This window comes from Chenopodium album, chromosome 4, assembly GCF_948465745.1.
Source record: "Chenopodium album chromosome 4, dcCheAlbu1.1, whole genome shotgun sequence".
NCBI classification, from domain to species: Eukaryota; Viridiplantae; Streptophyta; class Magnoliopsida; order Caryophyllales; family Amaranthaceae; genus Chenopodium; species Chenopodium album.
The window spans coordinates 74,317,529-74,449,165 of NC_137837.1; the positions used below are offsets into that span (position 1 = coordinate 74,317,529).

Below are 131,637 nucleotides of genomic sequence, written 5' to 3' on the forward strand. Positions count from 1 at the left end.
CTATAGACCCCCTCGCCGATGAAGGCTGTAAATCACAGCGATATGAAAGAGGGTATGAAGAATGTACGATTTGCAACAACGATCGTAGCTTTGCTTACAGAATGTTTTTATTTGATTCAATCATTATGTATTTATTTGATCTAAATCTCTTTGTATGTGTCGTATGACTTTATTTATAAATAAATTTTATTTCAAAAAAAAAAACAAAAACAAAAACAAAAATCGTATGGAGTACAATAAAAACTTACCTTAAACTGATTGGAGCAAATAACTTGTGTTAATTAAGAGTTTAAGACATTTACAAATTAAAAGTGATATTAGTGTGAAAATTTCCCTTATTTAAGATTAATACTTGTCAATGCTGACCAAGTCACTAGTATACACTTCTTCCGTCCCTTTTTGTTCTTTACGTTTAAAATCTAGACGGTTAATAATTTATTACACCAATTATTCGTGAATTGTCGATAAATTTCCAACTTATTAATACAGCCATAGGGATACGTACAACAGTACCCGTAATTTAATATTATGAGAGAATATTCTAAATTACTCTCAATATATACAACATAAACTGTTGGGAATTATTTAATTTGTCTCAATAAGTAGTTTATTAATTTTCCATTGTAATATTTTTATATTAATGTGCGACTCACGTACGGTTAAATTAAAGTAATGTATTGACATATGCGCAGTTAAGATGAGAAGAACTTTTAGGAATTCTATTTACGAAATGGGACAACACTAATGAGTAAAATATTGGGGTAAAAAAAACACATTGGTTATACATCAAATTTTTTTACAAATACATACCTTTAAATTTTTTAGGTGAATTATAAATTAAACGACTTCTTGTCAAAAAATAAATGTTGAGTGTTCTAGTCAAGCCTCTTCTGTTCAGCCCAATTATACTCCAGTCCAGGCCCAAGCTCGAGATGGATCATCAAGCTTTGTGAGCTCTCCAGCTGACTTGGCATAAGTTGTTATAACAACTTTCGACCTCAGCAGTCACACTTTTGGTGTGATTTCTCTTTCTTCTTTAAATAGTTTGTTGTCAGCATTTATTTCTCATTATTCATTTTTTCCATCTTCTTCCCATACTTTTCTCTGTAATAATGAACTCTCTCATTTTCTCCATTTTTGTTCCTGGCTGAAAACTCGAATTGAATGAATGATGAAGACAACAAATGTTTCTACTATTTTTGCCTTTGATCTTCAATTTTTGACATGGTATCAGAGCAAGATCTGATCGATCGTCACTACAAAAATTTGGCCTTTTAGCAATAGGTGAAATCCGTTGCTAATTGCTAAAAATCCGTCGCTGGACATAGCTAGCTACGGATTTATCAACGGAATCACTCCATTGGTAAAAACCTTGTCGCTAAATGAATTTAGAGACGGAAAAAAAAAATCCGTCGCTGGACTTAGCAACGGAAAAAAAAATCCGTCGCTGGATTTAGCAACGGAAAAAATAAATCCGTCGTTGGATTTAGCAACGGAAAAATAAATCTGTCGCTAGCTTTAGCAACGGATTAAAAAATCCGTTGCTAGATTCAGCAACGGAAAAAATATTTTGAATCGAAAAAAAAGCTGCTATTTGGGTCGACCTCACTCGGGTCAACCCGACTCGGCTTTCCATGTAACGCTCCTTGAATCTCCAATCGCAATATTACTGTTAGTAGGAGTCAAACCCGTGACCTCAATGTCAAATATTGATACTCTTACCAATTATACCAAATATTATTTGTTTACTTTTACGCACATAATTGATAATAAATGAAAGAAATATTAGAGACGGAATTTAAAATCCATCTCTAGTTTAGAAACGGAATTTAAAATCCGTCTCTAATTTAGAAACGGATTTTCAAATCCGTCTCTAATTTAGAAACGGATTTTCAAATCCGTCTCTAATTTAGAGATGAATTTAACTTACATAATTCGTCTCTAATGTAATATTTTAAATAATTAGTTTAAAAAATTATCTAGAGACGGAATAAAAAATCCGTTACGGAAAAAAAAATTCCGTCTCTAACTTAGCAACGGAAAAAAAAATCCGTTGCTAACTTAGCAACGGAAAAAAAATCCGTCTCTAAATTTAGCAACGGAAAAAAATCCGTTGCTAGATTCATCAACGGAAAAAAAATCCGTTGCTAATTTAGCAACGGAAAAAAAATCCGTTTTTAATTTAGAGACGGATTTTCAATTCCCTTGCTAATTTAGCGACGGAATTTTTAATTCCGTTTCTAAATTAGAAACGGATTTTTAAATTCCGTCTCTAAATTAATTTAAAGACGGATTTTTTTTATTCCGTCTCTAATTTAGAAACGGATAAAATTCCGTTTCTATATGGACATTTTTTTGTAGTGCGTTTTTTTTCCGCTGCGATTCTGGTTGTTCTTCGCATATTCTGGATTTCCTGTTTTTCGAGGTATTTTCTCTCCAATTGATCAATTTCTTCCTAGATTGTTGAAGATCAGGTTTCTGTCTGCATTTCCTTTTTGTTTCTTCGGCGATTACATGTTTTTTGAGGTGTTTTTCTGAGGTTTCTATGCTTTCTATTTGGAGTTTGTTTTTCTGAAGAATTTGCATGTTGATTGAGAAGCAATTTCTTCTGAATTCTTTGATACTTTCTGGAAATTGTTGAAGATTGTTGAGATAATTTTTGTGGATTCTGTATTACTGTGTTGATCTACTTTCTCGAGATATTCTTCTGGTGTTTTTATTGTTTCTGAGGCATGGAAAATCAAATGAATTCTTCTAGTCGATTTATAGAACCTACTCAGGATCCTTGTTCTGTGTATTACATACATTCTGCTGATAATACTTGTTTGAAGATTGTTTCTGATCTGTTTAATGGAGAACACTATAGTTCTTGGAAGAGATCTTTGATTCTGCATCTTTCAACGAAGAATAAGATGTGTTTTGTGGATGGTAGCTTGCCTAAACCGTCTAGTCTAGATTCTAAGTACAAGGCCTGGGTTAGATGTAATGATTTGGTCATAGGCTGGATTTTAGGCACTCTAGGTCCTCTTATTATTAAGAGTGTCTTCTTCTATAAAACTGCACATGAAATTTGGAAGGATTTGGAAGATAGATATGGCCAAACTTCGAATGCTCAAATGTATTCAATTCAGGAAGAAATATTTGCTGCACATCAAGAGAATGACAGCATTCCTGAGTATTTTGCCAGAATTAAGAATCTCTGGGATCAGTTTGATGATGTTTGTCCCTTGCCTATTTGCACCTGTTCTGGTTGCACCTGTAATCTGACTAAGAAATACTTGAAGATACAGCAAGATCAAAGGCTTCTTCAATTTCTAATGAAATTGAAAGCTAGTTATCAGCAAGTAAGGAGTAATATTCTCATGATGATGCCTCTTCCTCCTATCAATCAAGCTTATAATCTTTTGTTACAAGAAGAAAGACACAAACAGATAAGTGAGACTACACACTCTTCTGAGACAATGGCATTTGCTGCAGACAGAAAGAAGTTCTATAAACCTCCACATCAGAGTTCTCAATTTGGCAACTATGGGAGTAAACCCGCTTCTGGTGATAGTTCTTATTCTTTTTCCAGACAGAATGTGGGTTACATGAAAAGAGATTTATTCTGTAATCATTGCAAGATGACAAATCATACAATTGATAAATGTTTCAAGTTACATGGCTTTCCTTCTGAGAGATCTAACCAGTCAACGAAATTTGCTCATTATGCTCATACTGATGATGATAATTCTGAGACAGATTCTCTCTTCACTAAGGAACAATTGAATGCCATCATGAGTTACATTTCCAAACAGAAGGATTTTAAGACTGACAGTTCAGTTCCTCTGGTTGGTGAAAGCTCTAACATTGCTGCTTTATTTGCAGGTAAATCCTGTTTCCTATCTCAATTCAATTTTGGTTGGATCATAGACAGTGGGGCCACTGATCATATTTGTTATGATCTTAAAATGTTTGATTTATTTTCTGAGTTTCATAGTCAAGACAGTAGTATTACTATTCCCGATGGCAGAAAGATATTGGTGACACATATAGGCACAATCAAGATAAATGGTCAAATAACCCTCAAAGATGTTTTATATGTTCCAGATTTTCATTTCAATTTGATATCTGTGCATAAATTGTGTTTGGATAACTCATGTTCTGTGACTTTCACTGGAAATGATTGTCTAATACAGGAGTCTTCCCAAACCAAAGAGATAGTTCTTGGTAGATTGTGCTCAGGATTATATGTTGCTGATCAGTTTTCTGAGTCTGAGATCACTTCCTTGAAGGTTTCTTCCTATAAAGAGAACAACAATCACATTGCTTCTGTTTTAGGATCTGTCAATGATGCTAAACTGTGGCATCTCAGATTTGGTCATATACCTTTTCCTAAGCTACAGATGATTTTTCCTACTCTTAAAGTCAAGAATTCAGACAATGTTGTTTGTCAAATTTGTCCTAAGGCCAGACAACATAGATTAAGCTTTTCTAGCAGTGAGATAAAGTCTGATGTACCTTTTCAGTTGATTCATGTAGACCTTTGGGGTCCTTATGTACATCAAACATATTCTGGTTGTCATATGTTTGTAACAATTGTTGATGATTATACAAGGATGACTTGGATCAAATTGATCAAGTTCAAGTTTGATTCTGTTTCTATCCTAAGGGATTTTACTATATTTGTCAAGAATCAGTTTGGTTTTGATATTAAGTGCATAAGAACTGATAATGCCAAAGAACTTTGTGAAGGCCCTATTCTTGATTTCTATCAGTCTTTTGGGATTGAACATCATAGAAGTTGTAGTGATACTCCACAACAAAATGGAGTTGTGGAAAGAAAACACAAACATTTGTTGGAAACTGCTAGAGCTCTTCTTTTCCAAGCCAAATTACCTATGAAATTTTGGGGAGAGTGTGTTCTTTGTGTTGCATACCTCATAAATAGGATGCCTTTGTCTGTTTTAAATAATCTTTCCCTTATGAGAAATTGTTCAAAGTTCCTCCTAATTTGTCAAACCTTAGAGCCTTTGGTTGTCTCTGTTATGTATCTACTCTTAAGACACACAGATCTAAATTTGATCCCAGGTCTGATATTTGTGTTTTCATTGGGTATCCTATTGGTCAGAAGGGTTATAAGGTTTTGCATCTTGAGACTTCTAAGATTACAACACTAGGTGAAAAAAGGCATTTGGCAGCGGTTCAAACCCGGTCTAAGGCACCGGTTTGAACCGCTGCCTATGTGAGGGGTGCCAAAAAGGCACCGGTTCAAACCGGTGCCAAAAATCGAAATTGGCACCGGTTAACCGGTGCCAAAAAGGCCCACAAAAAATTATTTCAAAGTTTTTGGCACCGGTTAACCGGTGCCAAAAACCCCCCAAAAATCTTTTTTTTTTTTTTTTTTTTTTTTGTTGGTGTCATTTTTCACTTAACATCAAATTGACTAAAATAAATAAGAACAACAACATATTAATCGAATATCATTGAATATAACCGAAATTTACAGTATATAGTCAAGAAAAAATTAAAATATACGAATTATAAAATTAAACAATTACAACATATAAATAAATAAAAAAAGAACTACAATATAAATCAAAAAAAAATATCACAACATCACAATAAATAAAAAAACCCAAACATCTAAATCAATATTCTTGATTCTTCGATTATGTGCAATATTTTGGGCTTGCAAAGCAAATAGTATACCTGCGCCAATTAGTTCATCCAACAAAATCAATTAAAATGTATTAGCTGCAAAAATTAGTTAAAAACCCAGAAAATTAAAAAAAAAATCGAAAAAATTAAAATTGAAAAAAAATAAAACCCATAAAATCAAGAAAATCCAGAAAATGAAGAAAAAATTAAATTAAAACCCAGAAAATTGAAGAAAATTCAAACCCAGAAAATTAAAAAAAAAAAATTAAAATCGAAAATTAGTTAAAAACCCAGAAAATTAAAAAAAAAAAACAAAAAATACCCAGAAAAAATTGAAATCGAAAACCAAATAATAATCCCAAAAATTGAAAAAAAATTCAAACCCAGAAAAACTTGAAATCGAAAAAACACAGAAAAAAAAAAATTTGAAATCGAAAAAAAAAATCAAAATCTAAAAAAAAATAAACCCAAAAAACAACCCCAAAACGCATGCATGAAAATTAACCCAGAACTCGATTAATTAGCCCAAAAAACGATTATTTTAATCGAAAATTAACCCAAGAAAAATTGAAATAAAATCCGAAAAAAGATTTAAATCGATTAATGAAACCCAGATCAATAGAATTAAAATCCAAAAATCGATTTAAATCGATTAATTAAACCCATAAAAATCCAATTAAACCCAAAACTCGATTAATTATACCCAGAAATCTCAAAATAAAAAAAATAATAAAAAAAAACCCAAAAACCACATGCATGTACCTAGAATCGGTGTTCTTGGTGGTCTTGGGTGTTGGTCTTGGTGGTGGCCTTTGGTGGTGGAAACGAGTGAGAAGGAGATGAGAGAAGGAGATGAGATCGCGAACAGAGAAGAGAGATAGAAGGAGGAGAGAGAAGGAGAAGGAGGAGGAGAGAGAAAGAGAAGGAGGAGCGGCTGAGGGAGTGAGGGAGAGTTAGGGTTATATATGGGGCGGGTTTTTTTTTTTAATTATATAGATGAACCGGTTTAGTGGCACCGGTTCAAACCGGTGCCCTTTGTATTTTTGGCACCGGTTTGAGTTGAACCGGTGCCATTGCTCTAGGTCTGAAATTCCGCCCATTTTTAGGCAGGTATTTGGCACCGGTTTGGCCTGAACCGGTGCCTTTTGGGGGTTGCCTTTTTGTATTTTTCTACTAGTGCAATTACTAGAGATGTTGTCTTCTTTGAGAAACACTTTCCATATCATATGAAAGATGTTCATAGTTCTAATTCTTCACCTTTCCAATTTTTCATGCCCCCTTCTGCTACTCCTTCTTTCTTTCATGATCCTTTCACCACAGATTCTGCTGCTAGTCCTGATATGTCACCTTCTCTTTCTCCTTCTTCTTCTCCTTCTCCTTCTTCTTCTATCTCTTCTTCTTCTCATCTTCTACATGACAGTTCTCTTTCTGATCACTCTGTATCTCTTTCTCCTACTGAAGTTCTTGATATACATGATGCTCTTTCTCTGCCTCATTCTGAGCCACAGATTAGAGTTTCTACCAGGCCTAGGAAGCCACCTAAGCATTTTGGTGATTATGTGATGACTGATGTTTCTTCTCACTGGTGCAACTTAGTTGCTTTCTCTTCTATTCAGCCTCAGCATAGAGCTTTTGTTGCTCATTCAACTCCTTTCTCTGAGCCTGTCTCATACAAACAAGCTGCACAATTCCCAGAGTGGTTAGAAGCTATGAGACAAGAACTAGATGCCTTACACAAAAACAATACCTGGGATGTTGTTTCTTTACCTCCTGGGAAGAAGCCAATAAAGTGTAAGTGGGTGTTCAAGGTAAAACTCAAGGCTGATGGTACTATTGAGAGATACAAAGCTAGACTAGTGGCTAAGGGCCATACACAGAAATATGGGGCTGACTATGATGAAACTTTCTCCCCTGTAGTCAAGATGTCTACTGTGAGAACTGTTATTGCTTTGGCTGTTTGCAAGTAGGGCTGGAATATGTTTCAACTGGATGTAAACAATGCTTTTTTGCATGGTGATTTACATGAAGAGATATACATGGTTCTACCTGATGGATATTCTGTCTCTGGTTCTAGTCCAAAGGTGTGTAAATTGAATAAATCCTTATATGGACTTAAGCAAGCCTCTAGACAATGGTTTGCTAAGCTCGCTACTGAATTGCTTCTTCAAGGTTTTACTCAGTGCAAAAGTGACTATTCTCTCTTCATTAGGTCTATTGCTGATAAAATGACCATTGCAGCCATCTATGTTGATGACATTATTTTGACTAGGAATGATATGTGTGCTATTAATTCTTTGAAACAGCATCTTCACAGAGTTTTTAACATTAAAGACTTGGGTAAATTGAGTTACTTCCTTGGCCTTGAAGTCAATCATGTTCCAGATGGTGTGGTTCTCACTCAGAATAAATTCACAAAGGAACTTCTGGCTACTAGTGGGATTGATTCTGCTAAATCTGTTGTTACTCCGTTGCCTGTTAATCTCAAGCTGACTCAGGATGATGGTGCTCTTTTGGCAGATCCTACTCTTTATAGAAGTATTGTTGGAAAACTTAATTTCCTTACTCACACAAGACTGGATTTGGCTTTTATAGTCCAGAACCTCAGTCAATTTATGCAGTGTCCAAGAGAGCCTCATTGGCAAGCTTTGCAGCATGTTCTCAAATACATTAATGGCACTGTAGGACAAGGCATATTACTCAAGGCAACTGATCAGATCACCCTTCAGGCTTTCTCTGATTCTGATTGGGCAGGATGTCCAGATTCCAGGAGATCAGTGTCAGGTTATGTTCTTCAACTTGGTCAGTCTCCAATCAGTTGGAAGTCCAAGAAACAGGCCACAGTCTCTAAATCTTCCTCTGAGGCTGAGTATAGAGCCATGACAAGTGCTGCTTCTGAGGTTGTTCATATGGTCAGGTTACTAGGTGAGCTTGGTGTTTTCAATCTGCAACCTGTTGTATTGCACTATGATAACCAATCTGCCCTTCACATTGCCAGAAATCCTGTTTTTCATGAGAGAACCAAACACATTGAGATTGACTGCCATTTCACTCGTGAAAAGGTTCTAGAGGGTTTAATTCAGCTCACTTACTTGCCTACTACTTCTCAGATTGCAGATGTTCTTACCAAAATTCTTCCTTCAGAGAAGTTTAATGATCTTCTTGCCAAACTTGGTTTGTTCAATCCCCAACCAAGTTTGAGGGGGGGGGTGTTGAGTGTTCTAATCAAGCCTCTTCTATTCAGCCCAATTATACTCCAGTCCAGGCCCAAGCTCGAGATGGATCATCAAGCTTTGTGAGCTCTCCAGCTGACTTGGCATAAGTTGTTATAACAACTTTCCACCTCAGCAGTCACACTTTTGGTGTGATTTCTCTTTCTTCTTTAAATAGTTTGTTGTCAGCATTTATTTCTCATTATTCATTTTTTCCATCTTCTTCCCATACTTTTCTCTGTAATAATGAACTCTCTCATTTTCTCCATTTTTGTTCCTGGCTGAAAACTCGAATTGAATGAATGATGAAGACAACAAACGTTTCTACTATTTTTGCCTTTGATCTTCAATTTTTGACAATAAATAAATAAATAAATAAATAAAATAAACGACTTACTACTTCGTATAATTTTAATGTAAATAGGCTATATAAGGATCAATTTTATAGAAAGGATGAGAAGATATATCACTGTGAGGTTTTCTCATTGTGTACGTTTTGTTGTTCCGCTAGCATAGTGCCATTATGGTAGGTATTAATGGTTTGGTTGTAGCCTTAGCTTGCATGGTTTTTGTAACTTTAATATTTGTTGTATTGATTGGATTTGAGGTATAGAGTGTGAATATGGAAATGGAGCAATATTTGTTGGGATAACGTTGCCAATTATTAGAGCCTGATATGAGGCTCAAATTCATATTAGTCATTGTCTAGCTAGTAGGCTTTATTAATGGGTACTTCAAGCCTCTATATTTTTCTTGGTTCTTGTATTAGTGTCACACGGTTATTGTGCAGTTTTATGAACTCTGAAATCTGTACATAAGAGTTTATTAAGTTGTAACAATACTTAGCTAGGAAACCTTATTACATACGTAGTATTCCCTCTGTCCCTAAATTACATGAGAAGTAGGAATGTAATTTAGTGACAGAGAGAGTATATAACATGGAAACTATCCTGGAGAACATTATCAATATGCATGCATGCTTTACATATCAGTCCAAAAAAAAAAAAAGTTGTCAATGTAGCCCTATCGTGAAAGTGATTGAGTATCCCAGAGGAGGCATAAAGAACACGAACTTATTAAGTGTACTACCATTTTCTGACGAATAAACTGCATCATGTATGTGAGTATGTCCACTTCACATGTTATTCACGTTGATGGTGCATTAAATTTGGTGCATTTAAAGATAACATAGAAAAATAAGCTAATTTAGCATAGAAAACACATACAAAGTATATAAGTGACCAAGTTTTTTAACAGCCAGTCTCTTTGATTTTAACAAAAATTAGCAAGAGAACTGGTCTGGTGGTTGATGTGGCTCGATTTATCTATATATCTAAGAGACTTGTTGTTATGCTACAAGATCGAGGTACACAACAAGTCTCTTTGTTATCATTTTTTTGGGTGAAATTGTACCCCTATATACCATCAGATTTGCCACAGCAATATAGTACAAGTAGGGATGCTAAATGACTAATCCGAACCAAACAAAATGGATTGAACGACAAAACAATTGATCCGATCTTCATGTCGAATAATGTATTCTTTTGATCTCTAGCTAGTTCGTTTGGTCCAAAATCCTTTGAAATTTGTTAAATCAAAAGCTTAACTGATGGTTGAGGGCCTTGAGGCCCAAGAATATGTTTTATCCTCTATCAAAATCGGTTTTGGACTAGATCTACGTTTTCTTTCAAAATGTTAGGAGCCTAGGAACATTTACATGTATATTATAACCCATCTTATGCTATGCTTTTAAACAAGGGTTCAAAAAATTAGTTTTCGATTCTTTTTTCCTATATTTTACAAAAATAGAATTCAAAATATAATAAGTCGTATATATATTTGCAGATTGACTTGATGTGAAGCTGAGTTGAACTAAACTGAACTTACTGGAGCTGAACTGAATAATTTATGAGAGAAGGAAATTAAAAACTGAACTAAACTTATTGGAGTTGAGCCGAACTGAACTGAATTAAATAGAAATGAAAATAATCTAAAGAGAACAGGCCCTCATTTTAATATATAGCCATTATTTCTTTTGATCATAATTCATAGTGGCATGAGTCGCATGACTCAATAAACTGTGTTACAAATTTAATTTTTTGTTCACCTCAATCATCCAAACAAAATGGTATGGTATTTTGTGTCGACACAACACCATACTAGTGTGAAGCATCACACAAAATATTTATTGGTAACAGTTTTGTTGTATTTGGCTATAAATTAAATTTATAAACAAACATGATCAAAGAACAAATTCTTGTCATTTTGCACCGAAATTTTGTTTTGCAAGACGTTAAGAGGACAAACATTAATGTCTCAACTACTCATGTCTCATGTAAACACGATAATGAAAAGAAAATAAAAATCTAATCTACATTTTCATCACCTTTTTTACAAATACATATATATTTCACGTCTAAGTTGTGTAATGTATAATCTTTAATTACTCAGCAAAATATATATGTACGTATACTCTTGCGTCATTTCCACATCAATTTGGCATTTTATTGATGTTTAAATTATAAATTCCTCTTATAATTTGGAATTTAGTGTAAATTACTTGGGTAGTTACTAGTTAGAGTGATGCACACGGTTTAAATTATATAAATAAATAAGATATGTAGTTGCATATGGTTATTCTTGTCTTTGTTGTTAAATACATTGATGTTAGATTGATGACTTGTTATACGTGTTGATAATTGCTACAAGAGTTCCTATATTAGGATTATTAAGTTTTTCCATGGAAAAAAAAAGTTTAAAATTATATGATTTGTATCACATATATTAAGAAGATAATTCTATTTTGAGTATGCGAATAAGCCGCTTATAATATATATATTCTCTATCAAAAAATTACGCAAAATCAGAAGACAAATACATTAATTTAGTACGAGTATAAAAATTAAAATATGCTTCTTCTTCTTCTTCTTCTTCTTTTTTTTTTTTTTTTTTTTTTAAATATGGAGTATAATTATGAATGAAAATATGAAATAGATCGGAAAAAATTGACAAAGGAGATGAGATCTTAACTAAGAATTTAATTACGAGTACAAAATATGAATTTCACAATAATAAGAATGAACTTCGAGAATCGAGAAGGCTCCTCAAAATTAAAGGAATACTCCTGGCTTACTAGCAACAAGATGTACTAGAGTAATACTAATACTTTGAATTTACCAATTACTGGTTAGTTTGTTTAAGAAAGGTATTAATTTTAATATTTTTTTTTTTCCCGTAAAAAAAAATACAAATTCTTTTTTTCAAATATAAAAAAATAATATTGTATTAGGAAAAAGTAATGTTATTATATTGATTACTTTAAAAAAAATGTTATGGAGTAGTACAAAATTAAAGGGTTTTTTTTTCCCCCTCTTGATGAGAATCATAAGATTGTTTAAATATCCAAACGAATTGTCATTGATTAGTCTCATTTCCAAACTTTAGTCCACAATTAAAAAAAAAATATATATATATAATAATAATAATAATAATAATAATAACCTTCATTTCGAACATTTAGGGTTAAGTCAACAAAATAGATAAGCTAAGGTAAGGTTACAGTATTTAAAAAAAAAAAACCCTTAGAAATTAAAAAGTTAACTAAAAAAAATTAATGAGAGTAAGGGAATAAGGGATAGCTCAAGTTAGAGATTCCCTTTTGATTCAGAACATCATCGATTCTCATTATCGGTCTTTGTGGCTTTCTAACAATGAAAAAAAAAATCAAATATATGTTTAATAATTCGTACTTCCTATTTGGCATTTTGGTCGATCAGAAATTTTTTAATGTTCATATTTTAACAATTTTTGTAAATTTTTTTGAAGCATTAACAAAGATTTTTTAAATTATAACATATAAGAAGCTATAAAAGAAACTATATATTGAAGAAAAATTAACATTAATTACACTGATCTACACGTGATTTTGATGAATCCCAACTTAATTCCATTTTAGGAAATATATTTATATTTATACATAGCCTTAAGTAGGGGTGAGAAAACCGGGTACCCGATCAAAATTTTAGGAACCAGCTAGACTTGGAATTGGTTGATACCGGGTCCTAAAATCTAGAATTGGAATTGGAACTACTTCAACCAGGTCCTAAAATTTAGGAATTGGTATTGAAACCACTGGGTATTGGTTCCGGTTCTGGGCACCCACTAATGTACATAATTATTAAATTTTAATACAATATTTTGATCTATTTTCATTTTTAGCGTTTAACAATTATATTTATATATACATAAAGCTATTTATTTATGTTTAGTATTAATATAGTATTTTTTTAATGTTAATAACCAAATACATTCTAATATATGTTTGTTCTTTAATTAAATACATTTAGTTTAATATTTATTGGGTAACCGGGTACCCAACCGGTTCCGGGTCCAAAAAATTGAGAATTGGAATTGGAACCGGTTGTAACCTTAATTTATTACCCAGAATTGGAACCACTGGGTCCAATTCCGATTCTGGACCCGCCGGTTCCTTACCGGTTTCAATTCCAATGCCGGGTACCTGGAATTTTTGCTCTCCCCTAGCCCTAAGGCCTACATATATCATTAACGATTGCAACAGTTTAACTAGCACATGTACTATTGCACAACTTTGACTTTTAATTTCTGCAACTGTATACTCCGTATTTATAGGGGGGGGGGGGACTAATTTAATAAAATTATACATAAAGACTAATTCAAAAACACAATATATTGATAATATTGTTTTTTACAATATACAGATTAAAATGTAAACAAAGTAAGAATGTGAAATTATTTCCACAAAAAAAAATAATAAAAAAAAAAAGAATGTGAAATTATTTATAATGTAAAGTCAAATTGTTGCAATTAATATTAAACATAGATGGTAATTGTTTTGGTGCTAACAATGCAGTATGCATATGTACTCTATATATCGACATAAACAATTATGTTTTTTTTGTTGATGTTGTTTGTTTGCAAACTCAAACAAACAAAACATCATAATCAAGCTTAAAACTAAAGCGTGTACAATTAATGTAAAGTTCCAAAAGTTCACGTGGAAATGTAACATATTTGGAATTTTATGAATATAAATTTGGATTTTATATAGTATGAATATAAATTTGGATTTCTTGTCCAAAAATAAATAAATTATGAAATAGTTGGTCTTTAGTGTAAAATACTTTGTATGTAATACCTTCTATTCTGCAAAGTGTGTTCCATTTGCTTTTTAAAAATTAAAATTAAAACTTTGGTCACATTAGTAGTGCAACTTAACTCACACTAAGGCCTTGTTCACTTCACTTTAAATAAATAATATTAGTAAAATAATTTAAATTCAGTAAAAATAAATTTAGTTTAGTAAAAATAATTTTAGTTCGGTAAATTCAGTAACTTTAAAAAAGACATATAACAGAGAACCAGTAAAAATAATTTCAGTTCAGTAAAATTAATTTTAGTTCAGTAAAAATAATTTTAGTTCAGCAAAAATATAATATTCCATTTCAATAAAAAAAAAAAATTAATTCCATTTTAGCAAAAATAAGGTGAAGTGAACGGGGCCTAACACCCGACCAACTCTATATTCCAAGTTTCTAATCAGTTTTTATCCCTACCTTATAAAAAGTAGGATATTGTTCTTATGAATAGTGCACTGACTATTATGCCCCTCAAAATGTTTGTTTACCTTCTTAGCCTCATGTGTAATTTTGTAATTTTTCTTAAGACCCATCAATTAGTTAGAAATTAAATGGAAACTGGAATAATAAAGTTTAAAATTTCTATATTTAATTTAATGGGGGTTTGTTTTAATTACATGACAACATTAGTCACTAGACAACGAAAGGTTGTTGCTATATGTGGGAGTTTTTTTTTTCTTTATTTTGTGAAGGTAAAAATTAACGACTTACACATAATTGTGTTTAAAGGACATTGAAACTAATGAAATTAATCTATGATTGTACCAAAGTAGATGTAATAGGAAGAAAGAATACCAAACTGACCACGAAGAAAGTAAGAAGGGATTCAGGGGAATTATCAAGGGAGTTATGGGGCTGCGTAGAGCTTATTTTATTGCAAAACCAAATTGTTAGAAGCATTTTGTCCGAGTTCATTTTTTTTAATTATCAATTAACTTTTGAGCATTATATTGTGAAATCATGTGTGTCTGAATACTATTATATATTTATGCCACTACTATGTATTGTGATGTACTCTGTATTCCTATATGGTGTACCTTGTTGTTTCCAATTAGGTCAATGAGCGCAAAAGATATATTAGCATCATAAATTCCTATATAAAGTGTTAGCACGTTATTTTTTTTCACTACTTAAATAAGGGTGCAGCCTATTGTATTAGATTTTCCAAAATATCCTTCAACGACAAGAACCATTGGCAGCGGACGATCAACTCCATGTGAAGTGCAAACACAAGCCAAGAAAAATTAAGGCTAAGCAATAAAGAGATAGTCCTTTATTCTTCCATTAATTTCATGTCAAGTGCAAACACAATTAAGCCAAGAAAAATTATGCCAAAAGGGTTGATCACCCTGCGCGCAACGCGCGCATTTGTCTGCCCTAGTTATATCCAAATGATTGAACATTTATTTAACCAAATTAAAGCAACCTAAATCAAAGTATATATCTGATTTTTGAAGCTGACCTTGTATCGTTTGCCCATAATAACCAAAATAAACATAATAACATCCCTAAATACTGGAGTTATTATTCTCATTACAATAAGTTGAAATGATTAGTTTAATATATGATTAGTTTAATTTAAAATGGGTATAGTTGTTTTCTTACTTGAAAGATAATTTGTTTAATCAGTTAAGTCCTAAAAGAAATACAAATAAGCTAAGTAACCAACATAACCTTGCAATGTGTCCATATAACTCTTAATGACAAATTTTAAGTAATTATGGAATAGTACTACATTATATTGTGGATTGATGAAGACGTAAAAGGTAATTATGACCAGCATTAATCCAATTTGTTGCTTTACTTTGAAATTGAGAGGGTATAAGTATAAACTGTTGTAAATTTGTACGGAGTAATATACAGATATACTCCTTCTATTTCTTTTTATTCCTTACATTTTGACTTTTATTATGGTCATCTTTGTAAGGCTTTATATATAAATCATTATATTATAAACTACGAAGTATATCATATGGAAACTTGTCAGTTTTAACTTTTGAAAATGTATATATCAACTTTTTTTTTTGAATTTTTACTCATATTATGTTGAATATATACTCTCTTTCAAAAGAAATGTTGAATATATATTCTTGCACGATTAAAGATGTGCATAGGAGATCATAACATATAAAGTGCAAAATATGAAAAAGAAACCGAGAGAATATAAGGTGGCCATAAGCCCATAAATGAAGTTCAAAATAAAAGTTTTTTTTTTTTTTAATAAAAGAAATTATTATCTTAGAATTCTTTTCTACTTGTAGATGAAATTTTCCACAAAAAAAAAGAAAAAAAAAAAATCTTATAATTCTTTTCTATATGAGTTTGGGCCTAATAACGACAATAGGGTTAAATAGTTGGATCAATTTATCTACTACGTAAGGCTAAAGCATGTACTAAAACATGAAAAATGGCCCAAGGGTGACTATTGCAGATTTGAAGTCAAATTAGTGTGCATGGACCTGGACCTGGACCTGGACCTGAATATAAGGGCTTGCCCAAATTGTCAAATGTGGCTTAACTTGAAAACCCAACCTAGCACAAACTAAAGTTTTGCTTTAAAACAAAAGATTTGGAATCATTCTAATTGAAAAGTCGAGATCAATTGGATTAAAGTTAGGAGAATAGGAAATTATCAAAGAAGAATTACAAGTGTACTTATTTTGTTCTCCCATCTTCATAAAATCTGATTTGAAATAATGTTTTATATTTAATTTGTTTGAATAAAAAATTTCTGAGTTATTGATATGTTGATGTGATAACAGAAGTAAGAAAGAACAAATATAGAATGTAAAAATGACATGAAAAATACATACAGATTTACATGGCTCACCAACGATGCGTTGGCTACGTCTATGGACAAGTGAGAGTAATAGTTTAATTGATTATAAGAAAAACAGATTACAAATTCAGGGCAAATTTGAGACCAATCACGAAAAACAGATTGATTGTCTCTCAAATTTCTAATGTTATCTCTCTCAAATCTCTCAGATGAGAAATACACAAAAAAAAGGTCTCAGATTTAGGAGTAACCCTGCAAAACAGAAATTGATTTGGGCCAAAGCCCAATTAATAACCACACGAACCAAAACTACACGATCGTATACCTTGAACCTCACGGCCGTGTGACATGTCTTGTAGTAGCGGAACTACACGACCATGTACCATTAACCACATGATGACCATGTATATTAAAGAGTACATAATAACACTGACTACATGATTGTGTACCTACTCGGCCACCGATTTAGGGCATATTCCTTACAGTTGAATTGAAAGATCACTTGTCAAATTTGTAAGTTATATATATATATATATATATATATATATATATATATATATATATATATATATATATATATATAATGTATACGCGTTGTCGTTCAAATATACGCATTTGCGTATAGGGTTAGTGCTAGAATATGCCAACCATACGTTAGTTCAATGCATGCTAAGAAGGCGAAGAAGGAGGTAGAAAGAGTGAGGGATAGTTCTTGTTTCAAGTAAATCTTGGGATAGATACTCATCACACCGCTCTTGTGGCTCTTTAAAAAAAAATCTCCATATAAGTAGGGGAGGACTTGAACTTGCAACCCCAAACTATCGAAGTGGGCGCCATTAACCAAATGAAACTCCTAAGAGTCCAAGTCTTTCACAACTAGACGAAGTTAACCTTTTGTTTACTTAATTTGTTAATATCAGAAATGGCCCAGTAGTGAGTTACTGATTTTACTAATATGTTGTGGATCTTTAAATGATATATAGGAAAGTCCATTAATCATTGAGTTTGTCACATGCTTATTGTGGATCTTGGCCCAACCCGATAAGAGATTAAGAGTTTTTTTTTTTTTTTTTTTCCCTGCAGTATTCTCCTTCCTTTTTCTTCAATTTTTTTTTACATGGAATGCATATGATGTAGTATAAAAATCTTAATAAAAATGAAGTATATAGGATACATTATTTCGTCTTTTATACAAGTATAATTTACATATATAAAAAAAAAAAAATTTAAAAATTGTTTGTATTGATATATTTCCTCTTTTTTATACATTTTATAATTGTCATCAAGTGTTACATGTAAATATAGCTATAGATCAGGTTAGGTGTTAGAAGTTTCCTTCTGGTTCCAATTCTGGGATTGATTGTATCATCTATCCTTATGCCTCTCTAAACAGCAAAATAAATATCCAAATTCGCTATATTGAGGTTGTTTTTTGGAGCTAGGTTTGGATATTAAGTGTGAATAGACTGTCCAAATATGCACTTTTTTCCTTCATAAAAAGTAAGTTTTGAAATGTTTAACAGGGAAATGGGGTGTAAATATTTTAATTTTCAACATAAAAATAATGTTGAAAAAGGTATTAAGACGATGGGTTGCTCTTAAGTATTGAGCACTACTACGGCCCACTATCGATTGTTGGGAAGATGGAGACCTAAGCCCTTTTTTATCCAATTTGTATTTCATTGAGCCACGAAGGTTGATTTTTGCCACTGAGGCTGCGCAAAAGCTGCATGACTCTATTTATGTATTTAATGATTGGCAATTTGGCATATAGGGCCTACATTAAAAGTGGTAACTAAAAACATAAAGGGAAAAGGTAGTAATTAGGATATATCTACTTATTTTTTAAAATTAGGGACACATTGATTTTTTTATAAAAATTGTTACAAACAATTAACTGTACCTGTTTCATGGACTATTAAGGGTCTGTTCACATTTACTTAATTTCAGTTCAGTTCAGTTTAGTTTCTAATTTCTTTATCTCATCATTTCAGCTCAGTTCAGTTCAATTCAGTTCAATTCAGCTCCAATCTATTCAGTTCATTTCACTTCAGCTCAGTAAGATCTTAACAACGTCATGGCATGCTCAACTATCTCTTAACCTAGCTAATCGTAACTAAATCTTCTATTTTTTCTAGAGAGAAGCAAAATAGTGTGAACAGGCCCTAATATTAGATATATTTTAGTTGCTTATTAATATAAAAATCCGGTTACAATAAAATATATGGTTATTATGTTAAAACAAAAGTTATTGTACTATTAAAAGGTCATAAGAGGTTAGATTATTTTTTAATAGTCACTATGTTAAAATGAGAATCACTATATTCAACATTACGTCGTGTTTCAAATTCAATAATATTTAAAATCATACAAGTTTTAATAAAGGTTACCACGTTAAAATTAAAGTTAAAATGAGAATCACTATATTCAACATCACGTCGTGTTTTAAATTCAATAATATTTAAAATCATACAAGTTTTAATAAAGGTTACCACGTTAAAATTAAAGTTAAAATGAGAATCACTAGCTATATTCAACATTACGTCGTGTTAAAATTAGGGTTACTTTATTTAATATAAAATCAGTGCTTTTCAGAAGTTATTTTTTGTTTATAATAATAGCTTGTTACACACTTAACCTGACTAAGCCACCATTTGCAGGGAATTGATGTGGCATTGACTGAGTGTTGGTCAGAAGTTGATAGGAGGTACTGCTGCAAGCACCTTTGTGCAAATTGGAAGAAATCTTTCCCAGGGCCATTGTTATTCTCTTTGTTTTGGTTGACTGTTGGGGCAAATTCAGAATTCACTTTTAGGAAAGCAATGGAAAAAATGCAGAAGGTTAACCCAGCTGGAAGAATTTGGTTTTCAAAGTTAGGTGAACAAAAGAGGTGGACCAAACACAAATTCAACCCTGAATTGAAGTGTGATGTCAATAAATCTAATTTTGTAGAGAGCTTTAATGCCACTCTAGGGATAGACAGATGCAGGCCTGTCCTTACATTACTTGAAGGTATTGCATTATACATCAAATTACATCACTTGCCTTATTGTTATGTATGTTTAACAATGATTGTCATGATTGTTGGCATAAGAAGAAACACAATGGTTAGGATAGCCACAAGGAGACAAGTATGTGAGACTTGGGAGAGGCAGGACATTTGCCCTAACATTGTCAGAAGGATTCAGCAGCTCTGTCAAGAGAGTAGGACTTGCATACCATACATGTGTGGTGAAGGAGAGTATGAGGTAATGGATGGTAAGTCTACCCTTCCAGTGAGCCTAAACAAACACACTTGTTTGTGTAATGTCTGGCAGCTAACTGGAATACCATGTAAGCATGGTATTAGGGCCATAATTCATGCAAGGTTAGACCCCCACTCATTTGTAAGTGACTGGTATTCTGTGAGCAAGTACAGAGAAGCATATAGCTCTGGTATTAGATCTATACCAGATGTAGAACAGTGGCCAGACATCAACATGCCAGCAATTAAGCCACCAACCATGAAAAGGGCCATAGGGAGACCAAGTAGGGAGAGAAAAAGGGCTGATGATGAAGATAGGAAGGGAAAAAGGGCTAAGACAATCAGATGCAGTAAGTGCAATGCATTTGGCCACAATCAGTTGACTTGCAAAGGAGGGTTGACAGCAAAGCAAAAGAATAAGCAAAAAAAGCAACAACACAAAGAGCAGCCTGCAACAACTTCTCAACCACTAACAAGAGGAAGGTCAAGATCTGTTGGGCCATTAGCTACTTCCCAGCCTTTTTGATTCCCACTCAAGTTCACAGATATGTGATGTTTCTGTTTTAAAGTGAAAACAATTAGCTTTGAAGTCCTAGTTATGTGTATGACATTATTAATGTGTTTTTACTTTGTATGCAAATTTGGTCAGACTTGTGATGAACAAATATATTTGCTAATTTGGTAAGAATTGATTTGCAAATTCAATTAAACTAGCAAACAACATTTTTATTCAATTATCAACTGGGATGCTTACAACCTTAACTACCCTTAACCACCCATACATATAATCAGTACCCTTCACCAACCATACATATATTCAGTACATCATATTCATGAAAAGAAAAAGGAAAATCAACACAACAACACTCTTCACACAAATCTTCAAGCCATCTTTCATGGCAGCAAGAACATCTGACCCAACTCCTTTGCTCCAAAATACAAGTTCATCCACTTCATTCACCCACGAAAAATATCCACATAAGTTGCACTTGTAATATGTTCTCCCAGGATTGGTTCTTGTATCAGATATCCTAATGTCTGCGTACTTTAGTGGATAGCAGTTGCACCTTTGCATCTTCGTCCATTGTTCAGCCATTGACACCAAACTGAAGTTTGCAGGAGAGAGAAAGTGTTTGGTGAGAGAGAGAGATACAGAGAAATAGAGAAACAGGGGATAGGAATGGGGTTTTATAAAAGAGGGAAATATTTTTTTGGAGGGAAACTTTGGAGCCAAAAATATGGGTTGTAACACCCCGTATTTTCGAACCATTACTTTGTGTGTGTTTCAACCTATAAAGCCTAATTTTTAATTTAAATCTCAATTTCTAAATTAAAATGCTAATTTAATTATTAAGACCGTTCTTTGTTTTAAAGGTCATCCCAACCTTTTTAGACTCTAATTATAGTATTTTGGACATAACGTTTGAAAGTTATTATTTAAAAAGGTTCTATATTTGAGTTTTTATCATTTCAAATGTATTTGACTTGTCTAAATTGATATTAGCTTTAAAGGGTGATTCCTTAAGCTTAAGCATCAATTCAGTAAGTGTTTCTATAAAAATTATGTAATTTCAATATTTAACTTATCACAATTGATACGGGTCATCATGGGTGATTCCTTGACTGAAGTGCCAATTTGATAGGTATAAAATGATTCTATGATTTTAATGATGTTTTACGTTCAATCATATCAATATCGATGTATAAAGTTGTATTGGGTGATTCCGTCGACTTGATTATCGAATTGATATTGTTTACAAACTATTCTTTGATTTATATTTATAAAACTCATTATAATTTCCTTTTATTAATTGGGTCATTATAAATTAATAATATTATTGGTTTCGTATATCGCCTCTTTATATTGATTTTCTGTAAAATATGAACTTTATATATATTTTTGTTTCGTGATTTAAATTATTGTTTTCATTATTATTATTGTAATTACTATTTATATTATTATTGAGTTATCAATAATGTAATCTATATTATTGTTTTTTTTTATTGTAAAAACATACTTTCAAATCGCTTCTCGTTACATCCCTTTCCTAGTCTAGTTTCGGGCCAACTAGACTTTGTTTATTAGTCGGGTATCGCCTTAACACTTTCATGACTAAATAGTTTAATATAGACTTGTTTATTAGCTTTCCTTATCCCATTCTTAAGCCTCTACTAATTATTCAATCAAGCCCAAAAGGGGAGCCTTGAATCCTAGCTTTGTATGGCCTTTTCGTAAGCTCAATTTGAGCCCATTCCTAATGATTCTCACGGCAGCAATCAAAGGGCAAGAGGCTGATATTTTTCACCCTAGTAACCCCCTCTTAAGTTTGTCTTAATGGCCAATCAAAGCTCTAATGAAGGCTGCCCAAAAGACTCCTCATTCCCCATCACTTTTACGTTCAAATATTTGTTTTCCCCATCACAAAAGAACGCAGCACAACTCCTCCTTTTCTCTTCAATATTTTCTTGCATTCAAGGGGTAAGTCAAGGGTGATTTGAACCCTAGTTGCTGCTACCAATGGTTCCTAATTCGTGTCATATTCATCCCCTTTTGAAGGATCAAAATTGGAAGAATAACAAGGGTTTTTAGAGGGTTGTTTTGGGCGTGATCTTACGCGTGGGTGGTCTGATCTCGTGGCTCTTCTCTTTGCTCTTCTTAATCTGATTTTTCATGCTCTCCATTCAAGGTAACTAGCCTTTCTTCCCTTAGGTTAGAAATGCTAGGTTTTAGGGTTGAATTGATAGGTAGAAATCATGTTAGGGTTAGATTGATTTGTTGATTTTCGTTCTTGATATGTATGTCAGAATCTCGTGTACAATTAAGGGATTTTGGGTGCTTGAATCATGGTTTTTCATGCTTGAATTATCTTAAAATCAATCCCTAATAGGTGTATGATATGTTTTATGATTATATTAGGTTTTGTGATGACTTGTGGGTACTTAAAAAAACTGATTATGTAATCTGATTATGTGTGTATAAGACTGTAGTTTCTGCAGTGGTTATTAGTCGTGAACGAGCCATGAATTCAATGATTTTATTTTATATTATTGTAGAGGATTGTTTTACGAACGATTTGATATATTATGGGTAAAATTCGGAGGTGTTTAAGGCCACCAAATGACTGATTCTGTGAGACAAGTTGTGCTGCCAACGAGAATATGAACGTGATGTTAGATAGAGCTTATGAGCATGTATATATCTTATATTTGTGACCAATGGAATATATCTTCTAGGTTATCATGTTAGGATTATTATAAGTTTATACCATAGCGAAATTCCATGTTTATATGCAAAATTCTATCTTTTTATGAGCATGTATATTCTAAACTCTTGGATTGCTGACAGCATGTTTAGTATATCTTCTTAGGTCTTAAATTAATTATCTTGATTGATTTTATTGCCTAATTTGAATTAGCATCATGTTAGGATATTCCCTAAATTGATATAGCATGATTTTATATAATTTAAGATAGTTTAAAGTGCCTAAATTAGTGCAACATAGCTGCTGCCCCTAATCTGCTAGGCGTGTGAAGGATGGTGATTTTCAATTGTGTATTCCTTGATTTCTAAGCGCAAATGCATGTTTAATATGGCCTATTGTGTTTGTAGAGTGTGTACTAAAATGGGCTAAGCTTAGTTTCATGTTTAAGGTGGGTTTTTGGGTGATTTGGTATAATTGGTACTGTTGTACATTAGTGTAGGGGCTGCTGTAAATATGATCTTAATTTGGCATGTTCTCTTTTGAATTTTAAGTCCGGAATGGTTTTATATGATGCCTAATGAGTGTATGTATATGCCTAAATTTTTATTTTGCATTTTAAGCATGTTTGGTTGGGTTTTTATGATGATTTTCGGAGTTACTTGTTGTTGTCCTATTTTGGTTGTTTTATGAAATTCTAGTTTGGATTTGTTGTTTAATAAAATGAATTTATGGGATTTTTATTATAACTATTATATGTTAGTTGAATTTATATGTTAATAAGTGATGTGTGAATTTTTGGGTATTATAAACCCCTAAAGTGAAATATTTCTATGTGTGTTTGAATATGTGTGGGTTGTAATTGTATTGTCGACGTCGTAATGCTTTAGAGAAGGATAACACTGTCTTTAGCATCACTTCGCCAAGAGTTGTGAATGCACTTAATTGTTGAATTTCGATAATTAATTATATTCCCAAACTCAGACGATACCTTTTGTGTTTTATTAAGTTGAAGTGTGTTTTGAAAGGGAGTTTCAATTGAGTTTAAGAAATATGATTTTCTTATGCAGTTTGAATTGAGTGTAAGACCATTTTTGGCTTCTCTGCAGATTTCTAAATGAAATATATTATATTATTTATTTTAATTGATTTTGAATTGTGTGTGGGGCCATAGTCGGGTGTGAGGCCGAGTTGCTTCCCGATGGTTAATGAACATGCTAACTACCTGGATTGCGAGTCTTAGGTAGCTCAACCTGGGTTAATTGTTGTCGTCCGGGGGTGTGTAAGACCTTATAGGCATCTACCCATAACCGAGAGTTGGCCAATCTTAGACACGGTCTCTGCGAGATGACCGGGGGTTCGTCCTGACAAACCTTAGGAAGTGGATTGCGAGGCCACTAGCGTTCCCTCCATGCCAGTTCTACTGTTTTGAAGGTTTTGGGTTTGAAATATTTATATTATTACTTATTTGAAGTCTATATATTATTATTATTGAAATTGAGTAATTTAATATTAATATTTCTGTTTTAAGTTTATTTTGAAATATTTCATTGTTTGTATGGTTTGATGGTTTTAAGTGATTTCATTCGAGTTTTCAAGTTGATTGTGGTTATGGTTTCTTTCTGTTAATTTAAGTCTAAGATCTTCTATTTCTGATTTGAGGGAGAACTGCTAGTTGCTCCCCACTGATTGTGGAACGTTGTTATAATTTGCAGGTTTCATTTGTTTATTTGATATCTGTGACGCTGGGTTGGGGATTGAGAGTTTAGAACCTAACTTTTAGGCTTGTATGCCTTTGTTGTTAGTTGACTGTTTAATTATTTTGAATTTAGTCTAGTTTGGCCGATAAGGGTTGTTCTGCCCTTGGCTTTTGAATGTAATTGATTTGTCCATGTTAAAGTTTGTTTGCTATTTTCTTTTGTTCACATAGTTTGCGCTTAGCTTAAACAACTTAATTTGGATGTGTGAATAAGTTAAATTTGACTTTTAGACCTAGGTTAAGCTTGACTTTTCTAATCGAAGTTAAGTAGCCTCCCGTTCAAGCGTAATTCCGCTAACGCTTCCAGTTCAAAAAGGACGGGGTGTTACATGGGTAACCTAACCTCAGTACATATATGTAACCGTAACTTTTTAAAGTTAACGGGCAAATAACTTTTTTGTAACAATAAGGTTACGTTTGTAACTTTTTAAAAGTTTGAGGCTACCATTGAGAACTGAAAAAAAAATTGGCTACCATTGAGAAAAAGCAAAAGCACAAGGCTACCAGTGAGAATTTCCCTTTTTTTTTTTGAAAAAAAAAACACCTATCAATGCTTTATTATTTTTTTCCACCCCAAATAATTTTCCTCTTTCTTGACATTTAAATAGATAAAATAAAATTGACTTCCAGCAAAATTTGATTCTTTTCCAAATTACTTTTCACTTTCTTGACATTCGTTTCAAATTACATTACATAAAAATAACTTCCATAAATTTTTGTTCAACAACAATAATAGTACGAAATATATATAAATATATATAGATAATTCGTCCGTGAAGAAAATTAGTAATATCTGATAAATTGACTAATTTTATTTGATTGTAATACGAATTATATATTTTGATAGCTAGTATGTTGTACATGCATAATTTTATCCGCAATAATAACTCATAGCAAAATGTATAGATAGTTGAATTTAAATTGATGTGTTATTATCATCTTAATTATGCAAAATCACAATTATCCAAAAACTTTAACTTGATGTGTTATTACCATCTTAATTAAATTTAGTTTGAGTTTCAAGTTCATAGGTGTATATTGGTTATTTCGTCCCTTTAATTTTTCTATTAGCGTTTAGTGCTACCCCTAGTCCGGAATCCTGGATCCGCCACTGTCCATGACAACCAACACGACAAGTTTTCACCATGCTACATGATCATCAACACCATCACTTATATATCCACTCCTTTGTGGGGGAAAAAAAAAACCCGGCCAAAAGGTGGTGGCATTATTCGTGAATCCCACTCGCACTATAGTGAAGGTGTTTGTAGTAGATTTCAGCAGAGCAGTGCAAAGTAGAGTATAACAGCAGCTCTAAAGAACAGAGCCTTAATATCTTTTAAATCCACGTAATTATATTTGACTTGAAATTTTGCCGTACATCTTATATAATACGAATACAAAGTACTCGTATATATATTTATATAATCTATTTTGTTAATAGACACGGAGCAATTGATACATTACTACAAGCAATAAGGGTTTGTTCAACTTAATAGTTCACAAAGATAAGTTTAAAAAGTTTACTTCTTAACTAAACAAATTTTAGATAAGACGACTATGGATAAGTTTACAAAAGTTAAGCTAATTCAAGCAAAATACAACGCCATTACGTATGAAGATATATTACAATAGTTGACTTAATCTATTTTAGGTTAGAAAATCAAAAGTTCGTATAATCTACGTTAAATAATCATACATAATTTATAAAGTCGGTAAATGATCACTTTAAATAATAGCAAGAAATGTATTAAGTTGTTTAAAGAGTACGCATACTACTCACATTCAAGTGTTTTAACTATTGACTAAAGAGAAACATCAATCAAAGTGTAGGCAGGCCAACCAAAAAAATATGTACCAATTGCAAACATAATAAAGCAAAGTAATTTCTACTTAAAACAATATTCTTTCATACTCCTTATTAATAAGGACAAAATCATGTCTAATTATTTAACTACCGGTGCCATATCAAATCCCTAAAATCATGCAATTAACCAAATTATATAATGCCTTCCTTTCCCATAATCAAGGGCCCCTAATGATAATCAATTTACTTATCTACGTATGCTTCCTCATTTTAATTAAATCACCTCAACAACTCCTTAAATTCAAGTTGTGAAAATCACTCGTGTTATTGGCTTATTGCATTGTGCATGTTGTAACGTCAACATTCAAAATAAGTTGTTAAGTATTTAAAAGTTGGGATCAATTCGCATCCAAGAACATACAGTATTTGTATATATATTTGATATGATCCGGATATAAAGCTAAACAATGTCTTGCTCTTGATTATTTGATTTTTGTTGCTTGTATCAACTCTCGAACCGCTGACTAAAATTAGACTTAGTTTATTTACTCGTATAATTATACTACTATTAATAGCATATGGCAAACTTATACTCCGTAAAGAGTAGGAAAGCTTACTCGTAAAAATATCTGTTGGATTTAAAACAACCCAACTTACTACATGCAATCAGTAAAACCCACACCTAAAAGATAAGGATTCGTTTGGCATTGCTGCGCTTTTCTGTTTTTTGGTTTTTTGTTTTTTAAAAGTATATGATTAATGTCCCATAATAAATCAAAAATTATTTAAACATATTAAAATTATAATAATTTTAAAAACTGACAACAGAAAAGTGGAAACACTTTTTTTTTTCTTTTTTTTTTTTCTTTTTTTTTTTTTTGCTGTTTTTGGTTTGATTTTTTAAAAAAAAAAGAAAATGAAAACAAAAAATGATGCCAAACAAGCCCTAATAAATAAACTTTAGATTTGTTATCAAATAAAACAATTAAATACGATAAATGCAAGATTGTAACACATGGCTACTTAGTAAGCCAAGTGATAAAACATAAAAGCTCTATCCTAGATGCATATAAATTAAAGACAATGAGTCAAGAGCTAGCTTAGTGACAACTTTAACAAATGGTGCATTTGACTTCACATATCTAACATTTAAATGTGAGTCTGAAATTGATGTAACTAGATTTATTCAAAATAATAAATTAGGTTGATCTTTTAAATTAAATCTAGTTTATTAATTAAAATGACATCTACTATTGCAAACATAGAAATTTTATTAGTGTATTATATTAAATTAAATAATTAATTTGGGTTAAAATCATGTTAATAATGTATTGTACTACGTCATTATTTTTGTCTATCTAAATGAATAATTGAAATTAATCAAATACAATTCAGGTTAGAGATGTTCGGGTCGTCAGTGTGTTATTATTTGTTATTAAACATAATAAAAAAACTTATATTGACCAAGTTAAAAACTTTCAAATCCTAAATTAAAATGGGTAATAGTAAATCAAAGTTTCACTTCTCTTACAAATGCGACAAGTGTCCATTTTTTTTTTAATTTTTTAAACAAGTTAAATTACCAATTTTTGTTTTATTTTCAATAGAGGTATGTAAAAGGTTGTTTTATTCCGAAATAATCAAAAGATCTTTTTATTTTTAGAAGATTGGAAAAAAGTTATTTTATTCTTGACAATCTTTCCTTGGTTTAATACTTCGTAACTTTTTTCTACAAGTTTCAAAAACCTCATTTCAATATTCAAATTCTTCATTTCAATATTCAAATTCTATAGCTACTTACCTTATTTACAATCAAATTAAACAAAAATAGTATCATAAGTTAATTAAAAAATTTCTTCATTAACTATTAGTTGCCCACAAAAATGTACTCCAATCATGTCAAAAATGAACGATGTCCCGGATCATTGTGAATATTTTTAAATTAAAATTTTAAGAAATTAGCAGGTGAGATACTAATATATATTGGGAGAAAATCATCTGTCCCATAATTTGTGTCCCACTGGTGTTCCACTAAATATGATTGGTTCTTAAAATATTTATTTGCCTTTTAAAATTTGAGAAGTGGGACTTTGTAATTATTACAACCAATAATTATTAAGTGGAACACAAATGGAACATGAAAAATGGGACAGAGGATTTAAACCCTATATATATTAGTTATATTTTATCTTTAAAATTAATTATTTTTTAATAGTTCTTGTACTAATAATTTTTTTTTCAACTCACTTGAATATTAAATTTCATCATTTAATATTGTATATCCCGGATATTATTAGTTTATTTTCATTTTTCAATTGTTATAAGAAACTCTTTGAAATTGACATATGCTTGTATATGGAAAAAAAAAAATTAGCATAAAAAGTGCACCATATTTTGGACTACATATTTCAAATACCTATAAGTTTGTATGTATGAGCAAATAAAATAAAAGAGATGAGATCAATTTTGTTATTATAGATTGTTGACATAAAATGTGTTTTTAGGGTGGGGTAAAACTTGAATTATACTGAATATAAAGTCATGGGTTCAAACATTAATGCTAACAATTTTTTATATAAGGAAATAATAATGATCATTAATGGACTGGTATGACATGGCGTCACATTATATGCCAAAAGACAAAATTGTTGACATATGGGAAATTTTCATGTCTTGCCATGAGTTTTAACAATATTAGTATATTACTAGTGAATAGTCTAGGCGTTGCCCCAAGTTGCTATTGTTGTAGACGTATAATTGATAAATTTTTTAAAATGCTTTTCAAATCTGAAAAATGTCATTGTCAAACCAAAATTAAGTTATTCTTTGAGTATCTTATTACTATTTGTTTTTTTTATTTAATTAAACCAAGTGATGATTTGCATGTATATAATTTTTTTTACTTTTTTTTTTTTTGAAACACATAATTTTTTTTGAAACACATCATAATTTTTTTTTGAAACACATAATTTTTTTTACTTACCAGTAACTTAGTTTTTTTTTTTTTTTTTTTTTTTTTGAATGGGCTTAGATGCTTAATAAATAGCCATTTTTTTATGAGAGGTCGATGGTTCTGATGGGTGTCATAAATGGCACCCATTTGATGAGCATTTAGGCTGTTTTCACCTTCTTTACATGGCTTTCATGCTTAATAAATGCTTAATTTTATGCATTTGGTCATGGTTTTACCTTTCCTCTCTTATTTTGTAGCTTGTATGCATTTTGTTGGTTTTTCTACTCTTTTATCCTTTATTTATTTGCTCTATTTTCGTGGTTGTAGGTATTGTACGAGGTTCGGGTCTTGATATTGGTGATTTACTAAGGTGGAGGAAGCTTTTGGAGCAAGCTCATGGCAATTGGAAAGCTCAAGATGCAAGGAAGTGGATTCTCCAAGTTCTAGCTCTTGCGCTCTCAAGCCGTGCTCTCATAAATATGGGGTGTTGAAACCACAATCATGTGCTTTTGGGACTGCCTCTCTTAGTGCTCATCATCATCATCATAATCGTGCGACCTTAGCGAACGCACGAAGCCGCGAGAAGATCGAAGAAACCCAGAATCACGCGGGCGTGCAAAGCACAGGCGCGGGCGCGCCACCTCCCTGCTCGCGCGGCCGCGCCTCTCTAGGTACTTCCTTGCTCGATTTTTGTTCGCGCCTCTTATATATACCTTTGTAACCCGATTTTTAGGGCAAGTTTAGAAGAAGTATTATTCTAGTTTTTGATCATATTTTTAGCTTAGTTAAGAGCTTCTCTCTCTAGTTTTAGGGTTAGTTTAGGAGTACATTTTTAGAGAGAGAAAGTGGGGAATTTCAATGGTGATTGAGAGATTGAAGATTCAATGGTGACAATTGTGTTGGAGATATTCTCTATTATCAATGAGCATTTCTAAACTCTATCTCATTTATTGCTTTGTTTGATTTCATATTTGTTTGGTTTGATTTTGATGTTTGATTGTTGATTAGTGTAGTTGTTCTTCATATTTTGTTGATTCTTGATTTCTTTAGTTGTTAGTTGATTAGATGATGATGTTAGAGTAGTTGTTTGCTAGGAATTGGGTGAAACTTGTATGATTGATTGATTGTGCTTAATTTGGGGATTGTGTTGATTAATTGTTGAGATTAAATTGATTAATGGAAGTTTGCATGTGTGTAATTCGATTAGGCCTTGAGAATTATGCTAGATTGCATTGTAGTTTCTAATGATACGGACCATTGATTTAGGAATTGCAATTGTCGATTGAGCTTGATTAGTGATGCTCTCCTAGTTAGAGTCTCTAGTAGTTGGCGCTAGTTTGACCTCTAGGAGATAGCTAGTTGACTCTTTTGATTGAGCTTGCCATTAGTCTTCATAACCATTGATTTGCATATTGTTCCCCGAGTTGCTACAATTGTCATGATTACTTGTTGATCCCCGTTCCTAGTGCTTTATTTGTTTAGGTTCTTTGTTTGTTAGTTGTTAGTGTTCTCCTTTTACCTTTGTCTTCGACCTAGCTTAAGCGCATAATTGAGAGTGCTTGAACATTACCGTTCCTTTGGGTTCGACCCTTGACTTGCCTCTATACTATTATTTAGGTTGGTTAAGTGTTTATAAATTTTGTTTGACCGAGGGAGGATTAGTTCAACGCGACCTAGTTCCACCCTCGTCAGGTTCGAATTGAATCTTCAAGGATGTAATATTGGTTGCTTGTTTGAGTGATAATGTGGAGTTATGGGATGTTGGGATGTGATGTGTCACAATACAAAAGGGGCTACGTGACACGGCAATGTTCTTAGGAACGCAGTACCTGCACTAATGTATATATCCATAAAATAAAAATTTATTTGTATTGGTTTTAATAATATAATGCATACTTCCCTTTTTTTTTTTATATTTTTTTAACGGTTTTTCCTTTTTTATTTCTAAACGAATTTTATATAACAAATGACAAATAATGTAAATAAGTTTAGATAAATAATAATTTAGATTAGATAAATTCATGAGTAAAGGTGTGCTATATTCGACAAAAAAAAAATGACTAGAATACGGTCTAATTAGATAATAATTGGCGAGCAAGCCCCACTTTATAACCTTGATAAACAAATTATGTTTATCAATTGGCATTTTTTTAAATAAATTGCATTGACATTTGTGTTTTTTGATTAAAAAAAATATATATTTTAATTGTTTGTGGGCCACTATGACAAGTTGGACATCTTTTCAAAGTACCGTTAGTTACTATTCATCTTTTTCCTCACACATTTTCTCAAATCTTCCACATGCAACACCACCATAGCCACCATCAGGTCCACCACCATCATATCGACCACCATTTGAAACCCATCACATCCACCACCATCTATCCGCCTTCCACCGATCGAACCCATAAAAGCCTTCTTCAGCTCTTCGTCCTCTTTGTCCCATCGTCGTCCTCTTCTTCCCGTAGTTCTCCTCTTCTTCATCAACAATGGTCGATTTGCGACGAAACAAAAAGACTCCCAACTAGAAAAGAGTGTAAATTAATTAAGGTCATATCAACCCCTTAGGGAAAGTCTTTCATTCACGGCGGCATTTTGAACTGCCATAGGTGGTTGTGCCATGGAGGAAGAAGTGGTTTTTGGGTTTGGGACTTTGGGTTTCAGAGGTTGAAAGAGAGAGAGAGAAAACAACAAAAGGTTGAAGGAGGAGAGAGAAAATCAGATCGAAAATACCGATAGGATAAAGGATGAGAGAGAAATAACAATTAACCAAAAGTTAGATGTAATTTACATATACACCCCTTGATGATAAACAATTTTTGTTTATCAAGGTTATAAACTTGTATTTTCTTATCATCGGCCATGCAGGCAAGCACAAGACTTCTTGTTCTTTCTACTCTATGTTAAAAATGAAAGGGAAATGTTTAGTGTAGTTTCCAAAAAAAGGAGAAAAAAAAAAGGAAAATGTTAGTATAATACTTCCTATGTTATTTTTTTAGTTAACACGTATTTAATTTTATCTTGATCTAAACACACAATTTTAACAATTAAAAATTATAATAAATTGATAGAATCATATTAATAAAATTTACATTGAGACAAATCAAACGAGTTCACACATGATTATATTTTATTGTAAATCACAAAAACTAATCAAAGTACGGAGTGAAGTGTATGAACAGTGTTAAAAGTCATCAACTAAAAAAGAATATAGGAAGTATATAGTTGAAATAGTTCAATCCATTCATACTTTTTCAAAAGGAAAAATTGCCAAGAATAATCCGATAAATTTGGCTCGTTCGCTCAAAAGAATCCCAAATTTCGATTAGTTTTAATAATCTAAACTTTAATGTGAATTTATTCTTTATGGTCCTAAGTGACATGTAATCGGTTGAATAGTTAATTTTTAAAACTTACAAGTGCCACCAGGTGAATGGTAAAAAATACTTCGTACTAACACTTAAGAAAAAATTATTAGTTACTAATCAACAAATAACAAAATAAAACTTATTATTTTAAAATAAATAAATAAAACCCACCACCAGCCACCCTCTCCGCTTAGCCCTCCGCTTCCACCGCACCCAGAACCCCCCTCATTTGCGCTGGCATTCTAAACCCCCTTGCGTCGCCCCTTAAACCACCATAACCCCCACCATGAACCCCCCCCCCCCAAAAAAAAAAAATCCCTAAAAACCTCTTCCCCCACCGCATAGAGCCCCCAACCGCTCCTCCCCCACCCTCAAAACCCTAACTCTAGGGTGGGAGTTTGGGTTTCGGGGTGGTGATGGTGGTGGTGGTGGTTTAGGGGGCAGTAGTGCATGGTGTAGGGGAAGCGCTATGGAGTGGGGTAGGTTCGGGTGCGATGGGGCGGGAACCGATGCTGAAGATCGATCGAGCTGGGCGGAAAGGGTGGTTATGATGCGGGAGCAATAGTCCATTATGTGTTTTCTTGATAATTCATGGAGATTCCATAAACCTACACTATCTTTTAGCTATTATTAATTGTTAGGATTTTTGCCTATGGGTTTTAACTTTCAATTGAAAGGATTTTTCTATTTGTAAGCTTTAAGAGTTTTAGTAATAAGGATATATATTTGTTTATTTTATTTATGTTAGGATAGATTTAGTAGTTGGTTACAAATATGATTAGGATTAAGATTCTTAATATTTCTATCTTATTAGAATATGATTATTAGTTTCCTATCTTATTGTACGATTTTTCACCCTATAAATATTGGTGCATATCAATAATGATTTGAGAAGAAGGTAGAGAGATATTTGTTTTGGAAATTAATCCTTTGAGCGTTGCTTGTTTGATTGTTAATAAAAAACATCACTTGTTTCAACTTGTGGTCATCTTTTAGTTGTGACTAGGATGAGACCCTCTAGTCTTGCAAGAATTAAAGTACTATACTTTTAATTTTCGCCCGTGTAGTTTCTTTGGTTCTTGTTAAAATTTGAAATTGTAGCTTGCGAGCCTTGTGAGAGTTTTGAGAGATATCCACATCAGGTTAGGCTAGTGGGGGCGGAGGTGGCAGATTTTTAGTTAATTATTTTTTATTTAAAAAAAAAAACATTTTGTTTAGTTTTTTTTTTTTTTTTTTTTTTTTTTTTTTTTTTTTTTTTTTACCAATTATATGTAGTCACGTGTCAACTAATTTGCTAAAACAAGTTAGTTATCGATTGAGATTATTAGAAGAAAACTCACAGTAAAGTTCAAATTATTAATTATTAAAAATTATAGAGTAAAAATTCAAATTTAAAATTATTTTGGACGAATGAGACAAAATTCGAATTATTGTAAGAAATTTTCCTTTTAAAAATACAAAATTACATACAAATATGTAATGTACTCGTATAATTATAATCAAATATCATATAATAACTAATATATAAAGCTAAACTTTTAGCCAAGCGACGAAATAGCGACACTTGGCGTTCTAACTTTTCGCCAAGTGTCGCGCCACGTAGGATAGAGTTATATAGAATTCAATTTGTAAGATAAAAAAGTTAATTTAGAATTCTATTTTCAATCAAATTTGGATAGAATTTTAAGATAAAATTGTTAATTTAGAGTTTTATTTTCGATAAAGTACCAATATTTCATATGTACAAATTAAATTATAATTTTATTAAAAAATAAATAAATTATAACACTCATAAATTATCATATAAATTTATTTTTTGTATCATAGTATTTTATTGGAGCAAAGGAATTAGCTCAAAATGCACCACATCCATTATTTATAATATATTCTAATCAATTAAAACAATATACTTTACAATCTAATATAATTTTATTATTGTGTGTAGACCTGCCAATCGGGTCGGGTCATGAGTCATTTCGAACAGGGTCATTATTTCAGGTTACAAGTCAAGAAATGTTTTTCACCAATGTTATTATTATTAGTCATTACATGCCTACTATATAGTTTAAATCATCACAAAAACACATCAATTCCTAACTAATTTTGTATCAATGATATGTTTTAAAATTTGACATATAGATTAAAAATTCATGTTAAAATTCAATAAACAACCCGGGCATCACACGGGCACAAAATTAGTATAGTATATTGACATACTCTATTGAGAGTGAGGGATGACTCAAGTGGTTAGAGGATTGAGAGCTATCCTCCCGACTCCAAAAAAACAGACTATTAATGTTGCAAATATTTAGAAACGAATGGAGCAATAGATTAGAAGAGTCAATCATGGCATCATCTAAATTATTAGACACCCCCTCTCCCACTGTCCCTCGAGAAACTATTGCCCCTTACCAGGTATAGGCCCCCCTGTCCAATACCCTAATAAAAAAATAATATTTGCAAATTAAAAAAAAAGATAAAATAAAATTGGGGGGTAAAATGAAAAAGGGTTGGGTAAAAAAAAAAGGAGGAGAGAGAAGTTACTTTCCCCCATTTAGTTGCTGCTCTTCCCGTGAAAAAACAGTTGATCGGCGCCGGTGGTGTAGCTGAAGGTAGCTCAGAGAGGGGAATTTGGCTAGAACTTCCACCTAAATTTGGAAATCTACCTTAATCGGGGTAAATAGTTGGGTAAACCATTTCTCCATGAAAAAACACTAGAGGATTAGATGGAGTTCTCAAAAATGGCATCATAGCTAGTGGCTATTCACCCGAGATCTGGAGGAGATTCCAAATATGGTGGCTATTGATCGAAAATCTCGAGGGAAAGTTGAGCTCCCTTGTGGAACGAAATTAAGCGCAAAGCTTTTGTAGATAATATACAAATCTCTGATCTATTTCCATGGAATTTGCAAGCTTTTGTAGATAATATACAAATCAGGTAGGATGATTATTCATCTAAGCTTTGGATGTTTGGGGTTGAAGTCGACGACGAAAATTATTTGGCAGTCATAACTATTATTGATTTTACACAGTTATTGTTAATTGTTATATTGTTATTTTTTATTAGTATACTGTTATTTTTATTAGTATACTGTTATTGGCTGATTAGTATAATTAAAAAGTTATTTTATTTATCTGTGAATCTGGGTTTATATGCTTTCTGTTTTTTTGGAAATTTCATGGGTTTGATTTAAATGTTATCGTTTTATAACTTGGTTTAGGTTAAGTTTGTACTGTTATTGTTAATTAATAAACTGTTATTGTTGATTGTATACTACTACTATTGATTTGTATACTGTTATTGGACATCCGATAGTGGTGGTGGTAAGTCGGTGCAATAATCTAAACCATCATGTAATTGATGAAGAAGATGATGATGATAATGGTGTTTTCTTTGGTTTTGGTGGTGGTGTTAATGGAGGAAAGCGACAATGACAGATTGACAACAGTGGTGGTATCTTTTCCAAAAGTATGAGAGAGAAATTACTTTTTATTACTGTCAACTCATGTAATAACTATTAATGAAGTTACTATCCAATATATGTTGAATGACAAATATACCCCCAGATATTGGGCATGAGAGTCCCTACCTGGTAGTGGTCCATCATGCCTCACTGTCCCTCATCAATCTTCCCAATTGCACCTCAAATCCCATGAGGCCATGAACCGTAAAAGGGCAATTACGTAATCTCACAATAAACATCAAACACCCATTTAAACTTTCCCATTTCTCAACCTCTTTTCCCCAAAAATCTCCTTCTTTCTCTCTCTTTGTTAACAAACAAATTAATAAAACTCAAAATCAAAACCCAAAAAACCTCCTTCATCTTTCTTCCTCCCCGAAAAATAAAAATGGCAACTCTGCTACAAAAACTCACAATTCTAACAATCCTCTGCTTCACACTTTCTCTCTCCTCCACGTCATCATCCACCATGACAGTCCACGACCTTCTGAAGAAGAAAGGCTTACCAGCCGGTTTACTCCCTAAAGAAGTTAAATCCTACGAATTCAACGATGAAACCGGTCTTCTAGAAGTTTATATTGACGGTCCATGTTTAACAAAATTCGAAAACAGGGTTCTTTTTGAAAGTGTTGTAAAAGCTAATCTTACTTATGGTGAACTTATGGGTGTTGAAGGATTATCACAAGAAGAGCTTTTTATTTGGTTACCTGTTAAAGAAATTACTGTTTTTGATCCCAAATCTGGGATTATTTTGTTTGATATTGGTATGGCTCAAAAACAACTTTCTTTGTCACTTTTTGAAGATCCTCCTAGTTGCAGACCTCAAGAAGGTAATTTTTTGTCATTTAATTTTTCTGGGTTGTTTGATTTTTAGTTCAATTTATCATTTTTAGGGTTTAATAATTTTGTAATTTTTTTATCTGGGTGTTTTAATTGATTTGGGTGTTTTTTGAATTTCATGCAAATAACTCTGAGATCGAATTTGTCAAATTAGATGTGTAATTGATCTGGGTTTAGCTTGAATTTGTCTAATTAGGTGTTTAATTGATTTGGGTTTAGCTTGAATATCTCTAATTAAGTATTTAATTGATTTGGGTTTAGCTTGAATTTGCCTAATAGGGTTTTTAATTGATATTTAATCAAATTATTAGGGGTGTAATTGATTTGGGTTTACAAAATTTCTTGCTAAATCAAAAGATTCTCGACCTCCAATTTGTTGATTTTGGTACAAAACTTTATTGGGTGCTAATCTTATTTAATTGATGATGGAGTGTGCTTTAGTTTAAGTTAGTTTTTGTTTACGTTACGCTTAATCTACATGAATGTACTATTTAGTGGTTATTATAAGTTAAATTAAACTTTGATAAAAAAAAAAAAAAAGTGTTTTTTTCTTCTTTTTTGTAATTTTACTTTGATTTTTTTTTTTGCAGGATTAATAAATTATAGTGGAAGGAAAGACAAAGGATTTGGAGCAGAAAGATGAAGAATAAGATTTGATGAAACTATGTTATGAAAATGTTCCCCATTCTCTCACTGTGTGGTTTGATTGATGAATGATGATGATATAATTTGTGAGTTAAGATGATCTTGAATAGGTGTGTGAAATGGGGTTTGTTAGATAACTTGTATAGATCCGAAATTTTGGTGTCAAATTTTGAATGTATCAGATTCCTTCTTACTAGAAATTTTGTTTTTCTTTTATTTTTTCACCCTTTCTTGCTATTTCGTAGTTTCAAAACAACTTTGTGAAATCAAAGGTAAAAGTACAAGTTTTGAGTCGAGAAAGTCCGCCAGTTAGTTTTGATCATTCAGGTAGTCTATCACAGTATATTCTGAAAAAAGAATGGAGAGTAGATACTGCTTAGTTACATGAAATTTAAGCAAAATTCGACAAATTAAGAGTTAAGAGTTAAGCATTTTATGCTAAACGCTTCAATGTCATTCATTTTGAGTTAAAGGAAAAGAAATTAAACATGAATGTAACAAAAAGGATTCTGAATAGTTGGATAATGAAAAGGATGAGTTATTGAAGTATATTAGTGGATTAATTGAAGTATATTAATGACTATTGAAACTTCAAAGGGTTGGTATTCTTGCAGATTGGCCATTGTAGTGTTCCAAAATTAACATAAACATAGTATTATTCTTTTATGACATGTAACTTTAACTTAATGAAGGCATATCAAATGTGCCAGTCGAGTCAATCTTAGATAATCAATTAAAATTTTTGTGTTTGAAGTTCATTGAAAGATTGTCAGTTTTTTTTTTTTTTTTTAAATATATAGAGTTGGGTTCTCGAGTTAATATGCATATTTAGGTTATGTTTGGGCTTAGGTTTGTCATTCCTAATCTATACATTTGAAAAAGCGTACTTAAATTAACATGTCACGGACTATCTAGATTACAGGTTAATTTCAATCGATTTTTTCCTCGGTCAAGTTTAGATGGAGTCTATGTTTGAAACTTTGAATGTTTGATATGCTTATTAATAGTATAACGTGAATCATGTGAAAGATGAATCATTAAAAACATGATTTTAAACAGCATTGGTACATAATTATGATTATATATAATACTCGTATGTGTTTGATATGTGTCGGTATGAACTCGTACTAGTAAAGAGTAGTAGTAATCCATCTACTATCACACTCTTGTACACATTCTCACATGAATTTTGCTTTACCTATAACATTTTCTTCTTTTTGTGTTTCTACCCATTAAGAGGAAAGTGTTTGAGAGCATGATAATATAAGTTCTCTTTGTAGAAAGCTTTATATCAATCCAACTTTAACTAGTGAAAATTTCATACACCCATTGAAAAAAATATCACCATTTTCCCACAAAGAAAGAAAATTTCTATATATAGCATTAAATAAATTTCAAACATGTGACCAAAATTTATCAAAAAAATTGATTAAAATTAGATCATAATCAATAATATTAGATCATAGGATCCCTCTTAAAAATCAATAATTGCAAATTTAGCAACAAACATTGCATGCTAGAGCGGGAAAGGTGGGTCCAAACTAGAATAATTATTTATAGTAATTGAGAAAATGGGACCCAATTGACAACGTATAATTAGCTTTTTTCGTGAAGAAAACGGTGGTACCCACAAATGCAAATTGGTGATTTGACTGGCAAATGGAAGACAGCAAGCTGTACGTTAATTGATTTGATAGAGGGGTATAATTGCAAATACTATTCAAGTTTGTTCTCCAGTTATTGGACTTTAGCATATTTTTTTGGGGGCTACATATCAACTGGGTTTTATCTAGCTACGTTTGTTTTATTTTTGACTAGTTGTGTATTTGTATCATTATTATATTCAGTACATTTTAGATGCTTCAGACAAATGTGACTATAAATAACCAGCATGTGAGACTCGGGCCCCCTGCCATGCTCGTTACTCGTATCCTTCTAACTGCCTCATCTACTTTTTCTGGTCGATTTTCCTTTCCTTTAGATTTAGGGCTTGTTATCATATGTTTATTTTTTCAGTTTATTTCAATTCAATTCAGCTCAGCTTTTAATTTCATTCTCTTATAAAATATTCATTTCAGTTCTGTTTAGTTCAGCTCATTTCAGTTCAGTTCAGCTGAGTTCAGTCAATGAGAACAAAGCCTAAGGGTCCGTTCTCTTCAGCTTATTTCCAGCTCATTTCACTTTAGTTCTTAATTTCCTTCTTTTATAAAATATTCAGTTCAGTTCAATTCAGTCAATCAGAAGAGGCTCTAAATTAGAATGTGTCACGTTTCAAGTTTAACTACTCCGTAAACCGTAATTTAACAAGTTAGTTATAGGAGAGAATTGTTTTGAAAATGAAACTCCAAAAGATGGGATCATCTTAAATTAATTAAGAATTTGGACCTTTTAGAGCATACAAGTATCATTCATATGTGTTAAAAAAGTATCATTCATACTTTGGATCAAAATTTTCCTACTTTCATTTTTTGTTTGTTTGTTTGTAGTAGGCAACCAATTAGATGGCACACAGTGTAAAAGGGGGAGGGGTAAATCCGTAAATGTGTATGTCACTGAATTCACCCCAATGATTATCAGCTCCCACCCATCTTCTATCTTTGCCACACCACTAAGGTTATTACGGGTATTTTCTTATAACAAATGGTATTTTCTTAAACATCTTGGCTTAAAAATTCATTTCCCAACTAAAAAAAAGAGAAAGTACATGCCAATACACGATTTTGACTTAGAAGTTGTGTAGATCACATTCTTTTTATGTATGATTATTATCTTTGGTAATTTAAATCATTTTGAATATTGCTAAATTTGTACGTCTTTCATCAATCTACATTTTTACCTAAATTCATATAAAATTAACTCAGTTATTTCAAATCGAAATCACCCTCTCAACATGTATGTGATTTGAGGTGATTAAACCTACTTCTATTATTATAATCCATAGTACGTACTATGTGAGTTTTGTCTTCAACCAAAAACTTTTTACGTGAAGAACAATTATTCACCTGCTATATAGAAGTAATCATAGAAGACAATAGAGCATAATTAATTTAGGAGTAATCATACTTATCATACTCAAAAGAAGTATTTTAATAAAGCGATTAGTCCACTAAATTAATTTAATTTGAGATAAAAAAAAATGCTAAATAATCATAGCATATGTCGTTTTTCTCTCTCTTTCCACTTTGATTAAATTAGCTGGACAACAAATTCAGCTGGCAGTAAGGAGCTGTTTGTCTTCAACAATTAAGACAACCCATGCAGTTTCCCTTGTTATTTCATATGTTTGTCTTTCTTTGCCAATTATACTTTCAATCAAATGTTACAGTTTTATGAGTAAATTAATTAATTGAAAACCACCAAAATAGAAATAATTTACCCATCACTGACACTCTAAAAACGCTGTCTTAATGCACATACAAGACACAACATAACCTCCATCTCACTTGCAACCTGCAGTTTCAGGGGATGGTGACAATATGTCCTGAAGGTGGCCAGACTAATTTTATCATTATGGTCGATTCCGTATTTTATATGATCATGTTTGGTGTCCAGACTAATCCTTTCGTCCCTAAACAATAGGCCACATATACAGGATCATGTTTGGTGTCCAGACTAACCCTTTCGTCCCAAATGAATAGGCCACATATACGGGAACCAGTTTGAGATAATTACCCCCATTATCGAAGATCATCATAAGTCGAAGCAGATCAGAGATTATACGTTTGGGCCCGTCCACGGTGGTGAATATCAGTTCGGCCTGCTATTATAGGTTATAGGGTGGATTTAATGTGGATGACAAATCCTTCGGATGGAGAGCAGAAGTATAAAACATAACAGCCCATGGAAAAAACTAATGTGGGTGGTAATGTGGTATACTGGTAGATGTAGTAAACCTTGCTATTACAGATTATCATCATAGACTCTCTCAACTAGGTAATAAATAAACTTTAGAAATAAAGCACAGAAAATTCCTTTATATACCAATTAAACAGTCTTCCAATTATTCTTCGCGAACTTAACTGTACAAGGATGTCTCCCGATGATTACTAACATTTCTCAGAAAGCCATATGCGTACCGAAATGAGAAATGTACTAACATAACATTTACCATGCATTTTCACTTGATATCACTCAAATAAAACCTGAACTCTGTTATAGTTATTTGCAAGCAAAAAACGACTATATGTTGAAGGATCGACAAATTAGACAGCTGAGGAATTTCAAGTCTAACCTCGCTTCATCACTACCACCATGATCACCATCATGGCAAGTGCCATGAATGAACCTCCGGCCAAGTAAGTCCTGGAGTTATCATCAGTACATCCAGCTCTTTTATCCGTCTCTGGGACAGCAAACCAGCTCTGTACCATTTCAGTCAAGTTTTGAACCATGTCGACTACTGTAAGCTTTACATTTTCTAGCAAAGCCATCAGACCATCAGGCTTTTCATTATCATCGTAATCAGGAGAATTTATTGAGCTCTTTGTAGACTCTTGATTCTCCAACTCAGGACTCTCAAATAAAGTAGCTGTAAGTTTTGTACTACATGATCAGACTTCAAATGTATATACATTATACATATTTAATAAAACATAGGGAATAACTCGAATTAGAATTTAAGTATGGGTTTAAGAGTTTCTTACCTTTTTTCTCTGATTCAAGATACTCCACAAGAATTGGGTTTTGCATAACAGCAGTCCACACATTAGGATCACAAGCAATTGAAGCAACTACAGTCTGCCAAGAGAAGAGAATAACAGGGAAAAACAATCAAAGTTAGACAATTAAACTCAAAAAAATATCACATATATCACATACAGTTTCATCCAAACTAACAAGAGTCAGAGCATCTTGACACTTTCTTAAAAATGGAAAGTCCAGCGTAAACTAGCAAGTTGCAAGTACTCAATTCTAATGTATTTTGCAGTCATAGCAATAAAAAACCAAGAACAAAAGCAGAAAAGGCATTATATACTGTAGTCCTTTCTAACCCTTGTCAAGCATTAGGAAAATGCCTCAATTCTTCATTGCCCACATTATTCTATTGAACTTTGCAAGCAGTTTTTAAATTTGATGACAGAAACACTCGAATAAAAGATATCACTTTGAGCTGCAAACAGTAATAAATAAGTTAATAACTAAAAGCTACACAAAGGCAATCCTATTTTCCAGCAAGGATTATGCTCACATAGAGAATCTCACATCATAAACCTATGCCTTGTTTTACTTCACCTTCAGAATTTTTTTAATAAAGTATATTGCTATATGCAAGTTTATTACGTAAAATGAATTCTAATCAGTTAAAATCAAAAATTTCATAAACAGATTCAACAGCAAATCAAATCAGTAAAATCAATTTCAGTCAATAAATTCTGGTATGATCAATAGTTAGTTATAATCAATAAAATTATTTTCAGTTCCATAAAGTTAATTAATTATGTTGAGAGAACAAGGCCGTATCAGGATACGAGAAATGCCAATATTTAAGAAATTCACATTTCAACCACAAAGTTCAATATACCCTTGATCACATTACCAAACAAATATAATCAAGAAAATATCCATCCAAGTTTCAACTTTGAAGAGAGTAGCCTAAAATAGACATTTCTCCTCCATTAACAGCTTCTAGACTCTCATTGTCAGTACAACAGTAATTAATAACAAGGAAACTAGTTCTGATAGTTGCTGTCAGATTTATTGGATCAGTATGTAGTCAGATGTTTGATAAAATCTTTAATAACTAATACTATACACATATCCCAATACTATTAAGTAGAGCTCCATCTACAAAATTTAGCTAATGAGCATTGCCATGAGTGACAAGATAAACAGATGAAAGACAAATCAATACCTGAGCAGCAGGGCTTTCTTTGAGCAACCTAAACGCCTGCATTGCACTTTTTGGCACATGTGACTCCTGAGTGATGCAAGCTTTAGTCTCGTGGAAAGCTGGGAATGAGTCCACACTTCCAGAAGATTTTGGTGAAGAGAGATATACCCTGTAAATAAGTACCATTCATATAAATAACTTAGCACTAACACAATGATGTCATATAATAGATAAATATAAGCTATACGATGAAAGGAGCCAAAAAAAAAAAAAAAAGTCTGATACTTTCTACAGAGTTAAATGCTGTGCCAAATGCTCGAAGGGTAGAAGATAACCACTGAGCCAGTTTATCGATCAATTTGCAAAGGCCAAAGTAATTTTCTTGACCAAATCCAAATTCAGGATGATTAAGGGGAATAATGTTTCAGTTGATTACTTAAATTACATATCACAATATTCCATCCCTTAAGAGCGGCAATCCTAAATTTCCTACAGAAGTTTTCAGCAACAATCATAATTCTGATGAAGCTAATTAGCTAACACAATAGTAAGATTACAGATGAAAAACGGGTGTCAGAAAGGGAGATTCCTAAAATATATTACAAATAAAAAGGCCTAGTAACTACGAGTAAAATAACAAATGAGGGTCAAAAGTTCAAAGCACAACCCCAGCTAGGCAGCTATATGGGATCGAGTAGCCTCTTTAAGAGTCAAAATGAAGTATTCTAAAGGCCAGGCAGCAAATGAAAACTATGAAGAATTTGTACTTATATAATTCAAATTAACCTGCAACAAATTATTAGGTATCACCATGTAACTAGTGGTGTGGCAGGCCTGGCAGCTATCTAGGGATGGACATAAGGAATTGTCCGGTTGCCCCATACGGCCATATCTAAAAATAGCAAATGAGCTCACTAAAAAGCTAGAATGAACTAGAATACGAAACCACAAAGGTGTTGACAAGCCCAAAAGTAGAGCACAGGACATCAGATTACAGTAACACTAATGATTTCTCCCACTCATAACAGTTAATTACACTTGCATTTTGCAAAGATTGAGCTCATAATCAGGATTTTCAGAACTCCGGCAGTTATTCAAAATTCAGCAATATAACTGAGATAACACTTCTAACATGAACACCATTCTACAATGGGACACTACAAAGAGGCATTAGCATCACAAAATCATCCAAAGACAAAACCTTTTCTACCTAATTTGACAAGATTATCCAGAGATTCTTAATCAACAACCAGCTTCTTATGCAGACAAAAAACCTATTGCCTCAAATTTCCAATAATTAATCATTAATTCACAAACCACATTCAAAACTAACAATTACATTATTTTCCCTTTATAAAATAGTACTCAATCTTTCCTTTCCTTTTCCTTTTTCCCATATCAAAACAAAAATTAATTAATAAATAGAAAATCACTAAAATTCAAATAACTCCAATACAGTATTGACAACTAATCCATATAAATATCGCAATCGCATTTTATACATGATGTAGACGAGATTTGATCACGAGCCATGACGGAAGTTGATACCATTTCCACAATTATTCCCCACAAATCATTTAATTCAACAATAAATTGCTAAAAAAAACTCAACAAAATAAAATCCAAATCAATTAAAAAAAACATGAATCCAATAAAATAAAAGGGAGAAATAGAAAAATTACTGATCAAGAGCATCTTTAAGTTCAGAAGTAGCTTCCTTAGTTTCTTCAATAGTAGGAACAGGACCAAAAACCAATCTGGGTTGACCCGAATCAACCCGGTCAACAACGAATTCATCTTCAACACCAGCAAATTCCCAATCATCAATCTCCCAAGCCGGTTTCTGAACCGTTTCTTCAACCGTCAATCCACCAGTCGAAGATGCTAACCCAGAAGAAACCGGTCGAACCGTTTTCCGAGCCGCTAAGTTCACCTGAGTTTCAGCCGCTCCACTCGCCGCGCGAAATCCGCCGGTCATTGCTCCGAGTCCGGCGACTTTCGCCGCCGCTCTCATGGCTCCGCCGCCGCCCATGGTGGATTTGATTGATTGAATTTTTTAGGGTTTATGGAATTTTGGGGAAATTGGAGGATGGATGATAAATTATTATTAGAAAATAATGGGAATTTGATTGAGTGAAGTAAAGATGGAATAATAAAGAGAGATTTTTTCGGGAATTTTTTCGATTTTTAGAATGGAAATGGAAGTGGATAAGTCTTGTTAACATACGCCACGTGTGAAATGAGTGTATCTTTATTTAATTTTTTAATAAGTGTTCTTGATATCTTGCTTAGGGAGAAGGACTTCCCTTTTTAAGGATTTGATTTTATTAAAATATAAATTAAATAAAATAAAAGAGCAATTAATTTTTTTGAAGGGTTGAGAGTTTAAATTCTTTGGAGGTTTTGATGATGTTGGTTTGTTTTGGGAAATAGAAAATAAAAGTACTCCAAATTGATTTTTACGTAGTTATTAAGGTGTATCTTATTTTCTCCACCCTTTTTATAGTTCCCATTTAGATTTAGGGCTTGTTCTGATTTACTGAATTGAATTGAACTGAATTGATCTAATTGGAGCTGAGTTGAACTGAATTGAACTGAGCTGAGTATTATGAGAGAAATAAATTAAGAACTAAAACTAACAAAACTGATTGGAGCTGAACTGAACTGAACTGTAAATAAGCTGAAGTGAACAGTCCTTTAGATTTACACATTTGCCAATATAACACTTTGACCATAAATATCGTTAGTTGTTTAACAGTAAAAAATATAACAATTGAATATTAATAATCTATTCATTGATCAAGACGTCTATTCATCGAGACGAATCAAATATGACCCAACATTAACAATGTCTTATATATTATATATTAAGAATAATTTAGAAGATTCCCACACATCATAAATAGTATCAAGATTTTAAACTGGAACTATAAAAAGGGTCGGTGAGAGTGCTATTGAAGGTATTGATATATTATAGTTATAAAATACGAAGTGTGATTAGTTAATGTATATGAAACATATGAAGTACTTTCTCCGTTTTTAATGCCACATTTAAACATTATCAACACTTAGGAATTCATGACAAAAACACGCATAGATTAATGTACTTAATGTGTTTTTGTTATGATTTTCTAAATTTAAACAATTTTCAAGAGAGTTTTTAATGCTTATATGTAGCCATAAGGACTATGTATAGCATTTTCCTTAATAAAATATGATTTATGTTGGGTCTAATAGTTGAGAAAAATGAATTGAATATTGTAAAAAAAAAATTCAAATAATGAAATGGAGTAAATATTTACAAACAAGGGAGTACATGCTAATAATGTGTATGACGCTTTTGATGGGGAGATGATAGGATGAGTTGGTGATCAAGTCACACTTTAAACTGAAAAAAGGAAGTGATTAGATAGTGTATTAGTGTAAGTTGTACTTTGGTAGATTAATTGAGATAACCCCTTCAGCTTTCTCATTCCACGTACTTGAACTGAACTTCATATGACGCTATTTGGATTCATTCAACTACTGTAAAAGTGTTTTGGAATTTAAAGATAATTCATTGATTTTAACTTTTATGGTACAAATAAATCAAATCACATTAATAATTTGAATTTTGAGCAGTTTGATTACAACATGATTCAGCTTTTCATTTTTTTAAATTATAATCATAAATATAGCCTACAAAGCTTTTTCACAAAGTCTTATGTGTGGCTGGCCACACCGTATGGTCAGCCACTATAAGGGTTATTTCACTAGTATAATGGGGGTTACTTGGTCAGTGTTAAGGGGTTATTTCGTCATTGTTATAAAATTACTCAGTTAGTGTTGTAGGGGTTACTCGGTCGGTATTACAGGGGTTACTTAATCAATGTTATAGGGGTTACTTTTAGTGGCCACACGGTGTGGTCGGCCGCACACAAGAAACTTTTTTATTTATTTATTTTTACTTTTATCATAAGATATATATATGTATATATATATATATTTTTTTTTTTTATCAAAGGTAATATTAAATTCAAATTGTGATATGATAACTTTATGTGGTGAGTTATATAATTGAAAATTCATCCTTTATATATGCCCTATCATAAAGAGGGAACTGGTAAGAACAACTTCTAAAAATGGAAATAATACAAGTAACATAGCACGTTTCCGTTGTTTTAATAGTAAACAACCTGTTGTGTATTCCGTAGTAGACAAGAACTATGGGCAACTATTAGTGGCATGAGCTTAAGCAAAACAAGAAAACATCCTCATAATTGTGTTTTAATCCTTTGTCATGAAAAGAAGATCCTCTAACATTAGCTAGTAGTCTAGTACGCATACATACGACTGTACGAGTAGCTGCTTTCCAGGGACTTGCACTTGCTTCTTTTAAAGAAGGCTTGGCTCTGCCATTTCTATCTAATGGCCTGGTTATGCTATAAGGACTATCTGTTATAACCGAGAAAGTGCTTATGTCGGAACTAGCAAGTGACTCACCAACTCGGAAGTAAGGAAAGAGACTAAAGGGGGTATGGGAACCAAGCTACCTGAGTACCTGACTATTAGCAAATCAGCTATTCTAAAGGATTACACTATGTTTTTTAAGCTCCAACACAAAATACTCTTATGATTATGTTTTATTACTTAAAATTTAATCAAATTATCAGAGCAACATTGTCACCAATATACCAGCTTTCCAAGAAAAGAGCCATAAGATCAATGTTATGGAGTAGAGTTTATTACTTTATTGTCTTCTTGTAATGTACAGACATATAAACCAGACTAATGTTGCCTCTAATCAGGGAGAACTGCATTTTGTCAAGTCCTGCTCTGCTGCCTCCGCAAGAAGAAGCTCATGATACTAAACTGGACAGAGCTTAAGTAATCTTTGATTAGCAAAGCGTGCAACTGAAGCACTCCCCAAGTTTCAGGTCTGAACTACTGCCAGTATTTTGGCATCTTGACTAGGACCTGGCCCAACTGCTGTCGCAGTTAAATTTAAGCCGAAATAGTATTTAGCTATAATCAACTAGTAATGTACATGATGTCCTCCTTTTGGATGGGCTTATCATTGTCACCCTTTCTCACAATTCGCTTTTGCTTTTGGTCTGGTTGGCCTCGCTGAGATGAAACAGAAAAAGAATCTCAGAATATTATTACACACATCACTTGATTAATCACAGAGTAGTAGTAGCATTTCATAATAAAAGACTAAAGCAGATGCATAGAATAGACCAAACAAAGATAAGTCGACAATTGAGACTTCTTTAAGAACTAGAGGCAAAAAGGGAAAAAGGCTGTGAGGAAATATTCAAAACTGACTCTGGTATAACCTCCTAGAGACACTGCCACTATCTAGATGCATAAGCCGAGCCTGCATTATGATAAAATGTTCATCGACTTCATCCGCGGGGGGGGGGGGGGGGGGGGGGGGGGAGTATGGCGCCTGGCCACTTTTAAATCTCGATTTAAATATGAAGTATTTGGAGTATGAAGTAAAATTAGTAGTACCACACCCCAGTTTCCTTAAAGTGGATAGAAAGTTTAAGAAACATGTACTTTACGCTGGAGTAGAGAGTCTTAACAGCAATTTATCTGATAGCTATTTCAAGTATGATAGTAATGCTGAATCAACACAACATGATTTACCTTTTTTAGCACAAAAGCCAAATATAAGTAAGCTACTTCCCACTCATCTGGTGACAATGTGCCTGAAATTTAAGACAGCTAGAGAAATCAATACTATGGAAAGTGACAAATGTAAAAGAAGACCTTTAGTTACCAAATTTGTGCATCATAGGAGAAGCATGCAGAAAAGAAATCATTCGATGTCCAACAAGAATTTTGTTTCATTTTCTTTGTTGCAATCTTACAAGTTACTACTTGAGTGGGCGGGAGGGAAGATGATCACGAAGTACAGAACTCACTATTATCATGGGAATCACCCAAAGCACCAAGCCTCCTCATAAGTTCAACAAATTCAGGCTTCTTCAAATATTCTTCAACAAATTGATGATTGTTTTTTGCGAACACTAGTTCAAAGTCATACTGCAAATAGAACCAGTAGCATCAATGAAACTTGTTCCTCCACCAAAAAGCAAGATGTCTATTTCAAGATCAAGCATTCTAACAGTATCAAACTCTTCAAAATGGGGATAAAAATTGAAAGAAAAATAAGGTAGTGTCCATTGGCAACATATGCTATTTCTCATCATGTGAAATTTTTAAAAAAGCCAGATTAACCTTGACTTTTTCCAATAAGAGCATCCATAGAGGTTAATTGCAAAATTAAGAAAATGGAAATAAAAGTAAAATAACCATAAGATCTGTAAAAGCAAGTTTGCAGGAAAAGAACTATTGCGAAAAGGTGTAAGCAACGACATATGAATAAGATAATAAGATAGCATCCATGGAGGATATTCTAATGCATTAAAGGGGTGAGATTGGGATCTTCTACACTTTTAGTGATGGTTTTAGAAAGAGTTCCAAGCTCAACTGCTCAGAAAGTTTGACAATGGAAAAAGGTTTAAAACCTTGAATGAAAAAAACGTTAAAACAACATGAGAGCAAGTCGATATCATTCCTTCCAATGTTTATTTGGAGCTTATCCTGCATCCTAAGAACTTTTTTTTTACCCCTACAATTTACATCATATCTTTTACACCTTTGTTTATTCAGTACTGAGAGGTCGGCAAACAAAGCTACTGGGTAGACCATAGATGATTATAAAAAACAAACTGTTCAAACAGGCAAGCTTGCTATTGGTCTAACAACCCAGCACATTTCTGATTCTGTACCAATGGCTAGAAGGAGACATAATGTAATCAATACCTCTTCTGCCAGTGACTTGAAGACGGGGAAAGGGACAACCCATTCAGGACAATCAACAGCATCCTGCGAAGGGATATTATGAATTCCATAAGACACAAATCTAAGAAAGGCAAGAAAATAGATAATGGTTGTGAGTTTGTGACAAAACCTTGAAACCTGTAGTTTTCTACAAAACCCAAACCCAGAGAAAAGCACTTCTTTTTCTTAACTTACAAAGCCTAGATAATTACACCGCTCCTATTTGGGAAAATTTTGGATAGATTAAGATCTAAAATTATTTCATGAGGTCAAAGATAGGTTTCCCAAGAACCCCAACAAATTTTGCAGCAGACCAGTCATTTAGAATGCTCAAACCTTGGTCAGATAGAGGCCACCTATCTCTGAAATAGTATTTATTGCGAATTGATGAATCGGAATACATATGGATCGTTGCCTGAACAGAGTACATAATCATGCAAGTAGAGTTCTCAGATAGCAATGTCAAAATAAAAAAACTGACAAAGCAATACCTCTAAGTGAAACTTGTATCGGATACCAAAAGGACTGGTTGCTTTGAATTTCTGAAGCCAAAAAAAAGTGATTAGTCATATAAAGAGACGATTTCAAGCAATCATTAATTCATTATAGAAGAATCATGAAAATAAAGCATTGGCAATAGGAAAGCAAAAGAGAGAGAGAGAGAGAGAGAGAGAGAGAGAGAGAGAGAGAGAGAGAGAAGCACCTTATCAGCATAATCCTCATCAAAACGTATCCAGTAGACACTATTTCCAAATTGTAAACCTTCCGCTGCATGTTGTTATTCAAGAAAAATTAGGATCTCCTGAAGCTAGAGTAATAATTTGGGACACACTCTTTAAACAAAGACACCTCGTCCTAAAATACTACAACACTGCCAAGAATAACTTCGTCTTTCAGCTGTGTACAAGTACAACTATCCTAAATTATCCTTTACAAGTTGGATTGTTACACTTCAACTCAGTGCAAAATTATCCACCACAACAGCATGAAGGACGGCTGAAAGCTATAAGTCAAAGAATAGAGACCAAATCAGCATATGATCACACACGTATGCAGATATAGTAGATCCCCAAAAGCCTAGGAATTGTATCATGACCACATGAAAACCATTATATGATCGATTATTAATAATCAAGAAATGCAAATATTAAATTAGCAGAGACCATGGATATGATTTCGTCTTTTAACTATAATATAAACTCCATGTCATACTACTCATAACTTTGCCCAAGTACTAGAAAAATGTCACAGAGTAGACAGTTTTGGACATCTTTTGCTATGATATATCATCATAAATACATCCAACAATATATCGAATAAATTAGGACATCAAAACATAAAAGCATCCAGGTCAAGCTTGTCACAATACGGTAAGCAAAATTGTTCCTAAGACCTTTTAAAACCACTGAATTTGAGAAATGCAAAAACATTAATCTCAATTTTAAAACATAAAACTTCAAGAAAGGAGCTACTACCAGCCTATTCAAATACATTTATGTAAATTATAAACTTAAAAACCTTAAACAAAATAGTTAAGAAATTTGATAACAGTAATTAGATTATGCATACCAAAACTCAAACAGTGTAAACTTAAAACAGTGTCATTGGTATTTAGTTAAGATCTAAGGGAGTAAAGAAAATATACTCCTGAGAGCCAGGAAAAGGTGGATAATGATAATGCCACATACAAAAGTTTGTAGGAAGCGAAGATGTTTGCTAGTCTACACAAGAAAGAGTCCATGCTCAATCTTTGAGCTCTCGGTGAAATTTGGCTGCCTTTATATGATCCTAAATGGTTGTTTGGTTCAACATAGGAACTTGTTTTTCCAATGTTCCAATTCCTAGGAGGTGAAAAAAGTTGTTTAGTTGATCATGGGAAGTAAACTTCACATATAAAGTTTAACTTTCCATATAAAGTTCAACTTACTTAGGGAGGACCAAGTGAGAAATATCCTTCATTTAGTGGGAACTAGAGCTTCCTATATTTTACTCAACCAAACAACTCCGCAATTTTTCAATTTCCAAGAACTTCAACTTCCCATGCACTTTAGTATCAATCAAGCAAAAAGTTAACAGAGTAGTGGCAGAAGTACAGAAAATTGATAGCCTCACCCATCAACAAATATATTCATTACACCAACTTCCATCAAAAAATAGTATCACAGTCAGTCTATTTGTCGGTCCATGTAAGCAAACAATTGTTCAGGCAAAGCAAGAATTATGGAAGTTTTGTGAGTTACAGACAGTAATAGAAGGGTACAAGGATCACTTTTACGCATGATTTCAGCTTCAGAAATGCTAAAAAGCACTGCACAGTATTATCTTATCTTGGAATATAAGATCACCTTTGCGTGTGATGTTTAGTATGAGAAATGCTAAAGTTTTGTAAAACAAGACATTTGCTTGAAATTTCACTACTTCCCACGAACACAAAGTCACAAACAGAAGAAAAAAATTAATAGAAAGAAGAAACCTTCTCTGAACTTCTTGACAATAACATTGGCATCAGGCATTGTTCCAATTAAGATGCCACCTGGTTGAAGCAATGCTGAAATATTAGCCAAAGCTCGCCGTGCACGTGCCTCAGTAGACCATGAATAATGCAAGGCAAACTGCAGATACCAAAGAGTTGCAATACAAGGAGTTCAGTTTACCAATACAAAAGCATCTTCAATAAATTTGAACATAAGTATGATCAATGAGCAAAAAGGAACAGACTCTAAATCTAAGGTATATGCAATTTACTGTCAAAAAGTTCAGGAACCAATCTGCCAGCAAGTCCAATCAATAGCGATAATAGGTGACAGACTAACAAAGAAAACCCTTGGACTGATGAAGTCTAAATTTGACAAGGTAAAATAAACTGTGACTCAGCTGTATAATATAACCCACCTGACAACTGCAAAGGTCAAAAGGGCCATCCTCTGCCAATACTCTGTCCAGCCGAACCTGAAATTATCAGCATATAATAAGAAGCATAATTAGCTATGTCCATTAAAGATTCAGTAGTTGATGATAAAATGAGCTAACAGCCACATTTAAGTTAGATATATATAACTTAAATATAACTTGTAATCAAACAGAACTTCACAATTAAAAATTGCCAGTCAAAACTACCTCAAAGCAATCACCACATAAGAGACGAGCAGGGAACTTAAACTTTTTACGACGGGAATTCTTATCCGCATCACCATTATACCTTGTACGGCAATCTTCGATCTGCACAGTCTCTAAATGTAAGCTACATTGCAATTCATTGAAAAAGTGCTTGAACATAGTTATCAGACTAATCTGTTATCACAGAAGAAGTAAGAGTTTACGACATACTGAGCCTTCAGCAATATCGATTCCAACATAATATCCGATCTTAGCCTTGTCCCATTTTATAAGATCACCACCCTAACACACGGTGAAGTAGAGAAACAATTAGACCTTTGCTGAATGATCACACGATTAAATTTTAATCACTAACAAGATAAAACCAATGCTACCTTTCCACACGCAAGATCAAGAACAGCGTTCCCAGGACGAGCATAAAGCTGAATTAACACACTTTTTATCTGCAAATCAGAACAAATGTAAGAAACTTTCATTAAAAACACTACAGAAAACCTCACTTATACATTCTTTACAATGAGTACCCAGTTGTTAAGTTTCTTCAAATGGATAATTGGGCTCGCTTCTCGTTCTTCCAATGTCTGGTTAGTCCTTGAACTGTAATGATCAGCTACATTCCGAGCAGAAATTCTTGTACTCTCATCCTCAAGGAATTCCCCATCTCCTAGAATACAACTAACAAGATATTATTCCATGGACCAATGCACAAGCATTAGATTACACTATTTCTCACCATGTTACTCGGACTTGGGTACCTAGGTACGTGTCTAAATGTCCAACTCGGCTATTTTGTGAAAATTTTCCATCACTTTGAACTAAAAATAAAGTGTCCAAGTGTCTTACCCAGGTCTTAAGAGGGTCTGACACAGGTACTTTAGATAAAACGTACATAGCCTTCTCATCTAGAGGATGTAAAACTACACCCAGAGTGTAGGATGAAATTGGCCACACAAAACGAATTGTTCTCAAAACAAAAAACCACAATAATTCTAATTTCCAAAAATTCTAATACACCTTATAGTTCTAACATTACATCCGAGTGTATAATGGAAATTACGTACAAAAGCAAAACCTTTCTCTTAAATAATACTTCGTAAAAATTAAAAAACGCAGCTGTAATTTCCAACTTCTGGAATATTCTAGTACGATTATACTCGACACTTTGCTAACCAAGTGTAGCAAAGATAACATTCAACCAATTGTAAAGCATGAAAACAAGAACAACAAAATTAATCAAAAGAATATAATCATAAAATAAATAACCCTAAAATTAAAATTTTCAAAAAAACAATCAAATAATCAAAATCAAAACTTTGTTACAGAAAATGCAAGAATTACCTTGTGGGTTGTGTTTGAATCGCGATTGAGAAGGGCCAGAAGATGAACCTTCGTACCCACGTTTCATGATGACAAGAATATATAAAGGGTATTTAATTTAATTTAATTCAATTAATATTGAATGTGGGAAATTGAGAATAATATAAACCCTGGAATAAATTAAGCTCAGGTGTGTGTGATAGAGAGAGAAAGAGAGAGTGTTTTGTTGGAGGGAAACAACAAACAATATAGAGAGAGAAACAAACTGATTTTTACAGAGTACTATGTGTTTTGGGGGAAAGGGGTTACTAAATTTCACAATAGAATTATGTAGGGCGCGGTATTAAATTACTCATTTACCCTTATAACTTACATGTTTGATATCATTCAATTTTTCTCACCAACCATACTCCTTCCACCACCATCACCCTAAACACCATCACCACCACCACCACCCTAAGGTTGCCGGAATCACCATCTCGTTAAACACCATCACCACCACCACCCTAAGGTCGCCGGAATCATCCAATTTTCTCACTATCTTATCACACCAAATCAACCACTTATCATACCAAATCAACCGGAAAAAAGGAAGAGGCCGACGACAATGGAATCACGGCGTGGGAAGAGGGTTCATTTGCCGGGAAATGTGGGGAAAACACCGGTAAGTTTTTTTTTTATTTTTTTTTATTTACGCACAAAAACCATAGTCGCGTGCTATATGCAACTCCAGCACGGCATAGTCGCATATAGCATGCGATTACATCGTGGTGGAGTCGCATATAGCGTGCGACTACGCCACGGTACAGTCGCATATAGCGTGCGACTCTACCACGGTGTAGTCGCATGTAACATGCGACTGTACCATGGCATAGTCGCATATAACATGCGACCGAGTACAACGAAAATTGAAAAAAAAGTCCGATATATACTTGACTCGACGGTTGTCGTCCCCACCAAGTGCCTCCGATATGAACGCCGACCGTCGTCGACTCATTTTATATGTCGTGGGTGGTGGACCATTCAAGGTTGAGCTGTGGTGTATGATGGTCAAGGTGGAGTCGTGGTGGACCGGTCAAGGTGGAGACGTGGTGGTGGCCCAGTCAAAGGTGAGTGGTGGTATGGGTGGTGGAGCTAAGACAAAGTTAGTAATTAATAATGGTTGGATTGTTAAGTAATTTTCAAAATATAAGGGGCATAAAAGTCTTTTAATACTATAGCTTGAGTAATTTCATTGTCGGATTAGCCATGTAATTTCATCCACTTAACAATTTTATTAGAACCATGGCGTCATAACTAGCCATGTACGGGAAGCTCTTTTGATTTGGTCTATAAATCAAATCCTAAAATTGCGGTTTTTTTTTTTTTTTTTTGGAAAACCGAATTTAAAATGGTGTAGTTTGGTTTGTAGTGAAAAGTAATATAATATGGGATGATTTGAAAATTCTCAATTCTTGGTTTGGTTTCGATTTCGACTACAAACCGTAAAACTTTCACCCCTATTTAAGAATCATGGTTTTATGAATTGTAGTTTTCTAACAAATTTACTCCTATTTATTGCACAATCATGGGGTATAAACCTAGGTATAATTACTGCTTATTTGAATATATGTTATCAATTGGGGATGTAGCTCAAATGGTAGAGCGCTCGCTTTGCATGCGAGAGGCACGGGGTTCGATCCCCCGCATCTCCATTTTTGTATGTTGATATAATTTTGTCTAAAATCTTCTTCATGCATCTTGAAAAATAAAAATTGGATGTATGCAAAGAACAAGAATGTCATTTAGTATATTAAGCTGCTATTGTTACAGGTAGTGCTGGCAGAATTATCTTGTAAAACACCATTTTTACCCAACTGTTTGTATGTCAGCATTTGGACACTGATATAATTGTTTGTATGTCTGTTTGAGTATTGACAAAGAACCTTATAGAAAAACAATAAGGTCAAAATAAATACTAGTATTGACTTCTTTCGAATTTTTTAGAATATAAATGATTATCAAGTACAAGTGTTCGTTTGATTAACAACACAAAACCCGGGAAGTCCATACCTCTCGAAGAATGATTATTGATAACTCTAGAGGAATTTTTTCTTAGACTTCTACGTCGAAACTAAAATACAGAAATGCCTATGGATCATGAATCACTCTGCCTGTTACAAAGGGCTTCTCCTACCCAAATATGAATTTCTGTAAAGTGTGAAGTCTGATGACTTTCTTTTAAGTGTATAATACATGTACATAATTTGTTACAACTTCAAAATGATTGGTTTTGTAATTTGTACAATCATATATATAACTCATGAAAAGATCAACTGTCAATGGCATCTTAATTATGACCCTAAAATTGGTACCAATCTCGACCACTTGACAGTTTCTTTCTTCTTCCTCGCAGTATTCTCTATGTCCTGTGTCTCCTGTCATGTACATTGCGCCAATGTATATACAAGTTCAAGAACGAATGATGTACATAATGGAAGAAGAAACGAAGCAAATTAAGTTAGGAATCTTTGTGCAGACTATTATCATCGAGCCTCAGGAAATTTTTGAACCATTTGACAGAATGCTTAGGTATTCTTGTTAAATTGTTCTTGTAATCCACATAGTAAAGTCCAAACCGATGAGTATAGCCAAGATTCCACTCCCAATTATCTAGCAAAGACCATACAAAGTATCCTCGTACATCACAGTTATCTTGCCTGGACATTAATATCAAATTAGCACGTTTGTAGACATAGAAATTAACAATAACATGCATAGAACTGAATTTCGCGTATACCTTATTGCAGCAGAGAGATTTGAGAGGTAGTCTCTATGAAAACCTATTCTTTTATCATCTTGCAAGGCATCGTTTAAGGCTACATGTGGTCCATCCTGTTCATCCATGCCTAGCACAATTTAAACTTTTATCAGTCTAATTGTTTACGGTAAACATGTAACTTTATAAGAGTTTATGCTATACAATGAACTAAAACTAGAGTAGCAGAAAGTTTACCATTTTCAGTAATGAACATTGGCAGGTTGCTATACCTATCCCGCACATACTTTGTCAATGAACGCAGTCCCCATGGCACAATGGCTAGCCACCTTGAAGCAGCCTAAGAGAAGAGCATAACAGTGTAAATTGCCAAAAGCATTGGTAAAGACTATGATTGAAAATAATGCAGTACATATGCCAGAAATATGTAGGGAGATTACCCTTTCTCCGATTGGTACACCAAACCTATAATCTGCATCCAAAGGTAGCAATCAATTAGTCATATTCAAAAATATAGTTAGCAACTTTGCATCATTAGCAATAGATGATAAAGGGGGTCGCTCTCTTACGAGAAGTAATGACTGCAGAATCAGTTGAGGCATCTTGAAGCACAAATTTCCTGAATCGGGTTCTATCATTTCGAGCATACAATGTCGTGTAATGGTTAATGCCAACAAAATCCAATGACTTGGTCAGTAGTTTGGATATCTCAGGTGTGATCTCAGGAAGCCTGCTTCCCACAAGCTCCTGCATCGATTTTGGATAGTGACCAAAGAATAGTGGATCAAGGAACCTGATCATTTTACATTCTTAGTGTTATACATACAGTTTACAGCAGAACAATCTTACTAAAAAACAATGTACAGAGTTGAAGCAATCACCATCCAAGTGAGAAATCCATTGCCCGTTGTGCAGCATCTGTGTCTTCTTTTTTACTTGTTATTGGCTCATACCATTTTGCATCTAATGCAATCCCAATTAACCCTCCTTGCTTTTCCTAGCAAAATGAACACCGTTTTCTTTAATGTCTTTGTCTCATGAATCCTAAACTAATGAGATACATACTACATTATTACTCTCCCCGTCATATATTAATATATACATCAGGTAAATTGCATGGAAACTAGGATAGTGAAAAGGAAGAGAAAATGGGAGCATAGCTCAAAACTTAGAATATATAGTAGGCCATCGAAAGTTAATTTCAAGAGAAATTGAAGTAGAAAGGAAGAACGTACTATGAATAGAATGTATAAAGTAAGTGATTACCTTGAATTTTTTCTGATAAGTATGGTAGACAACAGCATGAGAGAGGAGGATATTGTGAGCTGCCACATAAGGCTCAACGGATGATTTCCCCTTCTTACAAACCAAATGACCAAGAAATGAGCATCTTCCAGGAGCTTGTACACCGGAATCATAGCCACTGATTGAGAAACCATGAGGCTCATTGAAGGTGATCCAATGTTTCACTCTATCCCCAAAAGCTTCAAAGCATGTTGATGCAAAATTCTCGAAGTCTTTACTGGAGAAGCAAGTTGATTAGGTCCATCAAGCAAATTAGTCGGAATTCTGATACCATTCGATCACAACTAATTTACAAGTGCATTGATACTTATTGGATTAATGTTACTTACATTACTTGATTGTCCAACCATCCTTCATAACGGTCTTCAAGAGCTTGTGGAAGATCCCAATGGTACAAGGTTACATAGGGTTGAATTCCTGATTGACAGATATTTTGTTAATGCCATTTTCGTTATAGAGTAATAACTTTTTATAGAATCTACTACTACATATTATATCTGTCCGGATTTAGCTATCACAAGCTAGTTTAGATTAGACTACAAATTTGACAATTAATTCCGAAAGGAGAGAGTACATGCTCATTATATAACTTAGTCACCTTTCTCAAGCAAAGTATCAATAAGATTATTGTAGTAATTTATTCCTTCCGGGTTTGGTTCTCCTGTACCATCTGTGATGTAAAAGGAAGAAATTAATTAATAATTTTGTTATTAAGAATTGTTAGAATTTATTTCTCAATTTCTTAGAAAATGTTTGACTAACTATCAAAATCATCAATAAAACATAAAGAATGAAGAAGAGAAAGGTGAAGTATGATGATGGACTCTTAAACCATAATTTTATTTTTTGGTTAAGACTTTTATAGAAATCTTACTGGGAAAAATTCTTGGCCATGAAATCGAAAATCTGTAAGAATCCATTCCCAAATCCTTCATCAACTCTACATCGCTCTGTTTATTATTATAAGTCCATTAACAGGGAATAAAAACAAAGAAAAAGATGTTAATAATATTAAAGTGTACTTATTCATTTTTAAATTTGTTTAATGAGTACAGCATATATGAAAAGAAAACACATGAATTTTATTTAACAAAAGGACTATTACATTTTAATATTTATTTTATATTATTATGAAATAAACCACTACTTGACTATTATACAAATTTATTAATCATAAAGTCTTATGATTAACATGAATTCATTTAGAAATCATTCAAATTAGGTAGCCAATATTATACATTATCATGGATGGGGGAATGAATGAGCTAATTCAACTTATTCTTGCTAAGCACAAGTCCTTAATACATTAAAAAAGAGTATTAAGAGTTTTTTTTAAAAAAAATAATTTCTTTGAATTATTTGTTGTAAGGCAACATTTAGCGAAGGCTATCTACCAAAATAACATACTTTTGCATTCTCATTTATGGACTCTAGTTATGCGACTTATGTCTATTGAGAAGCAAACCGAGTAGCAGATCATATTTATATGCACCATGATATTAATCGTTGATAATAAACTTTCTTATATCTTATTTTAATAAGTTCTGTTACTATCTCGAGAAAAGACTAGCTAACATATCCTTCCAAAAATCACAATCAACGCAGAGTAATTAAGAACAAATAAGAATGTCAATTAATTGGACTTCTTGATAAATCCTCATCAAATCATCAATCCTATCATTATAATAATTGTTCTCTCTTTAACGTCACTAATAATATCCACACAGAGTCTACCATCAAAACAAAGACACTTTTTTTTTTTTCTTGATATTTCCAATTTATTTGTAAAGTTGCATCAAATTGGAATACTTATAAGTTACGGAGTACTACGCAGAGTATAAGATTCGCCTTTAACAATACTCCCTTGTTTCTGTGTTTGACGTTCTCATTTTGACTGTACATGTTTGTCTACGATTAATATAAACAAATCAAACTAGCACCTAATTGTGACTATTTTTTCTTATACTCGTATAAAAAGTAATTTACAAGATTCTCTCATATCGTAAACAAGTTTCTAATTAGAACATGAAAAAATAAATGAAGCAATTAGAGCACATAAACATTTGACCTTTATTAATATTTTTAAAAAATTTAAAACAAAAAAAAAAAAAAAAAAAAAAAAAAAAAAAAAAAAAACAACCTACCCAAATTTTACAAAACTTACCTTAAATCTATGGTATTGATCAACAGCTACATCTGCATTACTGAAATCCAAAATCCTCCCTAACAAATAAATGAAGTAATTAGAGCACATAAACATAATGCTCATTAATTCGTAATGAAATCATCGTCAATGTAACAAGAACTTCTTAATATAAATTGAGTAATTAACAAGTTAGCTAGAAATTTAGAACTAATTAATAAATTTGAAAATTACTGAAATAAAAATTAATTTAAAAAAAAAAAACCTGGGAGCCTTGAGAAAGTGTCCCATATACTCTGCCCTCGATTTCCTTCATTTACAGCTCCTTCAAACTGCAGAAAAAACGTACCAAAATTAAATAAAATAGATTAAAATAAGGTCAACTAAATAAAGAAAAAATACTGAAAATAAAATTTAGAATAAAGGAAATTAAATTTAAAAAACCTGAAAAGCTGAAGAAGCGGTGCCAAAGATAAACCCATCTGGAAAATCAGCTCTACTAATAATTTGAGAATTAATTGGAATTACACAGAAGAAAAATAAGCAATTTGCCGCAAAAAACAGAGCAAATTTTAATGAAGGCGTCATTTTCTAAGTATTAATTAAATGATATTTTCATAAATCCTAAAATATGTAACTATATTAGAAATTAATGTGTTTTTTCTTATTTATTGTCTTAGCTTTAAAGATGAGAAAAAATAAAATAAAATGAAAAGTGACTAGAGTTTGGATATTAATTTCTGGGTTGCTTGAAAAATTATATAAAATGGGGGTTGAGGTTGGAGGTAAAGCTAATGTTTGAAAACGTGGACATGTGGTTTTTATATACGTATGTGTGAAGAGGTGTGCTTTGAGTACACGTTACTAAAGTTGTGATGGTCTATCTTTACGGAGGTGCAACATGGATGGGAATTGGGAAGAATCGAAACAGGGTCGGAACTCGAATGGTTTGAGTTAATTTTGGGTTGGGAATATTTTCGGATTCGAGTTAATTTTGGGTTGGGAATATTTTCGGATTCGAGTTAATTTTGGGTTGAGAATTTTTATTGAACTGAACTAAACTGATTGGAGCTAAACTAAACTGATTGGAGCTAAACTAAACTGATTGGAGCGGAGTTGAACTGAACTGAATAGAGCTGAAAGGAATATTTTATGAGAGAAGGAAATTAGGAGTTGAACTGAACTGATTGGAGCTGAAGTGGAGTGAAATAAAGCTGAAGGGAACAGGCCCTAAGACCTAATTGAACCTAAACAAAAATTAGAAATTTTAATTTCAAGATTTTAGATCGAATCGATTAAGCTAGGATTAGCTCTGGACCGAACAAGAAAATCGGTCCAAAACCGAAACTGGATTGGTTTTAGATTATTTTTTTTTTGAAAAAAATTAAAATCTTTCAATAATATTATTATATAAAAAAAAGGGACTAACATAAAGAAAAACAATATGTAAGTCTAATACGAAGTAAAAAAAAAACATATTAAATTAAAGTTATTCTAACTTGTTAAGGATAATCTTAACCTGAGCTCTAATGCATAAATTAATGCAACAAGTTGATCCGATCCGAGACCCATTTCTCGTCCGAGAGACTGGACCGGTTAATTTGGTCTGGTCCAGTCCATTTTGTTTTGGTAATTTTGAACTCTAAGTTAGTTATGTATGTTTATTTTTTTGTTAATTAATTAGATTGAAAATATCTAACTCAAACTAACAATTATTTTTGTTTGAGCTAAATTATTTTATTGAATTGAAATTATTTCTACTAATTCTCTATTATAAGTATTCTTTAAGGTTACTGATTTTATGGAATATTAAAAATTATTTGTACTTAACGAAATAATTTGCTGAATTGAACTGAACTGAAATTAATTTTACTAAACTTTATTTTATTTTTTTTATAATTATATTTTAAAGTATTGTTTTAACAAGGTAAAGAAATCAATGCCTAAGTATGATTTTTAAAAGGTGGATGGATTTAAAAACAACTAGCATTCTATCCCGTGCAATGCATAGTTTGTTTTTTTTTTTTTTTTTTTTTGAAAACCATGCTGCGAGTATCATTAAAGAAGGTCAATTTCCGCCAAAGTGATCAAACTTTGGGGAAAAGACCCGAGGGAAACAAATTCGTTACAACCTCTAGTATCTCGTGCAATGCATAGTTTGTTTATAGGTATATAATATAATTTTTAATTTTATAATATGTTTTTTATTGGAAAATGAATAGTTTATAAAAGATAAAAAGGGGTGAAAATTGAATGTAATTGTTATTGATATTAAGTTGGGGGAAAGTGAACCAAACATTCATTCATGTATTGAATTAAAGCTAGTGTTTTTTTTTTTTTAATACGAGAAAGGTTTAATGAGATGACATGTGACATTGGTGAAAAATATAATTTACATTTGGCATGATGAGGATGATGATTTGTGTTTTTAAATACTAAGTATAGATATAGATATAGATTTGGATAGAGTTATTGAGTAAAAGCGTGTTCAACAAGAGTGTTTTTAATGCTTATATATAGCCCTAAGGGTTAAGTATAGCATTACCCTATTCTATATATGGAAAATTCTATACATATGCCTTAGGGCTACGGGCCTGTTCACATTTACTGAACTGAGCTGAACTGAACTGAACTGATTGGAGCTGAAGTGAACTGATTGGAACTGAACTAAACTGAATTGAGGTGAAATGAATATTTTATGAGAGAGGGAAATTAAGAGCTGAACTGAACTGAACTGAACTGATTGGAGCTGAACTGAACTGAACTGAACTGATTGGAGCTGAACTGAACTGAAATTAAGTAAATGTGAACATGCCCTACATATAAGTATTAAAAATACACTTGAAAATTGTTTTAATTTAGAAAATCATGACAAGTTCACACTAATTACACTGATCTACACGTGTTTTTGTTATGAATTCCTAATTTTATACAATATCCAAGAGTGTTTTTAATGCTTGTGAATAGCATTACCCTTATGGCCTTATTCTATAGCTTTAATGGAAAAAAAATTAGGAAGTATTTATTTTTAGAGGTAATAGCTAACAGTAGACTGATTTGGCTTGGTCGTCTTGGTCAATTAACTGATTTGAGTAGCAACCCCAATGATGATGACAGAGCTGTTTGGCAACTGGTTTGGGATAAAAGCAGACAACCGAAGCTAAACCACTTCATTTGGAAGGCCTGCAAAGGATCTCTAGCTGTGAAGGCAAACCTGTTTTATCGCCATATTACTGCAGATGCCTTGTGTGGCAGCTGTAGAGTTGAAAGTGAGACCACTAACCATGTCCTATTTGAGTGTGGTGCTGCGAAACAGGTCTGGGAGAGCAGTGACTTTAGTAACCTGATCCATGACTCTCCTTCTGCCTCTTTTAAAGAGAAATTGATATGGCTGACAAGCAAGGTATCCAAGGATGTGCTTAATCGTATTCTGGCTATGGCCTGGTCAGTTTGGTTCTGCAGGAACAAACTGATCTTCGAAGACAAAAGGCTTGATACTATCTCCATGGCGATAAGCTTTGTGAAAAACGCTTTTGACTACAGCTCATATTCGCACAAAGTGATTAATCTGCCCTCTGTAACAGACTTCCCCTCTGCTAGTAGCTGGGTGTGCCCTCCAAATGGTGTTTTCAAGGTCAATGTTGATGCCCACATAGCTGCAAATTCTTATATTGGTTTAGGGACCGTTATCAGGAACTCAAGAGGTGAGATTCAGCTTGCTGCAGCTCGCAAATTTGTTGGTGAGTGGAGTGCTGACCAAGCAGAAGCTGCTGCTGTTCGATATGGCCTTCAGGTAGCTAGAAGACTCGGGTATAGATGCGTGTGGGTTGAAAGCGACTCTCTTTTCGTGGCTCGTAGGGTGGACAAGATGATCACAGGAATGTATCCTCTCTGTTTGATTTTTGATGACATTTTTCAGCTCATAGAGTCTTTTGATTTCTTTAGTATTACACATGTAAAACGTGTAGGCAATACCGTAGCCCATCTGATTGCAAGATGGGATACTTGCGGGAATGATGAACTTGTATGTTTGGACTCTTTTCCCCAAAGCATTTCTACTTTGGCGGAAAACGATTTAATATAGGCAAACTTTTAAATAAAACGGATGTTCAGTAAATTACTGAACATTCGTTATAAAGTGACAATAAAATGTGCAAAAGTTACACCTAAAACGCACAAAAGTTACCCTGACATATATAAAAGTTATTTATGCTTCATTGATAAATTTGACAAAAGTGACACTAAATCTGACAAAAGTGACACTAAATCTGACAAAAGTGTACCTGATGTACAGTAAATTACTGAAAACCGGGTGTATACAAAAATTTTCCTTTAATATAATATCGGCCTAACGTTTTCTCAAAAAAAAAAAAAAAAAACTAACAGTTTATTCATAACTTGCAATAAATTACCACGGCTAACAACCTTGTCTCTCTCTCTCTATTACCATCTTAGCTACAAATAAATCCTGTAGAATCTATCAAAATAATAAATATATAAATATCATAAAAGTGAAAATAATCCATTGTATCAACAAGTCTTTCAAGCTCTTTAAGATTAATGTTTTTTTAAAAAAACACTCTTTAAGATTAAAAAAAATAAATAAATAAAATAACACCCGAAGTAATGCCCAAATCACATACTCCCTCCGTCCCTAAATTACATTTCTATTTCTAGCATTTATTCCTCACATAATAAAAGAAAATAGGAATGTAATTTAGGGATGGAGGGAGTACTAATTTAAGATTTTGACTTTAAGCTAGATAAGAATTCTCTCCATTTTCAAATGACATGTCAAAATCTTGGTTATCACCAAAATAAGGATTCCAATTATGTTACTCGGTGATAAGTCTTGTTTATAAATCGTCATCCTAACCTTCAAAATGATAAGATGAGGTTTGTGTGACTCATCCAACAAGCTAATCAATATCAATTCTGTTAATATCTTTCTTTTTTTTTTTTTTAGGAAAGTGTTAATATCTTTCTTTTCTTATAATTATGTGCTGTCAAAACAGAAAAATAATGTTAATATCAAGTTGTTACAACTCACAGGTATGTTTGTTCCGTTGTTCGAACCTTTAAGAACGAAAGTTCAAATCTTCATAACTTCATAAGAGATAATAAGGTGATTTGAAGAATTATTTTATACTCCGTAACAAACTTTTTTCTTATACCTTAAACTTTTTTACACAATTTATATTTTAGACTATCTATATTTTATACAATTTCCTCACGGGATTGTGTATTACAAATGTTATAAAATAATTCCTCACAGGATAAAAGTTCAAGTCTCTCATTTTTCTTAATACCACAAACTTTTTTTACAGTATCTATATATTATAGATTATTATATTGACTTGGCACATTTACAAGGGGCACCCCAGGACAGTTGCTCTTCTTGAGAAACAAGAAGAGCTTCTCTACACTAGTAGAAAAATACAAAAAGGCAACCCCCAAATGGCACCGGTTCAAGCCAAACCGGTACCAAAAATCGGCCTAAAAATGGGCGGGTTTTTAGACAAAGAGAAATGGCACCGGTTCAGATCAAACCGGTGCCAAAAATACAAATGGCACCGATTTGAACCGGTTCCATAAGATGTTAAAAAAAACGGTTCAATTCACATAATAAACCCTAAAAAAAGTTCTCACTCCGCCTCTTTTTATTTCATTCCCTCTGATCTCCTTCTCTCTCCTCTCTCCCTTCTCCTTCTCTCCCTTCTCTCTCCTCTCATCTCCCTTATTGATCTTCATCTCCCATGCATATTCGATCTAGCTCCTCTCTCTAAACCGATCTTCTTTCATCTCCTCTCCCTAGCTTCTTCGATCTCCTCTCTTTCTTTGATCTACACCACCACAAATTCGACCACCGCCACAAAGCCCACCACCACAACATCACCACTGCCGCAAAGCCGCCGCCACCACCACAAAGGTCGACGGCTGCCGCAAATCCCACCGACAATTTCTGGGTATAATTTATACGAGGTTAGGATTTAATTTGATTTTAATCGATTTTGTTGGATTTAATTTAGGGTTTAAAGTAATCAATTTTGGATTTTAATCAATTTTTCTGGGTTTATTTAATCGATTTTTGGATTTTAATTCGATTTTTGTGGGTATAATTATCCGAATTTAATGGGTTTTGTATTTTAATTCGATTTGTTCTCGTTTTTTCTGGGTTTAATTTTGGGTTGATTAATTAATTTTAATTACATGCATGTGTTTTTTTTGGGTTTTTTTTAATTACATGCATGTGTTTTTTTTTTGGTATAATTTATACAAGGTTATGGTTTAATTTATAAGTTTAATTCGATTTTAATCGATTATATTGGATTGAATTTAGGGTTTAAGTAATCATTTTGGATTTTAATCGATTTTTCTGGGTTTATTTAATCAATTTTTGGATTTTAATTCGATTTTTGTGGGTATAATTATCCGAATTTAATGGGTTTTGTATTTTAATTCGATTTGTTCTCGTTTTTCTGGGTTTAATTTTGGGTTGATTAATCAATTTTAATTACATGCATGTGTTTTTTGGGTATTTTTTTAAATTACATGTATGTGTATTTTTTTTTTATTTTGAGTTTCTGGGTTGTTTTTTTTTTCGGGGATTTTGTATTTTTTTTCAATTTTATTTTTTATAATTTTGTGTTTTCTGGGTATAATTATCTGAATATAATCGTTTTTTTTTTTTTTTTTTAATTTTCAGTTCGTGAGTTATCTTCGTCGAAAATTGATGGCCGATACTTTGCTTCTGCAATTCAGCTACTGAGCTCGTTCGTCGAATCCATTTGGTTTTTTTTTTTTGGGCAAGTGTAAAACTACTGATTATAAATTTCAATTATATTATGTATTAATGTATTATGTAACATTTTGGTGATTATGAATTTCAATTATATTTGGTGTGTTATTACTGATTATGAATTAATGTTATAATTGGTGTTGTATTAAGTGAACAAAGAACAAGAACAAAAACAAAACAAAATAAAACAAAAAAAAAATAATAATAATAATTTTGGGCAGTTTTGGCACCGGTTAACCGGTGCCAAAACCAATGAAATAAATATTTTGGTTCATTTTTGGCACCGGTTAACCGGTGCCTAATTGAATATATGGCACCGGTTTTGAACCGGTGCTAAAAAGGGGGTATTTGGCACCCCAATTAGGCACCGGTTTTGAACTGGTGCTAAAAAGGGGGTATTTGGCACCCCCCACATAGGCTAGTGGCAACAGTGTCATAAAAACGCTTTGGGAATTGTAAACAAATACTAGTAATATAATCTGGTGAGGTGGACCATTGTAGACAACATTAGACGGTAAAAATAACAACGTTTGTTCAACATTTGTCAAAGTTATTTAAACCCCACAGTAGAAAATAGAAATTTCATCATTCATATTCAACTATTCAAGGTTATTTCTCAATGTCACCGGAGCAAACCACTCTTTCACCTCCACCGACAACACCATCACCTTCCTCTTTCGTCTTTCACCTCCACCGACAACAAACACCAACAACATCTTCTTCCTCTTTTCTCTAAATCGTCTCCACCAACGACAACCACCATCATCGGCGGCGAACAGTGGCGGAGCCACTATAGGAACATGGGGGGACAGTTGTCCCCCCATTTTTTTAAAAAAAAAAAATTAAAAAAATTATTTTTGTAAGCATAAACAGCTTCAGTAAATAACAATATATATATTATATGTGCAACTAGTACCATAAAGGCTGAATATGGTCTGGTGGTTGTTGGGCTTAGAATAGGGCTTGTTTCTTCCTTAATTTCTAGGATCGAGCCCTCACAAATACATATTTTTATTTAATTTAAATTCCTTTTTCCTCTTTTGAGATTTTTTTTATTTCATTTTATAGTTTATACAAAGTGCTCCCATTTAACTTCTTTTTCTTGATTTTGGATTTTTCCCTTTTATTTACTTGTATTTGGATTTCGTTATATAGTGTATAATATATACTTCGTATATTTAAAGTACAGTATTATAAATCTTCAAACCTCTAACTACTCTCATTTAGCTATTTAATCAAGTACCGGCGTACTGCCTTGTTGATAATGATTACTAATGTGTTATTCGACTATATATGATCTTTTGATGAATACATATTTCCGTAATTTTTTCATCTCTTTAATTATGTGCGCTTAAATTCTATTTTATTATTTTTATTAATTGTTTGGAACTAATTTTACTTTATAGATTACATTGTAATAATTTCAATAGTCAAACAAAGTTGTGTTTATTTTTTTCGAATGTAACCCAAATCTCTTTATATCTATTATCAATTTATTTAAATGCTTGTTATTTGATTAATCATATTTATTACATAACTTAAAATTGGGGTTTACCAACAAAAAATTATTTTTTTGGTTGATAATTTTCTTAATATATATGCAATGAATCTTTTAACCACTCCTCTTTTGTCATATAAGAATATTTGTCATATTTCATATGCGATTTTAATTACATATTAAGCAATTATGTTATCAAAAAAATTTGTCGATTTATTAAACATTTGAAATTTGTCTCCCCGGATTACAAATTTTGGCTCCGCCACTGGCAGCGAACATGGGCGGCGTCGTTGCCAAAATCAAATTAAAGACCCTATAAGGAAGGGTAAAATTTATGGCATGGTCAACCTAAAGGGTAAGAGTGACTGTCCTCCATTGAAGCTTCACCGCTAAAGCTCGAATTCCTCCATTGAATGGCGGTTTCGCCGCCGGAATTTAACGAAAAACTTTAAAGAAAATATTGAAATTAACGGTGTGTTTGGATTGAAGGAAATAGAGGGAAAGGAAGCGGAGGGAAATGGAGAGATGAGATATATTTCATTTGGATAACAAATGAGGGAGGAAGGGAATTGGAGGGGGAGAGAATTGGAGGGATTAAATGGTAGGAAATTGATCTCTCCAACAATGGAGAGATTTGGAAGGAAAACTTATAATTCTTCCCTCCCCTTCCTTTCCCTCCCCTCCTCTTCTCCTCCCTCCCCTTCTTTTCCTTCCCCTTTCTTTATCCAAACACAGTGTAAAGGTATGTCTAACCCTTTATGGATAGGTGTTAGATGCTTCTGAGCTTTCCCTCCTCCATTGAAGCTCCTACATACGAAGTCTGCATCACCGCCGCAAACGGCACCGCTTTGGGTTGTTCAAGTTAAAAATTACAAGTTAAAACACTTGATATTCCGTCAAAATTGAGACTAAACGGCTTTTGTCAATGAAAATATGCAGTTAGATGAAAATGTTAGTTATACCCTCATATCTCAGCAAAACGGACCAAATTACCCCCATGAGAAACGCTCTATGTTTATCAAGAAGAGAAAGTGGGAATTACCCCATTGGCAATGCCTAATTTTGACAAATAACTCTTAACATTAACCTAATTTTTCGTGTCCGGTTCGTGGTGCGTTGTTTGTGTTACCATTTACCAACGCCAGTACTCCGTATATAATCGAGTGCAAACTGTTTTAGAGCGAGGGTTCCAAACTCGAACACTGTCGCCTCTTTTTGTCTCTCATCTGCCAATTGCCACAGAAAAACCACAAAAAGTAAAAGCTTAAACCCTCCTCCAAACTCGGCAATGGCGATGAGAGCAGCTGTAATGGCGGCGGTGGCTCCTCGAGGGCTAAATCGTCTTTTCGCAACCTCCGCATTCAACTTCACACCTCCGCCTTCCCCTCAGAAAGAGCCTGAGGCTGATCCCTCTCCCAACCTCTTCGTCTCCGGTATCTCTCTCTCTTTAATTTTCCTCTTATTCTATCATTTTATTTCAATTTTTTATTTTTGTTAATTTGAAGAGGTTGTTATATACATCCGAGTGTACGGTACTATTGTACACCCACGAGTATTTGTTCTGATTTTGATAATATGAAGTGCAAAAATTAACCTTAGATTAATTGAGTGTACGGTACACCCGAGTGTATATAACAAATTCTAGTTAATTTGTATGAGATTTATTTGTGTTAATCAGTCTAATTCATTAAGAATTAGATGAAGCTCATATCTTTTTGAAGAAATGAAGAGAGATTGGCGTTGGTCACTGTGTGATAAAATATTGTGTAGGAATTAAATTGAAACATGATAAAGGAAAATTGATGGTGTTTTGCCGATTTTGGATTGCTTTTATGGGAATGTTTATATGTTTGGTTTTGGTGGCATCGTTGTTGAGCATTTGAATTGATAGTTGTTTAAAATCTGTTTATAATGCTTTTTCGGGCTTTTCTAATAATATTTTTAATTTTCTTGTTTGTTTATGAGGGTGTATTAGCAAATTGAAGTTGCATAATAGCGTTTTTAATTGGGGTCTTCAAAGTTAGAGCCTGGTAATAGTTTAAGTATTTAGGCTAATAGTAAAGTTTAGGTCTTTGATTCTATTTATAGCTGTCTCTTTGCTAGGGCATTGCCACATTTATCATAAACCTCTGTGCATTCAATTTGATAGTTGTGTTGTGATAGGGGAGATTTCAAAGAGTTGGGGGTGGTGTGATTTATTTGCATTTGGATGATGCAATAGTAAAAGTTCATCATATGTGCGTGGAGCCCAGAACCCATATGAACACCAAGGTAGGGGTTTCTCGGGCTTTGGGTTGGGTTTGATTTCCACCCGGCTCCTATCTCTTCAACTAAAATTTAAAAAAACATTGTACTTCCATATTAGTTGTCTACTTGGATCACTACACTACATATACTACCTCCAGAACCACAATCATTAACACCGCCTCTTTTGATACAAAGAGTGTATGACCATTGAAAAGTTCCATTATTACCCACACAAACATCTAGGAGGGTTGTATTTGGCCACCACAATTCCATATATGGAATGATAGGCAAAATTTTACTACCAATGTTCTTTTTGTACAAAAATTTTAATAATGACAAGGGAGATGGCGTCAAAGGAGAGTTGGGGTATGATTCTATGAAGAGATTAAAAAGGGGAGTAGGTGGCGACAGCTATGAGTGTTTCATATGAGATAGGAATATGGAAAACGCTGGTGTATACTTTATGGTAGAAGAAGAGACTTGTATAATTAGACTTTGCATGAAGATATCTAGTTTCTTGAGACTGGCTTTTGGGTGCTTTTAGTCTTTTCTCCTTGAATTTGTGTTGAAGTATTGTTTGGTGTGGGTTAGATGACGATTTAGTTGTGAAAAGTGGGAGGGGTGTTTAGAAAAAGGAATCTAGTGATGAAATTGTTGTTGTAGAGACTTTGAAGCTATAGGTTGTAATGATTTAAGTTTTACTCTATGTGGGGCTTAGGAGTGTTGGGATGATTTGTTAATGTCTTTTGTGATTATTCTGAAGAACCGCGGGGGGGGGGGGGGGGTCTTGATAAGAGTATAAATGACCCCCTCTCTCTTAATTAATTTATTTTTTAATTACTGTAGTCCACATAAGAGGGATCAAGCCATCCAAGATTTAGAGTAGTAGAGTTCAAGTGCTCCTCTCTAGAATACGAATACCGTTCTTCAGAAAAATTGTATTTTTGGGTTATCGATGCAGATGCAATTTACCAAATAATGAGGTTGTGAATGATACATAAGATATAAGGCTATGGACTTTATGCTGGATTCTGAGATAGTGTAATAGATCAGAATCTTGAAGATGATGACTTAGACAAAGAGAAAAATTGGAAGATAACTGATAAATGGTTGTATCTTGATATGTTTTGTAATTGTTGGATTTAAGGAGAGATGTTGGGTGAACACTGAAAGTGTTTCTGCAATACAATTAAATAATCACTAAGGGTAATTGCAACCCTAGCCTAGTTTTTATAGTAATTGGGCACTCCCAAAACTAGACTTATCAATTTTCTTTCTGCCTCCTTTCTCCTACTCTTTCTCATTTATAGATGTTTTTCTTTCTTTCCCTCTCTTTCCTCTAACCAACTCTCTGCCTTCCTCTCCAACCAAATACTAATAACTAACATTGTAATACCAATATTACCCTACCCATCCCTGCCCACTAGGCCCATCTATTATATTACCGGCTGCTCAACTTTCCAACTTGTGTTCAAGGTATGTAGTATTCAGGTTCATCTGCCCCTGACAATGATTTTAGGCCACAGTTCGTCATGTTTGAAAGGTACCTTGAAGCTGTCCTGTTAAGATGTCAATCAGTGGAGGCTAGTTTTGGTGTTGTGTGTTTGTGAGATGAAAACATACTTGGGGGTTTTTAATTTCGAAAGTGAATGGGCTGTATTAAAAGGTGAATTGGGTTGGAAAAATGGGTCTTGAGTGAGTTAAATTAGATCTCGGATTTACCTCTCTTATCTCTTTAGTGGGATACTGGGATGTAAGCTTTTGGCCTGGAGAAATAAAATTGAAGGTTAAATATTAATGGGTTGATAGGTTGACTAATTGATGATAGTTCGTTGTCAAATATTGCCCAAAGTTATGTTAGTTGGAGTTTCTTTTGTAGCAACAAAGGCCTTGACAGTAGCTGCAAAGTGTTGTTTCACGTATGGCTTGCATTGTTTTGCTTCAGATATGGTTCATAGGTAGGTAGGCTAGGTTTGGGGATTTGGATGTTTACTAAGACATTAAAATTTTGGCTAGGAATGGAGCCTATGATTGTTTATATTGATGGAATTTCTCCTCCTTTTCGTTGATCTTGGAGAAGTTTGGGAAATGTGCTCACCTTCTTTTTACCCCAATATTTATGCATGTACCTGGCTGGGTAGATCTAGTTCAAAAGTCCTCCTTTATGGCTATGCTTAGCGTATAAAAAGGTGTGCTTAGGTCCAAGGTGACATGAACCATGTGCCTTTTTGGTTTAGGCGGGTTGATTTCACTGAGCTGTGCTTTGACACACCAAAAGACACACTAAAGGTTGAGGTGCACAATTTTTTATTGGGTTTACCCTTTAACTTTCTGTTTTCTACGATGTGCCCCCCTTTTTGAGAAATTCACAATATAACCCCATAAAACATTTAGTTTCTATATGGTAACCTTGCCGTTATCTCGTCGTTAACAAATTTTGTTATTGGGGTCCACTCTCCACATAATAATAATTTTTATCGATTTTTGTGTTGAAAATTGTTCCATTAAAGGTTTTGGGGGCTATTTTGGTGCTAAAGGGACCAAATTGAGCTCAAATTTTGGAAAAAAACACGTAAACGCCTCTTTTTGCGTATTAAGAAATATCTCGATTTGCGAGTTTACACATTTAATACCGCAAAACGGGAAATTTACGTTATTTTTTTTTTGCCAAATCTGAGCTCAATTTGGATGCTTAAGGGGCAACATAGCCCGTAAAACCTTTAACAGAACAATTTCCAACACACAAATCGATAAAAAAATATTATTGAGTGGAGAGTGGGCCCCACTAACGGAATTTGTTAATGGCGGGATAACGACAAGGTTACCGTTACCGTACAAAAACTAAATGTATTTTTGTGGTTATAGTGTGGATTTCTCAAAGGGGGGGGGGGACATCTTAGAAAACAGAAAATTAGAGGGTCATAATGTAGAAAACCCCTTATTTATATTTATTTGCACCATGCTTTAATGAGATGCACTAAGGTGCATTGTGGCACTCGTAAGGCGATTTGAGGCAATCCTTATTGCCTTGGGCCTATTTATACATTGGTTGTGCTAGCCGGCAAATCTTAAATTGCAATAAAGAAATGCTTTTGACTGTAAGTTTCCATAGACTCAAATCTTCCTCTTGCCTAAGCCCATCTCTAATTTGAGCAAATACAAATTGTCACCATCCTCAAGATCTTGCCTACAACACTAATGCTAAATCCCAAAAGTGGAGTTCTTGTGATTGCAAATTCCAATAAGTTGTAGGCTAGTTCGTTTTACTAGCTCCTCAATATTGTGACCTTTTTTTGAGTAGATTTACCGCTAAGGAAATAGTTTATACCCTGAAATAAGCTCAAAAAGCTGAGCGAAAGTAACCAAACTGCTGATCTGATCTTATCATTAGATGAAAAGATATTGAAGCAAGGCTCCCTTAAAGTGAGCGGTCTGAATTTTAGGTATTGGCATCAGATGGATGCATTGGCTGGATTGATTTTTTTTCTTCTTCTGCTAGCATTACCCTAGTTGTTATTTCTATACCTGTTTTTAAAGCATGCCTATATGTTGATCTTGATCATTTTCCCATAGAATTGTTTTCAGGAAAAGGGCAGAAGATAATTTGTTTTAATAGTAAAACTTATTATTAAGCACCAGAATTAACTCAATATTATTTTGAAAATAAAAATAAACCCAAACCTGAGAAAATTGCATCAGAATTACTGTCTCCCCACTTTCTAGGAAGGGTTGAAGATCAAAACTCTTCATGTAGACAGAGAGGAACTGCTGAACAGAGCCTAAGCTACATAAGTGGAAGCTAGAGTGAGAATTATCATTACACCTACAGCAGACTATGTAAATGATCTGCATTAAGAGACTTAATTCTAGAGATAAAAATATTTGTTTTCAGATACAATCGATTCATAGCCTCTTGCTAGTTTATATGGCTTTAGGAATTTCTACTTCCAGCTCTGCAAGCTTTCTATTGAACTTCAACCATAACCTTAATCCAAACATCAGCAGACTAATCTCATTTGAAGAAAGTATTTACAGAATCATGGTCATTGCACAAAGAATACATCACATTGCATTGAATTTACCAGTGACTAGACTGTTAGTGGTAGCCTTGTAGATAATGTGTTAAGGAAAAGGGGTAGCCTGGCGTTGCAGATAGTTCTCCCTAAGGAATTGATACCACCAATGGTTTCTGATTTTTCTTAACTTTGTCCCATCCACCACCCATTACAATTTCTGGAATAGCAAACTCATCAAAATTCTTTACATAATAGCTATTCACCCGCTTAACCCAAAGAGCATCTTTTTCTATTAATAAAGGTCCATTGCAGCTTTGAAGCAGCAGCTTTGTTCCATCAAACTATTCTACCCTCTAGAAGCCTCTGTAGAGCAATGTTTTTCCCATGCAACAAAGGTTGGATGCTTTTGTTTGAATTGGTGGTGATAGTGTTGCTATTAATGATACAATTTTCAAATATGGAAGTGAATAAATCAATTTTTTCAGAAATACTAATGTGGCATATATTTTGTGTAGAATGGGTTTTGGCTCTTGGGCTATGATAGGTGAATTTTGTGATGAAAAGGGGAATTTCTTCGGTGAAGCAATTTCATGGCCTGTAAAATGTGTCTGAGAAGACTCGTTTATCATAAATGAGCCAGTGATTGGTTATGTGTGGGGACAAGTTGCCTTTTAATTCTTCTATTGTGAGTATGCAATGCATGTACGTGCCCGCATGTTTCCCTAGGGTCTTTTTTCTATATGCTTTTAAAAGTTTATATGCCTATTAGGCTAAGCACTTAGCCACTCTTACTTTCATTACCAACGTACTAGATTTTCATTTTTGCTGCGATTTCTGCCACTGTTTTTAAATGTGATGCATTAATCCTCTTCCTTTTAATCCACTAGTGTATGCAAAATGATGTGGATTTTGTACTTCCACTGACTTTAGTGTTGTCTTCTTGGAGAATAATATGCTGCTGCCTATATATTTGAAGAAGTTGTCTTTACTTAATATTGCTGATACATAGATAATGTCTTGTGTGTAGGTCTTAGCAAACGTACTACTACAGACGGATTACGAGAAGCCTTTTCAAAGTTTGGCGAAGTGGTTCATGGTACATTTATGCAAAGTTTTTATTTTTTAATTTATTTTCCCTGGGTGCTTGGGATATTGCTGACAAGGTTACATTATTGCAGCCAAAGTGGTGACTGATCGCGTCTCAGGATATTCTAAAGGGTTTGGTTTTGTGAGATATGCTACTACAGAAGAGGCTAGCGCAGGAAAGGCAGGCATGGATGGCAACGTGCGTGAGCAATTTCTATCCTTATTTTCTTAATAATTTAACCTATGAAGTTTATGAACATCTCTATTTACTAGTTTGCTACTAGTTGCTAAATTTAGACTATAAAATAAGGTCTTCGTGTGGTTTTATAAGTTCGTATCTGATTTGCTTGGTTTGAATTTTTCTGGTGTGGTCTGGTCTTAATATTTCTCATGGGGTTTATCTGGTCTGGTTAGACTCAATTTTGACCATAACTGTACTTGGTTAAGTTATGGTCTGGTTTGATCAGATATATTCTGGTGTGAGCAAGTCTAAAATAAGCATAGGTTATTGAAATATGGTGTGAGCTAGTCAAGCGGTAATGAGGTATCACTACTGACTACTTCATTAGTAGAAGCTGCATTCACAAGTTGCCTAGATAGGGACCCAAACATGGACATGATTTTTGCTTCCCACACTCTCTTTTAACATAAAAGAGTAGACTTAGATTAAAAGGCTAAAAGCCATAGTTTAATTACATTAAGCATCACAAATTTTACAAGAGAAAATTTGATGCAAAGTGAAATAAGGCCAACAACGTGGTCAAGATTACAGCCGAAACTAACTAACCAAACTAAACAGAAGTCCTTGTGCTACTAAGACCCAAAAGACAATTCCATACAGCTAGAAGAAAGGAGCAAGAACTAGTTGTCAGCAGCCGCTACACCCTTCAAATCAGCCTCACAAAAAAAAAAAAAAAAGGAATCTCATGTCTTTGCACCCTTGTGGAGCAAATCTGGTATGTCTGAAACAAAACTAGCAGATTTGCCAAACTCGCTGATCCACCTCAATTTGGGCTAGATTATGTAAATTGAGTCCGGATTTTGATTTTTATATCTTGGATCTGAACTAGGATATTTTCCTCATTGAGTTGTACCCCCAAACGGCGTAAGCCCTAAGAATATGGAGGAAAGCACACTGGAAGTGAGTAGATTATTCAGTGTTAATGATTTTACTGGGAAACTCGAGTAATTGCTGCTACTTCATGCTGACTGTTGGAATGTTGGATACTGATATTCCCAACGACTCAACGAGTACAAGTTCAGTAAGATAATTAAATAGAGTGCCTTTTAGTACCTTTTGGTGCCTGTTGATGATGCTGGTTATTTGATGATAGTCTTTCAGTTAGTCGCTCCCAACTCAATACTGTATATCTCTGGAATTACAGAAGTTCCTTATTATAGTTAGCAGAAGCTGATGTGCAATATTCTGAATTTGTGGTTTGATAATTTGTTTTTTAATTGTTACTGCAGTTCTTAGACGGATGGGTGATTTTTGCTGAGTATGCTAAACCACGACCTCCCCCAACACAACAGCAATTTGGAAACCCTCCATTCGGTTCAAATTTTCAACGATAAAAATACTTGCTCTTTTTTATCATTTTGATGTGGAAGTGTGGTTCATTCTTATCAGTTATCATGGTCATAGTATATTCTTGATCTATTTTTGTACTCATTATGAGAACTTTAGTTAATGAACTTTAGTATTAAATCCAAATCCGGCTTTCTGTGTTGGATCACTGATATTGAACCAAGTATAGACTTCTTGAACTGAAATGTAATCAAGGAGTGAATGTAAAATAGCTGAAACTTGCCTTTTGAGAATTGAAGTATACAAACTGAGGTTAGAGTTTTCGTTTGTCAATTCACTGATATGATCATCCTTATGTACTAGGTTTGCTAAGATGATCTTTCTTGTACAAAAACCGGCACTGGCACTGCCTTATTCAATTTGATGTGATTGATGCACATAAGTTAGCATATACCCAATGAGCAGCCTTTCCACAGACACTCCCTCGTAACACAGTCCCCTCAGACACAGCTTATAATGAGACTTTTGTCACAATCAGATAAGAAGATCAGATTTGAAATCTCTTGGGTAAAATAGGTTAGAACTTTTAATTTTTGTTTACTTATTACTTCATCCGTTTTCTTTTACTTCCATCACAGTTTTAAGACACTTTTTGTAGTAGGTGATAAAGTATTTTTTAGCAACGGAAATTGGAAAAGGTTAGGTAGTGTGTGATAAAGTATTTTGATTAATTTGTTCTTTACATTATTAAATGTCTTACTTAAATTGCGTAATATGAAGCCGTGTTGCAAGTAAAAGAAAACGGAAGAAGTATTAACCAATCTTAATCACATATTAATATTACACAAAATTTTGCATTACATAAATAAAAAAGGACTAAGATTATATGGATTATGGACAAATAAGTTGAGAATTGTAGCTATCAACTATTTAAGGGTTCTTCTACACACCTCCTTGAGAAATCAATTTTTTTGATGGAACAGAAGCATGAGTTATTGAATCCCAAGTATCCCACCATCACTTATTTGCTTGTGCATATATGATACGTGTAGTTACGTATAAATAGATAAGGGGTTTACAATAAATACACAATATCCACCCTAGAATGATAAAGGATCGAAAATGTCCTCATTATCAAAGATAGCAATCTAAAATCTATGTGATCATTCTAGTGATTATATATACAGCCTGCCTTATATATGTGTTGTGACCACCTATATATACATATATATATATATATATATATATATATATATATATATATATATATATATATATATATATATATATATATATATATATATATATATATATATATATATATATATATATATATATATATATATATATAAAAGTAACTCCTATATCACTGATCGTGTAATAACCCCTATAAACCTAATCAAGTAACCCCTATAACACTGATTGAGTAACCCTATAACATTGATGAAGTAACCCTTTTAATATGACCAAGTAACCTCTATTACACAAACAAAGTAACTCCTATAATGGCTGGCCACACAGTGCGGCCATCTATATGTAAGAATTTGTGATATATATTTATCAAAGGACATTATCATAAACCCAAGTACGAGCAACATCCTCGATCATCTATACCTTCTATTCTTGGTTTTGAACATTTACCATCAACTTCGTTTATAAACTATAAACTTGGATTCATTTTGAACTAATTTGTGCTTAGTAGTATCTATTTTAATTGTAAATTAAGATTGGATTGATCATATTAATCTTGCCCTAAACATGGTCTTAAGTGATCTTAATCATCAAGTAGAGAATTTTATTACTCAAAATATATAATACTTCTTCTGTTTAAGAATAATCGAAACATTATGGTTGAAAGTGCCACACTTATAAGATATATACACACTAATAAAAAAATAAAATATCAATGATATCATGTAAAGTATGCTAAATTAGTAGAATGTTGCGTCAAAAAAAAAAAAAATAGTACAATGTTAACAATCCTTATAATATCAAAATTTTGTTTTCTTATTATTGTATTACCTTTTTTTTTTAATTGAAAAATATTAAAGTACTAAATGAAGCTCGTGCGATGCACGGTTTGATTGAATTTTTAAAAATATATATATATATATATAATAATTTTTTTCTATGTATGTGCTAAAATTTGTTATATATTTACATAAAATTCATAATATCAAAAGATAATATTTTATATTTAATTAATTTAAACTTAAAAAAAAAATCTCATTCGACAATTTTGTTTATATGTCATTTGGATTATTTAATTTTAAAAGAAATTAATAATCTCTTATTTTATTAGGTACAATTAATATTTATAATCCTATGTGGCGCGTTAAGAAAATTAAAGCTCTTTAAAAATTCTGGAAAAAACTCCCATATATATTAGACTAGATGAAGCCCGTGCGATGCACGATTTGTTTGATTTTTTTTAAATAATGTTTTTTTTTGTATTTATGAGCCTAAAATTTGTTATATATTTAGATAAAATTCCTAATATTAAAAGATAATATATAATATTTAATTAATTTAAACTTAAAAACCTCATTCGCCAATTTTGCTTACATGACATTTAAATTATTTAATTCTAAAAGAAATTAATAATCTCTTATTTAATTGGCTACTACTAAGATTTATAATCCTACATGGCGCGCTGAGAAAATTAGATCCTACGTGGCTCTCTAAAAACTCGGGAAAAAACTCCCCTTTATATATATATATATATATATATATATATATATATATATATATATATATATATATATATATATATTATATTAGATTACTTGGTATATCATATACATACTACGTATTAATGGTTAAATATGTACCTTGATTTGTGTGCCTTAAAAACCAGTGTCAATTATTTGAAACAAAGGAAGTATATATATTTGAATAGGGGTGTCCATTATTCGGACTCCAATCCAAAATCCAATCCAATCCAATCCAATCCAAATAAGCTATTTGGATTGGACTTTTTTAAATTTGGATTGGATTTGGACTCAAAAATTTTGAAATTCGGATTGGATTTGGACTCAAATTTTTTAAGTCCAAAAAGTCCAATCCAGTCCATATATATATATATATATAAATAAATAAATAAATAATTAAAAAAAATAATAATAAACTTCAATCCATATAACATTAGTAAGCCCAAACCCAATAGCCCAAATCTGCCAAATCCCCTCATTACTATATACTAGAAACCCTAAATCATTTCTTAGGAAATTTTTTTTATTATTAATTCGGATTGGATTAGACTGGATTCGGACTATGAAATTTTAATTTGGATTGGATCGGATTGGATTTTGAAAACTTTGGATTTGGACTATAAAATGAGAGTCCAAATATATTTCGGATTGGATTGGACTAGGCTTCAGTCCAATCCAAAGTCCAAATGGACACCCCTATATTTGAATACGGATCAGACAAGCAAACATAAATTGTATAATATCTTGATAGATACTACCTCCGGTCCACTTTACCCGCAACTTTGAGGGGGTTTGCGGAGGCCGAGGCAAAACTTTTAAGGGGGGATTTAGAAAAAGTAAGGGTATGTAATTAGGAGTTAAAATTGGAGGGAAGTATTGTGGTCCCCTTGTTTTGATTTTTTTAATGGGTTGTACTTTAGTGAAAAGAGTGGGAATTTCCCACCTTTTTTTTTTCCTGGCAGCTAAGTAAGGGGCGAATTTTGGGAAGGTTTTTCCCTCCCAAATTTTCCCCAAAATTCAAATTTTTACACAAATTCCCCCAAATTTCAAATTTTACCATTAAAATCAAACAAAAGGCCCTATATAAAACCAGGGCATCCCTTCCAATTCTCCATTTTCAAAAGGCAAGTTTTAGGAGAATTGGGGAGGGGGGAAGCATAATTCAAGTATCACCAACACAAAAATTAGTTAATGTAGTACAAAATACAGACATCCCTAACAAATTACAAGTCATCTAAACTTAGATTAGTTTAATCCTAAATCCTAGAGCAACGTTAGTAGATGCAGCTTCAATAATAGGCTCCGTTGACTACCGTCCAAAAACCACCAGCCGCCACTTCATCACCAAAAAGCAGTCCTGAAATTTTTTCAAAAGAGAAGGGACTCATGGGAGAGTTCGTACACGAACTTATGGATGAGTTAATTCAACAAGACCAGCTCATGGAAGATGAGTTAATCGAACAACAATTCAACCAAGAAGAGTATGAAGGGACTTCTGATTCAGAGCATGAACAACAGCAAAATGATCAAGGCAATGATGCTGATGGGTATGATGCAGATGATGATGCAAATCAAGAAGAGTTACAACACAATTGCAGAGCAACAAGAGAGATGACAGTGGAGCAGAAAAGAGTCATTGTTGAGGAGATTATGTTGCACATGGAGGGGGACTCACTGCCAAGAGGCTTTTTAGCCAATTTGGCAAGAAAACATTCAGTGCACAAATCTACAACAACAAGATGGTTTCAGGTAATTAAACAATCTCTAGCTGAAGGTATTGTTGTTGATGTTAATACCAAAAAATTAGGCAGGACAGGGCGCAAAGCAAAACAATACACAGATGAATTTCTTACATCTGTACCATTGTACAAAAGAACAACTGAAAGGGGATATGCTGGAGCATTGAAAATACCCAAAACAGCATTGCATAGGCTAAGACAGCAAGGCAGGCTGAGAACACACACAAGCACAAATCATCCAGCATTGACAGAAAAGCACAAAGTGGCAAGACTTAAATGGGTTTTAAGTCTAATTAATCTTGTTCCAGCAATTGGGGACCCAACATTTAGTGATATGCAACAATGGATACATTTAGATGAGAAATGGTTCTACATCAATCCAGAAACAAGAACCTTCTACCTACTTCCAACAGAAGATGATCCTTACAAGGCTCAACAATCAAGGAGGTTCAAAATCAAAGCTATGTTTATGGGAATGATAGGTAAACCATTGTTTGATGCTGAAAACAACATGATACATGATGGAAAGTATGGCCTTTTTCCTTTTGTAAAATATGAAAGGACCAAAAAGAAAAGCAAGAACAGAGATGCAGGGACTCTAGAGACAAAGACAATTCAAAGTGTCACAAAAGAATGCATAAGGGAAATGCTGCTAACACATGTTATCCCAACAATCTATGCAAAATGGCCAGAGCAGTTACCAGAGGACATAATCATCCAATGGGATAATGCCAGGCCTCATCAGGTACCAAAGGATGAAGAATTTCAAGCAGCTTGTCATGCAAATGGATTCAACATTCAATTCATATTCCAACCAGCTCAGTCACCAGAAACAAATGTTTTAGATTTAGGGTTGTTTAGTGTCATTCAATCATTACAATACCAATTTTTTCCAAGGAATCTAGATGACTTAATCAAGGAAGTGGCAAGAGCATTTCAAGAATTTGATCCTACACTAAACAAGTACACATGGATCACACTTCAGTCATGCCTTATTAAGATTCTGGAAAAGCAAGGGGGTAATAACTTCTCTCCCCCACACATGAAGAAGAGAAGCTTGGACAGCCAAGGACTACTACCTCAACTACTTCATGTAGACAGGGAGCTAATAGGTCAAGTTGTTCATTTTTTGGACACAGTCACAATTACAGGAGATGATGAAGGCCACATGGAAGTAGATGCAGACTGATTACTGTGTCTTAGATTAGGAAGGCAACCGTTAAGGGACTCATAATTGACTGCCACATATAACCTTTTTCTATTCAAACAACTTTTTATGTAAGATTATGTGTAGGTTATGTGTACTTTTGGTGGATACAACTTGTTTATTTTTTAGGCAGTCATGTAATTAGTCAAGTACAAATACTTTTATTAACAAAAAAATGACATGTTTCACTCTGTTTTTGTTTCAATTTATAGCCTATTATTTCCATCAGAAGGGTTAAGATTTCAGTCAAAGCTTTAGTGAGTGTTGGTACCTCAACACAAACCTTTATGACAAGGTTTATGGAGCATCCAAACCACCCAAGTAGCTATCAGATGAGTCCCATCATCATATGGAAAACCAAAAGGGGTGTGCATTATCAAATTAGGGACTCAATGCATTAAAGCCAGAAGACAAGGGTCACAACAGGGGACTCGTTCTCAACAACCAAAAACAACCAAACAACTGTGAATTCATGCATCAACTAATGAACTAATCCAACAACTGCAAAACGCATCAAATGTAGTGCTACCAAACAAGATCCCATAACATAAATCAAATGGGTCCAAACAACAAACTTGGCCCAAAACACCAGTCTGTTAACAACCACATACAACCATCTATCAACCACCATCATCCCAAAACAGAGCTACTAACAAAATTATTAGACAATTACGCCAACATTCATGCATCAACTACTCATGTCAATCAAAGAACAGTGATTATCCGTAATTAACAACTCACACAATCACACAATCATCAACAACAATCATCAAATCACAGTGATTATCCACAATTGCACATCAACAGCACAAACACAGAGAATCAGAAAACAATAAATTAGGGTTTATAGAGTATACGCTGCGCATTCAATTACGAGGGGGGTTGAACTGAGGGTAGTAGATCTGCAAATACGCCTCAATCACTTCCTTCCTCGACATGCCATCTGGAGGACCAGATTTGATGCGTTTTGCGCCAGAGGAAGGTCCGTCAGCACGCTCAGGGGACTCCGGTGGCTGAGCCACCTCAGAAACCTCCAGATCTACAGGGTGGGACTCGCCTGTAGCAGATCCGGTGGCTGAAACCTCCACCTCAGTCACTGGAGACCCAGAACCCCCAGCAGAAACCACCGCAGCAACCTGGGAACCCTCACCAGCAGGAACCACCACAGACGGTGGTTCATCACGGCCAACGGCCTCAGAAAACACCAGCTTAGGCGGCTCCTCGTCGCTGTCATAGTCAGCGAGTTTCGCTCCACGAATCCGCCTCCTAGCAATGACTGAAGCGCGGCGAATGGGTTTGAGGACACCTGTTCCACGGCGAGGTTTGTAGGTGACACTACCAGATCGGCGGCTGGTAGCACTACTTTCAAGTGTTTCATGGCAAGTTAGATCTAGGTTTTTGTCAGTTGAGGAAGCCATTGAAAGAGGAACTCAGAGAAAATAAGAAAACGATTACAGAGAGAGAGAGAGAGTGAGAGAGGAATCGAATCGGCGAGAGAAGAGAGAGAAAGTAAGAACTAGGGTTTAGGTGGGAGGGATTTATTCTGGAGAATTCTCCAGAATAAATGATCTCCCACCAATTCATCAGATGAATTGAATGAGGAGCATTTAATTGGGGCAGTTAGGGAGTTGATGAATTTGAAGGGTTGGGGTATAAAATTGGTGGGAATGATTAATTAAATTAATCAGTCTTTTTATTAATCAGATAAGGTTACTAAAATAACTGAGTTGATTAATTTATAAAATAAGGGTATAATGGTAATTTTACAGTATAAACACTACAAGAAAATAACCTTTTCGTAGCGATTATTTTAACCTTTAGTATCGATTGTAATTGCAACAAAAAGCTTTCCCAACGAATGGTCATTCGATACAATATCCCCCGTTGCCTTAGCCTTTAGTAGTGGTTTTCAATATCGCTGGGGTTGGCCTCAATAATCGATACGAAAAACTACATCCAATCGTGGTGATTATTGTAGCGATTACTTGCGTATAATCTTTACAAGATTCGAACATGCAACCTCAAACTCTTATATTAAATGTTTCACCAATAAGCTATGACATATTTTATGTAATCTTTGTTAAACAATATTTATATATCTAGTGTTGAAAAGGCTTTTCGTATCGATTTTTAAGATTTAGTGGTGATTGTAAATGATACGATTTCTCAAAATTATATAAATGTGTAAAAATAGTGTGGATATGTATTATTATGTTTTCCGTATCGATTTTATATGGGAAAACCATGACGATTGTAAAAATGATACGACATCCTTAGTTATTTCACAAACATACTTGCATATTGTAGCGAATGTACAATCGCTACGAAATAATTGCTACGAAAAGTGATTTTTCTTGTAGTGAAAGTTTACTAAAATAGGAAAGAAATGGGAAAGTTGCGAGTAATTTGGACCATCCCAAAAAGGAAATAGTTGCGAGTAAAGTGGACCGGAGGTAATATTATAATCATGTAACTGGTTTGTGTAACTATTTACAAATTTGTCATAAATATACTACATCCTTTTCATATTATGTGTAACATTTACAAAGAATTGGATGCTAGTACGCTACACATTACATGCAACATGTATTTCCTTTTTAATTTAAGTGTCATTTCTCTCTATATATATATCCTCATCACAAGCATTTCTATCTTTCTTTTATGTATTTAACACTTACAAACAAATTTTATATAGAAGTCTGTATCAAGGCGTTTGTTACACATAATATAAAATGGAGGTAGTACTCCATGTCGATTAGTCCTGTCGACAGTCGACTAGTCCTCCAAAATATCTAACAGTTTTAGGTACTTGCATATATAGCTAATTATTTTCTGTTGCTGCCTTGTCGGGAAGGCAATTATGTATCGCTAAACTATCAAAAATATGAATGAGAGGTTAAAGTGACAGTTAGGCTTAGGTGAGTGTGTACCACGTTGCTCCTATCTTTGTGCTGGCCTTCCATTCTTGTAAGATAAATAAACATGCACTATTAAAATGTATTTGACAAACATGTTACTTCATGTACTACGTATTATTTTTAGTATTAACCAAATTGGGCATGTGTACAATTTTTAGAATAATAACATCTACTCTTTTATTAACTACTCCCTCCGTCCCTAAATTACATTCCTCTTTCTATTTTTGGTATTCCAAAATTACATTCCTCCTTTCTATTTTTGATAAGTTTTTTTAGTAAATCAACTCTCTTTTTCTGTTTTATATTTAATGCTTTCTCACTCATCCTTACCTAATCTCACTCATAATCCTTGTGCCAAATTACAATGAATATGATTGGTTAAAAATTTTCAATTAGGAGCATGTGATTGGTCCTTTATTTTTTGCAAAGGGTTGATGACATGTCATGAGTAATAACTAATCTATCTTTGTACTTCCCATTGTATTATCTAATTATTGTTATTGGTCTTATTCTTTCCTCCTTAATTCCCGTGTAAATTTTCAAAGAGGAATGTAATTTAGGGACGGAGGGAGTAGTGAAAAGATAGGTCAAAGACACACTGTTGTATACGGAGTAATTAACAAGATCTCTTTTAAGAGAATACGAGTATATAACAATTATACCAAAGCTTATACAAGTATTAGATAATCTTTAGCTTTATACTTGTTTCTGTCAGGATCCGATAACCCGATTCTGAGATCCAAAGCCCGAGCCTGAAACCCGTTAGGCCCCTATCGTCCAGATGAGAACCTACACAAAGAACATAGATTAACTAACCCCGGGGTAGATCCAGAGATAACCATTCCGATGACAAAGTCATAAAGTGTTTAAGAATATAAGAAGAGAGAGAAAGTGTGTGTGTGTGTGAGAGAGAGAGAGAGAGAGAGAGAGAGAGAGTGATAGTGTAATAAATACTACCTTGATTATGAGATTAAGCTTGATTATTTATAACCCTTCCAGATGACAAATGGCTGCATGACATGCAAAGTACCTTGCGCCACATGTCAAATCGCTGCTGCCACGTGTCGATCACTGATAAGCCGACATATCTGCTTTGTGGATGTCTGCCGACATGTTCGCTAGTTATTGGGGATCCGTATCCAGATAACATATCGGTCTTTCATACAGGGCCGTCCCAAAGTATACGGAGGCCCTGTGCGATTAAAAATAAATGGTCCCCCATCTAATTTATAATTTTGTCACCCAAAAAAAATTAAAATAAAGAGTGAAGCTCACAACAGTCATCGAATCTTGAACCACTTGTAAATATTTTCCAGCATCTGACCATTGAGCTACCTACAAGAGATTCTCAATAATAATGCTAGCTTATTTTTTATATTCTTAAATTGATATGAGGCCCTATTAACTTTTGGGCCCTGTGCAGTTGCTCACCCTGCACATCCTAAGGGCCGGACCTGCTTTCATACGTTGTCGGCCCTGTGTCCATATCTCCTCATACAATACTTTGTTTAATTTATGTTATTTTTGTTTGCACTTAATACATGAATTAAACTCTAAACTTAATTTTATTCACCTCAACTTAATTTTATCAAATATACTATGAGCTTATATGTTAATACAAGTTGAATCAAACACAACCCATATGAGCTTATAATCCTTGAAGTGAACTTATCTACATACAATTACTAATATGAGAAAGAGAAGGCTAGAAAGTAGAAACCTAAACGACACAGAACTGACACAACGTGTTGCACATACATTTAATCGCACATAGAACTATAAAAGTCGTAGGTGCACCCGATTGTATCTAGCTAGGAGTATGCAATGTGTGCAATGTGTGAGCTCGCACATGTTTGTGAATGCTCCATCGACCATCCACACCTGGAGGGACATGAAAACAAAGAATTTAATTAATTCGTTAATTAGTAGAAATTCATTCAAGTCACTTTCAAAAGAACAAACACAATAGGAATCAAGCTAATTTAACTTGACATAAAACCTGGATACTATTGTTCTGGAGAGTAATTACACCCATTTATTTCCCTATTTAACACGGCATTTTCTTGTCCAATTTATAACCTAGTGAATATGGTATTCTTGTTGTCCACAAATAATATCTTGAATGGAACTAAAGAACTATTCACATGTAGCATTTCACGTTCATGTTAAATTAAATATCATTTACTTTTATTAATTTTGAAGGTTAAAAGCAACAATCAACCAAAAAAACAAATCAAAAGAAAATTCGTTATTGTTCCCTTGTTATGAAGGCATTACAACTATTTAGCTAGGTGACTGATAAATCTACTTAACAACGCCTATTTAATGTTGGTTTCAATTATATATTTCTAACAATAAGTATTTGTTATATGAGTTAGCAATTTGTAAATCGACGTGACGAATCAAGTCATATTAATGTGGCGAATCAACTTTGACATCATTTTTTTTTTTTTTACAATTATATAAAATCAAGTATTTTTGTTTAATATGCCGTTGGATTAGTCTCAGCATATTTTTCGTCTCTTACCAATTAATACATAATATTGTCTTTCATCCTAAATATATTAAAGAGTATGTATACCATTTGAAGATTTAAAGATAATTTATATACGTGTTCTTTAGAATATAGCCGAATGACTATATTACGAAATATAATAAAACGATCACTTACATGAGATAAAATTATTTTGTACTTCTTTCGTTTCTTTTAATTCAATACATTTTGACTTTGTGCATTATTCACATAACTTACTTTGACTTGATTTTGTGATTTAGCGGTATAAAATAAATATGTGGGGTGAGGTCTTATTAGATTCAATTCGTCTTAGCATCTATTTTTAAAATATCACATCAAATGTTTATAATTTTTGCTTATACATAATTAAAAATTTTGTATTTAGGGTCTGTTCACTGCAGCTTAATTTCAGTTCAATTAAGCTCCAATTAGTTCAGTTCAGTTCCTATTTTCCTTCACTCATAAAATATTCATTTAAGTTCTACTCAGTTCAGTTCAGCTCCAATCGGTTCAGTTATACGACGTTGTAAAACATGCCTAAATGAAAGGTGTTACCTAATTTGCAACGAAAAAGTATGTAACAAATAACAATATTAGATAAATACGAACTTACTAATATAACAATAATAGCATGAAGTTAGTTGTTAATTTCATATAACCAATACCACAATTATTATTGTCAATAGGCCAGAGATTCCATGATTCCATCCTGTCCGCATTTCTACAACACCTAACAAGTAACAAACTAACAACTAATTCCAAGTAAAACAGCTTTCTTCCAAAGCATTGCCATATCCTCCAAGTTACTCTATTACCTCCGTACTATTTCATTTTATCATGTTTTGACTTAGGGCCTGTTCTCTTACGTTGAAATTCAGTTCAGTTCAGTTCAGTTCAGTTCAGCTCCTAATTTTCTTCTGTTATAAAATATTCAGTTCAGTTCAGCTCAGTTCAGCTCAGTTCAGTTCAGTTCAGTTCAGCTCAATTCAGATCAGTTCAGTTAAGTTCAACTGAGTTCAGTCAATGAGAGCAGGCCCTTAGTCATACAAGGAATATACTCAAATTTTAAGATAAATCCTTAATTAAGTTTAATGATAAATTTAAAATTTACCAATATTCCAAACACTTTAGCATTTATTATACCGGGTACACTAAAGATTGATACGGAGTACTTAACAATTACTACTATGTAGTCGGTAAGTAAAGGGTCTATTCTCTTACGTTGAAATTCAGTTCAGTTCAGTTCAGTTCAGCTCAGTTCAGTTTAGTTCAGCTCAGTTCAGTTCAGTTAGTTCAGCTCCTAATTTCCTTCTCTTATAAAATATTCATTTCAGTTCAGTTCAGTTCAGTTCAGTTCAACTCAATTCAGTTCAGTTTAGTTCAGTTTAGTTCAGCTGAGTTTAGTCAATGAGAACAGGCCCTAAGGGTCGATTGAATCCTAAGAGACTTGAATCAACGCTAAGGAAGTAACCAATTCAACTCAAAGGCTTAGCAAAAACAAACAAATAAATAAGTAACTAATCTAACTATTAACCAAATACGAGGTAGCTAAAGCTTGATTAAATTATGGTACATTATGATTTTTAGATTGTAAATTAAGAGATTATATATAAGGGGATAATAATGATAAAGAGTATTATACGATCACCTTTATAATATAAAGGTTCTTAGTTCGTTCTCTTTTACCTACAACATATAGAAATTAAAACTATTTACATTATTTTTCTATTGACCACCTTTGTAAAATTACGTGTTAGACAAAATATAATCATGTGAGATTTTGTTACATTCATCTCACTTTAAATGAAGTATTTTCATAATATCAATTTTTTTTTTCTTTTAATTTCTTTTATACTTTTTACTTATCTATAATTTTAGAAATATAAAAAAGGTTGGAACTATGCAATGGTCTAACAAGGGTGAAATTTAACATGTTACAACTAATTAAATAAAAAATGGATGAAACGTACATTTCTATTATCATGAGAGCTATGTCACATTATTTTTTAAAAATATGACACTTTTAATTTAAACGGAATATCACCATTACTTTGGTTGTTTTAAGGTAATTTTTTTTTTTTTTTTTTGAGGGGATTTTTTGAAGGTAACTTTGTATCTAATGAACACTATTTATCATAATCTAAATTGTCAAATTTTTTTTATTAAAAATTTGTCCCAATAATTAAGTTTGCTCCATCAAGAAAATTAGTTTTAAAAAAATTTTCCAAGCAGGCCCTATATCATTTAATATTATAACACGTCATTTTCTTGATAGCAAATTGGAACCAATCCTACAACACACACTTTACATTTCTTTTATTTGTAAAAAATAAAAGAAAAGAAAAGTAATATCCACTTAAAAAAATCTGATCTATTATTAAAGCAAATAAAAAATCCTCAAAAAATTCACAATCTTTCATACAATCATAACTTCATAATCAAGGTGATCACCAAGATTTACCAACATTTAATGAAATCTTCCTAAACATTCACAATATATAACTTCATCCACCCCTTCATTTTTTTTCCTCCTCTTCAACTAAACAAACACAAAAAAAGACTAAAAAAGAAGATGAGGTTTCTCTTTGAATGTGTAACTTGTTGCACCATGATAAACCCTTCTTCTTCTTCTAATGATGAAGAGGAGCCTACGTCTCCTCCGACCCCGAGGACGGAGGAGACACGCTCCCTTGTTAACCGACGTCGTAAACGAGCCCCTACTAGGGGCTCCTCGGCCGATTGGAAGCCATCCCTTTTTGCTATATCGGAGGATAACGCCGTCTCGGTGACTTTGCAAAAGCCGGTTAACCGGAAACCGGCTTCTCCGAGGACTGCCAAGCGGTGTGGTTCGTCCTCGGTCGAGGTCAATGCTCGTTCTCGCTCCTATGATAATTTTGGGTATGGATCATTAACCCCTTCCTTTAAAAAAAAAAATTATTATTAGTAATAATTTTAAAATTTTTAATTATTTTTTTAATGAAATTTTTTTTTTTTATCGTCACAAATTTTAAAAAACTAAATAAATTATAACTGTAATTAAAATTTACATTTGTATGTCTTTAGTTGGAGTAAAATGAATGAGTTTTTTAAACCTATTCTTTTACTAGTCGTTCTCATTTAATTTTAAATTAAATATTTTAATTCGTTGAAGTTCACTTGATTTTGAATTGAAATTTTATGTGATCTGAGGAGTTAGCAAATATGGTCAATGCTAACGGACAAAATATATGCATGTTATAAGTTAATAAATCGCTTTCCGTTCTTGCATCAATTTTGTGTCATAAGGGTTAGAACGAGTTCTATTTCAACAAATTGTTGTTAAAAATTGGATTACATTACATGTGACCTATACTGGTAAGTGGTAACACACGAATGTACTTTGATCACATACATAAATCCATGATCAACATAAATTGCGGAAGTTATTTGGTTCATAAAAATTGTGAGTGTTAACTATTTTTTTGTAAAAAAGGTATGTAGCTACTCAATTTAGTACCTAATTGTGTATGTGTACATATATTTGTAGTTAAAAACTTACTACCTAATCACTTTGTCGTATTGTTGTTGAAATTAAGAACCTCTCACATCATAATTGAATTATTTCTCCATCTATCGCCAAGTTGGAAAAAACGATAACTTCTAATAATACAAGAACTATAAGTTAAGAAAACTACTATAGTGAGAGAAGATAGGCAAACCACTTATCACGAGGCAACATTAATATGAAAACAATTATGTACTAATCAATTAAATTATTGGTGATGTTCATGTCATTTCAAGGTTTTTAAAAAGAATCAAAAATTCTTTCAAAAAATTAAGAAGTACTCTTATATGTTTGGTTTGTGCAAATAAAAAAATACTCCGTAAGTGTAAGTAATGGTAATAGATATATGTACTCCGTATATGATTTCTTAGAAAACCACATATGTTACCAGTTATGCACAAACTGGCTTTATGCATTATCATATGAGTATATATTAGTATGAGACTTTTCTTATATAATACATATTATATTAATTTCTTAATATTAAGTCACAAGCTATAACCATGTATCAAAGACTAAAAATCTCTTAAAATCTTAATCTCCTTTTATTGTGAATCAAAATAAGAGCTCAAATTTTGTGTTACATCACTTATTATGTCCAAAAACTAGTATTCTTGCTAGGTTTATTTTAGCACGATTAAAATGTGGAAAAAAATAGTCCTGAAAATAGAATCTATCAACTTTTATATAATGCGCCTTTGTTAGCTTTTTGGTGGATACATTTTGGAAGTAAGTGGAGAAGGTTTGACCTTGGGGTGGTAATTCCAAATACTTGTTTGTTTTTAATGCTAATAATGGAAATTTGTGTAGATACTCCTTGTATTGGATATGGTATGACAGTTGGATTCAATCAGCTGTTTGGATATGCAAATTCTAGTTAGTTTGTCATTCATATCTGGATCAGATTACATTGACATGTCACAATATTTATGATTTGATACACATTTGGTCGTTGATAAAAATAAGGAACAGTGTGATTAAGATTTAAACCTTCACTATTTTTTTTTTCCGCCCAATTTACCCTTTGAGCCAATCCGGATTTGAGGATCAGTTATGGATAGTTACCCCTCCCAATTATTGATGCGGGGAATTGAACACGAGTCTTCCCTACCAAGTGTAATCCCATTCACCACTACACCAACAATCAATTGGTAAACCTTCACCCTTTCACTCAACCAATTCTCCGTATGTTGTAATATTTTCAACAAATCTTTTTATAAATAGCCTTTTTTTTTTTTTAATTATTTAAATACTTATATTACGGATTTATGGTGTGATTAAAGCCCTTGAAACTATAATCTACTCTTGATTCCAACCTTTTGCTCTAGACTAGAATTTATATACTTCTATATATAGAGTTAAAGATTAGATAGATTATATACTTCTCTAGTCTAGAAAATGACTCAATGTCATTTTGTCATTTGAACTAGTCAAAATAATGATTTAAATTCTCCAAGAATAAAATCATTCATACTCACTAATTAATAAGGAGTATGATCCAAATAATTGGATGGAAATATAATAAAGGATAAATCAAAGGCATTGAGTCATCATGTTAAAATCATAAATATACACCTATTGCATATGATTCAACAATAATTCAATGTATTTTGTTGACATTAAAAAAATACCTCGCTTTGATTTGTTGACTTGTTTCTTCTCATGTAATTCTAATCTCCTTTTCACGTAACCAAACTTTTGATGTTGACATATTTGCAAGCAATAATCCGTCTTTGATGTTCACAAAGGAGTTAATTATTGATTAAAATGTGTAATTTAATTTAGTAGACTTTTTCTTGTTGCCAGTTCATATACTTCATACATAACACTTACATGTCACAAGATTCAGCATCAAATATAAATAATAAAGTATCAAATCATGCATCATGAGATTGATGATTTTTTTTAACATATAATTAGTGATAAAGTTTGTAAATATAAATAATAAAGTATTAAATCATGCAGCATGGGATTGATGATTTTTTTTTTATTTTTTTTATGCAAATTTTATTTCCATTTTTTAAGTGATAAAGATTGTTAAAAGGTCCATCAAGTTGTCCATTAAAGTTTATATCATACTTGTAGATATTTTTTTAAGTTACATGGATAAACGAAAATATTTGGTTCGTCTTTTCTCAAAACTGCAACACCTTGAAATCATTGACATATATGCTTTAGTACTATACAAAGGGAAAGTTGGGATGTCTAATTAGTCAAACAAGGTAGGTTAGCAAAGCAATTGAATTTAGTAGCAAAACAATTGAATTTAGTAATTTTTTTTTTATCCTTATCTAATCAAATAATTGCACCAATAAATTATTAGCAGCCTTAACTTTGTTATGTATAAGAAAATGTCTAGAATGATAAAGACGGATATATGAAGGTTAAAATAAAGTAATGCTACTAATTAATCTCCTAATAACGAGCACTAATTTTATATACCTTGTACCATATAACCATACTAGTGTTTTCTTATTTCTAAATGATGATGAAAGGTATCACTTGATGTAATATGACTATATGATACATTATGCTACGTAATTCTATTGAAAGTAACGAGTCTAATATTTATTTGAAATAACTTATAATATAATAGTGTTATCTACTTGCTATCATTAGGAACAAAGCGAGTACAAGCTAAGTTAAATAGTACTCCGTACTTTGTATTTTGGTATGGTGGATATTATTTTCATCGATCTAACGTATTTCATTTATTGCATGTTTAACAGCCGAGAACCTCTTCCGATGGTGTTCCCAGCCTTCTCTGCAGCTCCTTTCATGTTTTGATCGTTATCATCCGCTTTGTATTTTAATAACCTTGTGAGATCTGTAATTAAGTGAATTTGGTGGATGAATAGCAGATACTGTTCTCCTTCCATTTGTGAATATGTCAAGCAGTTTTCTTTGCTTATTTGAGGAAAGTTAATTATCCCACGGTGTGTTGAAAATTATATACTCCGTATATGTCAACACAACCGGTTATATCTTATAAGGTACAATCGGTTGCCCAATTTGCTCATTTTCATATATGGGCAAATTGGTGTTGCTCTTACTAGCCATTGCTTCACAAATTAAATTTGCTCATTTGGCAAGTTTAAAATTTAAAGACGAGTATAATATTGAAGAAGGAAAAAAGAGTAATATTAACACCAACAAAGTTATTATTAAAAAAAAAAAAGGATAATTTGTCCAAGATTAAAAATGTCTAGTAATGTTGCAATTTTGCTAATTTACTTCAATGATGATTGTATTCCAAATGAAATTGCTCTCAATTATTCATCACCGATAAATAATAATAGTAATAGTAAATCAACAAAATTTTCAAATTCAAATAAAAGAAGTTAATCCCGAATTCAAACCTAACTTGAGGGTGATTGGATGAGGCAATTTGCACCCTAACAAATCTCAACTAAAATATGACCTCCCCATTCTTTGTGTGATACTTTATTAATGAGTGATTTAGGGTAAAAAACTTGTGATTGACTTTTTTTTTATATAAAGGACATAGTTGGAACATGGAAGAGTAGCTTGAAAACGATAGAAAAAGAGTGATGATTTTGCTCCTTGTGAATAATTGGAACCGAATCTTTAGGAGGGCCATGTAAATAGTGTAGTTATATAGAGATTTGGTCCCAAAGAAAGTGTATGGTGAATTGGTGATTGGTGGAGTTGAATTTTGTTTTATGACGTCCTATAAATATTTTTTGTGGAGATTGTAGTCATAATTCCATCTTTCCCATAATTATTTTGTTACAAATCCCTAAACTACAACTTTAATGGAATTATGATAGTTGCTTTTAAATAGAATAATGGGGCTAGAAATTTACAAATTGCATGATTCTTGATCAAATTTGTACAGAATTTTGGATACTAGTCATACAAGATACAACACATAGTTTTTTTTTTTTTTTTTTTTTTTTTTTTTTTTTTTTTTGAAGGAGCATACAACACATAGTTATATAAATGTAAATATGTAATGACTGCATAAGCCAAAAATAATTCAAAATTTGAGTAAATCATATTAATTAATTGAGAATTGATCCAATTAAGACCAAAATATTGAATTTTTTTTTTAGAAAACGCAAAATATTGACTTATCGCCAAGTTAAACTTCATTTGAATGATAACTTCTATAAACTACTCCGTAATTGCATTTAATGAGTTTAAATATTCATCCTTCAATTTACCTTGAAAATGAAAGGAAAATCAATGGCACATAAACAAAATCCAATAAACAAGCAATGAACTACTCGTACTCTGTCAATCAATTTATTATGAAGCAATCTACAATTATCAAGTATGGACTAGAATTGAGTACATACACAAACAGTGGCGGATCCAGGATTTTTAAGGTGCTGGGTCACTGTCACCTATATCGATCATCACTCATCGACCGCATACCGGAGGTGGATGAATTTTGTGATAGACGATGAGTTTTTGGAGGAGGATGCTTGGGACTAAAGAAACTTGTTATATCATATGTTTTTTATGAAAATTAAGTCACAATTTCAATTTAATTACAAAATCCAATATTGTCAAAAATAGATTAATTCAATCTTTTTGCAACTTATCTATTCTATACCCAAGTGGTTTTTAGAATATTATAGCCAATTAAGTCACAATACCCAATTTAATTATACAAACATAATATATACAACACAAATTAGGAAAACCACTTAATGTAATGTCTCAACAACACAAAACATAACAGCATTGAAGGATAATCAAATTAATCACATGTTAATCAAATATCATAAGTTCATTATCATTTCAAAAGGAAAACCAAAAAAAAAAATATTCTATTTCTAGCTAATGCTACTACAATGAATTAAATGAAAAAAGAAGGAAAAAATTGAAATAATCACATGAAAATCAATAAATCACATAACCATAACATAGGAAGGAAAAAAAAAAAAAAAAAACAAAAAGATAAAAGGAATTCCAAAAAAAAACAAAAAAAAAAAACAAAAAAACAAAAAGATAAAAGGAATACAAAAATTACACAAATTAGGAAAACCACTTAATGTAATGTCTCAACAACACAAAACATAACAGCATTGAAGGATAATCAAATTAATCACATGTTAATCAAATATCATAAGTTCATTATCATTTCAAAAGGAAAACCAAAAAAAAAAATATTCTATTTCTAGCTAATGCTACTACAATGAATTAAATGAAAAAAGAAGGAAAAAATTGAAATAATCACATGAAAATCAATAAATCACATAACCATAACATAGGAAGGAAAAAAAAAAAAAAAAAACAAAAAGATAAAAGGAATTCCAAAAAAAAACAAAAAAAAAAAAACAAAAAAACAAAAAGATAAAAGGAATACAAAAATTACAAGTCTTAAGGCTCGAACTCAAGACTTGTGTGGCTAGGGCCTTGCTAATTGGGCTTTGTCCCAATCCCTCCAACCACTAAGCTACAAGATTGTATTGCTAAGTTATAACCAAAAATAATGTTTATATCTTATTTTCTAATAGGTGCCATTTAAAAAAAAAAAAAAAAAAAAAATTTTTTTTTTTTTCCTGCTAGGTCACGTGACCCAGCAGGACCAAGGCTAGATCCGCCACTGTACACAAATTAATCAAATTGCAACTTGCAACTTTGAAAATTGAAACGCTATGATTGACATTGTCAACAAGTAGATATTAAGGATTCTATTCTACATTTCTACTCCTCTTAGGCATATCAACGATTGACCAAATTAGTCCCACAAAAATTATAAGGAAAATGATACATACAACTCTTAGAACTGCATATAAGAAGATAAAAGTTATTATTCTAAGATAAAATAAAGGTTAAAACACTAATTAATGTGTGATTTAATCATGCATATATATGAATTGCATTATACTATTATATACTTCTATTGCGTTAAATATATTGTATTGTTATAATGTATTGATAAGTATATAAATCTACCATTACCCAAAATAAAAAGGTGACATTGAACTAAAGAAGAGGAAACAAATAAAGGGACTAAAACTCTTTTATGTATAGCTCAAAATAGCTTCACCTTCCTCCAAACCAGCCATTGTATCATACAAAGGCCGATTCAAAGTTTCACGCAAATAAAACACAAGTAAACCACCAACAATTCCACATACAGAGAACACGGCAAAGGGCAATGTACTTCCCATCATCACCACAAGTGGTGCTAAAATCGCTCCGGTTTGAGACGCTTGTGTGGTACATCCTAAGGCCGTATTCCTAACCACCGTAGGGAACATCTCCGTCGTATAAACAAACATTAGATTATAAGTTCCGGCCATACCGAAAATTCCCAATATTCCACATAACATTTGTAAATTCTTCCATATTCCGTAGCTCTTTATTATGCTCCCTAACAAACAAAACACCCCACTAAACCACATTGTACTTATTGTTACTGGCTTCCTTCCGAACTTATCAGCCATTATCGCGGTTATTGTGTAAGAAGGTAGTTCAAAAATTGCGTTTAGTAGTACGTTGATGTAGAGGTTGGTGTCTAGATTGACAACATTTAGACTAAGTCCATAATATACAATTGCACAACAAAAATTGATCATAATAGCTAATAAAAGGCGTACTCTTGTGGTTGGTAACTTAAGGACGTCTAGTAAAGAGCCCTTTGTTATTACCTCTTTTGCTTCTTCTTCATCAAGTAATGTGTCGTCGTCTTTGTTGCTATTGTTATTAGCATCATCATCTAGGATAAGCTCGACGTTTTGTGGTATTGTCCTACCATTAGACAATGCCATATGTCGTATGACATTCATTGCATCCTTTGTCTTACCACGTACAAGGTACCACCTAGGTGACTCCGAGAGGAAAGGCACTACGATTGCTATGAAGACTATTGAAGGTGTCGAGGATGCAATGTAGAGAGATCGCCAAGATTGGAATACATAGGCGATTCCTGAGAGAAGTGCAATGCCTGCGGAGAAGAAATAGAAGGTAGACATACCAGCAACACCGCGTTTAGTTGGTCCAATGGGTTCAGTGGCGAGGACAAAGGCACACATGCCTACACCACCCGTGCCTAGGCCACTTAGGAAGCGGAGGAGGGTGTAGACGGCGTAATTTGGAGAGAAGGCGGTCAAGCAACCGAGGATTCCATTTAATAGACATATAATGGTTAATGAGCCTTTTCTTCCTAGTGATGAATCTGAGAGATGGCCAAATATTCCTGCTCCTGAAATTGATTAAAGTTGCCATTAGAATGAAAGTGTATGCTTAGTTGCTTGCTATTATTGCTACTTCATAAGCATCTTAGTAAAAAAAATCTTAGAAGTGTGAAATAGTGCATAAAATACAAGTAGTTACTAAATTTGTAAAGGCCCAAATTTGTAAAGGCCGGCCCATTTTACGGAAGTCAGCACGCCACAAAATAAATGTGCTTTTATTTCCCTCTATCGGCCCAACTAGCACCTATCCTAATCCATTCACTCAAAGTCTCAAAGCCTTAAACATTAATAATTTGACTTATTTTCTCCAAACTTATTTTATTTAAACAAAATTGTTGGTGTAGACTAAGGGCCTGTTCTCATACGTTTATTTTCAATTCACCTCCTAATTTTCTTCTCTTATAAAATATTCATTTTATTTCATTTCATTTCATTTCAGTTCAGCTGAGTTCAGTTTATGAGAACAGACCCTAATTAAAATTGTTACTATTATAACAAATGCGAGATATATAAAACAAATAAGAAAATAAATTAAAGTAAAATTTTGTATGCTTCACTTATACAAAACAATCTAGTTAGATTTTGGAAATTTGTGTGCATATTTCTTTTTATTATTTTTTAAACGTGCAACACATACATTAACGCATTGTTGGAGTTGAATGAATATAATTTGTTAAATATTCCTATTATTTAAATGGAGTTTATTGGAAAACTAAATATTATATTTACTACAAATAAAAATCTAATAACATAATATAAAATATTTTTTCATCCATATAATAAAAATATCAATTATACTAGTAGAAGATTTACACTAAATAAATTAATGGTAATTTAACCTTTTGTTACACATGTTAATCAATCAAATCTCAATTTTATTTCATTTTATTTTTTCACTCACGTACCTACCCAATAATCTGAACAAAAGAAAAATGAGACTTTTATTTGGGAAGACTATTCAATGGCTACATAAAAAATGTAGCCATTGTAACTACTTTTAATTTCAACCGTTTAAATATTAATGATTAATCTTGTCCATTCATATATTGACTTCTAAATTATAAATTTTTTCTTAAAACTACTTTTTTCCAAAAAAATAAAATAAAAATTGTCGCTGCCATTGACGCAGTTCAACTGTTCAAGTATTCAACCTTTAACCTATTAACCTAAATCTCCAATAAATTTGTATGGAGGAACAATTCTTATAGATAGGATTAAAGTATTACCAATTACAATCAATGGAAACTGCCAACCGATGACCTTCAAAAACGAATACAATTTTATACATGGGATAGTTTACGAATGGATGGAAATCGGATAGGATAATTATACAACAGTTCATAATTATTTAGTTATTCCTCTCCATAATTCTCCATGTTTGTTCTTGCACTAATCGATGGATTTCATGTTAAGTGGATTGTTTGTTATTCATACTTTGCAGAAAATTATCAATGGAGTATAGAGTATTAAGGAAAAACTTTTAAAGAAATTTTTTTGGGTATTTGATGGTCAACTAAAATGAACGGTCCTAATTTACATAATGATAATCAAGGGTGTAGATTTCATTCTTGTGGTGGCTACAATTTTATTGTAGCCATTACAAAACTGTCCCTTCTATTTGAAAACCAAAAGATAAAAAAAAAAAAAAAAAATCTAATAAACGAACTCAAAGATATGAAAGAATATATTGTGTACCTATCATGCAACCAAAGAAGAACAAAGCTTGCACCAATCCAACCTTATACTTCTCACCACACACCAACCCCCACTCAGCCACGGTAGAGCTACGACGCCCACCAACCCAATCCCACGAGCCCGGTGGCAGCTCACAAAGCTGGGCTTGTGCTTGACAACCGGGTCCAGTACACAACCACCGTGGCTCACGGTCAGCAAAGATCATAACCATTGTATGAAAAGCCTCTAAGGCCCAAGCTAAGCTTGTTAATACAAAATGTCTTAGTTGCCACCTACCAAACTCGCCGCAATATTTTAAGAGCATGTCATCGATGGTTAACTTCTCTGGACCGTTAGATTTTCCATTAGCCGGGACAATCAACGGCTGTCTAAGATCCCAATGCTCCGGGAGGTTTTGAGTAGGCATTATTTTAGAGAATTTATGCTAATTACTTGGAATATTAATGTTGAATTTATCTTCAAATCATAGCTTATGACGTTGTACTAAGTGTCTAAGTTGCAATGTTCCAATATATACGTTGGAATCTTGTTGTATTTTGACACAATTATAAATTGTAATTATAATAATTTGTGATTATAGTATACTAGGACACTTACACGTGAAAACTGATGGGCCGATTGTAGACTTTTATTCCTAATAATGTTTGACAACCTACTTGAGATGGCAAAAATAATCTACACTTGTGCTGCACGAGAATTATAATAATGGAATTATATACTCGTAAGAATTAGAATGACATGAAAGTTTTTAGTGAATATTGATTTTTTAAATGTGGTAGAATTATAAGTCTATCTAATTTAATTTGGTTATGCTAGAATTATACAGTGTAGGAAATACTAAGCGTAATTTTCCAAATATTGAATTTTTTAATTTAGTAACTTTTAGGATGTCGTTTCCGCCTATTTTCCAAATCTATCTATTATTAATTTATTATCCTACTCCGTATAAATAAAACACGTACAAATTATTAGTAAAAGTTATGGAAAGTTTTATTGGCAATATTTTTTAATTCCTAAATCTATCTATTACTATTATCCTCTGAAACATAGGAGTTGTTAGCGTACTGCCCAAGGTTTAGCTTAGAATAAATTAAATATACTAGCTATTCATTGCTTTAAACGATCATAGTTGATCATAATATTTGATATTTGTATTTGTATTTGTATTTGGTTTAGTAGCTTCTCCATAAACATAAACATAAACATGATGATGCATGAAGCAAAGCTAGATAATGTTAAACTCTTTCGAGTCTTCCTTCCCCATGAGTTCCCTCCATCTTTCTTGTATAATCAAGGGCTATTCCTCCTAAATCTCAAATCATATGATCAAAATCTGCTTAGGAAACTCGTCTATTTCAAAGTTTACGCCATTCATAGAGGTGATTTTTCTGAATTGGCAAAACAAGTAATCTCGGAAATCCAAGATTATATTGGCCCTAAATCAAAAGAGTTAATTTCTCGAAACGTTTCGGACTATTTGAAGTCTTGCTTCCGTTATCATAGGAATATTGATGCTTATCCCGGACTTTTGTTTGTGCTTGATATTCTCATCGATGGAAGGCATTGCCAACAAGAGGATCAGCAGTCTTTGTTCGTGTATACTACTACTGCTGATAAGCAAGAGGATTCCTATATTACTACACACGATTTTGATGAAATATTCGATGACAACGAATATGCTTATTTTCCATCCAAACTCAACAATGTAAGTTTTGATGAAATCCCTTTTACGAATGTTGAATATCAAAGCCTTGAACAAGATGATGTTGAGATCCTTAAATGTCTTTACCCCGAGCTTATGCGCCACGCTAATGTACAATATTCCGAGATTAAATTACCGTGGGTGTTTAGGAAGCAAAAACAAACCGTTGAATGGATTCATACAAAAGATTTCGGTAATGATACTATTTGCTCCATTTGTCTTGACAACATGTCATCGGAAAATGCAATAAGCTTGTCTCGTTGCAACCACGTATTTCATCCCGACTGCATTTTCAGATGGCTTCCCGGAAAACACAAGTGTCCCTATTGTCGATCTAGTATGCTAGTAGATATAAGATACTAATAATCTTTATTTCATTAGTTTATGTATGAGTATTGTTTGTTAATGCCCCAAAATCAGTGGACTAAGTTGTTAGTCGTTATTATCTAGTGCCTTAGTGGAAGATTATTTTCCTAAATAAAAGTAGTATCCTAGGTCTAAGAAGTTACCAGCAGTTTTAATGGAGTATTATGTGGGCCATGTTCACCCACTTAGCATAATCATTTCCTATTTTGTTGTTAGAGTATTTAATGGCTAGTATTTAATTGAAAATTATTGAAGTATGGCAGAACACTCTCTGAAAATTCAATTGAGTAAATTGCTTAATTTGCAACAAATATGTAATGATTATGTGTGTGTGTGTGTTTTTTTTTTTTTTACTTCAACATCAGCTGTACAATTACAACAAGATGATGAAAAAATAAACCTAGTATCACAAAATAAGCATTGATTCACGAAGAATAACAAGAAAAATCCTATGAAATTACCATGCATCAGTCTACAGACTCTACACTTGCCTCAAAACAGTGATGATAAGCAGAAATAGATTAAAAATAAAAATAACATGCAAGTATACAATAACATGTACTTATTTCAAAATAACATATACATAAATTAAAATAATAAGAAATTAACATCAAAATAACATAACTCCAGCAGTAACATAGAAATTGTGGGGTGACAGAGCTATTATTTTCAGTATCATAGAAGAACATAATATTATTTGACAGCATAATATCCCAGGTTTTTTTTTTTTAAAAAAAAAAAAAAAATGTTAAAATAACCCCCAAATTTAAAGTTTCAAATTATTTTAAAAAAGAGCCCTTGATTCATTTACTAAAATTTTTTAGAAATATTCAATTATCATTCCACCACAAAAAAAAAAAAAAAAAATAAAATAAAATAAAATAAAATAAAAAATAAAAACCATAAAAATTAAAAAGACAAAATTACCCGAACAAGCTTCCTTGGAACAAAGGTGTTCCAATCACTAAATACCTACAATACAAAATACACAGAAAAATTAGAATCTCAAATTTCCAAAAATGACATTAACTCAAATAATTCATCAAAATTTACATGACCCAAAAATCAAAATACCATCAATCATTATATTTATGAAATTATATGAAACAAATCCATAAAACTAATAAAATTTAATCAACGCTTATTGTTTAAAGAAGAAATTGAACCATATCAATCATTACAAATCTACAAAACCTATAAATTACCTTTCTGAGAAGCTTGAATTTGATAGAACTGACAGTAGTGGAGTGTAGAGACTTTCATCTCTACCAGCTAAACCCAGTTTTCTCTCAACACTCAATTGCAGTCTTCAGAAGAAAGAACTTTGATTGGATAAAAGCCAAGCACAGTACCTGGCAGACTCAATGCAACTTGTGCACCATCTGCAACACCACAAAACAAGTTGATTTGTAAAACAAGTCTTGATTTTAAGCTTAATTAAGGATGTGATCAATGCTTTAACCTCATATTTGAACTCAACAAAAGCGGAAAGAAGCACATAATTTGGGTCACCACAAACACGGCAATCAACCACCTTATAAAGAATACAACACTTTTAAGAACTAATCATAGAACTCAACAAAAAAACACTAAGAAAAACTATTACACCTAGAATTATTCAACAAATTCAAAAGCAAATAGGGCCAATTGTTGATAGTATTGGTCAATGAAATCAAATACCTGCCCATAGTTGATGAAAAGACCGGCAAACTTCTCTTCAGTCACTTATAAATTAAAACCCAGCCTTATTTAAATCACATTCACCATTGAAAACATAAAAAACTAACAGCCCATAACACTTCCAATATAGCAGGACCCAAACATTCCTAACCTCTAAACTTTGGTATTATATGCTTATCATATAATAGACAAGTAAAGATCATGCAAAAATTACAAAAATGTAAGGATTATGCAGAAATTACAAAATCGAATCTTAAAAAAAAAAATCTGATAAAGAAGCGTTTACCTTAGCATATGTGCATTACTGTATATATGACGTGAATTGGAGTGATCGAAGGTGAGTAGATCATCACCTGTCCAACAACAACAAGAACAATTTTGCCCTTTAAAATTAAAGTATGACCTTGAACAACAAAAGAATCAAGGTCACTCTACAAACAATCAATGAAAATAAATATTAGCAATGGAATAAATGCATGTTAAATGACAAATTTTCTCTCCAATTAGTCAACAATTACATGTAGTCCACTAACCCCACTTTTTTCTTTGTTGAATTGTTATTGGTCTATGCCATCAATCATAAAAGGATGGAGTGATAGTTATCAATTTAATTATTAGTCATTAATTACCTTTCCTAAACCATACTTACACAACATCAGATTCTAGATTCAATAACCTTTCACATCAACTACACTCTCTACACTAAACAAATCCAATTTTCAAAACAAAATGAAAAGTTAAAACAAAAAAATAATAAGCATTAAAGAAATATGGGGAATACCACCTCCAACCCGCCAAAAGAAAGAAACAAATAAAGAACCATGAGTGAGATTAAGCTGGTTGATGCCATATTTAATGACCCACAACTTCACAGGTAAATTTGCTCATATATCCAAACATTAAACAAATCCAATTTTCAAAACAAAATGAAAAGTTAAAACAAAAAAATAATAAGCATTAAAGAAATATGGGGAATACCACCTCCAACCCGCCAAAAGAAAGAAACAAATAAAGAACCATGAGTGAGATTAAGCTGGTTGATGCCATATTTAATGACCAATATGCATGCTCAAGTATCAAATCTTAGTCATTCCATCAATATACTCTATTCAGTAACAAAAAGCATTAGTCACTCATTTAGCATTGTTAACTCAAATCACAGTTATTCATCCATACCTTATCAAACAAATTCGACAGAACACGCTCTACCTTCCCCCACAAAACTGAGAAAAGATTAAAAAACACGCTCTACCTTCCCCACAAACCTTGAACTCTGATCCAACACCCAATTGAATCAATTTTGTGGGGCTGTTCTACTCACGAAATTATCACTTGCTACTATTTTTAACATACAGATGAGTTCTAAAGACTATACCAGGCACATCTCAGTAATACCAAAAAGTCAAAAACCATAATTCAAAATGAGATATCAAGGAATCAGGTAAACATACTTTAAGTGTTGAAAATCGAGTGGTGGAATAGGAGAAGGTGAAGCAGCATCTGATTTAAGTGGTCTTGCCTTGCCTAATATGAAAACTCTAGGTGTAGTTGTAGCAGACTTGCTGCTGGGAGTATCAGATCTGCTTCGGATAAAAACATAGAAATATTAGTCAGCCATAAAATGAAATGCAATCAATCAACAGTATAATCAAGAGATACCAGCACAGAAAAATGCATTGCAATCAAGAACTAATTTTGGATAATCAATGAGAGTAGATGAAGAAACTAATAAGAAAGTCATCAGACACATATCTTAGTACCTGAATGCCATTAGGTGAGTTAGCGGAAGTCAAAATGTGAGCACGCAACTCAGTATAGTACCACCCACCAAGCGCACCGCAATTGAGTCAACTCGGATTTCAGAAAATCTTTTAACAAAAAATTCCCAATATAAGAATTAAAACCACGCCCAAAAAAAAAAAATCTTGCAATCAATACCACCACAACAGATAGGAATTCAAAACTCCTCAAAATATCCCAAAAAAAAGAAAGAAGAAGAAGATGAACCTTATCGCCTTTGAGATTCCAGAACTTGGCTTTCCCAAAAATCTGCCCAAACAAAAACTAATTAGGAGTTTAGGGCTTATGCTTTTAACATCATCTAAAAGCACAATACAAAATCCTCAATTCTGGACTTTTAGTAATTTAATTAACAAATGTAGCACATGTTGGCAAAATTAACATCTAATAGGACTAACACTCAATCAATCAACCCCCAATAAAAATTAGCACTTGACAGGTAAAAAATAAAATTCTTTGACCGATGATTTCACCTTTGTTCTAGATCCGTTTTCTATCTTCTCATTCAGCGGCTATTTGTCCTTCCGTTCCTCGGTCTCTCGGAGTTTGATAGTGCTGAGTGGTGACCGTGGATGGCAGGCTCATTGTAAATGAAGACAATTAGGGTTCCGATGATCCAATCACCATCGCCGGCTCATTGTTGATGGTTGTAGTCTTGTAGAGAAAGTGAAAAGGGGGAAAAGAGAGACAAAAGGGGCGTATGGAGGAGGAGAAAGTAGGGAAAGTGAAATGCAGATTCCATTGTTGGCAGGAGCATGCTAAGTTGATGCAGTCGAGGTGCAAGAGCTCTTGCTATTTTCTTGCAAGCAATATACACTGGCTAAATTTTCAGCCAAAAAGCAACTAAAGAAGAAAGAAATATTTTGCCACATCAGCAACAGCAAAGCAAAATACAGTAGCTAGTTTTATGCATGTGAGCTGCACATGCTTTCACACATGTCATTCCCATGTGTGGCTACTGTTCATAAGGGGGAAGGCTCAAACCTTTTAAGTTGTGAGGATTAGCATAAGTCTCAAGTTACCCAACCACTGCCAACATACAAAAACATAAATTTCTGATGGAGATTTATAGGCCACTTTTATTACTCGTATGCCTCAACTCGAATTAGGATTCAACTAAGGACATAATGTAATAGACTAATAGTAGGCAGATAAAACACACAGATTTTCTGAATACGGGCAATCCTATAAGCAAATTCCCACTGTTACAATGAATTTTGGCATGGAATTTGAAGAAATTGCAGAAAAACTTAAAGTTATCAGATGAACAAATTACACCTTCTTGTTGAAATTCCAGCGCCCATTATGGTGGAAAGAATCTTCCCCTATTCCACATTTAAGTTGAAACCAAACAAGAAAACAATGTGTGAGGAATCCATCTCTGGCAGTTGCTACTTAAAAATTCATAGAACGCAAATGGTGAAATATGCAATTATAAGTCACCTTAGGAGCGGGAAGGAAAAGGCCGTTGATTTGAGTAAACGCACTACTGATTGTGATTCCACAAGAATGAAGTATAGGTTCAGCAGCATAATTACTGACCTTCAGAACCTACATCAATAACACAAATGTAATAATGACCAGACCCAATCAAAATACAAAGGCATCAAGCATCACTTATGCATAATGGGAACCTACATAAGAAAGCTCAAATCCTCAAGGTAAAGAGGAAGAATGAAAGATGAACTCTTGACTTGCGATTGCATTCTATTTTTTAAGAGAATGGAACTTGTGTTGTACTCTAAAAGACAGGAAGAGTTCTTTTTTTTTTAAAGCAAACGGGAGCAGGGAGATTAATTAATGAAGAAACAATTACATCATATCTAGCTCCACCAAAGCCAGCACGCTTGGTGGGAAATCATTCAAGAACAATTGTTCATCCCCTTCCCTAGGCAAGACTCTAGCAAGCAAGTGAGCTACTACATTTGCATTCCTTTTAATATGAAAACAAGTGAAAGACTCAAAAGTATTTCCTGTCAAAATTATATCTTCAATAATCAAATCAAGAGGTGAGAACCCACATTTCCTTTGCTGCATCAGAGTTCTATTTTGTTGACAATATATAAAATGCTCTATTTTATGAGGGTGTAAGGCATAACTACCCCCAAAACATGCAGAATTCGAGGAAGAAAAGGCTGAGCCTAGGGTATCATCAAAAAAATACACATTGCTAAAACTTCTGATTGAATGCACATGAATTACCAGCCTCAAAACAGGAGATAAAGGAGAATATTTATACCTTGAACTGGCAAGATAAGAACTTCAGTCTCCAATTCACACCGTCAAATATGCTAGAATAAACGTGTAGCCTTCTTGCCTATATCATCAGCAAATATTATGATAGCAAAGCCGTTAGTGTAGGAAAAAAACTCAACTTGTGAATGCGTATACTTGATTGGATAAAGTATAAACATTTGATAATCTGATTTTCTTGAATTGTGATGATTTTGTAGAAACATTGGTACGGAGCATTAAATTAGTTTAGGCAAATCCATGGCTTATATATAGTGTGCTCTTGCGTTAGCAAATTTTATTGCATGTCTCAAGTCTTATAGCTTATTAGTGATATAATATATAGTTTAGAGAGACAAAGAGAAAGAATTATGGCATATACCCCTGGTATTCTTACGAATTGGCCATGGGAGCCTCTTAGTAGCTTCAAGATTTCTCTCTCTCTCTTACAAAAGTCATTTAAAGTTTGTAATTTTATACAAATGCTCATTGTTTTACTATTACTTTGGGCTTGTTTATTAATGTTATTTTCTTTTCTTGGCATCCCCTGCCTACTAAGGGTAATTTGGGTGAAGACGATTTTTCAAATCAATGAAAATCAAACATGGAAAAAAAAATTGTATGGAGTTGTATGTTGAATAATAGAGATCACAACTTTCAAAGATACCCAGATCTTCCACATAAAATCAAATTCAAAAGCAGAAAATCTGCATTGCCTCAAATGATTGTAACCAGAATTACCCAAAATCAAACCTCAAACCCCCAATAAGAATCCCGGAAACCAGAAAATTTGAACAATAAAGAAAATTTACCTGGGTTCAGGTCTGGTTAAGATTGATTTTGCTGGGTTTTACAGCGTTCGAGTGGTCGCCGATATTCTCGTCTTCCTCCAAATCTTCGATCAACCGCTACCGACCGCCTTCTCCCACCGTTCAAATATCTTCTTCCCTCCCTCCGATCTTCTCTACTGTCCTATGTCATAAATTCAATTTTGTCATGTGAAAAGCGAAGTAACCATATCAATAAATAAATCCACAATAAAACACACTCAAGATCGTGACAATACTACACTTGCTTCAAACACTTACGTTCACATCAAATCCAACTGAAACACAACAAATCTAAATAAACAGCCATGAATGGAAGTATATCTAATTTAACAGAAGAATCATGAACAAAAGTAGGTGAACAAAACTGCTTTCTACAGAGCACTGATCATAACATTCCTAAGACGGCAATTCAGCTGAACTTGAAGAAATATGGTACTGCAAGAAGCCTTCAAGATAGACTCTAATCAAATTAAGCCAACAATTCCAGAAAAGCAGTAATCAAATCCATTACTAAATACTGCCTCACTCTATCCTCGCACTCCACTTCCAAGATGAAACAAGTGTGAGCTTGTATATTACAAGTATGTTGGTAATTAGTACTGAAACAAGTCTTTAGATCAAACTTCATCCAATTCCAGAGAAACAACAATCCAGTTCAAATAATACCTCACTTCAATCTAGCATTCAACACCAATAAATCAAAATATTCCTCACACCAACATTCTCATCGTTATTCATTTCAACTACAATATTCTACTGACACATATCGCATCCACAACACATCAAATTTTCTATTAAACTGCAGGAATGTCCTCAAATATCCAAAATAAAATCCAAATATTCGTATTAAAACAGCAGAAATATACTCAAATATCCAAAATCCTATTAAATTGCAAGAATCTTAGCATACATCCAAATACTCCTATAAAACTGCAAGAATTTTTTTAATTATTCAAAATACATCCAATATATGCATTTTCAAGTATCAAATCTCCGTTTTTTAGTTGACATGTAACGTTTGTCACATTTGCAAGTTCATAAGTTTAATGATTAATATCTCGAATCATCAATAATTAAAAAAACCATTTCATATTATAAAAATATACATTGAGGAAATTATAACAAGATCCCACATTATTATGTTTTATCATACGTATAAATTACAAAAGCTAGTCAAAGTAGAGTTTGTGAATAGTGTCAAAAGTCAAAACATGTCCACTAAAAAAAGAACGGCGAAAGATAACTACCTCTATAACTTTGATGCACAAGGTAAAAGAATGGTGAATAAAAATACTAACAGTTCGTGATATCATTGCTATCTTTAATATCAAATTAAAGCATATTTCGAGCTCGGAATTTGTGGAAAATAAGTTTGAATATAAAAATAAAAAAAAATACCCCTTCTGCAATTAGAACATAAATACAATAACTATCAACTAGAAATATATCCAGACCAACCTCTAAAGATGCTCTGACAAGAGGCCCCCTTCCAGTTCCAACAACAATCAAAACCTGCCAACAATAAATTTAGATATTTGTAAATAATGTCACAGTCCAACAGGATGCATGATAGAGAGACACAGACAAGAGAGGGAAAAATGGCACATGAGCACATATTTTATATATGTAATTCAGAAATGCTAGCTCGGAATTTGTGGAAAATAAGTTTGAATATTAAAATAAAAAAAAAATTTAAAAAAAAAAAAAAAAAAAAAAAAAAAAAAAAAAAACCCTTCTGCAATTAGAACATAAATAAAATAACTATCAACTAGAAATACATCCAGACCAACCTCTAAAGATGCTCTGACAAGAGGCCCCCTTCCCGTTCCAACAACAATCAAAACCTGCCAACAATAAATTTAGATATTTGTAAATAATGTCACAGTCCAACCGGATGCATGATAGAGAGACACAGACGAGAGGAAAAAAATGGCACATGAGCACATATTTTACATATGTAATTCAGAAATGCTAGCATCCATTACAGAAGCAAAAATATTACATACACATATTTTTTATTTTTTTGTGATAAACTATACTTTGTAATTTGTATATTACACAAAGTGAGAAGGATTTTTCTTTAACAAGTCACAGAAACATGATTACTTACAGAGGTTACACTGGAAGCTTTCTCATAAGGAACCCTGTCCAGCAAAGTTTACTGACAGCCCCTTGGTACTGCCCAATAAATGTCATCAGCACATGAGAATACATACTCCCTCAGTCCAAATAGAGTTGTCAAATATAATACAAGTGTATAATTTTCATAAAAGTAAAGCATAAACTAAGGCCTTCTTGGTATGCCTCCGGGGATAGAAGTCAAACCCATGTGTTAAATGGATGATTTTTAAACTCAATACCAGTGTATGGAAAAGCACGACTAAGGCATGGAGGAGTGCTAGGAACTGACATAGCTTACAGCACTAACAACGGCAGCAAATAAAAAGAAAATGATGATTATATTGATAAGATGAGAATTACAGCAAATCAGATAAATTTACTTTCGAGAGATGGAATCTCTCCTGACTATGAGCTTTCAAGAGTTTCACTCTCTCCCAATGACAAAGCACACAATATTCAGCATGTCCTCTTCCCTCCTAATGAGACCTATTTATAGAAAATCCCTCCTAACAAACCTCTAACTTATTCCCCAAGTTACTACTAATAGACTATGACTAGCATACCCTTCCCCTAAATATTGATTCCTTGCAAAGCTCTAGGCAATTGGGATAGAGCGCTTTTTTGTTTTATAAATTAGGAGGCACGCACGACTCTGAGATTCATATCAAAAAATTTATTTGAGTAATTACATAGTGCACCTCACTTCAATGAGGTGCAATTAAGCGCAACAGGACCCCATCACCTTAGTGCGCATTGAGGTTCCTTATACACCGCTCAATACCTAAAACTTAGTGTTCAGTGAAAAAGTAAAACCCACCTCCATCCCCATCCCCATACCAACACCTATGATCTCCTCCCATCAACCAACCCTTTTTCTCTTTGATACACTCCTACTCCCCAAAACGGCCTATCTCTCCCCACCTTCATCGTGGCCTCTTAGCTTCCTTTTTTTTCACTCTCTTCTCTACCAGAATCTACCATTCATCTCTCTCCTCTTTCTCCTCCAACTCCTCCATCACCTTCCTCTTTTCATACACTTCTTTCTCTCCTATTGCACCTCCAAAACAATCTTCACTCTCCTCATCCCCCCCCCCCCCGGGGCAATTCACCTTTCATCGCTCTCACCTTTCTCCTCAAAATCTTCCCCCCATTATTATATCTTTCCACCCTCCTTCTATAATACTTCTTTCTCTTCTATACTCCTTTAAAATCAATCACCCTCCCCTCACCCCCCCCCCCCCCCCTCTCTTAACATCATCTTTTTGTCCTGATCATGAACCACTGGAAAGTTGCTCTTTGGCTTTTTCCTACGTAAGTTCCAGACCTAGATATTTTGTGGTGAAAACGATTATTGATACAGGCTGAAATGAATAAAAGTTGATGCACCTTTCCATCAGTCATGGTAGTGCTTATTGCAATGCACAGTGGCGATTATTGGCGGGAGAAAGAGAGCAAGCAGGGTCAAGTATGGAAATGCTGGGTAGAGGAAGCGGCAACTAGGGGAGAAGAGGAGGCAATAGCGACAATGCTGATGGTTGTGGGTGATGAGATAGTCATTGTTATCAACCTTGATAAAGTATAATTAGAAAAATTCCCGGGCTTCGTAGGAGTGGGTCTCACTGGATCAATTTCCTAATCTTATAAATCAAATGGGCTTTCTAATATTGGGACTCACTGGTACCAACATCTAAGTTTGTTAAGCAAACATCATATATTGATTTGGGCAACCTTAACACATACCAGCCAGAAACTCAACCAAACAAGCCTAAATTCCCTACAAAATCCTTTGACGGCTCCAATTGAAAATAAAATATATAAGTTTCTAAATCTAGTCAGCCAAAGGGTTCCCAAACAAAAAAATTAGCAAAGTACAGACCGAATGATATTGCCAAACTGGATACTCCTCACATATCACGTGCAAAATGATTGTATTATCAATTATAGCAGTTATTTCTTGGCAAGAATGATAGTCATCAAGCGAAGCGACTACTCGATCAATAAATGGGCAGCTTTGATGCAGCAACAAACATATCAACTATAACGGAAGCTTATACATGTAGATTATAGGCTATAATGTAAACAATGACAACAAAGTCTCACCTGAAGATACTTTACTGTATCCTTCACAAATGCCTCATACATTTGCGCCTCCAAGTTACCCATGGGAGGCTGCAAACAGCAACATGAGTAATACAGCTGTCCAAAGAAAAAAAAAAAAAGAAACAAGTCGTGATTGCTCTAAGGCCTCTACCCAATATGAAATCAGAGATGTTATGATAATTAACTTAAAATGCAACTTGGAAAGCGCAGAAGTTACCTGCAAGGGACTCTGGAAAAAGTCTCTAAGCTAACTAAGCTGCAACAAGAAAGAGAAAGAACATATAAGAGCACTTAAACCTTCAAAATTTTAAGAACTAACATTCAGACACTGAATCAAACTGATGCACTACCTCATAGAGACATAGAGCTCCTGTTCAGGGAGTGGATCCATCTTTTGGTAAAGATAACCTATATAGTACAAGTATGATCTCAAAGGATGCCCTACATCACCTAAGAGAAAGCTATCATAAGTCAAGTCGAAAAAGTATTAAAACAAAGAAATAAACGTTAAAGTGAATTATTAGATTTCAATGTACACCCAAAGCATCAGTTTCAGTGTCTTGGGAAATTCATACAGAATTGGAAATCCACACAAAGAGCTACAGCTAAGTAATTAAGGTGATTGACAAGATTATCAAACTTGAGCCTAAAAAGCTATAACAATGGTCATTATGTGAGTGATGAGACACACCACAATCCATCTCTAAATTAGACATACATATACTACCAAATCTAATAAATAAAAATATTCACTAACCCTTCTATTCAGAAATGCTTAGAAAGTCTCTTTTTTTGTGAGAAGCGAAAGTTGTTCAAAATTGAAATTTATAAAAATTATCCTGATTAATTAACTCAAGAGAGAGAGAGAGAGAGAGAGAGAGAGACATACTACTAAATTTTTGCTAGCCCGAAAAGATAACAAGCCAAAACCTGTCAAAAGCAATTTTTGTCACTGAGTTGTGGCCTGGCCTCCAACTGCCGTTGATTATTGTTAGAACAAATACCAGCAATCATATTCGGCAAACTCTCTAGCTGCAAAAATACAAGAAGCCAATTCAGGATTCAGAGAGCAGAATCAGGAAAATTCAAAGCAAGAGTTAGTGTCAGGACACTGAACAAAAGGGTTAGCCAAAAGGTAAGTAGCATGCCAAGATTAAAGAAAGAAGGCAGATTGAAGCAACACAAAAATGGTGCTAGAACTCTCACATCAAGGATTGAATTTCGAACAGGGACTAATATATTTTATATGTAGAATCACCACCACCTCAAAACCGAAAAGGGACAACAAGACAACAATTTCAGAATTTAATACTAACCAAAGGAACATTTGCTCACATTGACAAAAAAAATTTATTGGTCCAATAAACCATGTTATTCGCTATACTAACCAAAGGGACTGCTATTTTTTTTTTTTTTTTTTGTGCAAAGATGTCTCAAAATATAGCTAGCCATGTTTCTCACATGGTGCGTCAGTATTATATTTGATAAATTGAAATTCAATTATTGAACTATTCTATGAAAAGATGGGACCAATTTTTTTTAAAACACACTTTGCATCTATTTTGAGAATTACCATGATAAATAACATAAGAACTGTTCATAGAGAATCCGACCCTAATGATAAATTGATAATAACTACAAATGACTCAACAGCGGCTGTTTAAAACAAATTTATCAGTGTGGATATAATGATATAGGTAAACTTCAGGAGTCAGCTATCAAATGATGCACCTTACTGTTCGCTCTTCAACTGCATAAGGAACAAATTCAAAAAAGAAAAGGCCTCACAGATTTAAACACACACCTGACATCCAAAAAAAAAGGCAATAGTGATGTTCTTCTCTAAGCTTCTCCAATAACTCTAGCAAATCCTGTACCAAATGCACCAGAACTGTCATTTAGTGACTTCATATTTTTTAAAAAGAATTAAACATCGATACAAAATTCCAAATATCCAATTTATCACAAATAGACGTTGGTCATTTGCAGACATACATGTGGCCAAAGAAATTAAACACAATCAATCACAAAATTAGAAAAGGCAACAATCAAATCAGTTGGTTCAATAGGCAGAACTGTCAGCTGTGGCTGGTCCTGGTAAGTAGCACTCAGATGCATAAGCGTCAACTAGACGTGAAAACAAATAGCATTACTTGCATATATTAACAATCACCAAAGAAAATCAACACTATATCAATGACACTTAGCAGAGCAGTAAGCCAATAAGTACAGCCAAAATATTTATGGAGGAACCTGGATATAGTGATATATCAATCCAATTAAGTACAGCCAATAAGTACAGCCAAAATCGCATATTCGTATGCATCAATCCAATTACAAAAGTGACAATGCCACCTGCACTACATGAATGAGGAACCTGGATATAGTGATATACAATAACACTCAAAACTAATTTCTCCAACACTTTATTCTTAAAATTGCAAAAATTTGGAATAAATTGATATTCCATTCAAACAACCTAGAACAAATAATCAATTTCAAATAAAAAAATTTATCAAAAGCAATATCAATCAAATTTACTCAAAAATTACTCTTAAATTGCAAATTCACCCAATTTCTCAAAATCCAAAAAGGCAGACATCTCTCAACCTCCAAGTGAATGTTCACTGCATCTTCATTCTCCAACGTCAAAACGATTCCCAACCCCATTCTTCTCAACAGACTCAAATTGGCTCCCAGAAGTTTAATTAGAAGACTCAGATAAGATAACTTACAGTCTACTACTGATAAAGATTAATTTGAATTCAATAATAAATCACAACACACACAATCCATTGAATTACAATTGTAAAGGAACCCAAGGTCGAGAAATGATATTCGATTATTAAAAAATCAAACAAAAATATAAACCCTAGGAAAAGAGGGGAATTAATTTGGTTCATTCAATTGAAAAGAAAAGGGGAATTTTGGATTTGATAGTATTAGTAGGTTACAAACAATATATAATATTGTTAGTAACATTAATAACACGGTCATGGACTGTCCTGCTGGTTTATATGCTACCTAGTAACTACATTGGTATATGGTTCGATTTCCTACAGCTGCGTACCCCATACCCTATTTTTTTTAAACAGGGAAATTTTGACTTTTACCAACAAACAAAATTAAAAAAAAATCTTTTTTACCACTAAAACTTTTTTTTTTTTTAAAAGAATACCACCAAAACTTTTATTTTACCACAAACAAATTTATAATAATTGTTTTTTATCACCAAACGTCAAGAATACCGTTAAATTTAACGGTTTAAAAAAAATTTCTTCGAATTTCGTGCGCAAAAACATGTTCTTTCTCTTATGTTTTAGGTGGCCATTTTGGCCCGTTGTGTCCAATTTAAGGTCAGAATTGTATGTGTTAAGCACAAAGTAATTATTATAGACTAGGTGATTCTATTAATCTAAATAAGTTTAGATTTAGAGGAAAGCTTGAGTAGACTCAAACTGCGAAATGTCCCCCTTTTTATTTCGAGAATTATAGTAAATACGTAGTAGAAGTTCTTATTTCTCACCTAATCTTCCCAATGAAATACAAAGTATTACTTCGTACAACGGTATTTCTTATGCATTAAAATGACTTTTATTTCATTATATATAAAGTAGATTAATGAGAATACGTGGTTAAAGTTTTTCTAAAAAAGGCAAATAGGAAAATAGCAAGTGACATATAAAAGGAGTAACTAATGGACATTCTTTAAGATTATGAGACCAAAGCTTTAATTATAATAGTATACATTCAGCATCAATCATCTACAATATTCCATTATAGAAACTCTATTTTTCCCCTAGATACAAGGCTACCATGTTAACAATGCAATTCCCCATTTCACTTTATTAATTTATCATTGTTGTAAGGTTTTGATGATTGTGAACAAATGATGATTATCTAACTAATATGGGTATTGAGATGTGCATGATGAACAAGTCATGAAGTACAGGTTAGATCATCATTGAAGATGCTTCCCTACATACAATGTATGGATCGTGCTTGAGTTCCTCAAGGGGAACACAAAGAGAAGAAGTCTAAACGTACAAACGTATTGTTAGACTTTACATGCAACTCCTAAGAAGAATGAGAAGATGTTCTTTGCAAGAAATGAGCAGCAGTTCCTCAGGGGGAACAAGTAAAGAGAAGTTCCTTCGTGGGAGTAGAAGTTTCATCAGAGAAGAGAAGTTCCTTTGCAGGAACAGAAGTGTCGGGGTAGATGCTTCACCAGAGAAGAGAAGTTTCTTAACAGGAACAGAAGCTTCGGAGTAGAAGCTTCATCAGAGAAACATGAAGACAAAAAAATAGGAGTATATTTTTCTAGGAATCATGTAAGTATGTTGGACAAGAGAAATTGTCTGGAACAAGCCTAAGGAACTACATTGGAACTTCAGTCAGTAAGGAACTTAGTGTTGATGACCAGTAAGTTCCTTACTAGTCAGTCTATAATTCGTTTATAGAAGGAACACGAGTTTGCACAGCACTAGAAGTCAGTTTTCCACGTTAAATAGTCATTGCATTATGTTTGCATACTTTATAGGAAGTTAGTTTTGACTTGGTATTAATATTTATTATTAGACTTTATTTTATAAAAGATAAGCTTTTGAAAATAAAATCTGATTTTCTCTTAGTCAAAAAGATAACTTATTTTTCTAATTTCAAGGGATTTAGTTTTCAAATAAACTAATTTATAAAATGATTTTATTTTATAAAACAAAGTTTTATATTCAAAATCTGATTTTATTGTAGTCAAAGTCGTGGGAAAAAGATTTTCAAAGTGGTTACCTTAAAAGTAGGAGTTCAGTTGAGATTTTGTTTGTTAAGGAACAAAATGAACCTGATCAATATGTGAAGTTAAATTAATGAACGAGTGTGTTATTTTAACTTATCTTCTTAAAAAAGTCAGTTTTAAACTCCTATTTTTTAGCACAAGGACTTGGTCCCCAAGGAACTTGTGCTTGCATTGACCCGGCATTGATTAGCTATTTGGTGGGGAAGATTAAATTCTGTTCTGTCGACTTTTAAGGACGATGCAATGTTGAAAGGTGCTACCAATCTTGATAATTTCTTTCATGGTCCATAGATGATGAATCTCCGAGGGCCTCTTATTCCTTAAAGCTGTGACTAACAGAGCAGAATTAGTTAAAAATTTTATAGATCTATACCCATTTTTACTAGCCCACCTTAAAGCAAAAAGGCAGGCCCAAAACTCAGCCTGTAAGGCTGAAGAAGCAATTCTAAAAGAGCCGCCAGTCGCCCTTTCACCCAGCTGATGAAGCTCTATTTTCCAACTAATCCCATAGTGCTTACTTTTTTTGTGCCAAGATCCATCAACTCTAATAGTGGTTAGAGTTATGGTGTCATTGAAAAGTAGGGCATGATGCAGAAGTCCTAGAAAGGCTTGTAAAAAGCCTGGGGGAGGAAGAGTGGGTATATCTGTAATGGAAACAAGGTCTTGACATCTAGTATCTATCTTGGTAAAGTCATGTAACAACTTAGAAGCCTCTGTGAGATTTCTATCTAAAGAGACATCTCAGATAGCCATTATCATTCTGAAAGACGCGCTTGTTCCTTGTCAACCATATAGCCCATAAAGTAACCACAAAGGTTTGAATACGATGGCTACGTATTCCATCCTGACTATATAAGAGCAGGATATGACTTCGGATCCAATTCTGTAGGGAAGTAGGTCTGGTAGGTTTTGTGCAGTTTGGAATTTGGCGATTATCCCAAGCATACCGAGCTATAGAACACTCAAGGAGGAGGTGAAAACCATTCTCCTCTTTTTCACCACAATAGTCACATAAGGTATCGGTGACAATTCCCCTAGATCGAAGATTGGCTTTGACGGGGAAACCATTGACAGCAAGTTTCCATAAAAAATACGTCACTTGGGGGGAAGCTCCAGATGCCATAAAATTCTAAAAAAATCAAGATCTTCCTTTCTATGGGAGGGCTCAGCCCGACCAGCTATGTTAGCAAGAAAGGCATAACCTGTTTTAACCGTATAAGTGCCTGCTTTATGCCAAGGCCAATCCAAGAAATCTTCTTCTTCAGAAGGGAGATCGATAGTTAAGATTTCCTACGCACTATCCCACTCAAAACGTTCTCGGATAATTCCCACATTCTAGGAGCGAAGAGGGGTAATAAAATCCTTGACCTTCCATAAAGTACTTTGTCTTAGGTTTTGGTTAGAATTAATAACAGGAATTTTATTGTTAACCCAGGGGAAGCTTGAGGCTAGAACACTGTCCCCAGATCCAATTTTCCACTCAAAACCTTTTCTCATCCTCAGTTAAAGAGAATGCATAGTCTTCCTAACCTAAGAGAAAGAAGTCGGAGGAGGCTTTCGCAAGTCAGAAGTCGGGCATAGGATACAATCAGACTTTGCATTATAGATCCGAGCAGCCAGTAGTTGGGGATTTGTATGCATTTTGAGGATATTCTTAAATAAAAGAGCATCATTATAAATGCCCGTAGCACGGATGCCAAGACCCCCCATGCCTTTTGGAAGCTGAATTTGATGCCTGTGTTACCCAGTGAATGCCTTTCTCTCCACTTTTAGCCCACCAAAACCTAGTGAAAAGAGAATCGAGTTTGTTGGAGATGGAATTCGGGAGCTTGCAAGATTTCATTACATGAGCCACCATACCCAAAATAATAGAGTTAAAAAGGATGAGTTTGGCACTATCTGAGAGCTTGCGGTGTGCCCAAGAAATTATTTTCTTTTTAACTCGTTCAACAAGTTCCACAAACAAAGGCCCTTTCCTTCCAGATATGTCTATAGGAACTCCCAAATGCTTACCCATGTTCTCAATAATAGGAACTCGAAGGGTGGAACTTGTGGCTGGTATTTGCAAAACGTGCTGATTGCTTTCCTAACAAAAAGGAAGTTATTGGGCAAGTCGTGGAGCAACTAATTGACCCATTATTGTTGCTTATAATCATAATTAGTTTTCTATTCGTGGGCCTAAAGATTCGGACCACTTCTGATCATAAGGAACATGGCAATTAGTGGGTTTTCTAATCTTCTATAAATAGAACGTTTTTAATTCTTTCAAAATTGTCTGACTTTAGATAGTCATTCCATGTAGTGTCTCACTTAAGTGGAACAATTTTTCATGAGAAATATATTATGTCTTCCACGTTGGTGAGTCAATTCCTTTAGGTTCCAAGTTCCTTACATGTCTCAAAGTGTCCAACATATTAGTTTCGTACATCTATCTTTCATATGTATTTGAGAAATGTTTAAGGGTTTGAGTGAACTCTTGGTTGGGGAATTTGTAAGGGGTTTGAGTGAACTCTTGTATTGGGGAATTGGGAAGTTTGAGTGAACTTCTATTTGTGAGAAAGAGAAGAGAAAGAGAAGTGAGAAGAGAAAGAGAAAGAGAAGTGAGAAGAGAGAAATAAAAGAGAAGAGTAACAAGTTGGGTGACTTATTCCTCGGGGCTTTGAGTTCGTTGAGGAACTTGAAGTTAGAGTCTTTAGTTTGTAATAGGTCATTGCCCTATTCTAGTGAAGATTCTTTTCCTAAAATCCCTTGTGGTCGTGGTTTTCCTTCTTGATTAGGGCCAAGGAGTTTTTCACATAAAAATCTCTCTTGAACTTTTAGTTCCTTTAGCTATCTTTCAGTTCCTTTAGCTTACTTAGTTTTATTTCCGCAAAAAGTTTGGCTAAACTATCATACTACAATTCAACCCCCCTTCTTGTAATATTCATTGAAACAACAATCATCAGGCTCACTTCATCTCTTCTTTCACCATCACTACTACTTGATGTCTCTGCAACTAATTAACTTAATGTTTTGTCATTTCATCCATTGAAGGCAACCCTAGATACAAGGGCTACCATAACTCCTAATAATATCAATTTTGACAATTGAAATTCAAACATTATAATACAGGAAATTGATTTAGGGAGCCCGATATAGCTAGGCCTTTGAGTAGAATTATTATTGTAGACACTCATTTGTGTATCCCCAAAACCAAACCCAGTGATGAGTACCTTTCACGTCGAATCATAATCGAATGAAGTGAAAGTGTGGAAAGTCTAGTGTTGCGGATAGTTTTAATTTCTTTTCTTCTCTCTATTTTTGAAAACTTATTTTAAGAAAACAGTCAATCCAGCTTGGTTAGTCCATGATATGAGTCCAATAGTAGTGTAGTTGGATGGGGCTTGACAAGAGCTTTCCAACGATATATTATAAGCCCAATTCTGATGAATATTGTAATTATTTATGGCTAGACTCTAGTTTAGCCATTTATCCTACACCCCCCCTAAACGACGCGTACCACTACCCCCACACATCCCAGTAACTTCCCTCTAAAACCGCCAGTAACTTCCCACTACCCCACCCATATATATATATAATTAAAAAAAAAAAAAAAAACTTTTCAAATAATCACATTTACTCTGCATTTTCTCTCTCATCCTCTTTCTCCAATTTCTCACTCAACCTCCATTTTCTCTCTCTACTCCATTTTCGTACATGCAATTAGCAAGTAAAATTGTCTAAAATGTCCGACATAAGAGACGAAATTGCACAATGTCGACAAATTTCAACAACAACAAACCAAAAATCTAATGAGTAAGTATGTTTTACATGTTTAGTGTAAAATTAATTGAAAATTGCGAAACAAAACCCTAATTTTTTGGTATTTTTTCTTTTTGATGATGCTTCAGGAAAAAAATTGAAAATGCTGGAGTTCCAGAACAATCAAAGTAAGTATTACTATTTTTTTTGGAATTATAAGCATAAATTTATTTAAATTTGCTCATATTTAAACAAGTTACTGTTTAATTTCAAAATAAACATAATTTTCCTCTATTTCTGAGACGATAATAAAAATTTAAACAAGTTACTGTTAATATTGGAATGTATGCATAATTTTGATTAAATGATCAACCAAAAACTACATAAAATATACAAAAAAACGAACTGTGGAAAAAAAATATAAAGTATAGTATTGTGAAATATAATGAACAAATACAAAACAGTATATGTTCAAATTGGATTGTGTGCATATATGTGTGCATATATATGTATACATATGTTCAAATTTGTATATTATGTGTATAGCATGCAATTTATGTTTGTTTCTAAATTGTTCATTTCTAAATTTATGTGTATACATTTACTGACATATTAATTGTTCATTTCTAAATTCCATTTTGTACAAATAGAAAACATATACTTTATTCATCTGTGTAGTAAAATGAACATTTACAAAACACTATATGGTCAAAATTCATATTATGTTATATATATCCATATATGTGTATACAAATGTTCATTGCTACAACTATATTGATCATTTATATGAACTATTCTGTACATTTGTCTAACATAGAAACATCATGTCAATTTTTATGATTTACAATATTAATTTACATTGTAGTGATGTACCATTTAAAGTGATACACTTGATGCAATTTGACAATGGAATGTTCAATCCTTATCCTATAATTCATGAGAGAAAAGAATGTTCTGAAATAGACAACAAATTGGATAGAAATGAAGTTATAAAAAAGTGGGAACCCTATTTATTAGGAGACAACCTACATCCCAAGTAAGTTGATATACTTACAAATATTCATATATGTAATATTTAATGTACAATCATTTACTTCAATACTTAATCACATAATTGAAATAATTTGTAAAATTTTAGTGAACCAAAAAAGTTGAAAGTGAAATTTATAATGTCAAGATCAAGGCCAGAGAAAAATCAATCAATAAGGTATAAATACTTAATAAAAATTCAATAATTAATTTTTATACAGTTACATAATCATATTTTTATGTATTAACATTCGAAAAATTTCAGTGAACAAGAGAAGGAAACTTCAAAAATAGATGATGCATCAACAAATCAAGGGTATATTCTACCTCAATGTGTTTAATGTTCATTTATTTCTTAGTTGTCATACATAATCTAATGATTTGCATTCTCAGTGAAGAGGAAGCAAAAACTGATCACCTACAACAAGAAAAGGCTGGATCAGAATTAGTGAATACAGGGTATTTGCTGATTCCCATAATGTTCATTTTCATATTACTTAATAAACATTTTTAATCATTTGAAATTAATTGATTTTCAGAAATCGATCACCTAAGAAAGACACAAGAGAGGTTGAACAACTACAACCAAAAAAGGATGCAGCAGGGTATTTGATCAACTAATGTTCATTTTCATATTAGTTGATAAACATTTTTAATCATTTTCAATTTTTAATTTTCAGAAATGAATCAACTGAAGATGAGCCTCCAAAAGAGGCTACAGCAAAGGATCAGCCTACACCACAAGTGAAGGCTATAGCAGAGGATGAGCCTCCAGCAGAGGAAGAGCCTCCAAAAGAGGATGAGCCTCCAAAAGAGGATGAGCCTCCAGCAGCAGTTGAAGAAACACATTCATACATAATGCAAAAGTATGAACATATATAACTTATTAAATGTTTCTATTCCACATTTACAATATTATTGATCATAAATTATCTGTTGCCAGGAAAAAAATAAAAGTGTCAACTCAAGGAATACTAAAAAAACTGACCAAAAACTGGAAAACTGCTCTGTTAGCAAGGTCATTGCTGCTAAAAAGGCCCCTGCTACAACTGTTGATACTGCTGGAAAAGCCACTGCTGCTGAAATGGCCCCAGCTACAACTACTGAAAAGTCCTCTGCTGCAGAAAAATCCCATGCAGCAAGTTCTGCCAATGCACAACAGAAGGCCCCTGCTGAAATTAAAAAAATCCTATTAGGTAATGTACATAATTGTTAAATTAAATATTAAATTTTTTTAATCAATAACACTTATACTGAAAATGTTCATTTACCAATTTGTAAATGATCTAAATGTATAGGTGGTGAAGAAATTGAGATTGAGGATGAAACAGAAGAAGAATTGGAAAGACAAAGACAAGAAGAATTGCAAAGGGATGAGGAGTTGACAAGAATATTGAGAGGTATAAAACCTGTTGAAGAGTTAAATTTGTCTCAAAAGAGTGAAGAATCTTCACAAAATTCAAAGCAACCAAGAAGGAAAATGGTTGCAAGGAAAAATCAAAAGAAAAAAGAATTGGAAGAAAATCAGAAAAAACAGGAAGATGAACAATCACCAGCAAGAAGAACAAGAAGTAAATCATGAGGTAAATAAAATGTACAATTTCTAATATAACAATGATCATATTAAATAAAATATTACAACTATATTAATATTTATATAACAATGTTTATTTGCAGATGTTAAGTTGCCTGGCATATCAGCTATAGCAACAGCTGCTGCAACAATTGCTGAAAACCTACCAGCAGCAACAACACCCAAAAAACCTGGGCGTCCAAGGGCTGCAACTGCATTTGCAGAGAAACCTGCTGAGAAAACAGGGCGTACAAGGGCTGCAGTTATTGGGAAAGCAGGCCAAAAAGGTAAAAGAACATATCTAAAACAATAAATGTTCAATTACAATCTTACACTTTGAAAATGTTTATTTTACTTAATGTAATTGATCAAATAATTAGGTGGTCAGAAAAGACCTGCTGCATCAGCCAAAGGTCCTGCAAAAAAAAAAAAAAAAAGTCATAGATCAAGTGCCTTATGATGAACCATCAGAGGATGAAGAACAAGAAGAAGTCCCTGCAACAAGTTCTGCTCCTGCAGAAAAGAAAATTCTTAAAAAAGTAGAACAAAAAGGTAATGTGCATATTAATAAAGTTAAATGTTCAAATACAAACTAGCAATTTACACTTTCATATATATGTTCATTTTACATATTATAATTGATCAAATGTTTAGGTGGCCAGAAGAGGCCTTCTGCATCAGCTAAAGGCCCTTTGAAGAAAACAAAAATCATTGAAGAACAATCAAAGGAGGAAAATGAAGAAGATGATAAAAGTGATACTGATAGTGGATCAGACAGTGAGGATCCAGCTTTTGATGCTGAAAAAGAAGAAGATGAAGAAAGTGAGGAGGTGGAAGTAGTTCAAGAAAAGAAAACAACATTGAAAAAACCAAAAGCTGAAGAAAAAAGAATGGTTCTGTATGAGAGGGAACCAATAAAAAAGATTGTGAAGAGGAAAACTGAATTTTCAGTGGCTAAAAAAAAAGACGAGGAGGAAGAAAAGAATGAAGAGGAAGTTGGAAATTCGACAAGAGGAGGCCATGTCAAATTCATGCATTGGGTTAAGAAAATGAGTGATACACAGAAGAAATTAGTGCATGAAATAGGACTGGGGCCGTTGTTGGATATAGAACTTCCTCAACTTGACAAACAATTCAGCCATTGGGTTTTAGATAGCTTTGAAGTCAGTAGTTGTAGTTTTGAGCTGCCTAAAGGTGAGAAAATTGAAATTGAGGTGGAGGATGTGAGAATTGTATATGGTTTGCCAATGGGAGACATTCCCATTGTTGAAGCCAAATCAGACAGAGCAAGTGAAGATTTTGGTGTATTTATGAAAAATTGGAGGTCAAAATGACAAGGCAAAACACCATCTGTAAACCAAATTATTGCTCAATATACAAGTGATAAATTCAAAAACCAAAGGCCAGCAGAAGAAGATTTTCTCACCAACTTTTTGGTAGTTGCTGTGAATTGTTTGATGAAGTGTATTTCAAACAACCAATGCCATTTCAAGTTTCTGTTTTCTATGATGGACAAAGAAAAAATAAAAAACTTGAATTGGTGTCAGTACGTGTTTGACTCTCTCATCAGTTGCCATGTGACATGGAGAAAGAGTGTAGGAAAAGGATTCTACAATGGACCACTGCAATTTCTGATGGTAAGTTTACAACACACAATAGTAAATTATAAAATGTTCATTTTAGTAACAATGAATGTTCATTAACAAAATGTTAAATATCGATTTCGTCTAAAATTTTAATCTTTTATATTAATTGTTCATTTGTATTATATTATATGTTCATTTATAGTAATGGGTTTTGGTGCAGCTGTTCTACTTTGACAGAGTTCAAAGATTGAACAAAAAACAACCAAGAACAATTCCAATAATTTCTTGTTGGAAAAGGGATATGTCACTTGAAAGGATAAAAACAGAAAATGATTTGAACTATGGATATGGAAAAGTCCTTCCAAGAATAGAAGAAAAGCCTGAAGACAATCCTAAGGTACAAAATGATCATTTATAAATTATGAAATGTTCAATATCAAAACACATAATGTCTTATATGATTTTTTTTATTTGTTCTATAAATGACAGGTCTTTATGAATGAATTTGCATCAATGGTACAAGAAGTTGGTGCATCTTTGGCAAGACTTTCTACCAAATTGGTTAAGGCAAAAGAGCTCTTCCCTGGGAATCAGTTGGTCAAGAAGGTAGATGAAGTGTTGGGAAAGATGGCAAGAGAACCATCAATTCTCAGCCAAGATGAAGAAATATTTGGATCAGAGGATTTTTTTAATGCCATAGCACAAATTGAGAAGGAACTGATGGAGGCAAGTGAAGCAGAAAAAAAGAAAACAGGAAATGAGAAGGAATATGATATAAGGAAGGCATTCAGTTTGGGTTGCAACTTAACTCCCCCAACTGGTAAGTATGCTTAATTAAAAACTGTCATTAATTTGAATATCCTTACTTAAAGAGTATAATATAATTAAAGAATTAAAATTTAATTTATTTGAACACAGAAGCACAGATTAATGTTGCAGCCACAACTTCAACAACAACTGATGCAAATGTTTCTTCTAAGCCAGAAGAGGGTAAAGCTTTAATATCTATGTACAATTATGAAAAGTATAATGTTCATTTATAAAATAATAAGTTTGTTTAGTCTAAATATTAAAAAAAGTATATATTCAGAATAACAAATGTTCATTTACATTAACAATTTCATATATTTTAAATCAACAGAAAGAGTTGGAGGTTCAAATTCTGAAGAACCACAAGATGGAGGAAATTCAAAAAAAAGGTAAAATGTTCACTTATATAGTATTAATTGAACATTTGTGATTGTAAAATATTCTTCTTTAATGATACTAAGTCTATATATGTGTGAATGCAAATTAATACAAAAAGCATTAAACAAAGGTAAAGGTTCAAAATCTGAAGCATTAGAAGAAAATGTTGAAGGAAATTCAAAGAGTGGTACAATGTCCACATATTACAAATAAATGATCAAATTATTAAGCATAATGTTCATTTCTAATTATATAAAATTTCTTTCATGTATTTTGTTTGCAGCATCTGATTCAAAAGTTGGTGATCCCAAGACACCAACTGAAAATAGGGAAGCTGCTGGAGATATTTCTACAATCTTGAAATCTCCAGCATGTTCAAGTATGGAAGATGTCCTTGATAAATCAAACAAGAAAGGAGGAAGCATGGGGTAAACATGGAAGACCTATCTTGTTAGAAAATATAGAATTTTGAATGGACATGTAGAATAAATTTGGTTATAAAGTGTAATTATTTTGGACAGTTTTTGTTTATGAAGTTAGTAATGGATATGTATTATAAAATCAGAAGGGAATATTTTGCTTTAGGGTAGGAATGCACAATTTAAGATATGTAAATTATGTATTTTAATTTAAATGTCTTAGTAATATTTTAAGTGTTTATTGTTCAAAAAAGGAGAATAATGTTTTTTTTATATTAATTACTCTTCATTACTAACCATGATTAATATTTCAGAGAAGACAAGAAGAAACAGTTATATACTTCAAATGTGAAGGAAAGGTAAATGATTATTCCACATATACATTATTTGTTCTTTATATAAATTATTTGTTCATTATTACTATTTGTTTTGCAAAGGAAAAAGAGATAAGGTATTACTATTTGTTCTTTATATAAATTATTTGTTCATTATTAAAAAAATTCATATTTGTATTAATATATGGTCACATTAACTAGGCCACAAAGGGAAATCCCAAATGTTCCTCTTGCTTTCCGATCTCCATACATGGTCAAGTACAAGGATTTGTTCAAAGATGAAGACACAATGAACAAACTTGTAACAGACTATGCTTATAGTGGAAAAGATCAAAGGTATACATCACTTACTTCATTAAAACTTTAACATTATGCTTGTTGTAAACTCATAAAATTTAAAAAATTGATATTTTGCAGTGAGCTACTATACTATGATGGAGTGAATTTGATCAATAGGGCAGAGATGAAAACTCTTGAAGGGGATACATTAGTAGTTAACAATGTGATCGATTCATGGGCAGTACTTCTGAATCAAAAAAGGTCAAAGAACAAGTTATACTTTTCAACATTTCCACATGTAAGTCTTTATTGAAATTACACATGTATACATTGGTGTACTAAAATGATCAATTCACTTATACTAGATGATCATTATGAATATTAAAATGATCCTGTGCATTATTTGCAACAAATTATGTATGCAAATACAGTGTGTCCTGAAGGATCATCAATGGAGCTTAGAATTGCATACTTCAAAGAAAGAATAACAAATGAATTGAGGTTATACAAAATCAAGAGTGCAGTTGGATATCAACAGGTATTAATGAACAATATGGAATTATAATATGTTCATTTACATTAATGTGTATATATAATAATATTGTGTACTATGTACAGATTTTTTTTCCAGTGGCCATATATGCACATTTCTATCTTCTATGCATTGATCATATATATCAATGAGACAATGCATATAATTGACAACAGGAAACTGCCAAAACATTAAACAATTGCAACAAAGTATGAAAACCAACCCCAATTGGTGGTAAGTATATTGTTTAATAGATATATAAATGATCAATTTGTTTATACAAAATGATCAATATTGAAAATTAAAATGATCAATATTAATATGATCCTTTGAATTTTTTTTCTGTATATGTTGCAGTTAAAAGGATATGCAGAATATTTGAAAGGGTTGGGGTATGAAGATGCAGATTCTATTGAGAAATATAAGGTGGTTTTGCAAAAAATGAAGTGGAGGAGCAACGAAGATTACACCAACTGTGGAGTTTACATTATGAAACATATGGAAACTTTCACTGCTGATCCCAATAAAGAATGGGTTTGTGACCTAAAACCAAACAATGTAAGTAAATTTCAACAAAACAAAAAAAATATACTTCATGATCACTTTATAATACATAATGATCATTTATATCCCATTAATGTTCATGTTTATAATAAATTATTTTCTTGGAACAGGTGAACCAAATCAGAAAGCTCAGAGTACAATACACTACTGAACTAATGCTGAATGAAGGAAACAGGCAGTCACAGAACAATAGAAGAGCAGCAAGAAGATTTGCACAAGCTTAATACAATATGTTCATATATAGACATATATATGATCATACTTGCTTTCAGTATTTGTATGGACATAAGTTTTTGTTGCTGTTCAAGTAAAGACAAAATTTATTATCTTTTTAATATTTACAAATAGTAAAGTGTTACATTATAATTGCCAGTTTTAAATCATCTAATATAATTATTCCAATTTAATAATGGTTCTTACTATTTAAAATAGTATATGATCACTTCCAAAAGCAAAAATAATCATTTATAGAACATTTAAGAATAGTTTGAAAAAAAAAAAGATTCAAATTACTTAATAAATCAAAATATAAAAAACTTAAAGCACTTGAATCTCTATAAAGTTGAGACAACTAAAAATGTTGATAGTTAAACACCAAAACATAATTGCATATTGATTTACTCTCTTATTTACCATTTGTAGCCAATCTCTTAGCCACACTAGTATCAAAAAACGCTAATAACCTATCATATTTGGTTGAA

General features: G+C 33.0%; 10 protein-coding genes, 1 long non-coding RNA gene and 1 other non-coding gene across 22 annotated transcripts; 6 read left to right on the forward strand and 6 right to left on the reverse strand.

Annotated features, from left to right (window-relative positions):
* Window positions 1–36,865: 36,865 nt before the first annotated feature.
* Window positions 36,866–38,309, forward strand: LOC145629326 (uncharacterized protein At5g01610-like). Its single transcript, XM_081681895.1, has 2 exons — window positions 36,866–37,430; window positions 38,031–38,309. The coding sequence occupies exons 1-2, from the start codon at window positions 36,989–36,991 to the stop codon at window positions 38,081–38,083; spliced, it is 495 nt and encodes a 164-aa protein (XP_081538021.1). The 5' UTR covers window positions 36,866–36,988; the 3' UTR covers window positions 38,084–38,309.
* Window positions 38,310–42,039: 3,730 nt separating this feature from the next.
* LOC145629327 (uncharacterized) lies at window positions 42,040–46,189 on the reverse strand. Its single transcript, XM_081681896.1, has 4 exons — window positions 45,598–46,189; window positions 43,937–44,084; window positions 42,729–42,822; window positions 42,040–42,613 (listed from the first exon to the last, which is right to left on the reverse strand). The coding sequence occupies exons 1-4, from the start codon at window positions 45,945–45,947 to the stop codon at window positions 42,312–42,314; spliced, it is 894 nt and encodes a 297-aa protein (XP_081538022.1). The 5' UTR covers window positions 45,948–46,189; the 3' UTR covers window positions 42,040–42,311.
* A 2,343-nt stretch (window positions 46,190–48,532) lies between these two features.
* Window positions 48,533–55,461, reverse strand: LOC145627276 (mRNA cap guanine-N(7) methyltransferase 1-like). The gene is made up of 13 exons (XM_081679676.1): window positions 55,205–55,461; window positions 54,391–54,530; window positions 54,241–54,309; window positions 54,077–54,148; window positions 53,867–53,968; window positions 53,642–53,698; window positions 53,223–53,361; window positions 51,453–51,517; window positions 51,241–51,291; window positions 50,732–50,794; window positions 49,828–49,948; window positions 49,550–49,611; window positions 48,533–49,021 (listed from the first exon to the last, which is right to left on the reverse strand). The coding sequence occupies exons 1-13, from the start codon at window positions 55,269–55,271 to the stop codon at window positions 48,926–48,928; spliced, it is 1,104 nt and encodes a 367-aa protein (XP_081535802.1). The 5' UTR covers window positions 55,272–55,461; the 3' UTR covers window positions 48,533–48,925.
* A 1,343-nt stretch (window positions 55,462–56,804) lies between these two features.
* TRNAA-UGC (transfer RNA alanine (anticodon UGC)) lies at window positions 56,805–56,877 on the forward strand. Its single transcript has one exon. It is a non-coding gene; the product is annotated as a tRNA-Ala (tRNA).
* A 473-nt stretch (window positions 56,878–57,350) lies between these two features.
* LOC145627277 (putative beta-glucosidase 41) lies at window positions 57,351–62,280 on the reverse strand. The gene is made up of 13 exons (XM_081679677.1): window positions 61,834–62,280; window positions 61,655–61,721; window positions 61,411–61,469; window positions 60,121–60,196; window positions 59,845–59,916; window positions 59,576–59,663; window positions 59,208–59,463; window positions 58,823–58,938; window positions 58,511–58,734; window positions 58,382–58,413; window positions 58,179–58,281; window positions 57,963–58,071; window positions 57,351–57,882 (listed from the first exon to the last, which is right to left on the reverse strand). Exons 1-13 carry the CDS (start codon window positions 61,975–61,977, stop codon window positions 57,684–57,686), a joined length of 1,545 nt encoding a protein of 514 aa, XP_081535803.1. The 5' UTR covers window positions 61,978–62,280; the 3' UTR covers window positions 57,351–57,683.
* A 2,086-nt stretch (window positions 62,281–64,366) lies between these two features.
* LOC145628135 (uncharacterized) lies at window positions 64,367–65,473 on the forward strand. The gene has a single exon (XM_081680452.1). It carries the CDS (start codon window positions 64,367–64,369, stop codon window positions 65,471–65,473), a length of 1,107 nt encoding a protein of 368 aa, XP_081536578.1.
* Window positions 65,474–70,852: 5,379 nt separating this feature from the next.
* On the forward strand, window positions 70,853–78,904 carry LOC145627278 (organelle RRM domain-containing protein 2, mitochondrial-like). Its single transcript, XM_081679678.1, has 4 exons — window positions 70,853–71,119; window positions 76,977–77,045; window positions 77,128–77,234; window positions 78,506–78,904. The coding sequence occupies exons 1-4, from the start codon at window positions 70,975–70,977 to the stop codon at window positions 78,608–78,610; spliced, it is 426 nt and encodes a 141-aa protein (XP_081535804.1). The 5' UTR covers window positions 70,853–70,974; the 3' UTR covers window positions 78,611–78,904.
* A 3,780-nt stretch (window positions 78,905–82,684) lies between these two features.
* On the forward strand, window positions 82,685–84,202 carry LOC145628136 (uncharacterized). The gene has a single exon (XM_081680453.1). The coding sequence runs from the start codon at window positions 82,685–82,687 to the stop codon at window positions 84,200–84,202; it is 1,518 nt and encodes a 505-aa protein (XP_081536579.1).
* A 7,565-nt stretch (window positions 84,203–91,767) lies between these two features.
* Window positions 91,768–96,126, forward strand: LOC145629328 (uncharacterized). Its single transcript, XR_014111639.1, has 2 exons — window positions 91,768–92,551; window positions 95,927–96,126. It is a non-coding gene; the product is annotated as an uncharacterized LOC145629328 (long non-coding RNA).
* Window positions 96,127–99,185: 3,059 nt separating this feature from the next.
* Window positions 99,186–102,473, reverse strand: LOC145627280 (organic cation/carnitine transporter 4-like). Its single transcript, XM_081679679.1, has 2 exons — window positions 102,068–102,473; window positions 99,186–100,380 (listed from the first exon to the last, which is right to left on the reverse strand). The coding sequence occupies exons 1-2, from the start codon at window positions 102,471–102,473 to the stop codon at window positions 99,197–99,199; spliced, it is 1,590 nt and encodes a 529-aa protein (XP_081535805.1). The 3' UTR covers window positions 99,186–99,196.
* Window positions 102,474–104,479: 2,006 nt separating this feature from the next.
* LOC145629329 (uncharacterized) lies at window positions 104,480–117,846 on the reverse strand. Of its 11 annotated transcripts, none has more exons than XR_014111640.1 (18): window positions 116,703–117,846; window positions 115,788–115,930; window positions 115,249–115,348; window positions 115,116–115,154; window positions 114,899–114,994; window positions 112,788–112,855; window positions 112,468–112,521; window positions 112,136–112,189; window positions 110,660–110,814; window positions 109,855–109,932; window positions 109,059–109,166; window positions 108,089–108,940; window positions 107,823–107,864; window positions 107,576–107,683; window positions 107,267–107,395; window positions 106,102–106,168; window positions 105,341–105,517; window positions 104,480–105,107 (listed from the first exon to the last, which is right to left on the reverse strand). XR_014111640.1 is itself a non-coding variant. In XM_081681901.1 (18 exons), exons 6-9 carry the CDS (start codon window positions 114,959–114,961, stop codon window positions 110,676–110,678), a joined length of 315 nt encoding a protein of 104 aa, XP_081538027.1. In that variant the 5' UTR covers window positions 114,962–114,994; window positions 115,116–115,154; window positions 115,249–115,348; window positions 115,788–115,930; window positions 116,703–116,769; window positions 117,509–117,846; the 3' UTR covers window positions 104,480–105,107; window positions 105,341–105,517; window positions 106,102–106,168; window positions 107,267–107,395; window positions 107,576–107,683; window positions 107,823–107,864; window positions 108,089–108,940; window positions 109,059–109,166; window positions 109,855–109,932; window positions 110,660–110,675. The 11 variants fall into 11 exon arrangements, 8 of the variants coding, with proteins under 8 accessions (XP_081538027.1, XP_081538023.1, XP_081538025.1 ...); XR_014111641.1 differs by having other exon boundaries at window positions 110,660–110,819; XM_081681901.1 differs by lacking the exon at window positions 112,788–112,855 and having other exon boundaries at window positions 110,660–110,819; window positions 116,703–116,769; window positions 117,509–117,846.
* Window positions 117,847–119,897: 2,051 nt separating this feature from the next.
* Window positions 119,898–120,813, reverse strand: LOC145628137 (uncharacterized). The gene is made up of 2 exons (XM_081680454.1): window positions 120,516–120,813; window positions 119,898–120,418 (listed from the first exon to the last, which is right to left on the reverse strand). Exons 1-2 carry the CDS (start codon window positions 120,811–120,813, stop codon window positions 119,898–119,900), a joined length of 819 nt encoding a protein of 272 aa, XP_081536580.1.
* Between the last annotated feature and the right edge of the window lie 10,824 nt (window positions 120,814–131,637).

What these genes read in the sequence shown, in the direction of transcription:
- LOC145627278 (XM_081679678.1), top strand. Translation starts at nt 70,975, where the DNA reads ATGGCGATGAGAGCAGCTGTAATGGCGGCGGTGGCTCCTCGAGGGCTA. An exon ending in TCCCAACCTCTTCGTCTCCG is followed by an intron (nt 71,120 to 76,976) that starts GTATCTCTCTCT and finishes TCTTGTGTGTAG; the next exon opens with GTCTTAGCAAACGTACTACT. An exon ending in AGGCAGGCATGGATGGCAAC is followed by an intron (nt 77,235 to 78,505) that starts GTGCGTGAGCAA and finishes TTGTTACTGCAG; the next exon opens with TTCTTAGACGGATGGGTGAT.
- LOC145628137 (XM_081680454.1), bottom strand. Translation starts at nt 120,813, where the DNA reads ATGGCATCTGGAGCTTCCCCCCAAGTGACGTATTTTTTATGGAAACTT. An exon ending in GGATGGAATACGTAGCCATC is followed by an intron (nt 120,419 to 120,515) that starts GTATTCAAACCT and finishes ATGTCTCTTTAG; the next exon opens with ATAGAAATCTCACAGAGGCT.
- LOC145629326 (XM_081681895.1), top strand. Translation starts at nt 36,989, where the DNA reads ATGGCAACTCTGCTACAAAAACTCACAATTCTAACAATCCTCTGCTTC. An exon ending in TAGTTGCAGACCTCAAGAAG is followed by an intron (nt 37,431 to 38,030) that starts GTAATTTTTTGT and finishes TTTTTTTTGCAG; the next exon opens with GATTAATAAATTATAGTGGA.
- LOC145627276 (XM_081679676.1), bottom strand. Translation starts at nt 55,271, where the DNA reads ATGAAACGTGGGTACGAAGGTTCATCTTCTGGCCCTTCTCAATCGCGA. An exon ending in ATGAGGATTATGCTGATAAG is followed by an intron (nt 51,292 to 51,452) that starts GTGCTTCTCTCT and finishes TTTTGGCTTCAG; the next exon opens with AAATTCAAAGCAACCAGTCC. An exon ending in GGGTGATTCCCATGATAATA is followed by an intron (nt 49,612 to 49,827) that starts GTGAGTTCTGTA and finishes CTTAAATTTCAG; the next exon opens with GCACATTGTCACCAGATGAG.
- LOC145627277 (XM_081679677.1), bottom strand. Translation starts at nt 61,977, where the DNA reads ATGACGCCTTCATTAAAATTTGCTCTGTTTTTTGCGGCAAATTGCTTA. An exon ending in ATCAATACCATAGATTTAAG is followed by an intron (nt 60,197 to 61,410) that starts GTAAGTTTTGTA and finishes AATAATAAACAG; the next exon opens with AGCGATGTAGAGTTGATGAA. An exon ending in ATGGCCAAGAATTTTTCCCA is followed by an intron (nt 59,917 to 60,120) that starts GTAAGATTTCTA and finishes TTTACATCACAG; the next exon opens with ATGGTACAGGAGAACCAAAC.
- LOC145629327 (XM_081681896.1), bottom strand. Translation starts at nt 45,947, where the DNA reads ATGGGCGGCGGCGGAGCCATGAGAGCGGCGGCGAAAGTCGCCGGACTC. An exon ending in CTTAAAGATGCTCTTGATCA is followed by an intron (nt 44,085 to 45,597) that starts GTAATTTTTCTA and finishes ACTTATTTACAG; the next exon opens with GGTATATCTCTCTTCACCAA. An exon ending in TCTTGAATCAGAGAAAAAAG is followed by an intron (nt 42,614 to 42,728) that starts GTAAGAAACTCT and finishes CAAAACTTACAG; the next exon opens with CTACTTTATTTGAGAGTCCT.
- LOC145628136 (XM_081680453.1), top strand. Translation starts at nt 82,685, where the DNA reads ATGGATGAGTTAATTCAACAAGACCAGCTCATGGAAGATGAGTTAATC.
- LOC145627280 (XM_081679679.1), bottom strand. Translation starts at nt 102,473, where the DNA reads ATGCCTACTCAAAACCTCCCGGAGCATTGGGATCTTAGACAGCCGTTG. An exon ending in CTTCTTTGGTTGCATGATAG is followed by an intron (nt 100,381 to 102,067) that starts GTACACAATATA and finishes AATCAATTTCAG; the next exon opens with GAGCAGGAATATTTGGCCAT.
- LOC145629329 (XM_081681901.1), bottom strand. Translation starts at nt 114,961, where the DNA reads ATGGGTAACTTGGAGGCGCAAATGTATGAGGCATTTGTGAAGGATACA. An exon ending in ATACAGTAAAGTATCTTCAG is followed by an intron (nt 112,522 to 114,898) that starts GTGAGACTTTGT and finishes TATTGTTGGCAG; the next exon opens with GTTTTGATTGTTGTTGGAAC. An exon ending in TTGTCAGAGCATCTTTAGAG is followed by an intron (nt 112,190 to 112,467) that starts GTTGGTCTGGAT and finishes TATTGTTGGCAG; the next exon opens with GTTTTGATTGTTGTTGGAAC.
- LOC145628135 (XM_081680452.1), top strand. Translation starts at nt 64,367, where the DNA reads ATGGCCTTATTCTATAGCTTTAATGGAAAAAAAATTAGGAAGTATTTA.